General features: G+C 43.8%; 12 protein-coding genes across 15 annotated transcripts; 6 read left to right on the plus strand and 6 right to left on the minus strand.

Moving 5' to 3' along the window:
- Positions 1-2230: 2230 nt before the first annotated feature.
- On the minus strand, positions 2231-6811 carry LOC306708892 (inward rectifier potassium channel 2-like). Its single transcript, XM_079176852.1, has 2 exons — positions 6671-6811; positions 2231-4466 (listed from the first exon to the last, which is right to left on the minus strand). The coding sequence occupies exon 2, from the start codon at positions 4209-4211 to the stop codon at positions 2895-2897; it is 1317 nt and encodes a 438-aa protein (XP_079032978.1). The 5' UTR covers positions 4212-4466; positions 6671-6811; the 3' UTR covers positions 2231-2894.
- A 1488-nt stretch (positions 6812-8299) lies between these two features.
- On the minus strand, positions 8300-11998 carry LOC306709538 (inward rectifier potassium channel 16-like). 2 transcript variants are annotated; one of them, XM_079177719.1, is made up of 2 exons: positions 11893-11998; positions 8300-9609 (listed from the first exon to the last, which is right to left on the minus strand). In XM_079177719.1, exon 2 carries the CDS (start codon positions 9585-9587, stop codon positions 8445-8447), a length of 1143 nt encoding a protein of 380 aa, XP_079033845.1. In that variant the 5' UTR covers positions 9588-9609; positions 11893-11998; the 3' UTR covers positions 8300-8444. The 2 variants fall into 2 exon arrangements, with proteins under 2 accessions (XP_079033845.1, XP_079033846.1); XM_079177720.1 differs by lacking the exon at positions 11893-11998 and adding an exon at positions 10985-10996.
- Positions 11999-13724: 1726 nt separating this feature from the next.
- Positions 13725-17257, plus strand: LOC306709230 (5-hydroxytryptamine receptor 3A-like; the record flags this gene model as incomplete). The annotated part of the gene is made up of 9 exons (XM_079177297.1): positions 13725-13788; positions 13869-14008; positions 14312-14356; positions 14439-14545; positions 14641-14810; positions 15236-15351; positions 16323-16533; positions 16630-16788; positions 16896-17257. The coding sequence occupies 9 exons, from the start codon at positions 13725-13727 to the stop codon at positions 17150-17152; spliced, it is 1269 nt and encodes a 422-aa protein (XP_079033423.1). The 3' UTR covers positions 17153-17257.
- A 1055-nt stretch (positions 17258-18312) lies between these two features.
- Positions 18313-21271, minus strand: LOC306709958 (Golgi apparatus membrane protein TVP23 homolog B). The gene is made up of 7 exons (XM_079178293.1): positions 21237-21271; positions 20996-21063; positions 20771-20915; positions 19779-19868; positions 19205-19330; positions 18988-19116; positions 18313-18902 (listed from the first exon to the last, which is right to left on the minus strand). Exons 1-7 carry the CDS (start codon positions 21246-21248, stop codon positions 18876-18878), a joined length of 597 nt encoding a protein of 198 aa, XP_079034419.1. The 5' UTR covers positions 21249-21271; the 3' UTR covers positions 18313-18875.
- A 361-nt stretch (positions 21272-21632) lies between these two features.
- On the minus strand, positions 21633-25114 carry LOC306708922 (proton channel OTOP2-like). Its single transcript, XM_079176894.1, has 6 exons — positions 24666-25114; positions 24446-24582; positions 24296-24354; positions 23473-23615; positions 22512-23374; positions 21633-22424 (listed from the first exon to the last, which is right to left on the minus strand). Exons 1-6 carry the CDS (start codon positions 25099-25101, stop codon positions 22254-22256), a joined length of 1809 nt encoding a protein of 602 aa, XP_079033020.1. The 5' UTR covers positions 25102-25114; the 3' UTR covers positions 21633-22253.
- A 2118-nt stretch (positions 25115-27232) lies between these two features.
- On the plus strand, positions 27233-33709 carry ush1ga (Usher syndrome 1Ga (autosomal recessive)). Its single transcript, XM_079177405.1, has 4 exons — positions 27233-27556; positions 30719-31172; positions 31983-32779; positions 32919-33709. The coding sequence occupies exons 1-4, from the start codon at positions 27393-27395 to the stop codon at positions 32920-32922; spliced, it is 1419 nt and encodes a 472-aa protein (XP_079033531.1). The 5' UTR covers positions 27233-27392; the 3' UTR covers positions 32923-33709.
- Positions 33710-35073: 1364 nt separating this feature from the next.
- Positions 35074-37584, plus strand: LOC306708979 (tripartite motif-containing protein 16-like). 2 transcript variants are annotated; one of them, XM_079176964.1, is made up of 6 exons: positions 35074-35567; positions 35737-35832; positions 35920-36153; positions 36409-36580; positions 36830-36922; positions 37021-37584. In XM_079176964.1, the coding sequence occupies exons 1-6, from the start codon at positions 35157-35159 to the stop codon at positions 37566-37568; spliced, it is 1554 nt and encodes a 517-aa protein (XP_079033090.1). In that variant the 5' UTR covers positions 35074-35156; the 3' UTR covers positions 37569-37584. The 2 variants fall into 2 exon arrangements, with proteins under 2 accessions (XP_079033090.1, XP_079033091.1); XM_079176965.1 differs by having other exon boundaries at positions 36848-36922.
- Positions 37585-37929: 345 nt separating this feature from the next.
- On the minus strand, positions 37930-39876 carry amn (amnion associated transmembrane protein). Its single transcript, XM_079176966.1, has one exon. The coding sequence runs from the start codon at positions 39368-39370 to the stop codon at positions 37946-37948; it is 1425 nt and encodes a 474-aa protein (XP_079033092.1). The 5' UTR covers positions 39371-39876; the 3' UTR covers positions 37930-37945.
- Positions 39877-40597: 721 nt separating this feature from the next.
- Positions 40598-43278, plus strand: LOC306709231 (proton channel OTOP2-like; the record flags this gene model as incomplete). Its single annotated transcript, XM_079177298.1, has 7 exons — positions 40598-40650; positions 41123-41520; positions 41598-41734; positions 41839-41897; positions 41974-42098; positions 42179-42981; positions 43108-43278. 7 exons carry the CDS (start codon positions 40598-40600, stop codon positions 43276-43278), a joined length of 1746 nt encoding a protein of 581 aa, XP_079033424.1.
- A 1175-nt stretch (positions 43279-44453) lies between these two features.
- Positions 44454-51734, minus strand: hid1a (HID1 domain containing a; the record flags this gene model as incomplete). 2 transcript variants are annotated; one of them, XM_079177076.1, is made up of 19 exons in its annotated part: positions 44454-44902; positions 44989-45147; positions 45237-45328; positions 45422-45508; positions 45588-45739; positions 46317-46544; positions 46685-46849; positions 47027-47105; positions 47204-47355; positions 47452-47542; positions 47632-47772; positions 47862-47918; positions 47995-48202; positions 48348-48464; positions 48595-48701; positions 49433-49549; positions 49877-50047; positions 50876-51025; positions 51669-51734. In XM_079177076.1, 19 exons carry the CDS (start codon positions 51732-51734, stop codon positions 44839-44841), a joined length of 2403 nt encoding a protein of 800 aa, XP_079033202.1. In that variant the 3' UTR covers positions 44454-44838. The 2 variants fall into 2 exon arrangements, with proteins under 2 accessions (XP_079033202.1, XP_079033201.1); XM_079177075.1 differs by having other exon boundaries at positions 49409-49549.
- Positions 51735-52539: 805 nt separating this feature from the next.
- Positions 52540-56164, plus strand: LOC306709096 (protein VCF1). Its single transcript, XM_079177126.1, has 4 exons — positions 52540-52587; positions 52952-53075; positions 53288-53405; positions 53944-56164. Exons 2-4 carry the CDS (start codon positions 53059-53061, stop codon positions 54154-54156), a joined length of 348 nt encoding a protein of 115 aa, XP_079033252.1. The 5' UTR covers positions 52540-52587; positions 52952-53058; the 3' UTR covers positions 54157-56164.
- A 24056-nt stretch (positions 56165-80220) lies between these two features.
- bahcc1a (BAH domain and coiled-coil containing 1a) lies at positions 80221-137995 on the plus strand (the record flags this gene model as incomplete). The annotated part of the gene is made up of 28 exons (XM_079178247.1): positions 80221-80396; positions 106734-106912; positions 113023-113148; positions 113361-115856; positions 116259-116373; positions 116484-116683; positions 117027-117188; positions 118547-118815; positions 119179-119524; positions 120341-121273; positions 122656-122825; positions 122978-123114; positions 123331-123444; positions 126174-126288; positions 126589-126823; positions 127243-127437; positions 128187-128360; positions 128495-128778; positions 128972-129052; positions 129506-129635; positions 129740-129854; positions 130478-130553; positions 132779-132887; positions 133027-133143; positions 133247-133408; positions 134129-135369; positions 135524-135760; positions 135896-137995. The coding sequence occupies 28 exons, from the start codon at positions 80221-80223 to the stop codon at positions 136103-136105; spliced, it is 8904 nt and encodes a 2967-aa protein (XP_079034373.1). The 3' UTR covers positions 136106-137995.
- Between the last annotated feature and the right edge of the window lie 4398 nt (positions 137996-142393).

Raw genomic sequence — 142393 nt, forward strand, 5'->3', positions numbered from 1 at the left:
CAAGCGGACCGGCCTGTTGTTAATAAGCTGGTTCAGGGGAATTCGCCAGAGAGACGTCATCAGCATCATTGACAGGAGCTCTCTGGCCAATGCTGGCTGTCAATTTCTTTCAAACAGTTCACCCGGCACGAACTGGGCAGCCACAATCGCCTTTAGCTGAACGTCATTTCAGAGGTTCCAGGCATTTAGGTGCACAATGCTGAAGTCCAGAGGGTATTTTTGAAAGGAAGCTGGAACTAAAAGATACACATTTGTCATGTAGCAAAAATCACTGCGGAAAAACATTTAAGGCAATGAGATACTAATTAATATACATTTCTTCTCTAAACAGAAAAGGTAGAGTCCTCATTTTCACTCCAAGCTGGAGCTTTGTGGCGGTCTCATTGAATAATGTGGAAAATGCCCCGAGGCAGCACCCACTTCCTATGTAGAACCAAATCAAATCGGCTCACTGCCTCACTGCGGACGTGTCTGATCAATAGATCCCTCGACTACGTCTCATGCTGGCAGAATGCAGCTGTGGACGGAAACGAACTAAATTTGCTGACACATGTGTCATACTGCAGACCCACGTTCACCTCTGATAGAACCATATTGATCACATCTACTGTATTTTGTGCATATTTATGCTGGATTAGAGGCACAGGTGTTCAGTCACACAATGCTGGCTGCATCCTGGTGCAGTAATGTATCTTTCCTTTAAAAAAACCAATGACAAAGTGAGCATTATTACATCATATATATTTGGATTGATGTATCCGAATTTCAACGGTACACTACTGCTAATTCTAGACATTGTCACCTTTCCTCAAGATACTCAGTAGCTCAGAATACACTTCTTTTGCACAGTTTGCTGAAAGAGATTGGGAGAAGAGAACGAGGCGCTCTTTCCATCGCTGTCACTGAAAATTACTTCCAGCGGAACCGACAGATATAGCATGGGGTCCCTGTGGGCTTTCACAGACATGGAGTGAGTCAGTTTGGTGAATTATAGTAAATGATGGTGTGAGCTCTGACAGCTAGCATCCTGGAATTTGGGCCGCAGCTCCAAATTAGAGGAGCACAGCTAAAACAGTAGAGCGGGCTTCCAGATGTCACACATTTCGGGTCATTCGCTGAAACGGATATTGTTTGTTTACAATCAATGCATCAACTTCAAGATTTTTTTTATTTATTTTTTCCATTTTTATTGAAAAAAGGACCTAAACTGTTTTCAACAACTGCAATATCAATACACAGTATTTGCATAATAATTTACAAAAGATGTTTTTTAAAAAACTGTACAGTCACTGGTTTGTGCAGGAAGGCAGGAAGACCCTTGTAGAAAAACAAAGACCCAAGACAGGAGAAGTGTCAGTGTGAGAACAGATGAAATGTTTTAATTCTAATTTCCTTAGCAGTGCAGTGTTCTGCTTCCACTGATCTAAGCGTGAGTGTGTCACAATAACAGTAAAGAAACATTAAAGGTCTTTCTTGTGTAAGACTGAAGTCAAGTGTTCTACATTGTGACTGAACTGTTAATCAGCAGACTTGATCTATAAAAAGAAAGGGTCCGTTCAGAAATAACAAATAACTGCACAAGACCCCCAGTGGTTACGTACGAGGGTTAATCATGGCTACCATGTGTCCAAATTCTGCATGTCCGCCACGCCGAGAGCACTCGGCTTATTCAATGTTTCAACAGCTAACCATCGTTAGATGAGGATAAAGTCTGGTTTCAAATCAACATCAACTAACAGATGAGTGCCGGTTGTTGTCTGTTATATATATATATATATGTACACATTTGGCTTTAAGTTAATAAAACAGTCTCGGCTGTTATGTGGAGAACATTTTCTGAAGAGGAAGAAAAAGTACATAAAAGCTTTGGAAAACACATTGACAGAATCATGCTCGTCTACATCTAGAAATAACAATATAGGCTGCATCTGCAATCCTCAAAATGGATACTTTAAAAGACAAATAATACATTTTGGCTCCTCAGATTTCCCTCTAATCATAGAATATGTAACTTAGCAGCACTTATCAACATTCATAACCTTGGCTCAGGGTTGAGCTCACTGTCACGTTCTACCACTGACCTGTATTGCACATAAGAAAACGAAGACCTGCAAGAAGTGGCAGTATACTGCACAGTGAATCACCTCTTAATACCTCTTCTTCCTGTGACATCTATTGCAGTGTGTGCTCAGAGTGCCTACACCAGGACTGAGACTTTCTTGTTAAGGCACACGTTGCAAGAGATGCTATACTTGGACAAGATGATGGGCCGAGGAGCATAGTGTGCTTTAGCTCGTAATCTGTGTGAGGCATCCCTTTCCTGCGTCACGCCATGAGAGCAACACCAAGACCACCACACTGAAGAGGACCGTCAATATACTTTGCTAAGAGACCAGCTCATTAACTAACAGCAACCTTTGTGCAGGTGATTTGACGCTTTAAATGTTTTAGTAGACTTTAAAACAAGATTCCTGGATTTAAAAATGAATAGAAATTAGTCCATTTGGGTTGACATTTGAAAGTAAATTTCAAAGTTTTATATTAAAATCCTTTTATTTTTAAATCTATATTTTATTATTTTAGCCAGACATAAATGTATGTGACGTTTAGGCCACACACTAAAAAAAGATGCATTATAACCAAGAGGCCTCTTACCCATATTAACCATCTAGCTGCATGCAACCAGTTCATTTATCACCACTTTCACCATAACATATAACGTGTGTGGATTCCCATGGTGTCTTGTGCGTAAGCTTCTGCAAAGAGAACTTCACACTCAAATCACAGGCCTTTTACAAACTGTCATGCATTATAAAGAACAGCCATCGGGACCAAATTCATTAGCTTTAACATACCCTGTGGTAGTTTTTTCTCTCTCTTCTTTATAACTGCAGTCATATTTCTGATTCTGCTGTCAAAGGCCTTGATTCCAAAGGCAAAGAGTCCAGATTGCATTCAGAGTCTGAAACCACATCTGTGTTTGTGTGCTCGAGTGCACAGACCTCAACACCCCTCATCTCCCTGTTTTCTTCCACATCAAACTCCTCCTCCATCTCAACTTTTTCGAGAGCCACCTCGTTCTCGTAGCAAAAGGAGTTCCTCGAGGTGGAGGCGTTGGACTTCCTCTCGGCTAGTTCCCTGGCACTGCAGTCGGGTGTGCTGGGAACCTCATACGTGTTTTCAAAGCGAGAGTAGTCCACTTTGTAGTAGTTCTTTTCTTCAAAGAGCACTGGCTCGAAGCGGTAGCCCCAGAGGATCTCGCTGGCCACGTAGGAGCTCCGACACTGAGTGGTCATGGCTGTCGCCTCCACCATGCCCTCCAGAATCACTACGATCTCAAACTCTGACGTCTCCAACTCCTGTTTGCTCATCTCATAGAAAGGGCTGTCCTCGTCAATCTCATGCACAATGGTGATTGGAGACACCAGAAAGATTCTGTCAATTCCACTATCGAAGCCCACGTCAATGTCCATCTGATCCAGAGGAATAAACTCTCCCTCGGCGGTGGTGCGGGACTTGAGTAGCTGGGCCCGGACGTGGGCCTCCACCAGGTGACTCTTCCTGAGGTTCCCCACGCGCCACATCAGGCAAAGTTTACCGTCCCTCATGGCCACTGTAGCGTAATGGCTGAACACCAGGGTCTCATTTCTCTTTTTGGGCTTGGCCATCTTGGCCATGACAGCACCGATGATGAAAGCGTCAATGATGCAGCCCACAATGCTTTGGAAGACGACCACGAAGACAGCAATGGGGCACTCCTCCGTCACATAGCGGTAACCATAGCCAATAGTGGTTTGGGTCTCCACTGAGAACAAGAAGGCAGCGGTGAAGCTGTCCACGTTGGAAACGCACATCTGAGTCTCATTGTTTAAGTCCCCGTAACAGAGCGCCACTACCCAGAAGACAAAGCCAAAAAACAACCATGACAGCAGGAAAGAAAGGCAGAATATGAGCAGCATCCAGCGCCAGCGGACGTCCACGCAGGTGGTGAAGATATCGGCCAGGTACCGCTGGCCTTTCTCGCTCATGTTGATAAACTGCACATTGCAGTGGCCATCCTTCCTGACAAAGCGGCTCTGATGTTTGCGCACCGTGTGCACCTTGTTGACATTGCCGTTCCCGTAACCGTTTGGGACGGCAATAGTGGCCAGCTTCATGCCATCTTCCTCCGAGGACACAATGCTGTAACGGTGGCTTCGCACACTCCCCATTACTTCCGCCTGGGAGGGCTGGGCCGGTTCTGCTTTTGAAAACAGTCTAAGTTTTTGGTAGAAGCGCAGGAGAAACAGTTTTGAAGAATCTTGGGGACAAACTCAAGCAGAAAATGTTGGCAACAGGACTAGATCCTGCAAAGGACAGGAACAGTGGAGAAGCGGGCCCGTGCTTCTGCAGGCGTGCTGTGCACCTTTGGTGAGGGCAGGTCACTCCTATCTGACGGCTGCTTTGGACCTCATCAGTGAAATGGGCTGTGGAAATTACAGATAGAGAGAAAAACAGTTTTAAAGTAATTAGCAGGAACCAGAGCAAAGATCTGTATATTTGTGTGTGTGGTTACCTGCAGTCTAAATAATGCAGCGTACACGCAAAGTTAGCAGCGCTGTTCTTGCATACACAGACAATATACAAACAGGGTACGCAGTGCAGTCAGAAAACACAGGGAATGCATTGTACGTGCATTATTAGTAGATTAAAATGATTAATCAAGCTCTTAGATTGCTGACAAAGTAGGAAAGGATGTTTACCCTGCTTAATATAAGTATTAATTAGGCAGGTCAGTCCATGGGGAGCTGAGTCAAATTACGGATCAAGTTCATGTTAATCCAGGCAGCCACTGGAAGAAAGATACAAGTAGCAGCTGTGTGCAGATGTGTCTCTGTCTCTACACAGAAGTGTGAAAGCAATATTGCATGTTGCATGCATTTAAAAACATACAGCATGTACACTAATTATTACATTAATTATATTTAATGTCAGTTATCAAGTGCGCAGTTTCAATAACACGTGTGCATAAGCATGGCAAAAACAAATTCACAACTACAGTTTTCACCACTACATCATGGAACACGATTTAATGAACCTTGCCGCATTTCAGAGAGGATGGGTATCTTTCTCTGAAACCCACAGTAACCTTGCATCATATGTAATAGAGCAACAAGGGCAGCTAAATTAGAAAAGCTATTGACTTGGTGTGTGTGGCATGAGAGGTCCATTAAAATGCAACACCACAGGCTACGAAAGGCCATGGTCAGCCAGACATGCTCTGCTAGTGCCAACATAACTCCCTACCTCCACTTTTGAAACATCTAAGGGTCAATTGTGTCCAAGTGAAAATATCCATGAAGTCTAAAGGGACATTTTTATTTTTATTTAGTTTTGGTCTTCACAGCACAGATGTCAGAAAAGATAACTTTCTGTTAAAATAAGTCTTTTTTTTTAATCCGTCATCTAATTTTGTGTGCATTAAACTCTTCTGAAAGTGATCGAAAGTCATTTGCGATTAGATATGCAGGACAGGGTCCTAAATCCCCTGCGTCATCTTTGTTTTTCTCAACTAATGATGTCACTGCTGGGGCGAGAAGAAATAACAATCTGTCACGCACACAATTGGGAATATGGGGCTCCATTCATTTATAGCTCAAATGATGCCAAATATGTTCAGTGGACTCAGTGATTTAAATTGCTACTTAACATACTGTTATTTGCTTTTAACAAAATACTTATATTTGTGGTTTACTTAATGAGCAAGCTGGCCATTCAGTCAACTTTTTGTTTAAGTATTTTTTATTCAATTGTGGCACCAAAACAAGACAAACATCAGACTGCACAAAAGCCTAGATTGCACATTAGGACTATATCACTGAAGTAAAGAGCAAAACGTCCAACAGAGGGAGGGCATTTGAGTGATTTTTCTAAAGCAGCCTGCAGTAAACGGTGCATACATGTTTGACACAGGTGACCCCTTGTGCGAATTAAATCTCTAACTTCTGTGTTCATGCGCTATGAGGTCATTAAAGCTTCCTCTCTCTTACTTTCATTGCTACTGGGATCTTTGTCGCTGAGCTTATCTGCTCCCTATATCACATATTACTGCAGGTGGGTACATGGTGCCAGACCAAGGCTTCCAGAGGCTGCACAACCTGCGATTGTTTGTTTTGCATGTGTTCTCAATTAGAGCCAACAGCTGAGGCAGATGGAAACTGGTTACATAAAGCTGCTCTCCTTTTTATAACACCAATCAATATGGCGAATCATTCAGCAGACAGACTGTTTTGTTATAAGCTTCTGCAACACCAATCATTTTGAAATAACTGTATATTTAGAGGTTATGATCATAATATATTCAAGAAAAAAAAAAGATAACTAAAAAATTATAATTTTTACTCTACAGGATCATTATTATAAAATTCAGTTCATGCAGGTATCATGAGCTACATAGTTTAGTTTACATTACAGATCATCAGTCTACATCATATATATATTAGTAGATATATGTCATATATATATAAGTATAATAAAAATAATAATCAGCATTTCACAGGTATTTCACCAATTTGTAATCACAGTACATGTTTTCGCATTTATACAGGGACACTGATCAGTAATTGCAGTGTAGCTCTAGTTCTTATTGCACATCACACTCCTAATACATTTTCCCGCTTATTACACCTACCTGTTGGTTCTTGCGGTGCAAGCCTGTCGTCTTCTTGTTGTAATAACTCCCATATGCGCCAGATATGCCCACTGCTGCACTTTAATTTTTGCTTCTCTTTTGTTATATTCACTTAGCTTCCCGTCTGTCGCTGCAATTTCTGCCATAACCCTCTCCAGCAATACTGAAGAAGATGTTTGTCGTTGCAAAGACAGACTTTAAAAGCACGTGTGCTTATCCCCGCCCCTGTGGCTGCGACGGCCAATAGAAAGCTGCAGCGCCTGTTTGAGGGTCTGCGCCCAGATGGAAGATACGTCATCCGTCAGAGTGGACGACGAGGAGAGTCAAACCCCCCTTATCTCAAAGGGACGATGAAAACATGACGTTGTAACAGGAAATATGAATCAATATGAGTGCAACGTATCTCCAGAGAATCTACAAAACTGCATGTGATATATGAAATTAGTCAAACTATTATAGGCAATATTGTTTTTGTCCTTCTCTGTTAAATAGTAGAAGCACAGATTGGTGCGGAGTAGGCTACGCCTCTACTGTGAGTGGGAAATCTGTGACTTTCCAAAATAGCCACCACTTCTGGTTTGATTTTGCACCCAATGATCACAAGGTGGCAGTGTAGAACTGCAAAGAGGATAAACACACAAGCGCTGGCATCAAATTATGTAATTGAGGAATTCTATAATGAATAGCCTATTATAACCCTGATCATTCTGTTTTCATACGTATTTCTTTGATATACTCTCCATTTACACATATACAGTATATTTTACGTTATCGCTGGTTTGTAATAACTTTTCCATTTCTATGGTGTACCTTTTGGTTAGAATTTGAAATGTTTAATTTGAGTAGCACTTGAACCTCTCAGCTCCTTTTTCTTCTGTGTGCAATAAGCGTCCAGGTGTCAATTTGTTATTGGCCAATCAGAGATGGGTATATTGGCCGACTGTGTTCTGTGAGGGGGTGGGACTAACGAGACAGTCATTACGTGCGAGTTGTAAATTCCGTACAATCTGTTAAGCTACTGTTGCTCATCAAAGTTAAGAGACAGAAGCTTTAAATCATTGTACAAAAGATTACAATGTGAAAATGAGCCGTCTATCTCTTGGTAGCGTGTGTCAGATGATGTCACACCCGATGCTGCAGCAGAGGTGCAGAGGGCGCGCAACTGCATGGCCAGGAACCTGCGCTTTGCACACATAGATAGAGCCTCAGGCCGGTTCCACCGCCGGACAGTTTACTGAGTTCCAAGGAACAGTGAGTACAGACAATGTGAGTTGTTTGTCAGTACCACAAACTGATATATAAAAACATTTGTTATTGCATTCAATCATTGTGATTTGATGTTGGCTGCGTGTTTGGTAGTATTGCGATACATGTTGTAAAATAAGGCTTATAGTGTCGTGCCATAAATGCATGTGAGTTTTATACTTGCAATAACAGTAAAGCTAAACAATAAGCGAACTTGGCCCCTCTTGCACCTAGGCAGAGTTTTATATGGCCAAACACGTCCTAAGTTTATATTTTAGTAAACCTCCCATTCAAAGGGATCATCAGATGTTACATTTAAAGAGGTATTCAAAGTTAATCCTGTGACAAACCTGGAATTAGTTGGGTGAGCTACACAAGGACAGCTTTATTTGTCTAACATTTGTAGCAATGCATTTTATTCATCTAAAGAATGAAAACAGGTTATGAACAATGTATTGTATGTCACATATAAATATATTTACAAGAGTACATCTTATCAAAGTGTCCATCACAAGTGCACCTTACTACTCTACAAATGGGTTTGCTGCAACACTTCCTCAGCGATGTCAGGGTTCACCGGGCGAGTGTGTCTGATTCTCTTGCTTGATGCAAAGCGAGGACCGCGGGACTGACTGCCCTCTACCGGACATCCTCTCCTGTGAAACTCCTCTGCACTGAGCAGGGGCACCGGCACACTCGTGGTCACATTGAACAGAGCATAGTCCACCTTGTAGTGCCTCTTGCCCAGTTTCAACATTTCCTGAAAGCACTGGCCCCAGCGGATGTCTGCTGGTGTGTATGAGGTTCGAGTCTGGTGGAGCATACCTGTAGAGTCGCCGGTGTAGGTGAAAGACACCACCAGCTCAAAGTTGTCCCCCAGCAGGTCGTCGGGGCCCAGGCTGTAGAGGGGACTGCCAGGCTCCACCTTGTGGATAATGGTGGCCGGTGTGGGGAGGACGACGTCTCTGTTCTGGATGTGCAGGTCCTGGTATGACATCACAATAGACCCCTGTGGCTGTTTCACATAGCGGACGAGCATGGCCCTGGCGACACCCTCCAGGATGTGATTTCCCCTGAAGTCCCCAAGTCGCCATGACAGACAGAGATTGCCGTCTCGCAGGTTGACCACTGCACATCTGCTGAAGCCAACCGTCTGAGCTCTTTTACGTGCACATGCCATTTTAGCAACAACAATACCAATGATGATGGTGTCAAGGAGGCAGCTAAACACATCTTGAACTGTCACCACAATAATGGCTACAATACAGTTCTCGGTCATCCCCCTGAAGCCATAGCCAATAGTCGCCTGGGTCTCCATTGAGAACATGAAGGCTCCGGTAAAGCCACGCACGTTGTCCACGCAGGGTGCGTTATTGACATCGCTAACGTCCCCGTGCACATATGCAATGAGCCAAAAACAGACACCGAAAAAGAGCCAAGAGAGAATGTAGGAGAGGAAAAAGACGAGGAACATCACCCTCCAGCGGATCTCCACTAGAGTAGTGAAGATGTCCATCAGGTACGGGCTCCAGTCTCCAGGGGCCTTCTGGAAAACCACAGGGAACCTGCCATCTTTCTGCATGTAGCGCAGCCGCCTGCCCTCATTTTTACAGCCCATTGTGTGGATTGTAGTGTAGTAGGTATCAATGACGACCTGCTCACCCCTCTCCATGCTGGGGCTGCCTTTCACTTTCCTGTACAAAGACAAGCATGCAATAGAAGGTATGTTAGGCATGTAAGGATGACAGTTGTCTTGGCTTGGACAGGAGTGACAGTATTTTACTCATTACACAAGTGACTGAAATGTAAAAGGCTCTCAGGCTTGTTTGTTGAGCTGACTCCTTCATGTTTGAGCAAGCAGCCGAGGTCACTCCGTGCCTCGGGCTATCAGCAGCAAATGACTTGTGCAGTGCCCAGCTCTGGGTGTGAAAAATGTTTCCCACTGGTTGATTATTTACCACAAGTTCTAGTACAGTCTGGACACTGTACAAATCCGTTGTGCTAACACACCATAAACTGAGCATTGTAATATACAATGTCAATACAACATGTTGCGAATATTTTCCATGATAACAATGATGGAAAGGTCTGAAGGCTGTCCGTCATATTGACAGACTGGAACCCTTGGTGCGCATCTGTGACCGCTACCGGTCATGAAGGTGTGACAAAACTGCCCAAGTTTATATAATCGGACGTTTATCCACAAGTCCTAAGAAAGTATGTCGGTTAATTATATAAAACCTCGGCCTCTATTTTGGTCCTCATGAGGGTAAATTATTATCCTCCAACCACCTCTAACAGCTTTCACCTCCAAATGTTTCCTCAAATGTCAAACTTTAACCACCTTCTTTTCAGTATCAAATCAAATACACCAAAGTCAGGACACTGTTAACACTTTGTTATACTGTACTTACAGTAATCTGACTTTGAGTTGTCACTGATGAAAGGCTCACTATCAAGGTTATGTTTGAGCACACAATGCTGAGTTGACTCATTCACTGATCAATATGGGTTTTTTTTAAGCCATGTCCTTCCTAGCAAGAAGTCTATCAGACTTTTATCCAGAGTTTTATTGCTTAATTGAGTCAGCTGAGAACATGTAGCTGATGTTTATCTCGGTTTATAAATGGCTTCTCACATCTAAAACTTGCAACAGTGCTAAGTCATTAAAACACGGTGTTCCTGTCAGTCAGATCCAAATACAATTTAACTGTAGTTTTAAATGGGTTCCTGTTAACAAAAACACTCGGACTGAAAAATTCAAAGATTGTAAAAATAGTCACCTTCATGCAGGAGCAAAACTGCAAATAAAAGTTTTGGATAAAAAAAAAAAGGAGACACAATTCAATTACACATTTATCTGTAACACTTTCTATGACAACCATGTCTACTTAAACTTATAATGCCTTATAATATGCTTATAGCGCTGTATACTTGTTGTTATTAGCACTCAAAAAATGTTGCCATAGAAAGTGTGACCTCTTGCATTGACTGTTAATGCCTCAATAGGAGGAAAATAGAGGAAAATGCACGGAAAAACAGCAAGTTACCAAGTCAACATGCACTCACAAGTCGTTGAAGTCTTCATAAGTCTCACAGCTTTCACACAGTTAATTTCCACACAGCGACCACTGAGTCCACGGAGGAGGACGAGAACAGCTTACAGGACAATCGGGTCAAAGAAAAGGGTCACTGGGGCCCACCTGCACACCCTCCTTTGCATTACACAATTACTAAGAGTAGCTAATGTTGTTATGGTACAGTGGATAGTGGTTCCAATATTATTCTGTTTCTATAGACAGTGTAAGACACTATGTGAGTACGCTGTGAGCTACTGACTCTGACTCTGCAGGCTGTGTTGGACTAATAAATGTATGATTCCTGCAGATTTACTGGATGTTTTCTTGCACATTTATTTTATACCTCTCACTGTATGTCCAGGAATTGTTTTGTGCTATATTTTGTTTGGCTATATGAGGGCGATGCTCATACAAATTCCAATAACTACAGTTGATGTACTCAAACATGTTGATGTTTCCACATAGTTAACAAGAATTCACAAACATATCAAGCTGAGATATTTAAAAAGTAAGATAGTCACTTGTTTCCATGCTATAGTGTATTCAATGATGTATCATTGTGTCATGACAATACTTAATACTTGCTGTTATATTTTTTGTCAATGAGTTAATGTTTAATTATTGCAACTTGTGGTTAATTATTTTCCTTCCTACTGGCTCGACCCTGTTAATAGAGTATTATTCTGTGGAGTTTTGTACCTACTCCAATACATTTGTAATTATTTTCAATTAGTCTAGTAAAATCTTTTTACCACAATGTTTACCTCCATGAGAGTTCATTTGGTTTTCTCCTCTACATAGACACTTGAAAATCTTTATTTATGTCAGAATTGTCATTTATTACTTTAAATAAATCCTAAGAAAAAAAAACATATTATGTTTAAATATTCAACTTACTTTCAAAGTAGAAATTGGAGTTTTGTTTGGTGTCTCATAAGCCCATCAGTTCTGCCGAGCATTAAACGATGTGTTGCCACAGTGGAAGTAACCTCAGAGTGTTGGGGGCCGGCCTGGTCCTCAAGCAAAGTCCCATTTTGTTCTGATATCGCAGCGATCCCTTCCCTCTGAACCCTATTGGACAATCTGGAAGAATTTATGACCTATGGAATATTTTAAAAGGTCCCTAACAAACCACCAAATGCCCTCTGTTTGCTTCTGGATGAGGAAATAGAAATTGCGTAATTTAAACGGTCTGCCACAAAACGATAAAGGCAGAGAAATATTGATAGTATATAGATCATGTTGCAGTTATGTATATTTGAGTAATTTCTCTTTGGATTTCCATGATTCATTAGACAGAAAGTTAACCTTTGCTCCATACGGTGGAGACGGTGTCTTTGTCTCAGTTGTCCTCAATTTGGTTGTGATAAGACAAGAGCTATCACAATTGAGCCGCAAGGACACACTTAACTTTTAAACCACTTTTATTGCAGTCATAAGAGCACCTACAGCTGTCACAAAGAGGTCAACAACATCAAACCTACCTTGTTGTGTTTTTAGAAATAGAACACGACACTGTGAATCCTGCCTCATTCATCACGTGTTGGTTGTTTAAGATGGTGTGTGAAGACAGATAAGAGAAATTCCTCTGAGAGATAACCTGGAAAGAATAGTTCAACTATAAAACGAATGAGTGAAAACAGAAGGAGAACAGTTTGACTTCCTTTACTGCAGTACATAACTGTTTATACCCATAAACTGTGAAAGTACAGGACAGAAAAGTGATTTATTAATGCATGTGTCCTGCACCATGTGGCGCACAACATCCAACATTTAAAGAGATCCAGTGTATGTGTGTGTGTGTGTGTGTGTGTGTGTGTGTGTGTGTGTGTGTGCTCTTACCCCACATGCATGATATTTCTTTCCAACACAAACGTATAAGCTATAAATCTTTTAACAAAGTATGAAGCTGCCATCAACACAAAAGACACAAAACATGACACAGGCACTGATACAATTTAAAAAAAATTGATAATCACTCAAACAGGTCAAGGTTGTAAAAAGGAATGAACTACACACACAAATACAGCTGAAAAATGTAAGACTACAAACTACTACGAATGAATTTAGAACTTATAATAACACTTGAGCAAATGTCACCCATCTGTTTTATAGATATGTTAAATCAATATAATTGCAGATGACAACCCCATCATGTAACACTTATACAAAATAAATATGATGACAGTGCAATCTAACATGAATGGAAGTTCTAATTACTTCTATACAATGTAATGAGCGTGTGGGCCTTATTGTCAAAACAAATAAATTAAAAAAAAAACAGACAAAAACCTGAATATGCCATCCAGCTGTCAAAACAAATGTATGGTTTATAGCTGTCCTGCATCCATGACTGGGAGACATTCATATTAACTCAGGTCTCCATTGTTGGCGGCCTCCGGTGACTCAAGCCACAGTCCCATTATAATACAGAATAGCATGACAAGCTATAATGCCAATTATCAGTGTGTGCTGGCAGGTAAACAGTCAGTGAGATTATTGCACTTGTGTTCTGACTGTTTACACAGCATCACTGAGGGATGCGCTTGACAGGCATGGTATTCTCCCTATTGTCTTGTGCGGTGTCTATTTAGGCTCGTAAACATGTGGTTAAACGTCACAGTCGGGCCTATTCAAGTGCAATATTAGGCTGAAACCTGAAGGGATGGAACACAGCTGTAAGTCAATCTGCAGTTATCAACCACACGCAAAAAGTCTAATAGCCAGAAATGTTGAGATCCCTTACCCACAGCTTGGTGAAGGCAGTCTTCTTACTGACTTTACTAACAGTAGGTAAGTGTAATATATATTTCACAAAACAATGTTAGTGGAATGGAAGAAGTATTTAACAAATATTTGATCTCTAATTTCAGGTGGTGGACATGCCAGCTGCACAAAGCGCCGATGTCTGGCTGAAATATTGATTAAGAAAGAATATCTATCTCAGCCACAAAATGACAACTGCACCCACACGGTTTTCGTGCCGCTCATTGAGTACCAGACTCTGTCCGTTGTAAGTATCGTTTCATACATTTTCTACTGAGAATTCCTATGTGTTTCTCCTTTTAGATCTCTCATAATTTGATAAGAACAAATCTCTAAAATTACAATTATTGTTGTCATTATTCCTACGTCTTGTTAATGTCAACATGTTGAAGAAGTTTTGAGAATTTCTTTTGATCAGGTAATAAATACATGCAGGAAGACAAAATGGTCATCTGAGCAAAATTCTGAGACAATGACCGATTCCTTTCCACCAGCAATCCAACAGAGTTGACACTCTGCATAACCACATTTGTTGTCTTTTTATTAACAGGAGACGAAGACTCTCCACATAATAAGTCGTCTGCAAGCCGTACTTGTAAGCTCCTAGATTCTAACAAATGGACAAAAAGAAACAGAGAGTATGTTTCAGTCACAATAATTTTGATTTGAAACCACAGGTGTGGACAGATCCTGAGTTGGGATGGAACAGGTCAGTTTACCAATTTGATAAATTGACCCTGCCTGTGGATAAAGTCTGGACCCCAGAACTCGTTGTCACAAATGGGTAAGTTACATAACGTAAACCAACTATCATCGCAAATTCAATTCATGGACTTCTTGATATTCATCTCACACATCTGTTGTGTCTCACCTGTGTAGAATAAAAACAACCATGACTCCCAAGTCCCGTGATCTGCTGGTGCACAGTAACGGCACAGTGGAGCACACTGTGATCATAAACGCAGAGGTGAACTGTGAAGTCAACCTGTTCAACTATCCCTTCGCTAGTGATAATTGTCCTGTTGCGATCCAAAGCTGGTCCGAAAAAGGTGAGCTCAGCAATTCACTAATACAGATATACAGTATTTTATCAAGGTTTTAGAGCAGATTGGGTGTTAAGTCACAATGTGTTAACTGGCTTCATTTCATAATTGTACACATCTGTGTTCATTCTTAAGAAGATATTGATTCATTTTCTTTTGGTCATGAATGGTTGTGGTGTTTTGGTTATCTTAAGGTTTGGTTATCTTTTTTGTAATGCTTTTTAGATGATATTCCAATTGTTAGGGCATTGCCATAATAAAGTCTTGTGTAGTGTCAAATGAGGCTACATTAGTTGCTGCTATCTTAACACACCAGAATCATCTCTGAACAAACATGTTTGGATGTAAAAGATGATTTAAACTGCCGTCATGAGTCTGTCAATGCTCTGTCAGTGGAGTGCTCTTTTAATTAAAGAAGCCATTTCTTTCAGGATGTGGTACAGATCTGGTATTCGGTAAAATAATTATGGTTGATGGGTCCCATGGAGATTGGACAACTGAGAATGTGACCCTCAAACAAATAAGACATGACCGCAATTACATCATGGTAAGTTTGTGAGCATGTACAATAGTCATTTATACTTTAAATAGGTAATGATTCACCAAATTCTTGCAATAGTGGTATTATTAACCTAACGGTATTTAACTTTACAAAAACAAAACAGCAATTGACCTGTTTGATTGTGACATATCTAGCTTGGGTTGGAACTAAACTAGTAATCAATAAATCAAAAGTTAATCTGCAAGTATTTCGACATCAATAGTCATCAAACTTTCCCTGATTCCAGCTTCTCAGATGTGAGGACGTGTTGCTTTCCTTTGTCAGCTGTGATAGTAGACACACACTGCCTGGCCAAAAAAAAAGTCGCCACCAAAAAAAAAAAAGGTCACACACTCTAATATTTCGTTGGACCGCCTTTAGCTTTGATTACGGCACGCATTCGCTGTGGCATTGTTTCGATAAGCTTCTGCAATGTCACAAGATTTATTTCCATCCAGTGTTGCATTAATTTCTCACCAAGATCTTGTATTGATGATTGATGAAGAGGTGAGTTTTCATCCTGATGAAAGATGGGCAGCGACTCTGCTGTCCTGGCGTCAGTGGGGAGTTCATTCCACCATTGTGGGGCCAGGACAGAAATTCCTGATTAGTTTACTCCAGATGTTAAGGCAGTGTGGTTCACATTCTTCTTTATTCAACATCTCAAATTATCCAATAGGAGGCTCGTACCTATTTGCTTCGTTAAATCCAGGTGGCGACTTTTTTTTTGGCCAGGCAGTGTAATATACTTGAGTTTTAGACTGTTGGCAGGACAAATGAAGTAATTTGAACATCTGTGAGAATTTATAATGGACATGTTGTGAGAAAAAACTACTAATTTATTAATTGAGAAAAATATGCTTGAGACATTCACCATTTTCCCGAATCACATACTTGTATTTAAGCCAGGAGTTCTAAAAACAGTAAAAAGCAGTTTCTACATTGTACCATGAAACTCTGTCTGCCATACTCCTCAGGTTGATTTGAGCATTAAATATACCAACCCCTTCATAACGCTACTGCTGCCCAGTATACTGATCATCATAGCCGACATGGTCAGCTTCGCTCTGCCGCTGGGAGGCGGTGAACGCAACTGTTTTAAGGTCACGCTGGTGCTCAGCTTCACCATGTTCCTCATCATCCTCAACGATCAGCTCCCTGGAGACGGCCAGTGCAGCCCCATCATCCGTCAGTCAGCTCGCACGCACTCACAAACACATTCACAAACCAAATACGTGAACGGCATCGCAGTTTGAGTCACTAAACGTCTCGTCTGTGCCGCAGGAATCCACTTCTGTGTTTGTCTGATCCTCTTGGTGGTGAGCATGTTGTTGTCCATGCTGCTGACACGGTTGTCCACAGACGGCAGCCTCCTTTCCAGCTTCTGCTGCAAAGGGCCAGTCTCGGAAAACACGGGGAACAAGGACCTGAAGGAGGATGAGGGTGAGGAAGACTCGACCGTTACACAAACGACTGCATGTGTTGAGTCTACCCTGCAAAACGACAACTTGTATGACCTGTTCTGATTCATTCTGCTTCATTCCCTACAGAAGCCAAAGCTGACATTAGTGCCATTCAGCTGAATGGCTCAGAAGACGAGGGTCAATTGCTCAGAAAGGTGGTCAACTTCCTGGAAGCTCTGGATGCCAAGACACTGGAAAGTAACAGATATCAGATTTTTGCCAACAAAGTGGACATGACAATTTTCTGGCTCTACTCGAGTTTTGGCAGTGTATACTTTATTGCCATGAGTTGTGTGATGGTAAAATATGAATGCTCAGTTGACCATTTTGATTTCTGGTACTAATCACTATAAAAACAGCTAAACCGAGCTGTTCAGATTTCAACACGCTAATCTCAGCACACATTTATTACACGTATTTAACCTCGCATCCTTCATATTATGTCAAATACTGTGGTTCTCATTTGTACTCGTAGTTAATCAGTAGATGTCTGATAAAGACGTGTGTGGGCATATTTCTGAAAATCAAACAAATAAATAAATGAATTAATCCTTCACTCCTGATATTATTTTGAGTCACGTGAGTTATGGAAGTGTTAGTGGTGCAACGGTTCAACAAGCTTGCGATTCGGCATGTATCGTGGTTTTTGTGTTACGGTTTCAGTTTGATTTGTTTTGCGCATTAAGGGAAGAAAAACATCCCTTTCCAATGTGTTTGAATTACAAAATACATAAATCAATTGATTGATTAATGGTAATGAATGAGATTTCTATATTATATGAAGCATCAAACAGATTTTATCTATTCTTTCACATATATATATTCAATTTAAAACTGGAACATGTGGACACATGACAAAACCATGTTCCTTCAGCCCTCAACATGCGATTTTATTCATTTCGATTTTACGATATTTAATAACACCCTCTGCTTATATTATAGTAGGTCTATAGAATTGCTAAATATATATTAAATGTAAGGAAAAGACGGATGAAGCTGCGTGGCCTCTGGTAGACACTGATGCGCTGCCGTTGCCACCTAGTGGTTTAATCATTCACTGCAGACAGGTGACCTGCTGCACTTCATTACTTTAGACTTGGACCTGATAAAAACAGTTGAGCTTCATAATTCACAACTCTGTTTATGTCCACCGTTAAACGGAGGCTGTTGAAGGACAGCTAATGAGAGGTGAATATATTCTATTGGTTTTAATAACATAATGTTGACACGTCCAGTGATGGTCATGAGTTTATTCTTGTATTTATGCATTCATGTTTTTGTAAAACAACAATTTCAGAGATGTCCAGGGTGAATCGCCAGTGTTTGTGTAAACTCACAACCAAGTGGCACGTGTAACTAAACATTATACACCTTACCAACTTCTCCCTGCCATAGCACAATATCATGTATCCCAATATTTTATAAAGTTTGATTAAAACAACAAAAAGCAGCAGTAAGACCCCCGCCCCTAGTTTAAATAGTAGGCACAATAAGGTAACACATCTATCTCTATATATTTTATTGTCCCCCAAAGCCCCTTTCACAACAGTACACAGTACATTCAGAGATGCTGAGACGTCAAAAGTTACAAAAGTGTAATGTAAAAAATAATGCTTTCATTTTTCTAAAGACAAAACTGCCTTTAATCGAAATCTAATCAAGACTCCGGAATTTCAACATTACCTCCTTAACTGCTATTTTAAAATAAATTAAAGCCTGTTAGGGACTTTGCCAGTTTTGTGGTAAACTCAGTTTACATTTCACAATAACCTTACATCAGTAACAAGTATCAGTCTACCTGTGCTCTGAACTGATGCCCTGTCAACACTACTGTATGCAATTTATTCTCAACAGCAACTATTGTTTTTATATTTGCATTAATAGAAAGTTTGGAAATGATTCCTGAATGAATCAGTCAATGATTTCAGAGAAAGAAAAAAAACAACCCCCCATACAAAATCAGTTGTATCAAAAACTTCAGTGAAATAACAAACACAGAAAAGACCAACAGGCATAAAGTGGATATAATGTGTCCATCACACTGCAGACGGTTCGTCCTCTTCAACTTCAAGGTTCCTCTGTCTTTTTCATTGCCTTTTGTGAAAGAATATATAAATGCAACAGTTAATGCATCACGGCGTTTAGACAAAAATGTTAAGTACTATTTCTCTTCACATACCTGTTTAAAAATCTGGGCACCAAGATAGTTCTGTGCCATGTTTCTCAGGTTGGTCTGTCCACCGAACTTGCATCTGACGTAGCCGTACAAGTTGGCCCATTGTAAAACCAAGCCCATGACCACTACAGCCTGGGGGACAAGACACGGACCAACAATTAGCAACTAATAAAAAGGCGGAAATTGAATAGACGTTCACTTTCGAAAGCACTGAACTGACCAGCCATTTCATCTTGAAAGAGAAGATGGTGCTGAACACAAACATTATCCAGAAGACGGGGCACACGATGAGTCCGAGCCAGAAGATCCGGGACTCGGCACTGGTCGCCGTGTTCAGACTGTGCGTCTGTGAACAAAAAACTGGTTTATTCTTTGGAAATTCATGTCCAATGTCCGTATGGTGACGTGCGATATTTCTAAGAGAGGACAATGCAGCCGTTCTATGTTACACTATCTTGAATTGTCTAATAAGGTCACGCAGCTCCATTACACTGTAAAACAAACGGCCATGCACGTACAGGAATGCAGTCACCTCTGAGTTACAAGGAACATCCGTGTATTTACTGAAACCTCTAGTACTTTCCAGAGAGCTGCTTGCTGCCAAAGACACTGAATAACATTTATGAAATGTGATGAGGCTGTTTAGCTTACAAAAGTTGTTGTTTTTCCAAATGTGTGTCTTTACTCCTCCAAACCTTTGTTAAGATAGCTGTATTTTTCTCTTGGGCTGGAAAGAGCTCCGTGCAAATGCCCGCTGGGTCTTTAAGGAACGTATCCATGTACCTTCTGCTTACCTTCCTAGACTCAAACACCCAGTGGCTCTTTCCATCGGCATCCACTTGATTCCACCAGCGAAGGCCCACCAACAATCTGCCAGATACATTCTGAGGGGGAAAGCGCATGTACTTTGATTTGTCATGAACAACGTACACCTCCAAATATTCACTAAATAACCCAAGATGTAATCGAACAAGGAACATGGAGGGAGATTCAATGACAAAAAAATAAAAAATAAATAGCCGATAAAAGTAAAACTTGATCTGTATCTATTGGAACGGCTTCTTTAATGAGAGGATTAGATGCTTTTCGCCATCATATGCGATTGTGAACTGAAAGTAGTTTTGGGCTGTGGGAAATTAATGTGGGAACTTTCTCACTTTTTTGGGGGCATTTTTAAACAAACGATTGATTAATTGTGACAATAACTTTCAGATGTATTGGTACTGAAATGAATCGCAGTGTGAAGTTAGCTTCTGAATCGCAGCGTTTGGATTTGACAGTTAAGTGGAAAGTTATATATTAAACTGAACCAAACATTGCTGAGCAACAGATTCTCATTCTGTCTGGAACTTTCAAATGTGTGAATGCATTATTCTATTTGTGAAAAGGTAAAAAGGGGAGATTCCACTGTTTTGACAAGGTCCAGATCCAAAACCACTATAATTAATCAAGTCAAATGTGGACTAGATTATCCCAAATAGTCTTTAAAAAAAACAGTTTCAGATTTCTGAAAGCGTTATTCTTTCTTTGTGTTTTATAAGGAGACCAAGTTGAACCAGGTCCAGATTAAAATATAGCATAAAGTATGGTGGGTTTTGATCTGGACCTGGTCCAATATGGTCTAGAACTGCAGAACCGGAAGCTGCGAACCTGAAGCTGACTTCCGCCTCGTAAAATAAACTAGTTGCAGCTCCTCGTGCGACACAAACATGGTGTCGAGTATAAAACTGACGCATGATTTTGGATTATTTATTTCCACATCTAGTAATGCACCCGACCTGCTCACCTTCACGGTCCAGAAGTCACATGACAGCAGGAGGATGATGGTGACCATACAGGCAATGAAACGACTGCTGAAGATGTCACACAGTAAGTAGACCAAGATGGCACTTGTTCGGAAGAAGAGATGGAAGAAGGAGACCATAGGGTGTCTGAAACACAGATTTCATGATAAAGCGTTTGTTGAGAACAGGACAGTCACTTAGGACCGAAGTAGGCTCGCACCTCTCACCTAATGTTGGACTTTCTAGCTCCTATGTTACCGTCATCGTCCCCAAAAAGAGGAGCGTCTAGCGAGTCCTGTTAACGTAAAATATTTACATTAGTTAACGCTAATGCTTATCTTCCAGATATCCGTTTGTAATTTAAATCACAACAGTCACACATTTATGTCGATTCAGACGAGTTACACTACATTCAGAAGCCAATGCTGTTTCTGAATTATCACAAAAGTCAAATTTAGGACCGATCACCTGTCTCAGCATGTTGAAACTTGCGGATGTATTTCCTGGTGACGTGGTTGTAAACAGAACCTTATGCTAAGGACCCAGAAGAAGGGTGGCTTTAAATCTGCCTGACTCAAAGGTAAGACGAACACATCAGCCCAAATGAATAGCTATTTCTGCTTCTTGTATACATTCATACAGTTATGTCATATTACATTGCTCCAGTGTGGATAAATGCTTTTATTTCAAGCTCGTAAGATCTTCCAAAAGCTATGGGAGAGCTTTTATTTCATGCGTTTAATTAAGTGACCATAGTTTTTATTAGATTTATTTATTTTTGGTATTTTGCACAAAATCACACCCAAGTGGCACCCACTTCAACCACTTCAAACTTACAAAACTTAAATTACATAGATTATTTTTGATTAAAACAACATAACGTAGTAGGATGTCCACAATCTATGTTTAAATAGTGGCCAATCAACAGTAAGGTAAAACATCTATTACCCCCAAAAACCTTTTCAGATACAGTAGATTCAGAGCCTAGTAAAGTCCCAAAAAGATGATGATTAGGGCTGCAACCAACACGTTTTTCATTATCCATTAAGCTACCAATTCTTTTCTCGATTAAATAAATGAATCACTTGCTCTACACAATGTCAGACAATTGTAAAATTAGGTTGACCACTACAGCTGTGTACTGCAAATAATATGTTTTATTAATAATGATAATAATTGATGACACAATTATTTTCTTACTCTACTTATTGCATTGCTTGTCTTTATCTTGTGCGTGCAGATGCTGAAGCATAAAACGTGTCACAAAAGATTAACGTCGCAATTATTGTTTGACTTCAGACAATATTTTGAATACATCTATATTGTTACATATTCGAGCTTTAACATCAGGAGAAACATTGTTTGACAAACGTGCACTTCACAAATGTAGAGAGAAACAACAAAGAATCATCAAAACAAACTACAATTTATACAAAACAGCCTTATATTGTCAAAACAGTGGGCTCCCGTGAGCTCCTGCATGCGTTATGAGGTCAGAAAAACCTCAAACAGACTGGCGACTGAATGCATGCGGTAGAAAATGCCAAAGGGAAGTCCAATATTTACAATCGCAGCCCACATGTTGAATTCGTAGAATTCCGTTTCAGTGTCGTGGTCAAACTGGGGACGAGCACCGAATGCCGGCATGATCCACAGCTGTTAAAGACAGAAAGGAGAACAGGTTTAGCATGTGGTGAATTTTCAAGCAGTAACTTTGAGAGTGTAAGGGAGAGCGTTACTCACTATGACGTTGCCCAGCAGCAGAAACGCACAGACCTCCTTCAAAATCCGTCTCTTCCACAACAGTTTGGGCTTGTGCGCGGCAGCGTGTGCGTGCGGACTGTGTGCGTGCGGACTGTGTGCGTGCGGACTGTGTGCTGCGAGTTCCGGACTGGGCTTTGCGTCCATGTCTGATCCTTCAAAGGTGCTCGGCTGCAGCACATACGGATTTGCAACCACAGTGATCGTGTGCACCTCGTGGAAGGGCTCCCGATGTAGCCCTTCCACGATGAAAAAGTTCTGCAGGCCGAGTTGGATCACCATCAGGATCGCCCAGGCCAGGTTGAGCCTGTTCAGGTAGCCTTTGGCTCCAGTCGCAGCCATCGCTACGATGGTGAAGTAGCTGATGATGAACTGCCCCAGCGAGGCTCCGACCAGCAGCCCCACATCCAGGCTCCGTGTGGGGCTTTTCTCTGATACGTGCTCCCTGTGGTCCACCTTGTAGATGGCACAGCCGATCACAGTGGTGATGGACATCAGGGTGACTATCACTATATTCATGACAAAGTGCATCATCACTGCTTTATCCTTCCGGTCGTCATCAATATCTCCGTTCACCATTTCCATCTCATATACGATGAAGGTTGCCAGGCCCGACGCCACCAAGAGAAGTCCTGCCACAGGACCGATAAATATATCCTTCATACGGAATTTGATGTGGTGATCGTGTTCTTCTGTTACTCTGCCCACATTTTTCCACATGATGTATGCCATGGCTGAGGCAAAGAGACTGTACTCAATGTTGAAGGGGTACAAGTAGTAGTAGGCCTCCTTGAAGATGCTGCATGAAGTGTGGCTGCACTCGCACGTTTCGTCTCCATAACCCGCTGTAAGACAGGACGGGCCACAGGTAGACAGAAGTATTAAGCTGTGGTACTTTACTCGTTACTATATCTGCTTTGATTGATGCATCTGCTTTTATTACCTTTGCTGATGAACAGGCTTCGTCCTGAGAGTTTGGTGTCGTTGCTCGGATATTCGGGATATGTTGTTTGGTGTAGGGACTCCTCGGTGACCGCAGTCATCCACACAACTAGATTTGTGGAGAGGGTGAGCATCAGCCCGCAGCTAAATTAGAAGACAAGAGGGAAGCAAAAGAAAAAATGATCAGACTAAAACAGTATTTTTTATGATCTGCTTTAATGTCCGATTTATGCTGAATTCAAGGGGCAACATTAAAAATCAGTATCCACCAAGTAATAATAGTCTTGCTTTTAATTGAATTTGGTTTATTCAAACCAAAATGTCTTATTACAGTTTAGTGCTAAAACAATAAGTCAGTTGACAGAAAAATAACTGGAAACTATTTTTATAATCGATTAATAGTTTAAGTCTTTAAGCGTTTTGCTATACTGAATATAAGGTGAATAGTTAGTCTTAGTCCTCTATGACAGTAATCTGAATATCTTCGGGGTTTTTTAAACATGTCAATGTGAGCTCTGGGGAATTGTGATAAACATCTTACACTATTCTTGACATTTTTTCAGCCAAATGATTAATCGACCAATCAAGAAAACTATCTGCAGAACGATCAATAATGAAAATAACCGTTGATTGCAGCACTCTTTCAGATACATGTAATACAAATAATGTACTAATTGCATATTTTCAAGGTTTGCAAAAGAGGAGAAATGTCAGATTTTGACAGTAATACATCAGAACTGTGACTACAACTAAAACACAAAATGCTAAAGGGGAAGGTTTCATTTTTTAAGTTGAACACAGTGAGTGGTCCATTAATTACATACCGTGTAAGGTTCCTTTGTAGCTGCACACAGGCCTTGGCGTGCATCCACAAAAAGTATGTCTGCAAATTGATAGCACAATTATATTAATCATTTTGCAATGATAAAGACTTGAGTTAACGAATTAATGTTCTTTGTAATATGCATTTTTACCTGCACAACTACGAAGACAAGTTGCACCACAGGAAATGCAACCTTAACGGCAGAATCGCAGTGGAGGAAGCCCGTATAGCTGGCTATCTTGAAAATATCCATGACGATGCTGAGCAATCCAAATAGCACAAGTCCTCCTGAAGGAGCAAACTTAGTTTGAACATCCTCAGAAAATAAAAAAAAAAACACTTTAGTCTGAAGATGTGCAACAGTTACTTACCCCGGAGCCATACAGGTCCAGCATGGCCGTCCTTGTAATCAACAGCATTTTCTTGCCTGGCCGTGTGGATGAGATAGTAAACCATCCAGATGGCGGTGAGGAGGAGGAGGAGGATGAGGAAGATCTGCAGGTCAGCGCTGCCGATCTTTACGTTGTTGTTGGCACTGCCGCTGACCAAGGCGCAGCCCAGGATCAAAACATTCACACAAATGATCCCGGACAGCATCCAGCCCCAGTTTCGACCCCTGTCCTTCAGGATTCCAGCGGAAGGGATGTTCGGGTCGGGCTCGCACGTGTTCTCCACTTGACTCGGCACATTGATGTTGTTGGACAGGCTGGCCTCCTCCGTCTCCCTGTCTTTGGCCGACATCCTGCATGGTTCACAGGGATTGCCATGGGTCAAACAGTCGCATGGGTAGCCGGTGGCCAAACACATCCTTTCCTTCTCTACGGCCTATACACAAATGAGTCGTTTGCTGCACCTGGTTCCGTCTTTAAACGTTACAGGTTTAACAGCTACACCCACAATAGCTCCCTATGAAGGCAGATCCCAAGCGAAACCACGGACACAAAAGAGGAGTTTCAAATCAGCAAATGGGAATTAATTTGCATGTGTATAGTGCTGTATAGAGTGAAAATCCCCAAAAAACATGTTTGCATGAATAAGCTATGAGGAAAGTAATCTACACTCTCCATCTATGGTAAAATACTTTAACACCAGGACAGGTGAAATATAATAACGTGCATGCTCTTGTTAGGGAAAAAAGATGATTCTCTTCTGACAATCCGACAAAGCAGTGACCTTCTTATAATGAAGGTATAGGTTTCAGGTAAACCTACCTGATGCAGTGTGATCCTGAGAGGCAGTCCCAGCCGGCATGGTTTTTATACCTCGTCAGAAACGCCGTGGTTTACTGTGCAGCCATAAATGTCAACTGTTATGAATAACACCATATTATTACCAAACACAGCGTGTTTTGCACAAAATATTCATCTAAAGTTCAAAAGATGTTTCCACGAAAAACCTTTTCTCACGTATTCCAAAATACAAGAACCCGGTTGCTTTTCGGATAGACTGCATTTCTTTGATATTACACGATACACTTGTAATCCGGGGCTTTTGGTTGTAGAAGTCCTGACAGTATGCGCAAAATAAATGCTAACGTAAGGGAAAACAAAACTGCATCAAAGCATGTTTTTGTCCATACTATTTTTGCATTCATATATCTATTTTAGAAGCGTTTATGAGTTGTGTCGTCATGTTCAACTTGATGCCCTTTTTGCTGCAGCTGACCCCATGCAGCTACATCGCAATCTAAACGTGATCTAAATTCTCTAAACAGGCTCAGCATGTGTAACTCTTATCTGTTTTTTTTATTCGGTGCTTGAAGGGAATACTCCCAGTTCTCATTAATGCAGAATGCATGAAAAGCCTGACCGCTATCGGCGCCCATTGTTATGCAAGTTTCAAAGTATGTCTGAGAACTTCAGCGTCGCTTCTTATTTCAGATAGGTAATCGATGTCCTTTTCATCGGGGCGGGTCCCTCACTCGCTAACTGAAAAAATCCTTTTCATCGGGGCGGGTCTGAGAGTGATTCTGAGTGATTGCTGTCTGAGTTATTGCTGCGGTGAGACAGCAATACTTATGTTGTGTGCTAATAAAATCCTTTTCATCGGGGAGGGTCTGAGAGTGAGGGACTTTAGTCCCTCACTCTCAGACCCTCCCCGAGGGACTTTAGTCCCTCACTCTCAGACCCTCCCCGATGAAAAGGATTTTTTCGCGTCAATGAACTCTTTTGTCTGCAAACATGTTGCTGATTAAATACCACCAGCAATGGAAAGTTTAAAGTGAGAACAATGGGTTTATTCAAAAGAAAGCTGACAAAAAAATACACCGGAGTCTGACTCTTCCTCATTTATCACAGTGAGACAGCAATACTCATGTTGTGTGTCTGTGCTAATAATACCCTGGACAAGTGTATACAGCTTCAGTGAAGTGTGTCTTGAAGTTTAATCCCGATGAATGAGTTTGAAAGGTTTCAGTTTTTTTTTCAGATTGAATAGAAACGTAAAATGTATATTGTTTTTGAACCAGCCATTAACGTGTACATTGACTGTAGAGGTGCATTAAACTACATCATGCAAAATGGAGAAATAACAAGTGGCATCAACACCTCTCTAAAACAGTGAACACAAACTGAATATGAAGACCTTTATGAAGGGAGGTTTATTTGCAGGTCTGTTGCATTAGATTAAATTAGTTTTAGCTGGATGAACTGGCAACTGAGTGTATATCAGCATATAAGGATATTGCCTTTTTACAGTCATTGTTGAGAGCCTCAGATACACCAGAGGAGAGATCAATGGGGACATCATTAAATCAAAAATAACTCTTCAGTTAGGGGTACAACATTCATTTCTCTTTGATATTTAAGCACTCATATTGTAGGCTATATGTGTTGTACTTTGTTGGAGGTCTTTCTTTGGTCCACCTCGGCCACCGGGAGCACTGTTACCCACACGCTTGGGTGCACCGTGGCGTCCCTGGATACCACCGACGCGCTCCCTCCACTGATCGGCAGCGACTGGCTCTGGGGAGACTGCGGAACGAATTGGGACTTCAGCCGGTCTGCTCCCACTACATCGCCGCATGACGACGACGATGATGATGATGGCGGTGTTGATGAAACGGAATGGAGTCGAGCAGGGAGGATTAATTCTGCACCATGAATGACAGGTACCACAAGGCGGCCCGGGATGGCTACCTGGACCTGCTGAAGGAGGCGACTCGGAAGGATCTCAACGCGCCGGATGAGGATGGCATGACACCGACGCTGTGGGCTGCTTATCACGGCAACCTGGAGGCTCTGCGGCTGATCGCGGCGAGGGGGTGGGTAGATATTGCTGTCTGTGTGACTTAGTGCGTGTGCGTAGCACGGTGTCCATCTTCAGTAATTCGAAATGGGTATTAAACATTTTAGAGCAAGTAAGCAAGTATTTTACCATTTTCTTGCTTATTACAAACAATTTGCGGTGTCAGATTGGGCAGAAATAGGTAAACAATAACACCAAATTGCCTTATTTATTTGAAATAATAAATAATATTGCAATATTAAAGGCATGTTTTGCAGTATACAAATTTAGCAACTAAAGTAACAATACACCAGTAACTATAGGTCACCTTTTACAGGGTCCAGCAATGTTTTTGAGTTTAACATACCCAGAGGAGAGGAGGAGGGGCTCTGACAAATATCAACAATATAACCTCAGGCTTTGCTCCTGGCTAAGAAGAGCCCTTTTACCTGTTTGGCAACTATGCAGTTGTATTTGGGCATGTCTGAAAAATACCCAGGTTAGGCTAGAGAGTGGGTATTTCAAGATGAAACAGGCCTACGCACCATTTCAGAGACAGGGCTTTATTTGCATCATACATTATACACTGATATTAAACATTGTGTACCAAATTTAGCTTTCACCAGATATTTTCTTAACATTCTAACTTTATGATCATCTGAAAGATCATTACCGTTATGTCATAGCAGGAGTTTGTCATTTTGTAAAGCCTCATAGAACTATGCTGTGTAATGTAACATGACACTGTTCATTAAAAAAGCACCAATACATGGAACGAATCGTTGAGGTATAAATATGATAAGTACAAAACGTTATTCTTACATTCAGTGACATTTTTTACTGTATAACAGCTAAAACATCTATGTTGTCCCATAAAGAGACTTATAAGACATGCTTACTCATTCCTGAATCATTAACGTTTATGGGAAAAGGAAACATTTCATTTCATCAATTTTAACTACCAATTTGAGATCATCGCAGGCGAAAGAAAGAAAACGATTCATCAAATTAACAGCAGATCATTTTAGGAGGCTGCGTCATGGTATAAATGCTGGCCTTACTCCAGCAATGTGTGCAAATGTTTCTGGTAGGCATGAACAGCCCATTCCTCATCTATTCTGGCTGACCTGGTTTGCTGTCAGCCAGAAAAATGGGGCCCATTATGAATCTGCTTAATTGAGTAAAGTTTGTGAGAGATGTACCGTAAACGTGAGACATCATTCATCAGCGTTTGGTTTATTGAATGCAAAATATCTGATTTGGGGACATTTATTTTATTTCAAGTTTTCTTAAAACACAGGCAACAAAGGAAGGCTTCCAGTCTATGTGATAATACTAAATTCACTATTTCCCACGGAATAAGTGTAAACAAGGCTCTGGAGTCATTCTGCTGGCAAGAACATATATTCCTCCATTGATGGCAGATAAAGTCCTGATTGACATGAGGTATTAAAATTAAACATTAATAGCTGCCATAATGTTTCACAGAGGCACCAAACTCGTGAGACCCTGGGATATAATGAAGATAAGTTTAATACTGATTGACGATTTCATGGGAAAGATGCCATGCAGTGCTCTATTTGACAAGTATATTGCACCGAGCATCAAGCTGTCATAGGAAGTGAAGAGGCAAACAGCCCATAATGTGATAAAGAACATGGAAGGGATAAGTGGGCAGAACTATCACCACTGCGGTCAGAATTTTACAAGGACAGACATAAATTATGACACATAAAGCTGTCATGTTAGATGGTCTCTACCACAAGCATATTGCATAATCTGAGGGTGATAAATATTCATTTTCAAAATAAAAATTGAACATAGCTAATGGCTATTTATCTTTCTTTATCATCAGTTTATAGCATTTTATGTCCCTTCATGTATCTCAGCGCAGGACTAACATTGCAATTCCTTTGTTTGATTATTGTTTTATTGGCACGTTCTGGGTTGTCCATCATGCACACAACCATTTCCCTACATTTGAACTCAAGCACCACCTAAAGCTGCTTTTGCTTTCTTAACATTTTGAAGCCAATCCTGTGCAGACAAACATGAGCAAGGGGGCTGAAATCAGAGTGAGACTTCAGTTCGCTAATCGCTGCCCAGGTTGGGTCCTGCAGACACGCATTCCCTGCAAAAACCTTACAACACAATCCATCAATAATACATTTGCACTTCGACAGTAGCTTCACAATCCATTGTATCAAATATTCAGCAGACTGTACGAGGCTACATTGGAAGACAGGGACAAGACACAAGACAGTTCAGTAAACATGTCATTTCAGGTGGTGTGACCCCATACAGATGACTCTAAACTGAAAATATAAATGCAAAAAATGTAAAGTTTAATGTGTTACAATATTTGGTTGTGATGGACACAGACAAGCTGTATACCATTTTCTCTTTTTTTTTTAAAGGATGCTATCAGTTAGACCCTTAATGGAATACTAAAGATCTGAAAATGAGAATAAAGAGCAAACATATGAGCTTGCACACTGTATTTGCGTAGCAGGCTCATGATGCAAAAGGAAAATAAGAAAGCTCCATACACCTCTGCCCTCCACGTCATCCAAACAGCTGTGATACTGTTATGTTTTGACTTGAGGAACTCAGCGTGACATCACCAGCCATGCACAGTTGTCCTTTTTGAGTCAGGCGCAGCCTATTAGGCCTCCCCTGAAACTGGATACAGGTAGTGTAGCAGTGGTGCTGGCAAGCATGTGGTCATGTTACAGAAAAGGCAGCAACAGTGCAGCACACAGAGAGGTAACCCTAAGGTCGTGGACTGTCAGCCAAGGGTAAATGTTGCTTCTAGTTGAAGTTATGGCCCCTGCATAATAGTACATTCCCTTTGACAGATTGTTTTAATCAAATCTTCTATTTGCCAAATGGTCAAAAAAAAGAAAATGTCTAATATCGACTGTATGGTTGGTTTTACAAAAGGGCAATGTGGTGTTTGGACTATAAATTATTAAATAAGGCCCCATTAACAACCCACGGATGACAGGTCAGTGTTGAAAACGTAATCAAAAGATCATATGCTTACTCATGAGTGAGTCATCTAAACGCAGGGCCAAGGTGGGAACCGGTATCCGTAACCTTACTAACAGTCTGAACAAGAACTGGAGACATTTATTTGGTCAATCTGAAATCCCCTGAGTCAAAATATAGTGTCTAACATCTTTCTGTTGGCCCACAGAGGAAACCCTGACAAGTGTGACATATGGGGGAACACACCGCTCCACCTGGCATCTGCCAATGGTCACCTCAACTGCCTTTTCTTCCTGGTGTCTTTCGGTGCCAACATTTGGTGCCTGGACAACGACTACCACACGCCATTGGACATGGCCGCCACAAAGAATCACATGGATTGCGTCCGCTACCTCGATACCATCGCCACCAAGCAGACGGGCCTCAACACGAAGCTGGTCGGCAAGATGAAGGACCGGGCGTTTCGCGAGGCTGAGCGGCGGATCAAGGAGTGTGTGAAGATGCAGAAGAAACACCACAAACGCATGGAGCGGAGATTTCATAAGGAGACTTCTGAGGCTTCTGCGTCAGACGTCATGAGCTTTTCCAGTTACACCAGCAGCTCTATTAGCCACAAGCTGCACAGCTTAAATGCAGCCACAGCCAGTGTGCCATATTCTCAGGTCAGCAGGGGTTTTTTTCTATCTATTCTGTAAGGACAGAGTCTGTCTGTTTGTTTTGCACGTTTGCATTGTTTAGTTTTTTTATTTTTTGCGTAGTTTTACTATAAAAAGTTTTACAATTCCTACTCCTAACTGCAAGACAAGACTAAGCTAAATGCTAACATGGTCACAGTGACAGTGCTAACAATTAGACGGTCCACGTGGAGAACAAAAGAGGCGGAATGCATTGGCTGAAATCCAATCTGTGAAACCAGCTACCGTCTGATGAGGGTTTAGCTTTTTATTGGTTTAAAATTAGCTTGTAAACTGGCTACTTGTGAAACAATCCGATTGTCTCTCTACTCCAACTCCAGTCTTGCATCTCAGGTTTTGAAAGTATTTGGTCATTAACCAAAATATCAGACAAGTGGGAATTTTGGCCTGACAATTGTGTTAGAGGAAAAGTACAGGCTTTACCAAAGTTGTTGCAATTTATTATCTGGGCACCATGAATATCTGTTCAAAATGTCAATGAAATCCATCCAATAGTTGTCAAGATATGTCATTAAAAACCGAGAATGTCAACTTCGTGGTGGCTCTAGACAGAACTAGATGGATCATCGACGACAGTGTTATACATCCTCTGGAGACCATGAATGTCCCCAATCCATCCATAGCTGTTGAGATATTTCAGTGGTGGACCTACTGCAATAGCCCACTAGCATGGCCAACATTTTGACATGAATTGAACCCGGAACTTTATGTTTGTAAAATCTAATCCTCTCATGTGAGATTGTGCCTAATTACTATATTTTATTCATGTCCTGTTAGGCTACTCTTCATGCCACAAACCGAGGGAAGACAAAGATTCAGAGGAAGCTGGAGAAGAGGAAGCAAGGAGATGGCACATTTAAAATCTACGAGGACGGGAGGAAGAGTGTGCGCTCCCTCTCCGGACTTCAGCTGGGCAACGATGTCATGTTTGTCAAACAGGGGACTTACCTCAACCCAAAGGACCGTGGCCGTCGCAATATCCGTGACATGTTCCCCAGAGAGAATTACGATGCCATTTCACGTGCCATTAGTGAGCCGGACCTCCACGGGCCCGATGTAGACTACTCTGAGATCAGCACTGACTCGGGACATGATTCCCTGTTCAATAGGCCCGGTCTGGGCACCATGGTCTTTAGGAGGAACTATGTGAGTGGGGGGATGTTTGACATCGGTGGCCGGGATGAGGACAGTGCAGACCGGTCAGGTAATAATGTGCGTTTACGCAGTCGGCTGCTGCAACACCCGAATGCAGATGAAGACAGCATCGGCAGTGCACGCAGCCTTCAAGAGAGGAATGTGGAGGAGCTGCCCTGGGAAGAAGTGGAATTAGGGCTGGACGATGATGATGAGGCTAACACGAGCGCTCTGGAGGTCTTCCTCGCCACACAGAACATGATTGACTTCTTCTCCATTTTCAAGAGGGAGAAGATTGACCTTGAAGCACTGTTGCTGTGCTCTGATCATGACCTTAAGAGTATCCACATCCCCTTAGGACCAAGGAAAAAGATCTTAGATGCCTGCAAGAGACGGCTGGAGACCATAGAGGACCCAGACTGCATTGAGGACACAGAACTGTGAGTGACAGGATTTTCAGTTATACAGTGTTGTGAGGAAGTATTTGGGCATATAGTTTGTTGTGCTGTGTTTGCACTCCAACACAAATCATCTTCAGTTACAAACCGTTTTTCCTCCTGTCTTCATTCTGTCTTGCAGATAATAAACGTTGCTGTAGATGGCCCCTCCTACCATGTGCTCATCCAGGCTTTAAAGGTCAGTGGAGCATCGTGGATCGAATGTCACGTATGGACAGGGAGGGCGCAATGATTTACCTCTCCTGGTACCTCAGCGGTAACAAAGCAGAAAGGACACTGTCAAGAGGAATATGTCGAGCAGGAAGAGATGAGTGTGAGACAAATTCCTTACAGGATACTTTTACAGCATCGTGTTAGCCTCAGGAGGATCACTGTAAATATCTCTGTATGTGGGTTGGTTGGAGTCCCCTGTCCTGCATGTTTAAACAAACTGAAAGGCAATCATCAGAGTGCAGTGTCCACTGTATGGCATAGTTAACAGAGAACTGATTGTGTGGGTCCATATCCCATGAATGTGTTGGCCCCCGTGGGGTCAATCCCACCACCTCATGTGCCTGCATTGCTCGTGCCTGTGCCTTTGCTTAAAAGTGTCTTTTGTCTTCAATACTTTTTGACCTTAACTTTATTATTAACTGTTTCAATTGCAATAGTCTGAGCAACATTTTCACCCGGAGCCACTCGACTGTTTCCTTATTCCATCTCTGTAAATGTTTACATACAGCGAGCCAAGTCAGTCCGAGTGTGGCTCGCTGTCAATGCAGGCCAATTGTTCATTGAGATTACTGTAGAATGTGTAAGCACAATATCTTATAATACACAATATAGCATGTTGCAGTTCTATATTTTGCATGTTCAGTCCATACGGATTTATTAACCTTTGTTTATCACTCGTGTTAGTCTTGACAATATGATACAGTCTTCCAACTGTTTGTATCTGAAGTATTTTTTTAAATAACATCTGCACTGGAGCATATGTTGGTGTTTATAATCTACATTTTTTTAACATTTCGGTGGATTTAAAATAATAAATACTAATTTTTTAATGCTGTGAATTACTGAACTGATATGGATCCATATGTGTTGCTCTCTTCACTGCACTCTACTTACTATATTTCACCTGCAGAGTAGCTCAAATTGGAGATACAGAGTAAACTGTAAGATGTGCCTTTTATAAAGCGGGGCCATGGTTACCATTGAGGTCATGTCTTCGTTCACATTTTGGGGGATTTAATGATTCTACATGGTTCTGTGATTACACACATATTACAGATTTTCTATTCTGATGCTTTAAAATATAAAATAAAATGCTTACTCTTTAAAGCTTTTAAAACTTTTTTTAGATAAAAGGAGTATAGTAATAATTTGTAACTACTTAGAACATTTCTATATAGTTTGGTAGCTACATTTAGATGGCTGGGATTCTACTGGGAATATAGTATTTCTAAAATCCTACTATAAGGTATCGTATACTCACTCAGAACCAAACATGTCAATTAATTGAGTTAATGTATAGTGTAACTAATATTCACCGTTTTGTGTGATGGTTTTTACAGGTCAGTGTAAATCCTGTCTCAGTTGCTACCTGTTTACAAAGACATCATTTTACACCTCTGCCCAGACTTTGGTACGTGGGATTTAGAGAGAGAGAGACAGACCCAGAGACCGGAATATACTTGTTTTGGCATCTTCAGTCATCATGACAATCCTGTCATGCTTCATGCACACCAACGCCAAGCGTCATTGTTGTCTCTATACACAAAGTCAGGAAGTTCTACTGTAGATAAGTGGCATTGTACATTGTTATCGGAAGGAAACAGTGTGACACTCCCACATGGGTCCTGTAGCATCCCTAACCATACGCTACTTTACAAAGACTTTACTTGTGTTTTTATTAAACTATTTCTCTTATTGGTGACAGAAGACAGACACAACTGTTTTCTTAACACTGTTATTGGTGAAATGAACCTTTTAAAACCAACTTTGCCAGAGAATGTAAAATCGGTAAACAAATCATTATCTCGGACAGAATGAAAGAGAGGATGTCCATTTCCTTTCCTGGTTTGGTCATAATATGTTCGTCATTTCCTCCCCTCATCTGAGTAATTTGCTGCGTCTTAAGCTTCGTGTGGTTGGATACAGAGAGAGGAGTTAAACAGGGGAGGGGTGAAAAATGAGAGTGCTTCAGCTGGCTCAGTACGAAATACCTTAGGCGTGGTTTTAAATTATTTCCTCATGCTCTCTGAGGGTTGTTAGATCTCAGAAAAGGCAGGAGAAAGCAGCCGTTAAGTGTGGAGTAACTTGTGACCGTCTGAAGCTCAAACAAATCGAGTTTAAGGTGACTAGGGGAACATTCTCAAACATGGCTACTCTCAGCAGAAATAATGAGGAGAACTTGAAGGAGAGTCGGCACAACATAGTGAACGAGGAGCCGAGGGATCCTGCCACCGAGACGTCCGACACACTGCTCCCACAAGATGTGTTGTGTGACTCCTGCATAGACAGCCCCAGCGAGGCCCTAAAGTCCTGTCTGACCTGTCGGGTTTCTTACTGCGAGGTCCATCTCAGACCCCATCTGGAGAACGCCAAATTTCAAAACCATCGTCTGGTGGATCCCCTCCATGACATCGACTGTCAGACTTGTGAGGTTCATCAACGTCCTCTCGAACGCTTCTGTCTGGTGGACGGCTGCTGTGTGTGTCTGGACTGTGAGAAGCAGGAGCACGAAGGGCACACGACTGCGTCTGTTGGGGAGGCACGGACACAGATTGAGGTCCTAACAACACAACACATTTGTTTTGTTTTATTTGCTTAAAGTTTAAAACTATTTCTTTTTTATCGTCTCAAAAGGGCAACATATTAATTTAAGATATGTCATGAATGGCCTTGCATTTTTGCAGCATCTGTTGCAGTTATGTTTGTGATGATTGTTTGTGCTGTAGACCGAGCTGCAGAAGAAACGAGAAGAGGTCAGTCAAAGTGCCTCAGCAGCTGAGATAGCGATTGGAAAGCTACAGAGTAACAATGACCTAATTAAGGTATGTTACATGCATTTTGCATTTTGCATTCATTTAATGCACCATGGTCTGGTTTTAAAAATTTTTTTCCTCTTTCCCCTCTGGCAGTCGTCTGTGCAGGAGGTTTGTGTTATTGTTGAACAACAGTTTGCCAGGCTGCAGACAACCGTGGACGAGGCCAGAAAAGGGGTGGTGGATGTGCTGGAGGGAGAGCAGAGAACGGCCCTCAGACAGGCAGAGGGCATCCAGACACATCTGGAGCAGAGGAAAAGCGAGCTGATGAAAACTGTGGCCCAAATGAACAAACTGTCCAGGAGCAAGTCTGACATAGACTTCCTGCAGGTACAAAATATCTGAAACAGTTAAGATAATAACGAGTGCCGTGTCTCGTGTTATCTTGGATCAGCACATGCTGTACTCCGAGACTACGTTTATTTTGGATGTCAGTGTGTTGACAGTGTACACGGAGCAGGAATTTGATCTCTGCCGTTATTTGACAGAGAAAAGTTCCGGATCAGAGAAAAAAGTAGTTGCATTTTATTTAGCAGTTTCATTTTGCATTGTGAAAACATGTTACTTTTGTTTTGCTTGTTAAAGGAGTATTCGGAGTGGAAGAAAGGCGTGGCAGATGTATGTCGGCCTAGTCCGTACATCAACCGCATGGACCATTTAACCTCTTACGTCCAGGTAGTGACTGATTCTACCCAGGAGCTCTGTGACCTGATCCTCTCCTCCTACAGCGAAAAACTGAAATGTATTTGTAAAAGTGGTGAGTGTGTATCACGTCCTATACCTTACATCTCATGGCTCCTCACAGAGAAAATAGCTTCAGACATGCTTTCTTCAGTGTATCTTGTTAGTTGGCTTGTTTTAGCCAAGCCATGGCTGTAGACTTTAAGTCCTGTATAATCTTTCTTTGCTCCTAACCCTAACCCTTTATATTTATCAGCACATTTAGCTTATTACATTTAGGTTGTTAGCTGAAAAATAAATCCTCATCTCTTATCAAAATACCAAGTAATCTCTCTGCAAGTAGGTACTAAATCCCAGATGCCGGGATCTGAACCCTCACCCCTGCCTGATCCTGAGACGCGAGAGGACTTTTTGAAATGTAAATACACCTTTCAGTATATTACGTTCCGTGTTTTCTGTTAGTCTAATCATACGTGTTAATTTGTCTTCCCAAATTATTTTTCCCATGTACTGTAGACACAAGGAGTTTGACCTTTGACCCAGACACCACCCATCAATTCTTACGTGTAACGGAGGGCAACAGAAAGCTGACCAACACCAGCCCCTGGCAGCACAGCTACCCGGACCACCCTAGTCGCTTCGAACATTGGCGTCAGGCAATAACTTCAGACAGCCTGTACCTTGGGAGGCACTATATTGAAGCAGACCTGATTGGGGAGGGTGCACATATAGGAGTCACGTACAAGAGCATCGATCGTAAAGGAGAGCAGAGCACCGGCTGCATCACTGGGAACGACTTTTCCTGCTGCGTGGGAAGGAACAGCCGAGGTTTCTTTGCCTGGCATGCTGGTGTGGAGACGCCCTTGGATGTCACTGATATTACGAGACTTGGCTTGTATGTCGACTTTCATCGAGGCTCTGTGTCTTTTTATGATGCCACCGGTCCTATGAGGCAGCTCCACAAGTACACGGCTGATTTCATAGAGCCCTTATATGTTACAGCCTGGCTGTCAAAAAAAGACAATGTGGTTTCTCTCGTTAATGAGAACTTATGTAACAAATGATCACCTGCCTTCACTGCAAGTTTGTAAAAGAGATATTATTGTGTTATAAATGTTTATTGAGGTTACATAACAAGGTATATAAAGTTCTGGTACATTTGGATAATTTTTTCACATACATGTCAATGAAGGTTAAATTTACTACCATCTAGTGGTAACATAAAATGTAAGGAACCTGTGCAGCAGTAAGCGTGTTAGGAATTTACTGCAGTTTCATTGCAACTATATTGCTCTTGAATGTGCCATGATGGAGGAAAAAAAGTACATAGTCTGCCAGCTGTAAGAGGATTCATTGTTTATGAAGGGTCTGTAAAATCATCAAGTTAATACAACAGTACTTTGGAAATCATTAACCTCCTTAAAGTCCACTGCAGTCAACTTCAGGCATTCAAATCGGTTTCATTCTCGTCATAAAGTGGATTTACAAAGTGCACACCTGTCTGAGTCATGGAGATTGAATGATTTGTTTCAGCCGCATACACGCCAGGAATATCAGGCAGCATGTTGGGCCTGTCAAAAATGGGATTGTCGAAGCCGTGGTCTATAGGCCCGCTACCGTCTCCAACATCGCCGCGCCTCTTCAAGCTCCTCAGAGACGGCAGCGACGGCAGTGATGATGGCATTTGAACAACCCCTTTACGAACCAGGACCACCACAATGATGATTGTAATCATAATCAAAACTCCAAACACAACTCCAACCACCATCCCAGCACTTCCTCCAGTCTGATCACTGCTGCTCCCAGAGGAGGCTTGAAATTCAGCCTCAGTGATTCCCAGGTTTGAGCCGTGAGAACGGGCATCTTTCAGTATGTCCCGGGCCAGATCCTCAGACAGCAATCCCTTCTCTCCATCCGCAACAACCACCTGGATCTCAGGCGAGGCACCAAAAGGGATGACCCCCATCAACCGCTGTGACTTGAAGACTTTAGACATGCCCAGCTGAATGGATTTGTATTTTGGCAAGATAAGAAATAGGTGATGGATTCGTTCCCTGTAAGTTTGCAGGTTGAAACCAGCGGCATAGTGAATGGTGACGATGGCGCCACAAACATCACAGCAGTGTCCTGCAGGGAGGAGAGGCTTCTTACAGCTCAGAGTGCCGCATGTTACAGTGTTACATATCCGCTGATGGTTTACAGAATTCCCACAGTCGCAGCCAGAAGGATCCCCACACTCTTGGTTTCCAACGGTGACGACAGAGGATCCTTGAAACTGCAGCTGGCCTGAGCGTGAGCCGAGATACTGGGAGAACTCAGATCTGCTGTCAAACTTCTTCCCCAGCACAGACACCGATTTGACAGGAATGCTAGACTGACTGGAGCCGGTGTCCACCCTGAAAGAGGAGCGGGCTTTAAAAACCACATCATCATACTGGCAAGGGACACTCTCCTCGTGGACTGAGAACAAGAACTTTCCACGTTGCAGGTCTTCCAGAGTTGCAGCTGCCTGCCACAGAGCTGGGTTGAACCACTGAAGAGACTCTGAATCCCTGAACTGGGTCGTGAAACCAGCTCCGCAGCCTGGATCTTTTCCGCTCACAACATAAAATCCAGCTCCTGAATTTAGGATGAGCTCTCCATCGACTGGCAGCCTCATCTCCTGCACAGCATGCGTGGTCTCCACGAACACAGACACTTTTCTCTGGGCTGGAAACTGAACTATGTCGTTGCCACACGGAACAGCCTCTTTGTCCCAGTTGGTCTTATTCTCATAGTTGGTGTCAGGAATCCACTGTTTTTGCAGGGCATCCACGGCCCCGACAAGACAGAAGAAGAGAAGGAGCATGTCCGGTGTTTTCAGCATCCTGAATATTTGTGATGGACTGAGAGAACATACGGTGACCTTTGTTTCCAACCTTGTGACTAACACATGAGTGCACACAGCTTACCAGTAAAGTTGATGAGCTCCGAACCACATCGACCAGGTGACCTGTAAACGATTTACAAATCTGCAACAACAGATTCTTTTTTTTTTTCCTCCTTTTCTTTTAGTTTGTCTATTATCAGAATATCAGGAACACTTATGAATACATTTCTATGCATTTTCTAGAGTCCAGTGGTCCTCATCAGGCATCAACACCAATTCTTCTTTTGCAGGGACAAGATTTTCTGAAGGGATAACTTCTGGACCGTCCTCTTAGCTCCTTTTGCCTCTCAGTTACTGGAGTCCACCTGGAAACTTTGCTGAACATCAGGAACGCTGTTAAACTAATGACAAAAATAAAAAAAAATATTATGTAAGTTTTGTACGAGACATGCAGAGACCTGTAAAGGAAGCAAATTAAATAATTTACCTCTTGATTAATATGAAATCCCATTCAGTTACAGATATAAAACTCTTAATCCCATATGTTCTGTCTCTATTGTCATTGAGTGAGCTGTTATGCTAGTAAAACCCACTCTGTCATTTCCAAATTGTGTTATGTTTAACTATACATTTCATGAATGCGTTGTTCTATACTGTTGCTTTCGTAACAGCTTCATGTAACTGCTTTTTTTGTGTGTTTGCAAGTTATATATTGGATTTCCAAATGTGTCGAGTCAACAGGGTTTCACTCATCAAACAACACAGTAATCCTGCTTTGTGGTACAGGTACCAGGATTATGCACGGAAAAAAAAAAAACAACACACAACCTCATTGAACCTGAATGTCCCCTGAGGCAGTGTCCAATCACGGGCCACAGTCGGCTGCTGTGGTGAAAAGTAAAGGCACGTTTACATGGACTATCAATAAAACGCGTAGACGAATTGACTTGGAAGTTACGATCGGAGCTGCTCTAAATAATTGTTAGGGGAGCGACACCATTAATCAGACGAAATTAACTACACCTGTTTATCTACCTTCCCTTTTGCGGTGCTCCAGCAACCTCACCTGCAGAGAGGGGAACGCTACACTTTCGGTGTATTTCCTTTAATGTCCCTATATGCATTTCATCTTTGCCATGATATAGACATGTCCAAGTGTCCTGACACCCGCTTTTGACTTATTATGTTGTGACGTACAGTCTCCAATTGGTCGGGAAGCCCATCATGAAAGCTGTAGCTCAAGAGATGTTACGGACCTGCAACCAACTCTTCTCTGGGTAAATGTGTGATGATGTGTTTTCACTCGGCAGCTTTAGAAAAACCACGTCTCAACTGCAGAGTGCAGTGTGTAGTGTTATGATCACTAGCCTATACTTTAAGATGCAGCTAGAGCCACTTGTTTGGTACGCCTACTTTAATATATCCGCCACAAATTCTCCATTTGACAGTCAGAGTTGTAAATTCAAACATTGAGGTTGTAGTTGTGTTGTAGCTTACTGGACTGCAATTTTAAGACAGGGATTTTTTTTAATTAATTTTTTGGTGGAAAAAAAATAATCATACTTATGCTTAAACATGTGTCTGGAGGGGATATCTTCTCTTGCAGTGTGTACGGTACACTAATGAGTTTTTCATGCTCATATCTTGGCCTATCTGCGGTCAAAAAAAAATCTTTTTTGCAGCCGCTAACTTGAACAGTATGTGATTACTGCTGTTTTTCTGAGACACTTCATGTGTTTTTTTTTGTAGAAAGTCGTCAAAGGATGTTGTGGAGGCACGGCCATCCAACATTGAGATGGCCGCACAGATGGACAACATCCAACATTTGCCCAGTCCCTCACAGACTTTCAATGTGGAGGCTGGAGAGCGCGTTCACCAGGTGGAGGCAGTGGTGGAGAGGGCCCACCATGGTGGTGGATGGCTCCTGTCTGGCATCATCTGCGTCAACATCCTGATCCTGGGCTGCGCTCTGGTCAGCGGCAGTGCCTTCAACAGCGTGGCCATCACTGCTGTGCACAGGCAAATCTTCCTCATCATTCTCCTCCTCCTCACGATGTTGTGGATGCTGTTTTACACAGCCGTCACCTCTCGGAAGGATCAAGCTGTCTTGTTCAAAGATAGCCACGCGGGGCCTGTGTGGCTCCGAGGTCAGCACCTTCTGATTGTCTGTTTTTAGAGGAGTATCGTTTCAAGGCTTAATTCCATTTTTTTGTTTATATTTCAGGCGGGCTTCTGCTGTTTGGGCTTCTCAGTCTCCTCATGGACATCTTCAAGATCGCCACCTATGTGGGCTACCTTCACTGTGACTCTGCTGTTAAGGTTGCCTTCCCTGTTGTGCAAGCTGTATTTCTGTTTGTCCAGGTTGGTGCATTTTAAAAACATTACATATGCATTGCAAGAATATACAGTCTTACTTGCACTGTGGATTGGTGGGTGGAAACTTAACAAAACCTGTCTGTTTGTAGACCTACTTCCTTTGGATTCATGCAAAGGATTGTGTGCAACTACACACAAATTTCACACGGTAAATTGTTTATTTTACTCACTAGAAAATGTAACTTTGCTAATCTTGCAGGACACTCATGTTTTGACTCTTCCAGGTGTGGGCTTACTCTTACGCTTTCAACTAACCTGGTGGTGTGGATGGCAGCTGTGACCGAGGAATCGGTTCACCAAACCGAGATTCCAGACCTAAATGTCAATGTCTCACACAAGATGTACAGAGGTATTTAGGCACAGTTTGTTTTCAATTTATTCATGTCTTCATTAAGAGGAAAAAGTAACTCCAAAACCTTTCCAATTCAGCCAGCTATGGTGACAGAAAGTGTAAATGCAGTCACTTGGCGTGCGACACCTTCAAAGACGCCTTCTACTACCTGTACCCCTTCAACATAGAATACAGCCTCTTTGCTTCGGCCGTGGCCTACGTCATGTGGAAAAATGTTGGTCGCCTTGTGGAGGATCACAGCCACCACAGCATAAAGTTCCGTCCAAAGGATGTGTGTTCGGGACCTGTAATGGGAATACTGCTGGTGGTGGCAGGACTTGTCACATTCATAGTGTACAAGGTGGAACTACTGACAGAGGACGAGAAGAACAGAAACAAGGCCCTGCTGATTCATTTCATCATGAATATAGTGATAGTGAGCCTGATGTGCCTCTCCACTGTGATCGGCTGCGTCGTCTACAGGCTGGACCACAGGGAGCACGTATCGGAGAAAAACCCCACTCGCAGCCTGGATGTGAGGCTTCTGTTGGGAGCCTCGATGGGGCAGTTCATCATCAGCTACTTCGCCATCGTGGCTGCGGTGGCGACAGGAGCCGGAGGGTACTTGAACGCCCTCAACCTGTCCTGGGCGGTGCTGACGGTGCTCCAGCTCGGTCTGCAGAACTACTTCATCATCGAAGGCCTCCACAGGGAGCCTTACCACGTGATGCAGGAAGCCGCTCTGCACACAAATTCTCACGCCTTCCGGGAACATCCAGAGATTAACGTTCTGGAGAGTCATGTGTCCAAATACTTCATGACCTCAAGTCGTGATAAGCCAAGTTGGAAGAGAAGGGTATTGAAGGAAGTCTGTGCCTTTCTGCTGTTTGCTAACATCATTGTAAGTTCTATTTATGCTTAATTTCTTTAATCACTGTAATTGCAACGAACTATTTAAGACTAACTCAGATCTATTTGTTTTCCTCTTGAAATGTGTCCTGCTTATTCACTCACTCTGTATTGACAGCTGTGGATCATGCCCGCCTTCGGTGCTCGTCCCCAGTTTGATCATCCCATCGAGATAAAATTCTACAAATTCACAATGTGGGCGGCCATCGTGAATATTGGACTTCCTTTTGGAATCTTCTACCGCATGCACTCTGTCGCCAGTCTCTTTGAGGTGTACTTGATCTCTTAGATGAATCTTTGAACACGGTTAAGAGTAATTGTATCATATATCTTATTTATTAAATGTTTGAATTTAACTTGTTATATTAATAAATGTTAACTTAAAAGAATGTGTTACTTGTCATTAGTTGGCTAACATTTAAATTCCCATTTTTGAATCAAATTTACTAAGAGGGCCGTCTTTTATTGTGCTCTGCACATAACAAGCTATTACATTTACATGTGTGGTTATTTATAACCATGAAATTTAATTTGTTATCAAACTACTTGGGTCAGTTAAGTAACTATTTTTAAACCAGGAATTAGATTTTATTTATATATCTACAGTATATCTATCTCAAGTGAATATTCCTTAAATTGATTGATTGAAGCCCTGATAGGTATTTAAAAAGAAAATCATATATCTTGTCTCGTAGAACATTTTGATAGTATACTTTGCTCTCATGACATTTTTATTAGATTGGTCTTGAAAATCCCTTTGGATATCCCATATTGGTGGTAAACCAATATGTTAAAAATTAGTATTTGTTTAATGGAAAAATTATTTTGCATTGAATGCAAAAAAAAGAATCAAAAGCAGTATCTCTAAAATGTAACTTATTGCTCGCTGGAGAGGGACATGGTGACATCTAGTGATCATGGTGTGAAGGGGCAGCTTTGACTTTATGCGGCATGTTGTGGCCAAACTACATACAACCGATGGACAAAGTAAAATACCTTCTAATAAGCTCTGTACTTGATATGGATAATTAAGTGTTGATGTATCTTTGGTGCACAAAGAGTAAATGGTGACTCCTTTGTGAATTTATACATATAAACAATATGTATTACTGAAATAAAATCCCCCATTAAAGCATATTGTTCAGTAATGTGACCAACACAGAATTCACTGATGCATATCAATATATATATATATATATATATTCAGGATAATTTACGTAAAATACAATTTCCAACATCAAGCATTGTAAGCATAGCCAGCCAGGTCCAAACTTAAACCTGGCCATATACATAAAAACATACAATCTGTATAGTTGTCTCCAAAATCCTGTCGAGTTACATTGTCACATAAACCACAACCATATTCACAACTCAAAGAGTGCACTTTAAAGCATGGCAAGTACAACAAATAACGTGAAACACCAATATTGTGCCATCCAGGATATGTTACAAGCCTCTGTGGGAAAGCACCATATCTTCTATAACCAGTCTGACTGCAAAGTTGAACAATGTTTCCTCTTTCACTTCACTTTCACTCTATTCCGCCAAGAAAAGAGCTCCGGCCTTCAGGAAACGCTCCAGACATTCTATGGTCTTGAGGTCTTAAGAAATGTACAAACACCGTTATTTATGGACAATAATGATAATTCAATCACCCCCCCCCCACATCTTAATCTGGATGTGTCTCTACCAGAGTCGTCTGAATGACTCTCCTACCCAGGTTGGTGGTGTACGCACTGATGATGATAATTAGGGAGGCAAGTTAAACACAGTGAGGTTTACTGGGAAACCAGCAGATACTGAAGGGAGCAGAAACCCTGTTGAATAGTCCCATTTTTACGTCTTCTGTCTACATCTTCTGAATCTCAAAAAGGCGAACATCGGTGTCATACCAGATAGGAGGGTCCACATTGCTAGAACAACAAGAAAAGACGTTAGCGTTTAGTCAACATGGATAGACGACTATTTGCACAACGCTCTGCTCTTATGGCTGACTCACCGCAGATAGACGACGCCCCACATGTAGGTACGAAACCACATGGCAGTTCCTGCGTTGGCCTGATACTTTCTGATGAGGATGGGGTGAGGAACTGGCAGCAGGCCCACTAATGTGCCATGCTGGAGAAACTTAAGGATCTCTGATTCATCTGTTAGACCCCTGCAGTGAAACATTTGAGCACACTTTAAAAAAAAAAAAGGGTGATATTTCAGAAAGGAATACAAGCGTTTAATAGTTAAGTAACGTACTTGTCAATGCAGATCTTTTCCACCTGGGGAACTAGAACTTGTAAAAGTCGCATGATAGTCTGTAGGGGTAGTTTACACTTCCAGGAGAGGACCTAGGACGAAAATAAAAAGGTGAATCCAGATCATTTACACGTTCTGACAAATACCCGTAATTGGAGAGGGTGAGGGCGAAAGAAGTCACCGACCCATTCTGGTGTGGGAGCCCAAAACGATGTTGAAGATGCGCTTGACAAAGGTCTTGTCTCCATTTCTGCTTCAGTGTAGAAAACATCCTGATGATTTGAAGAAATACAATTACTGACATGCATAATATGCTTTGAAACAAACGCACGCACACAGACGCACACTTACTTCATTGTCTCGGCCTGAGTTTGACTCTGTGTCACTGGTCCCAACGGCTGCGTTTTGGTCTGAGTGGGCTTTTTGTGAGGGGTCTGTCTTTGGAACTGACACCATGGTGCCATCCTCTGACACCTGGGACTTCTCCGTCAGTTTATCAATGCCTGCAGGAAACCATGAATGACAGAAAACCTATAACTACTTGAAGGATAAGTCTGGTGATTGTCTATACTTTTCTTCTTCTAACAAATCCTATGAAAAGCCCAAAACAAAGAATGAAATGTAGCGTTGTGTCCAAAACCTGATATACTGTAACTTATTTCTCTGTGTCATAGGGAAAAAAAACAGTGAGCCACATCGCTGCATTGGGTTTAATGTCTCTTCTTTACCATGAACATGGGAAATGTGATTTATTTTAAGTCAATTCTAATCTTTATTGCTGCAGTAAATAGCTGCTAGTGCAACCAATCCACAGCGGAAAATAGTCCCAAACAACTACTCAGTTTATTTCTGTTTAGTTTAGTTTTTATTACAAATGTACCTATATTTGTCAGTCCTCTTAGTTTGACAATCATATATCGCTTCAGATGCTTAATGTACTAAGCTGTACAGGACAGAAATCCACCCCACATTCAAGGGATGGTTGTCAATTTCATAAAATATGAAAAGTGTAGTAAGTTGACCAATGAGCCAGTGTTAACATACAATCACAAACATCCAAATAGCATACAGAGTCAGCACCTGGTATAGCGACCAGGCTGGTCTTCAGTGTGCCAGGCTCTGCCGGCACAGCAGGGTGAGAGCCCTCCATGGATACAGTCTCCTGCGAGCTAGTGCGGGAAATGACATCCGGAGACTTCCTCCTCCTCTGCAAAGCCTTCTGGATGGCAGCAGGATCAGAGGGCAGGTTGGCCAACTGGTGGAACACGTTACGTTTGCGTATGATTGCGTAGACCAGGTTGCAGTTTCCTGGAGGTGAGAGAGACAGAGGGACAGATTTACTAAATGAGCAAATGTGTAACAAAGTCCCTTCTAATATCTTGATCCTGACAGCAACTCTAAACAAAAAAAAAAGCCCAGAATTCTGTTTTGTGTCAGCTTACTCTTACCGTCAAATTGATATTGGATAATATTGTTGAAAGCCTCGAGAAGGAAGAACACAAGGTGATGGTTCTGGGCTACGGAGAACAGGAACCAGCCAGTGGAGAAGGCCTCCAGCAGGTGGAGCAGTTTATTGGCTGCCACCATGGACAGGCTCTTCAAATAGGGAGACACTGCAGAAGGAGAAAATGTTAAGAAGACTGTGTCACTAAATAAAAAATAAAAAAACACAACAGACATTATAATTTGATTAAGTGGTATCTGTTTTTTACAAGATGTTAAAATGGTTAAATAGTTTCTGTTGCAGTTATCTGTGCATTGCCGGACAGATGGCGCCAAAGCAATTTTACCATTTACAATGATTGTGAGTAGGCAGTCAAACAGAGGCTGGAGACGCTGGTGGCCTGTGGTGATAATCTTGTGAAACACCTACAAAACAAACACAGTGACAGCTGTGAGTATTAACTGTATCTTAATTTGGCAGCAAGAAAGAACATTTCAGATGACGTAATGCAGTAGACACTCACCACTATAAGCAGGTCAGCATGAGTCCCCGTGAACACTGGGATGTCCATCGGCACATGGACAGAGTAGGGCTTATTCAAGCGCACGCCAAAGTTTCTCTCTCCGCTCAGCAGCAGCAAAATGAACACACCGATGTGCATGAGTCCAACACGGGCTGCAGCCATAAAACACATCAGAAGTTAATACACGTATGCGTAGTAGAGGCTTGTTGGGTGCAAGGAAGCAGATATGACAGTGGGATGAGACTCACACTGGTCAGCCCTGGCATCATTCAGATAGAAGAGTATGGGAACCAGAATATCCAGCACATCGCTGCTCTTCAGGACAAAGAACAGGAACTTCTGTCGTGGGGTCACAGAAGGGATTTTGTTGAATAAAAATCACAGAGTTTTAATCAAAGAAACTCTTTATTGTAGTTCTTTGTTCCAACCTTGTTGAAGTCACAGAGCTTCCAGAAAAGCACCAACAGCTCTTGGTGGAACTGGATCTTCTTGGTCGAGTTAGGCAGGTACGTCTGAGTCAAAGGGTTGGTCAGCAGACGAGCTAGGCCCTTCAGCACAAAGTCAAAGTCCTGCAAATGGAGAGACAGAAAGTGTGCTCTGGACATATGTACTAGGGAAATCTTTAAGTATTTTATAAAAACAATGATAGTCAGCATACCTCTTCTCTGTGGATCCTTGACAAATAATTCACAAACAGGTTTTCCGGGCCTGTAGACTGCACAAAGATAAGGAGATTAATTACACACATGCCATACAATCATCGGATTGGTTTCTTTGAGGAGGTGTTATACCTCTTGTTCCTCCATGCTGGATGGGGAGGGGGGCCGGTGGGGAACCCCTCCGTCATGCTCCAGCGTCACAATGAGGATCTGTACTGCCTGCTCCACCAGCTGCTCCCGGTAGTCGGAGAACAGAAGGTGGTTGTATGGGATGCCGTAGCCCACTGGATCATAGGCACACACCACATTCAGCAGAGAGGTGAACAGAGGCAGAGCATGTCTAGGGAAAAAAGACGTGAAGATGAGAATCGGGTGCAAGAACACCCCACGCAAAGTGTTTTGAATGAAAGTATACTGCAACATGTAATTGAAGTCTCTTATTTTAGTCAATACACATCGAACGAATCGCTACATCAGCCCCTTACCTATTTTCTGTGGAGCAGAAGAAAGTCACCCAAGGGTTGAGGACATTGTTGTCCGATGAAGAAGGCAGGTACATGGCCTCAGAGAAGCAGGTTAGTAACAGCCTCAGCAACTCTGTCCTGAAGAGGATCAGTGGGGAAAAAAAAAGCAGAGAGGTGGACAGAAGAAAGTTACCCACGTTAAGAATGAGAGAATAAAGGTTTGTGCTATATGCTGCCAAGTACAGCTGCACACAGCCGGCTGACTCACCTATTTAGATCATGGATGTAGTTGAGAGGGGGGGACTGTGCAAAGCCCACCCCTGCCTCCCAGATGTATTCACAGCTGTCGATAGACTGCATGTTCTCTACCGAGTCCTGGATGTGGTCGCAAAAAAAACATTAATAAATAATTTTAACCAAAGCGCAGAATTAACATGTCTCAGAATATTTGTTTGATTACATCGCAAATCGTTGTCTCAAGTCCTCGAAACCTAAAAGACACGTTCGGCTGTTTAATGCCGCATTCTAAAATGACACAACAGCGTTTTCTGATCTGTCCAGTTGAGGAATAGTTTATTTTTGGCAACTAAGCTACTTGGTGAAGTAAAACATCATGGCCGCAGCACATAACATATCGTTAAGGGAGCTAAAACACCCAGGTTATGGATGAACAGTCTTACTTTTCTCCTTACCTACGCACCTCTTCCTGCTGACATTTTGCTTTCCTTCGTCTTTCTCCTCACCCCTATAGGAACTTTATCTGAGCATATTTTCCATAATGAGTATAGTATACAACGATTCACCAAGGAAGTTTAAACCCCTAAAGAGCATTCATTGTACACAAAGTTGCAGCGTGACGTGCGGCATTTCTTTCTTTCTCGTGAGGGACGAGGAATTCTTCCTGGTGAGACTGACGATGTTTCATCAATCATGAACTCAACGTTGTCTCTTCAGAGAAACTGGAATGACCAGTTAGACCAGGAAGAAGGAAACAGGGTTCAAAAAATATCTCTAACAATCAAAATAGATCATGTTAACCATTTTCCTCGTAAATGCTTCAGCAATTATGAATTTTGCCTGACGGTGATGAGACACCGGGTACTCACGGGGCCTCTCCTGTGGCTGTGGACAGTGAAGTCGGGGCAGAAGAGGAGGTCAGCGATAGCCAGGAGCAGCGACTCGGCCAGGGGTCGAGCTCCTTCATCGTCATCCAGCTCATCTGTCTGGAAACGATGGACATATATGTATATGAGACTAGATCCAGATGATACAAAATACTCTCTAGTATTCACTGAAATAAGTAATGTAATAGGTAACATGGGAAAAGTGTTCCTGGCTAGAAAGAAATGGTGCAGTACAGCTGATATTTCCTGCTCTACGGGGAAAAAGTCAAATACACCTTTCTTAAAGCTGCAATGAGGAAACCAATTCAGCTGATCAACAGATTACCCCTCAATGCTTTCACTGTCGGATACAAAGTGTTAAGAGTGATTCAAAGACCTGTCTTGATGCGTTTTGCAAGCAGGTTTTCCTTTCCAGTGCCCACTCACCCCAGCCCGCCCAGCACCGGGCACCGTCGACCAGAAGAATCCTCTCCAGTCCTGGTCCTCAAATATGTAAGGAAGGATGCGGCTCAGGATGCAGGTGCAGTTCAGGATCACCTGCTTCTCCCTCTCTGTGGGGCAACCAGACTCCGCCCCCTGCACCAGCTTCTCCACGGCCTGAGGACACAAGAAATACGATCGTCAGGTGAGTGAGAACGAGTATGTGTGGTATGGAAACATCTGCTGACCAAAACACACAGAAGAAGATTTATGTAGTTTTCAATTTTAATAGTGCAATTTGCTACAGCAGTGGTGCGTATTTTAGAACTGTCGGTTCTCAGATAATGATTGCCCAATGAACATGGCACTGTACCATGACAAACAACTTAGTTTCTTAGACTTGTTAAATTACAAATTATGTAAATAATGAGTAAATACAAATGACTTCATGAGGCTGAGGCTCATAAATTATTCATTAAAGTTTTGATGTACTAAACTACTACACTAAACTTTATATACTTTCCACTGGGAAGTACAATTGATACATGAAATGGGGACATATGTTGTTGTTGTTTTGGGCCAAAGGCCCAAAAGCCCAATTAACTTCAAAAAATGATTAATTATCTAAATTTAATCAACACCATGTTACAGCCTTTTAAAAATAGGTAACAAACCACTTTAAATTAGCTCAGCTTCAAGAGCTCTCGTCTCCTCCTCTTTATTTAATTAGGCTGTAACAGCTCACTGTTTTGTTTCTGATAGGAAGCTTCAAACGGAAGCTGGTATGAGACGAGAAGCGAAGGGAAAGGAAAGGAAAGGAAGGGGAGTTGACTCACTTATTCCCACATCTGAGAGCATGAGCCTTGCTGACAGACTCCCGTGTTGGGCTCTAACAAACAACATTATTCCATGATGTAGCCTCACAGAAGGGAGTGTCCCCTGCAATCCCTTCTCGTAAACAAGTTTGTATAACACAGATGCATTAGCAGTTCATACTGTGTGTACCTTATAGCAGAGAGTTGCTAAATTGGAGGGGGACTCCTCTCGAACAGCTCTTATCTCTGCAGCTGGCACCAGTGCAAAAACATCCTGGACCGTGGTGGTGGTGTCTGCCCAGAACTGGTCCCAGAAGGCATCGTCTGTGGCTTCCACTGGCTGTAGAAAATGTGTTTACATACGTTTCCCATATATATATGAGCCAAATGGAGCATGTCCATGGGATTTGAAATACAATGGCTGGATTGATTTAGCAGTGCATTAAAATACAACTTTCCCTTTTGATCATAATGCATGTGATTGTTTGGTCTTCATTGTAGAGCGCATCCTAGGCCTGCCTAATGGCAATGTAAACACAACCTGTATTCTAGCAGCAGTTAGGAAACATTATCTGGCACACTGGTGCACACAGTCCACCTGCCGCATCTGCAGACGTCATCAGTTTTGATTTTGCTACGCCATCGTTTGTTTTATAATCTGAACTAGCCTGAATAAAGCTTTATGGCGATCTGCTTCGCAGAATCGGCCATCATTTAACCTAATCTATGAAAAATACGACATATTTGGAGTAGGCTACAGTGCATGCAGTCCTTCTATACCGACCTTATAAACATGTCGACTATGCAAAATAAATGTATGTCAGTTATAAAGCGCGCATGCAACATCAAACATCAGCCTGTTTGTTTTTGCCATCACATCATACGCGTTATCTCATCTCCTCGGTGATGCTCTCTGGCGCCGCTCATCGACACATTTCTGTTTTTATATAATCCTTTATTCCGCTGTATGGATGCGAATATACCTGTGTTTTGGTTGTCAGCTGAATCACTGCTTTCCTGAAGTTCAGTTTTGAGTCGGTGCTGCCCATTGCGATTATTTCCCTTTATACTAACAGGACCGCTGCTGCTGAGGATCCCTGTTAATTTCACCTCCGTCCTTCGCTTGAGTCATTGGCGGAGGCGTTTTTTTACTCTATTGGCTGGCTGGACCTGCACTCCTAGGATACAGGGTGTAACTTCCGGATTGTGAAGATGGAAACCATTCAGCCAGACAGGATGTTTTGTTTCCAGCATTTACCGATACAAACCAGTAATTTGTCTAATGTCTTTAGGCTGTAAATCGATGCATTCTTTGGTATAGAAAAGCAACTGATTTGATAGGGAGATGGCGTGCTGCTTCTATATTTCATTGTATTGAAAGTACAGTTGGTATTTTCAAATCGTAAAGCAACGTGTTTAAAAACGACATATTTAGGGAAAACGAACACCGTGGCCAATATTTGTTAATTGTGGTGCCTGATTATGACCAATTATATCTTTATTGCATAAAGAAATGAATGAAGTCATGGTGCTTTGTACTGCACATAGGCTGCAAGTGCGGCTTTGTCATTATATGCGGCCTTTAAGTGCTGTTTGTAAGTCCCTACTTTCCTTCAGACATTATCGTTATTGAATTGCATCCTTCACATCATACGAGTAACCTAGAATATAGTACTAGTGCCCATCACTTCAATTTGACTATCCTGCTGGCTACTCTTCTGTGACATCTCCGATGCCACAGTAAACTCTGTTCTAATTATCTAACGAGCATTAAATAACAATATTTTCCGACAGCACGTAAACGCATCATTGCGCAGGCGCAGTGTCATGTAAACACAACTGCCGCTGTCGGTTGTGGTTTTAGCTGTGGCTGTTCTAGCTAGCCGGGTTGAACTAAAAGAGGTGCATTTTTACTCGGGCACTGAGATTGTTAGGCTGATATCAAAGGAACTAGGCCTTTTATCTGTATATTGTTCTGTGGTCAGCTAATTAGGAGCATCAGCTAAGAAGGTTAGCTAGCGGGGACGTTAGCTTGGAGCGGTGACTGGCTTTTTAAATAACCTAGCGTTAGCTATCTTAACGCTAGCTCGGTAATATCGGATCAAACTGATGTGAATTAACAACCAGTTACCTTAGGTGTCTGTGTAATTAATTATATTATACTATAATTTTAGTGTTGCCAAAATGGCTTATAGTATCACATCGATATTTAACACAATTAGCTAGCTAAGCAAGCCTAGTTTGCTAACGCTAACTCTGTTGATAGGCCATCAACTGACAGGAAACAAGCTAACGAGTCGATAACGTCAACCGGTCTGGTCCTGCAGTCTGGTCAGAACAACCACGAAGAAAAGATTGATTTAGTGTCGTCATATGTTGACTGAAAACAGGTGAGCGAGGCCTACAACACATTATGTAACGAAACAGATGTTGGTGTAACGTTACAGTGGCCTGTATTAACCACTTGGAGTCATTAAAACATGTTGATTGCCGGGGTGTGTAACAAATTATCGAGGTTCACACATCGGATACAATGATCTATGTGAGATGACAAATACTGTGTGTGTTTTAATTGCCTGTGTGTGCTTTACACCCCAAACAGGAAACGGCTGCGCAGCGGTGGTGATGAGGAGAATGGCCACCTCGTGCCTCAAGCCAAAAGGCAAAGCAGAGCTCATCCTCTCTCTCCTGAAACAGGCCGGGATGCCTGGGACTCTGAGGTACAAACGTTTGTTTGGGAAATAATATGGCAATACTGAGCAGTAAGAAGCAGGGCAAACAGGCAAAAACAGCCGCTTTTGGTAGATGTCGATACCTCTAGTTTTGTCAAAACCTTCCCCAAAAAAGAACACGAAATGTCGCCTTGTGCTCACAAAAAAAAATGGGTGTTCTAGAGAATTATTGCTTAAGACTGCAACTAGATGTCTAGTGTCAAATGGGGAGAAATATGATTTAAAATAGTGTCCAAATTTGATTTGAAGCAGACTGAGACCTCTTTTCCAAGCCGTCTTTCTCAGTGTTACAGCTTCCATACCAGAAACAAACTGAACAAGATTGGCAAAATGCACCAGATGTTGTCTGAACTGCACCAAACTGGTGCCAAAAAGCACCCTTACTCACGTATCTTATTTAAAGGCGTCACGAGGCCCTTTTGATGTCTACCTCATGCATTTCCATTGTAAGGCTTCTCATTTATCATGACAAAACAACCCTGGGTGTTGAGGAGCACACTGCTGATGTTTGCATATGCATTTTCAGTCATCCAACAGCGAGACCAGCAGCAGTCCGGAGCATGCGGCTGGCAGCTGCGGCAGTCAGTGTGTCGTCGGCCCCTGCAGTCCCCTCGGCTACGGTGACTCCTCAGAACTGGCCGGCCCCACAACCCTGGTGTCCTACCTGCAGATCAACCGCATCCTGAAGCACGCCCACTTCCAGAGCCTGCAGAGCCGATGTCAGCTCAGAGACACATGATGACCTAATGTCTCTCCTTGTCAGCCACCAGAGGACTGAGTCCCTGAGGCAGGCCAGAGCACCACATGCTGATTCACTTCACTCGGCTCTTCCCACCCATCTCCAGTTACTGTGATGTCTCGCAGCTTTACATATCTGTGGATGGAGACCAGCTCCTGGTCAGGTATCTGGAGGGGGTTCATCATTCAAATAAATCAAAAGTGATCATCATTCTTAGCAATAATAACTGTGTGATCAACTCAAACATTCTTTGTGATCCACTTGATTTCTGACCAGTCTGGTTAACATGCTGCTCCCGGAGCCTTATTGTGACTGATTGATGATGACGAATCCCTGTGTTTTGTCTTAAATGTTGTATGAAAACAGTGCTACTGGAGCTGCAGTAATTGCACCAAACACAATTTTAGGCCGGTCAGTGTGACTCGTTTAGTCTCCTAGTAGGGTACTTGGGTTGTATAATGCTGAATCTGACGTCTGTGTAAGTACATGGACCAGTCTCAGGGAGGATTTGCACTTGTCTTGGACTGCTCATTTGCTTTCATATTCAGGCAGGGACCCCTTAACAAGGACCTGTAGAAGCCATGGGTGTTATCGTGGCCAATGAGGTTATATTTGATGTCCTTATTTTGTTAGTTTATAGAGGTTTTTAGACAGAAGTTCAATTTAGTGGAGAGTCAGACCATGGAATAAATGATTTGGTTTTAGTGCAGTTTGCAATTTTTTTTAAAGGAAGTCTGCAAGATAGGACGTTTTGAACACTTGTGCCAATTTTCTGCATTTCCATGGTTAAAAAAAAAGAATGTGGGTCATTTATCCCATACTTTTAGCACAGTAATGTTTATTGTTCCTGATGCGGATTCAAATAGTATAGTAATTGATTATTAAAATATTGTGCATTCTTGGCAGTGGTATGCACAGGTGTTGCTTTCTGACAGTTTTATTTTCTCCTGATCTTAGAATATATTTATAATTCATGATCTCGACATAAGTCCTTTTTGTTTTCTTGTGATCACTTAAGTTTGTGATCTCAACATGAAATATCTCGTCTTCTCATGATCATGGAATAATATCACGATGAATATCCCATATGGGGAGAGCGGGTGCACCTGTGGTTGTCAGCAGTTATGTAACAACATAATGACCTTTGACACAAAGCAATTTCTTATGTGTGTGGACTGTAGATAATAACATCTGGTATATCTTTCTAATAATCAGAGTAAAAATGGATTAATGTCAAAATTGATCATGATAACACAGCTGACTATGTCGAGATCTTGAGAGAATAATTTGGAATATTTTGATATATTAGCTCAGATAATTTTTTTGTTTTCTTGTGAGCATGAAAAAAAATGTAGTGATCACAACATTACCAGCTTTGTTTTCTCATGACCACAAAGTAAAAACAAAACGATTGTTACACCCAGGAACAACCTTCCATACTCCTCGGACGTTCTTCATCTTTTTGGGTCGTATGGAGGGCTGTTTGATGTGGCATTTGAGCGTGTCGGAAAATGTAGTTCTTTCTGTCCGGGGTTGGGGTGGGGTGGGGGGCGGGATACAGTACAGCCTTTAGGAACAAAAAGACATTCCCAAGGCTTTGTTTGCAATATTACTGGAGCCACTAAAAAGCTGTTTTAACTGCAGACAAGCCTTTCTGCCTGTGCGTTACCACCTGATGGTGGCTGTATGCGTGTCCCTGTGCACTGAACATCCAGGTACACGAGCACTGACCATGAGGCTGTGCGTCTCTCCTTTTTTCTTGAACCAGGATTGGTTTCATTGCTGAAGCCTCATCCCAGGAGTAAACTCAGCGGTTTTTATTTTATTTTCCGCAGACTTGTGTGTCAGAAATTTAAGCATTTTGAAGATGTGGTTTATTTTATTTTTTTCAATGATATATTTTTTTGTATTTAGTATTGTAAATTACATTAGCCTTGCCATTGACTTTTTTTTTTTTTTTCTTGTAAATACCCCTTCATTTGAAAAAATAAAAATTAATGTTTTTGAACAGAGACATTATTTACTCTTTCTTCTCCGTTAATCTGCTTTTGGCCCTTTTTAAAACCATCCTATAAGAAATCTAACATGGTGATGCTGCTACGATCTGGGTCTATTGATGCTGTTCCTCTGTGAGAATATTCCTATTAGCTTAGCATGCTATGTGCTGTATGTGTACACATCCTCCCCTCTTCCTCCAAAAGGCCAGTAATGAATGCCTCCCCATGCATTGAGACCATCATTAATGAGATATGACCTGTGTCATAGCGAGAAGCAGTGAGAGGTTCTTTAATTAGCACTCTACATGTCCTTGTCTTGTCACAGACACAGTAACCGATTACATGCATTAATGCACCACACGGAACCACGGTTACCTTGCCGGGCTACCGTGGGTCCTTATTACTCGCCTCCTTTTGATTCCCTCGCTCTACCTCTGCTAAGTTAGAGATGACAAACGAGCCAATGATAATTCAGGATTAGCAATCTTCCTGCATCTCTTACGATGCAGCTCTCGTCCTTTCTCAGGTGCCTTCTCATTATGCTGAAACATGCAGCACAGCAACCTATAGAGACAATTAATGAACCTTTCATCTGATCTGAGGTAAGCCTCTTTTTCAGCTGCCTTTTGTATCTTGAAGCAAACATCACATTAGCATCAACAGAATGCTGTGCAATTAAGGTGGTGCGGAGGCAATTAGCAGCCTCCTTGGATAAATATTTTCCTGGTGATAATCAAAAATTCGGTTTGAGAAAAACATTATGGAATATTGAAGAAATAATTTACCCCAAAATGCAAATTCAATGAAGATGCCAAAGTAGCCCATTACGCTTTTTTTAAACAACTTGTGCAATACCCCTTAATAACATGTCTGTTCAGACGAATGCCTGGTCTGTGGTCTTGCTGCTTGCAGCTTTTAGGAGTCCCGCTCATACAATCATCACACTAGACACTGAGCTTCCTCGGGTCCTTTGCAATACACCTGGCATGACATGGTTGCGTCACACACCCAAATTGCAGCCAATCATGGCCAGAAACCCCAGTGAAATACACATAGTTCACATCAAAAGAAAACACCAGTGGCAGACCTCACTGTTCACATGTTATAGATGTATTATGATGTTTAGATAAGAAAAATATTTAATTATGTTACTATTCTAACTCATGTACCCTGAACTAACTTATTATAGAGGCCCCCAAAGCACATAAAAGATATGCAACCCAACTATATGCTCCTTAGCCTATGTACTTAACTTTGTAGTACTACATTTACCTGACAGAGAAATGTTACTGGTTAAGTTGCATGTTGCGTGTGTGAGCTTGTTTGTCCAAACTTTAAATGGGTTGCGTGTCCAAATTGCACCAGATTCGACACGGCACTCCCTTCCCCGCGTTACACCCTCCATGTGTGAAGTAGATCGGATGAAGGGTTGTCGAAGATATGCGAAGGACACGCCCACAGAGAGACAGACAGATCTGTAGATGTACAAAAAATGAACTAAAAGGTTTTCTTCATACAGGACAAAAGTCATTTAATACAAGCCCAGTATTCTTAAGGATAAATACTCTCATTGTCTTTTTTTCTGAACAGCAGATGTTCTGAGTCCAGATGTTCATGAAAGGAGCAGTAGAGGGCAGCACACTCTGAGTGTTAGCCGGACACAAACTGTATTCCTCGCGGTCGGCAGCTCCTAAGAGCCGGGGCATTCTACAACAGGGTCAAAACGTGTGGGCTACGTAGAAGAAATTTATCTTTAATCTGTTTTCACACACAAACACTCAAACGCACACACACACACACACATATACTGTCCTTTCCAGGCAGCACACAGATATGAAGGTGGGCGGTGATGAATGGCTCATATCAGTTGAGTGAAGAGGCAGGAGAGAGTTAAATGAACTGTCCTTGTTCTGGGGTCTATGTATGCGCATACATTGTTATATTTTTACCATGGCCAGCGGGAAAAAATCTGGGTTAGCCTCTGCTTCCTTTTCTTTGTGTCCTCTCTGCTAAGATTCCCATCTCTCTCCTCAAAGGCAAAAAGGCACGGTGAACATCAGCTACACGCAACAAACACAGACAAGCAGACAAACTACTGTATGTTTTATATTTATCAGTGTCTGGTTCACCTTCAGCCTCAACACTTGAGTAATCTCACTTTTATGGTTATTTAGAAAAAAAAGGAAAAGACAAAACTGGTCACAGGACAGTCCTTCAACTGAGTGGTGTATTCAAATTATGAATTATGGCTAAAAGAACGTGAGAAAAGAAAGCAAAAGTAAGCTAAAGCTGACCTGGTCACCCTTGTCTCTCTCTTTGCCAGACTTTTGGCTGAAATGTATTTGGGCAGCTGTTGCCTAGCATGAGATGGTGATTGGATTGGCATCAAGTATACAGCTCTCCCTCGCCAGCCAACACAAACATCTGCTTTGCCTCCCCACCACTATTTCGCCCCAAAATCAAACAACAACGCTCGCCTGCTCCGCTGCCCCCGTGGCCGTCCGAAAGAATTAATGACCCACCAAGCACATTAGCGGTGCCCTATTGCCCCGGCCTGGCTGGAGCGGGGAATAGTGAAAGCCGCGGCAGGCGAACAAGGAGAGGGAAGGGTTAGCGAGTCGGGATGATGAAGTACTTCACAGGTCAGGAATTAAGACGGATAGATATTCGGTTGATATTGGAGTGTTTACTGCATTAATGCAAGTCCTTTTCATCCCGCGATCGGCCTTTAACATTCCTTTTAAAGGCCACGTGGGCAGATTAAACAAGTACTGGATGTCATACAGCATTATAGAAATTCTTGATTTGTGATAGACGTCTTTCTATGTGCGGCACTTAGCCTAGTGGCAGAGCGAGCCGGTTCACTCAAGTTGAGGACAGAGGTTGTTAGAATATAAAATGCGTGGCTGTGAAGGCACAGCGCTCGGCCTGAAATCCCCATGCTCTTGAGTAAAAACAAAAACAGAAGGGGATCATCTTCCTAATCATCTTTGAGCCATGCCTACGCCGCTCCTGTGAGTGCTCGCGCCTTTCCCCAACTGTTGCCGTCAGGGTGTGGAGAGGACGACTGGGTTATCTCACTGACTGTAGCCTAAACATGCAGCCCCGATGCAGCTGAGAGTCATTTCCTAAGAGAGGGAGAAAGCACAACAGTCCAGCCACTCTCTTTCGAGCTGTCTGCTGTTTGTAAGGCCTTGAACGGACTGAACCGAAAAGTACGATAACTGACAGGCTCGGCGTGCTTTGGTCAGTGTCTCCGGTTCCACTTTATGGCCTCCCTATACAATTTCACACAATGCGCTCCGGAGACAATGTACAGTGGACTGTTTTCATCGCACAGCAAAGTTACAGTCAAGGCCCCGATCAATCATAATAAATGTTCACCCCGGTACACAGAAAGAAAGGCTGTGAGCAGGTCCTTGTCCCGCATGCGGGCTCTCAACCGTTCCTCCTTTTTACGGTTGCTTGTGGGAATATTCCCACGCCCTCGTCTTGTGTTTGTGAAACGTGATGTTTACGTGGTTCCGTTTTGCGCCGTTCAGTCCGTTCAACACTAACAGGCTTTCAACCCGGAGAGTGCCGGAGAGAAGAAGTGCAATAGTTTAGAGAGAGTTGTGCTAAGTGGGACTGTTTAGGGTTGGCTGGGTAGAGCATGCACTCAGTGCACCGCCATATAGACCGCTGTTTTCTAAATGGCCCCTATTAACTGAATGGGAATGGGCTGCACTCAGGCCAGTGTTGTTAGCTCACAGAGGACAGGCTACATGGCTCACACAGCCTGGTGTCGACGTCACACGGCGGACCTGCCACACATGCATGTTTCTTCACCAGAGGACTGATATGGCGCCGCTCGCAGCCACCAAGGTGCAATTTGTTGCATTTGGACTATAACTGTCAGGAAGAGATATACCCTCACTTAAATAGCCGCCCATAATCTGCCCCTCTCCCTGTATTATCCTAATTGAACCCACGGGCGGCCAGCGCCATCAATAGCTGAGCTCATCTGCAAATTAATAAAACATGGCCCCTCACCAAATCTATGCTCGGGATAGAGCTCGGAGCTACTTAGACACACTAAACGGACGGAGTGTTTGTGATTGTTATTTTCAAAAGAAATGGAAGCACAATAAAATGTTCTCATTTAGTTTTTCAGCAGTGATGAGGTCTTATGGCTCCCGTGGTCCTACGTGTATTCCCAACAAGCTTCTCTTTCTCCTTCCTCCTTCCTTTTTCGTAATGGAAACACTTATTAAAACCATCAAATGCCATTTACCTAAACATGCTTTTGCAATCTACCGTGTACCGTGGTGACGTTAGATCAGTGGCCACAGGGCTTTAATGTGCAGATTCCAACAGGTGATCACCGAGCGGGTTGTTTTGTTTTCCTCTCACTGCTGACTATTGTAAAGCCACATATTCCTTGGTTGGGACTTAGACATGCTGGCACCATCAACAAGTGCCACATCAGCACAAGTACAGGGGGGGGGGGGGGGGGGCTTTTGAATTTGTGTTTATTTTGACTGTCAGGACTGACGCCCAGCGTGATGTGGGAGTCGATGAAAGAGGCGGTCATCATAATAAGCCGAGATCTTAATAACAACAAATCCTGGAGGACTCTAAAAAGCAGCCAGAGGTTATTAAAGTCATCCATCATGTCTGTTGGGCGAGTAGTCACTCAGTCACCATCCGCTCCTCCTCTCCCCCATTGATGATCACTCCTCTGTTAAACATGAAACCAAGGCCGTGGCGACCAAACTTTCCTCTGCTTTCTCCTTCTCTGTTTCTCTCCCACACAGCTTTCCCCTCGTGTAGCACAAGTCCCTTTGTTTTCACACAAACAAAACCCAAGCACACTTTCAAAGGGGGCAGCCTCCTACTGTTCTACCAAAAGGGAAGGCCAAGCCCAAAGTGGCATCACGCTCGTCGGGGGAAGGCGGGGCTCGTCCAATATCAACACAACGTACCTGGCCTTGAGTGCACCTCAAAGCTTTTGGTGTGCTCATGGCCCTTATTTTACAGCTACAGTCAGTGTGCATTGATGAAAAAGAAAAGTGCCGCTCGGGACATGAAGAAAGGAATGCTGGAAGAGCTGGAAGGCCATGACAAGTTGATGAGCCATCAAGATCGACTGTGAACAACCTAAAAACATAGAGCGAAAAGGCTGAGATCACAGAGCTCGGGTATATGGAGTCATGGATATACGGACGAAATAGAAAAACAAACTCTCCAAAGAAAACAGTGAGTAATCCTTGGACAGAGTATTGTTTGGGCATGCACATGATTGTTGAAACACCTCAATGCCACAGTGAATGATGGTACTTGTCTATGCTGGACCAGTTACAAAGTGTCTGTGTGTGTGTGTGTGTGTGTGTATGGGGGGGGGGGGGGGGACGACGACACATGAGTAATCATGAAACCAGAAGGTTCTCATGAACACTATCCACAAAGATCAGCCTTTTCACGCACAGAGCCTTGATGGTTGGAGCTTTAATAGTGCACACAAAAGGAGGATCAAAATTCAAAATGTTTTTTAGAACGATTCTCTCGCACAAAATATGTCACAACAAGACTGATACTATGTTGGATTTGTAAGTGATGAGCTGGAACAAGTGAATTTACTCAAATACTGTGCTTGTTTAACTTACTGGCACTGTGAATATATATTTGAATAAATATTTTTGTATTTTGTGATATAAAATATTGCACATTTAAAGGAACACTCCGCTGATTTTATACATGAAGTTCAGTTTAGTCGGTTTAAGAACTCAGTTCAACGTATTTTTTTTTTTTTAGCTTGGACCATATTAGGGACTAAGAGACTGAAATTTGTATCCTTTTTATTAAAATCTGCCTCTTCTGATTCCCCCAGCGTTGTAGAGGTGCAATGACAAATAGCTGGAATACCACTATCAAGCAATAGTTTGACACTTGGAAAATACACAGAAGACCTTATTTACCTGTTAAATATATGGCTATAGTCAGCAGCCGGTTTGCTTAGCTTAGCTTAGCATAAAAACAGGGGAAAACGGCTAGCCTGTCTCTGTCCAACGAGGACAAAATCTGCCTACTAGAACGTCTAAATCTCTCACATCGACACTTTATATCATGTTTGTTTATTACGTATAAAAAAAACATTTAATAACTGTAACAACAGCATTTGTGCATTCATATTTTACCACTCAACCAGGACCATTCGTCACATAGAGCGCTGGGGGTGGAAGATTTCTCTGCTGATACTTAAGTACATCTTCTTTTATCACGTTGTATCTGCATTGTCACTGCAAATGTCATTTTTATGGCCGATTGGAGTCTGGAAACAATGCCGAGAACAAACCTAACACATTTATTTCACCAAGTGTGGTGTTCTTAACAGTACAGTATCACGTATTTGACTGTCTGCGTTCTATTCAATGATTTACTCCTCCCAAACTTCAGTGGAAACATAATATTTTACGTCCCTTTGAATGTCTTGTGTAGTGCAGCAGAGCGTAATGTCGACTTTCATTACCAGACAGGGAGTTTTTGAAAGAGTAAACCTTGGAGTTTACCCAGACAGGCTTTGTTGAAATTTGCTGTGTTCATTAACATAAAAAAAAAAAAAAAAAAAGAAGTCACTCACCGTCATTGTCACCACCCATAAAAAAGTGGAGCCCAAAGGACATTAAGTGGAGGATTTATGGCTGCCATTTATTTGAGTGGAGGGCTGCTAAACCTTATGAAGTCTCCCTTGGCGCTGTAAGGTTTTGCTTTCTCTGTCTCGCTCTGTTGGTTTTTTCCCTGTTGCTTCAGAGTGCCTACAATTTCCCTCTCTTTATTTTCATTGGCATTTAAAGAGCTCGGTGCTCTGTTGAATGTACTCATTCAATAGTGAGCTTTTTCAACACACACACACACAAACACATTAGAACACACATGTATGCACACACACAAAGAAAGCAGCCGTGAACATGCAGGGAGTAGACCCTGACTCTCCTGCTCAATGCCACAGGATGATGGAACCCAGCAAGTTTCAAACGTACACCAGGTCTGAAAGCATTTCTCCCTGTCTGTGCATGTCATTGTTGGGGGGACATTAATTGATTGGCTTGGTTTCTATTCCCTTTTGTGAAGTGGCTTTAGTCCTGGCTTTATGAAGGTTGCTGAAATCCATTCAGACCATTCTCTTTGCCTGTTGGAGCAGAGCACAGCATTGGAGCTGCCGCTGTCTCCACCTTTATTGGTGGAAATCGCCCCTGCACATTTTAATCTGCCATCTCATGGGGTCTCATAACACTTTATGGCTTTATATGTCTCATCAGGTTTTATATTCTGGTATCATACAAAAAAATTACTTTCCTTTTCTTTTCTTGTGTGTGTGTGTGTGTGTGTGTGTGTGTGTGTGTGTGTGTGTGTGTGTGTGTGTGTGTGTGTGTGTGTGTGTGTGTGTGTGTGTGTGTGTGTGTGTGTGTGTGTGTCGGTCGGTATGGAATAGAGCCATTCTTCAGGATCAAATTGACCACACATGAGATCAAAGCGTGTTTGTGCAGCAGCATTTTATGACCGGCTTTTTTTTTAATGCAAAAGTGTGACAAGATGCTGAGAGTCTATGTACACACTCCAAACTATGTTCCAGTAATTAAACGTTTAGCTGTTTTTCCTCCCATAAAACAGGCAACACAGACCTTAAGGCTATCAGGATTGGGGGGGGGGGGGGGTAATTGAGAGGTAGGTGTAAAAATCAAATCATCAAAAATAGTGGCATTACTCAATTTGTAAGCTGCAGCGTTCAGCTCCTGCTTTTTTCTTTTCAGCCACACAAACGCACACGCAATAACAGCTCATGCAGATGGTCCTATATCCACATCTGGCGACAGTTGTGAGCACATCTGTTCAGTCCTAGGTGGAAACAAAGAGGGCTGCCGCTGCTTTAATGCTGACCTTCTCTTAAATGTTTTCACTTGCTCGATATATTGTAGTACCATAGCGGCCTCCATCCAACAGCAGCGTTGTTCTCTTATGTTCCCCCTTCTCAGAATGGTAACACGCTCGCCCAAGGGGAACAAATGTCTGCCCAAATCACATCGTTTACACTCTCATACACACCGTCTCCCCTCCCTCTTTGTGTTCTTGCTCCTGAGCCTTCACGGACTTTCCTCCTTTGTTCTTTTACTTCTTTATTCGCTCTCTACTTTTCTGTCTCCCTCCTTCTTATGTCACATATTATCAAGGCAGCTGGTGAAGCGCCTTGAACTGCCTCGTTCTGCAGGACCACAGACCAGCTATAAGATTCGACATGTGTGTGTGTGTGTGTGTGTGTGTGTGTGTGTGTGTGGGAGACACACGCCGAGTCATCGTTTCAGTACAGCTGCAAGGGTTTGTGGTCGTTTTGTTGACCCCTTTTTGACGACATGTTGCCTTCCGAAACCCCCTCTGCATCTCTGTAAAACAGATATATCTCTGTGATCTTTATAGGGCCTAGGCAGGTGGCAAAATAAATTGAAAAAGATGCACAAAATTTGAAATACAGTCCAAGACGCATGGCCTGTCACTTACTTATTTAATTTCACTCTCCTGTTCTTCCTTCTGGAGATCCATGAGACCTATTTCCTTTCTCTTCCATCACCTTCTACTTCACTACATCTTACTTTTTACTTGCTCCATTTTGCAATCAATCTGCTGTTCATCTTGTCTAATGAGCTCATTAGAGTGTCTTAAGCAATGGTGATTGATAATAATGGCTTAGAAATGTCCCATTGATTCACTTCTATATCAGGCCTGTAAAGTAAAGGCTCTCTGCATTAAACTCATAGGTGAACTGAACTCTCTCTTGTCTATCGCCTAGTCCTTTGTTATCAACTCAACTGCCCTCCTTCTGCTCTAATTCATGATGACTGAAACTGTTTCTTTTTTGTGAACTCGTCTGCCTGGCGATAAACATTTCTGTAAGGTTTCCTCAGCAAAAGTGTGAACATGTATCAGGATATATCAACGACCCCTTTGCAGCATGCCTCCTTCAACAGTTATAAATAAATCCTGCGATATTTTACATGTTTACAGAGACTGGTGAGTGAAACCCAATGTTAACAGTAGACATCATATTATTCCAGCCAATCAAAACAAAGGAGACGTGTTCCAGTTGGTCAGTTTACTGGAAGTCTTTAATTTTTACGGCTGGGCTTCTTAACGGCCTTGACTGATGGAGCCATTTGACTTTAAAGCTGTAAGAGCTACTGTTTGTGAAGCAGGCAAGTTTTTGAGGCCACTGGTAATATGTCTGAGGATGCTTGTGTGTTAGCATTTGTGTGCGTTTGTGCATGTGAAAGAAGGAGAGAGATGGAAATAGAGAGAGAGAGAGAGAGAGAGAGATATGAGGGAAGGGGGTGCTAATGATAATTTGCGAGGGGGGGTGTGTGTGACAGAATTTGCACCCACATGAATAGCGCACAGTCAGCATGCAAGCTCAAATCACTTCAATAGTTTCACATCAACCAATTTAATGGCACAATCCAGGGCCAGTGAAGTTTTTATTCCAAATCCTGTCCATAACCTAATAGCCTTTGAAAGTCTGCCACTTCCCCCTGGCTGACAGGTTGTGCATTTGGATCTAATTGAATCCATTTACATCCTGCACAAATGGAAAGCACATGGAGGCCTACCACCTGGTTCTGATCAGCTACTGAGTTGGGAGAACCACGCTCTTCGGAGTACGCCTGATGCCAGCAGGGGATACACTACAGAGCTAAGTGAGAGGGAGAGGAGGAGGACTGAACACCTTTTGATATTACTCTTGGCTCTAATTTAATTCAGTTTGAGTTCAGTTACCTCCTCACATTTCCGTTTACTCGGATCTGTCTGGCAGACCGTGGTCTTTTTCCAGTTGTGTAACATTTTACCACAAGGGGGAGTCCAGCAATACCCACTCATGTGTAACTGTGTCTGCTAATGTGGCGCTGCCATCATTTATCTACTGTACAACAGAACAATTAGAGTTATAGCCTACAATACTTCAAGGTACAGTGGGACATCTGGGCCAGATTCTTTTCTGATTTAATATTAGATAGAATATGAATGCATACCACATGGTAGACGCACAAAAACCTCACAGGGGGTTAGCAAAATACCGTAACAACTAGCCTAATAAAATACTTTAGTGAATTAATTCCTTAATTAATGTTCCACATGCAGCCACAAAGGTGTGGGATATTCGTTTGAAGGCTGATTAGCAGCATTTGCTGGTGAATAAGATTTGACAATGAACACTTTTGATTTTTCAAAGCAACTGACAACTAATTCAAACTGCAGGTGTGTTGGTAAAAAAGAAGAAGAAGAAAAAAAAAAGCCTTTAATATATTTGATATTGTATTCAAACTGTTGCAGTGTATGACAAACACTGACAAACTGCACCGACTAAAATGAACAGTGGACAGTGACAACAATGTTCCTAATAATTAGAATGCAATCTAATATTATACAACACCAATGATTTAAACGAAGATCTAGTCGAACACTGCAGTCTCTTGTCCCAAGGAATAGTTTATTTTGGGAGGTGCTTATTTGCTTTTTTGAAAACAGTTAGATGAGAAGATCAATTGTCCATTGACCATTGTCATGTGATGTAAAGTAAATATTAGTCAGCAGCCGGGTAGTAATCTTAGGACAAAGACTAACTGTAAAACCACAACCTGTATTTTATTGCAAGAAAATGAATAAGCACTATTTTTTGTTTTTCATTTTTTTTAACACAGTATATGTTGTCTTTCTGATACAGTTGCCACATCATTACTGAAGTGTTCCTGTATGCTGATGGGTAATGGCATGAGCAAAGTTGTGTTTTTGAGGATTTATTAGAATATTCACCAGAACTCAGGCTTTGTATGTGGCCTACATTCAAGTGCGTCTGCAAATATAGTTAATGGGGGCAATGAGTAACATCATGACCTTCATCAGGTCCCCCCTCCTGGTCCATCCCAGCCCCACCTCTACAAACATCTGGTTTGACCATCTCCAACCCAAACCCCTGCCAGCCACCCCCGCCTGCACCTCATCAATCCTCAGTGTCATCATTGCCACACTGCTGGCTATCGCCAAAGTAAGCCATGACGCAAAGACGTGAAAATGATGGATGGACTTTTCCGGACAGGAAGCGCTATGGCTTAAGAGACACCCTACCCTCACTCCGATCCATTTTTCACTTTCTTTGCTCCGCCACGTCTCTCTGTTGTCTGTCCTTCTTGAGTCAATAGGAGACAAGCGATCATGTTCCACAAATATAGCCCTCCAAAATATTTGGTTACATTACAATTTTTTTGTAATAAGTCCTTAAGCAACACTGAGGAACTGAAGACACTTTGACCGGATAAAGGGGAAATTTAAATCATTGTTATATTTCACCCATCTGCGTCCCACTTTTTTCACCATCAAAAGCGGTATTCCTCTATGTTTACACAGTTCCATCTGCGACTACTTTAGTCCTCACATCCACAACGCAGAATTACGGGAACCTTGGGATGTCTGTACTGTCCATTGTTGTGTCTGCCTACCCATAACATGCCCATTCACTTCTGGACAACACAGTCCATTAACTATTATATGAGTTGCTGTAGTTTTTTGGTTGTTGATGTGAACAGAAGTCCCACTGTGTTCCACGAGAGACATAATCAATCTCAATTGCCACAGCCATCGGTTACAACTTATGCTCTGAGGCTTCGGTCCATGCACGCTGTAGAGTTTCTCATAATGGCTCATGAATGAGATATTCATCTTAAACTTTGGTCAGACAAAGGTTATCACCTTTATAGATTGTGGTAATTTTCTCTGTCATATCCTTTATGATTTTAATGTTACAGGGTGTGTTGGGGTGTGTGTGTTGAGGCTTTAGGCGCATGTTTTTGAACAGAGCCAGCACAGTCCTTCCATAGTCATCACTTGCATTTCGCCTTCATGAACTCTAGCTTCTAATATCAGACCAAAGAAACACTCCCTTGTTTCAATGTTCCTTAAGGGCAAAGTGGTAGATATTTAGGGGTTTAAGCCTCCTTTGTTTAGGGGGCTGAAGCTACTCCTTCCCTATGGCCCCCAAAACCATAGTATAGCAACAAAATCATTGAGCGCTAATACAATACCTTCATTGTCTTTATAACTGATTTAAGACAGGGAAAGAGTTTTGTTTCCATCAAAGAAGTGATGAATAACATATCTACTGAAGTTAAATACAAGTTTTCTTGAGAACATTTGTTTTCCAAGCCTTTCAGAAATAATTCTCCATGGAGTTGCACAGTTTGTCTGACATCAACTATTTCAAATAACACAAACTGCTCTCGTTAAACCTGCCAGACACAGCAGGACAGATGTGAATATTCAATAAAAGACCTAAAACTGCAGGTTAAACACTCCCTCAATGCAGAAGTTTTTGGTTCTCTTAATTCATTTCAGTTATCTTTAAGAGACATATAGAAACATATTCAAAGATTCTCTTTCATCTAATTTGATTAGTGGACCAGGATTACAGCCATCCCTCCCTCATTTACTATTACTGAGAAGAAAAACAATTAAGCTGTACATGTTAGCTATCAAGGAGACAAGGCATCCATGCATAAGCACACCAATGGATAAAACACACACTCACATAGACACATACACACACACAAGTCTCATTTAATCCTTTATGATGCGCCTGGAATTTGTAATGATTTTAATTAGGAAAGGTGCAATAGGAGTCTACTCCGTGGCAATGCTGACACTCCAGGGTGCCCGGAGCCAATTAAAAATATGTGCTGATCAAACAGCCGGCCCTCGCCATGCACGACTATCCCCGGAGCCTCTGCTTCATGCTGCAGAGGGACGGCCAAGCTCAGGGCCTCCTGCTCCCACCGAACAGGCTCCACTCGTGCACTCTCCTCCCTGAGATGTGGTTCAAGGCTCAGCTTCTCCCATTAGCTGCACGCTACGGTGGGCAACCAGCGGCCAAGCAGCCCCATAAGAGGAATCCATCAGTTGGAAATCAAATGTCTGTGAGAAAATGTCACACACCCATTTGATCCCCACAGAGATCCTTTTTTTTCTTTTGCACAAGGGAACTGGCTCTGCTCAATTCTCCCTCACACTCTGAGCGAGAACGCCACATTAAATTAGAGTTATATGACAATTTAGAGTGACAATTAAGCCTAGTATTAATTATACCGTTCCTTTTGTTTCGAGCAATCCCTGCGATGTTGCCAGACCCAGGGGTTCCCAAAATAGATACATTTAAATGAATCTGAGAGCGACTTATATTTTCCAAATGTTAATATTCTTGAGGAATCCTTCATCTCTGTCATATCCTCTCCCCTCCTCCCTCTGTGAAGTCCCTCCTCTCTCTATCATTAGGCATCTCTGTCCCAGGTGATTAATGATACTAATGAGCATGTGCAGCCATTCACTGTGCCACACATTATTCTATCCTCTGGCCTAGGCCATGTCTCATGTCTCACGTCCTCGTGAGGACGGAAGAACGTGGCTCCCTGGTCATATTCAGCCAAACAATGATATTAACTTATATCTTTGTGCAATATCTGTGTCAGAGGGGCAAGTGGCGTGCTGTCACACAGGCATATATGCAGAAACACGCTAACACTCATTTTGAAACAACAACAAAGATATTGCATTTCTGGGAAAAAAAAAATCACAATGAAAAAGAAAGGATGTAGAAAGAAACGATGTCCTTTACTGTATTTAGACTACACTTTCAGTTGGCTCTATATTTGTTACCAAAAAAATGTCAGTACCTATCTAGTGCTTTTATCAAATGTGACAACCTACTGTTTAGACTGACCTGTGGAGCCTATAGTGACACGGTGTATCTTTTTTTTTAACTTTTTGTCTCTTGCTTGTTCGGGTCCATCTGTTTGGCAAATCTGATATTAACATTCAAACTAGCCTAAAAGGTTTTAAAAAGTTGTGTTTTTTAAATGATTGAACAATCAGGGCATAATAAAACATGTTCAACCTGAAGGGTTACACTGAGGGGTTTCTGGAGCACATGTTGCTCATTGAACCGACTGTGTTCGCTCCGTTGCTTCTTTTCTTTACTTCAGCATTGTTGCAATTATCTGTAATTGTTCAACTTTTATCTTTGGCACATGTTGAAGGTTTGTCAGGTGGGCAGCAACAGCGATAACTGCATATTTAAAGATCCATAAAAAGGCCCTCATATCTTCAGGAGTCCTGTGAGCCGGGACAATGAAATACAGCGCATCACTTTTATGTCGGAACCACAATTGGGATGTGAAATTAATATGACAGAGGGGCCATCTGCTGTAGGGGGGCGCCATGGCAAGCTTGGAAACTGGTTTAGGCCTTGCAGAGGACATTTTTAATTGGGCGCTTCATATAAAAAGCATATACATGTCATATAAACTGATTCGTTGGTATGATCGCTGAGCTGGATTTATGACAGCAAGCAAAGAGACATAGGGAGATAGAGCTTTGAAGAAAATAAGCAGTGCATGGCAGACAGCTGTGCACTTCAGTTATTACTTTACAATCAATGCACCACATCACATAACTGTGAAGCTATATGCTCAAAAGCTGCTTGTTGTCAGATGACCTTTTAACATGCTCTGACTTCATGCGTGTTATTGTTGTTATTGTGTATAAGCCTCAACAAAGGCTTTTAACCAAGCCACACATTCTTAGTGTGGGCCGTAGCCTGCTGTGCTGCGAGGCCTGAATCAGTGAAACCCTATTGATCATTCATCGGTAACTGGTGGCCCCTGCTCTCGGCACCTTCTTGACTCAGTTTACAGAGAGGTGGATGATTGGAGGATGCTGCCATGGTTATACTCTGGGTTTCTCTTTTTTTAGTCTCAAACGTGTGGCTGTCAAGTGTTTCTACTCTGAGGTTATAGTCTAACATATCTAACAATCACTATAGTGACTGTTACATTTCTCTGGGTGGTCTCGACACAAAGGTTTGGTGGCAAACGTTGAAGTTTTAACATTGTTTGTTCAGAGTAAAACCAGTTTTGCAGCCCTTGCCTCTATGTTATCCCAACAGCTATAACACGGACATTTATTATTCTTTCGCAATAATCATCCAGTGTGATTTTCTTCATATCCAATAACATGACACTGTATAGCTATCATTTACAGTTAAGTGAATGTAAACGGTGATTCACACAGGTTTCAGTCCCCATACTTTCTTATTGTGAAATGTCATCATAGTCTGGTCTCCAACGTCTATTTGCTTGCAGAGGATTTTAGCAGTCTGTTAACAGTCAACTGCTGCATAACACAATCTCTCTCATGTCACTATAAGCAGGAAAAATACATAGCCTTACACCATTCCACTGCCAACAGAATTCCTGTGGTGTTTAGTATCTTAATTAATCTGCCCTAACAAGCATTTCGGGTGACGTCAGTTGCGTAACAGGAATGCAAAGGTATCAGTTGATGAAAAGAGGAAGAAAACCTGGGTCTTGGAGATACCAGACTTGTGTGTGTGGGACCCTGAACTGATCTACATGATCGCTGCCCAGTTCAGTCATGTGATGCTTATGCAATGCTCCACCAACCTGCAGCTGGGGGAGAAATCAATCCCACCACAAACCCTCTTTTATTCTCTCAAACAAGAGCTTTTTAGTGACTACAGCCATCTCTGTCACATGACCATGAGAGCATCATGCAAACCCCCCTCACCAGTGTCGCCCAGCACCCCTCACTGCAGATGTTGGATAACAACATGGCTGATGAGTTTAATAATGGAGGCGCAATTTTGCTCTTGTGTTGTTAAGCCTTCGACAGCTGTGTTAGACATCCACGATTCACAAGACTTGGTCAAGGAACATAATATCTTAATGTATGAGACAGTCTGAGGCAATGATCAATAGGGCTATTTGAACAGAGAGCCAACCAAAGCTGTTCATCTTATATTTATATTGTATATCATATTATCAGTCCATTGGTATTTGAATGCAACATCACAAAAATGCTCATTTACCCATCGCTTTATAAGACAAATAGTCCTATACAAATGGATTAGATTGGCATACATTCAGGTCTGTGACTGCCGGTGAATCAGTATAATTTGTAGATTGTTTGTATTAGTGTAGAATTGCACAAGCAGCCTCCAACTGGTGATGAACTTTGGAAATGTTGTCACTTCCATTGTGGGCCTGCGGGGTGGCAGGGGAAACAATCCTGGACTCCTGAGGCAATGAGGGGGTTAAAAAAGGATTTCAGGTTCCCTGGGTCGATGAATTTAAAGGTAAAGAAGGGCAAAGGTGCCAGAGGATTTCAGGTTGCAGGTTAGTGCACATGATTAAATCTTCCACTTATTTAGACAAAAACAATGCAAGCTTTGGAACCGAATCATCATCACTGCAGCAGAGGGTCTTTTACATTTTATTTTTTCATTATTTTTTCATGCGGACAAAGTATACCCTTTTATCATATATATATATATATATATATATATATATATATATATATATATATATATATATATTATAAATATAAATAATATATATATATATTATTTTATTTTATTTTTTTCTGGTGCTCCATTGTCCACCGTCTTCTAGGCACTTGTGCTTCTCATGGTGTCAAATATGTCTGTCAGACAAAGTCTTGATGTGAATTAACAAGACCTGGTTTATAAAGGACTGTATTTGACCTGTTTCTGAAATTGAAACTAGTTTGAGCTGCCACCATTAGCACGGTTTACATTTTGACGAGAATTATCTAAAAATAAATACAAATACTTGTATTGGTGTGGTGAATGAAGAGCGGAGTTTTCTCCTTGAAGTGAATAGAAATCCACATTGCAGTGCCAGCCTGCAGTAGCCTTCTGGTTATGCCATATGCCACAACAATTCAAGCAGTTCTTACGTAGCCCCACCACACACGCGCACACACACACACACACACACACACACACACACACACACACACACACACACACACACACACACACACACACACACACACACACACACACACACACGTCCATCTCCACCTCGATTATGCCAATTCATCCATAAACATACACATATTTCATATATTTATTTATTTATATTTTCAAGAATACTCTCGAAGTGCAAGCTGTTGCCAATTGTTAAGTAAATAAACCATAGTCCGTATGTGATTAATTTCAGCTTTATTGATATAACGACTGATAGCCAATCAGATCATGGGTGCACGTACTACTGCTCTCTCTCCCTCACACACACACACACACACACACACGCACACGCACACGCACACACACACTCTCACACACACAAACACATGGGTCAAAGGCTATTTGTTGTCAACCCCCTCCAAATTATTTCGGTTTCATGACTTGACTTGATCAAACTAAACGCATAAAATCCAGTCATGCATTCACTCATTTTAGATGATTCAATTAATTTTTAAATAGCAAGTTCTTGCAGGGAGATTTTTTGGCATTTATGTAGCTAAATAATGAATAAAGTCTACTTAACATGTAAGAGGCCCATACAACCTACTATCGAGATATTGGGTTTGTGGTAATTTTGGTTCAAACTTGCCTCATGAAAAATATGAATTTTCACTTAGTGAAAATATCGCTATCACTATTACTGCAAGATGTTCCAGGTGATCCACCATGCTTAGAGGGTGTTTTATGTGTGGAATAAAGCATATACAATCAGTTTGTCTATTCCTAATATCCAAGGGCCCTGTCTGCGGCTGTAGACGTGGGTGGGAGGCACACACTGTCAATCATCAACGCTTCATTGATCAAGGACAATCCTCGTCGTAAAATTGGTCTTTTTCTCAAGAAATCACTCACTCCGTATTAATTATCACTGTGTGTGTGTGTGTGTGTGTGTGTGTGTGTGAGAGAGAGAGTGCGCGAGAGTGCGCGCGCGCGCGTGTGTGTGTGTGTGTGTGTGTGTGTGTGTGTGTGTGTGTGTGTGTGTGTGTGTGTGTGTGTGTGTGTGTGTGTGTGTGTGTGTGGGGGGGGGGGGGGGGGGGAGACTGCAACGTATTACCAGAGTCAGGCATTACCGCGCGTGCTTGTGCGCGTGTAGCTAACCTTTGACTAGTTCACATTGCATGCACTCACTCGAGAGGAGCCCACGATGAGATGAAATTCCAACACCTTTTGCTAAAATCCAAGCTCGTACTCGTGCAAAGCAGCCAACCCTTTGTGCAATATCATACAGCAGTGCAGTGCAAAGTGAGACAATTGTCAGCTGTGGCAAATGGCAATATGGTCACACTGAGTGGACGCAAAGAAATCCATTAAATTCAGCTCTACGTTAATGTGTGCAAGTGAAGATAATTCCACAAATATGTCCTATTTCTACTTTTTTGATGGGGGTCTTAGGTGAAAATATACATTATTAACATAGAGCGAGTTTGAGGTTTCATCTGCCCAAAAAACATAAATAAAATTATAAAAATACAAAATACATTGTATTTCTGTCAGGCCATCTAAAGAGTTTGAAAATAAAATATTTTACAAAAAAATCTACAAAATCTTATGTGGGTCAGGGGTCACTAACACACACGAAAATGTGGTAATAAATTAACATACATATTTTTTTTGTGCTCGTGAGTATTAATAGCCTCTTTGTATCATTTATGTCCCTGTGATCTGACAGTTAAATTAAACATTTGCCCAATATTTTTTTTGCAGTGTAAACAACGATACACTTGTGTTAGTTTAAATGCACAGTTGAAAAATCTGATTATAAAAGAAAAACAAGATGAAAAGCAAATGAGGACAATTATCTTCTTTATTATTATTAAAAAGCAAACGTAACATTTTAGGTTAGTGTATAAACGATCAGACATAGGCAGCTAAAATCACCCCAAAAATCAGGGAGCCTCCCAGAAGTAGCCTATTTTCAGAAAAAAAACATGAAAGAATAAAATGCAGATAAATGGCTACCTGGTAGGCTACAAATCAATGTAAAAATATTTTGGTTGCAACACATTTGTGATCGTCTCTACATCGTCTTCATATCCGCTATCTCCTGGATCCATGCAATAATGAATGATCTGAATTCACCGACTAAAGACAGACCACAACTATTGCAAACAGCATGCGATGTGTCCACCCGATTAACTCAAAGTCAAATTTGATTTCAAACAAATTACTTTTTGTAACCGCACTAACCCCACGACGACAAACCTCATGCAGCCACACTTTAAAATGGTGAAAGACTCCATGCAGATTTGCTCCATTAAAGCGGACTTCGGCAGGGCGATCCACAACCGAGCTCTTTTTCTTTCTCTCTCTCTCTTTCTCTCTCTCTCTCTCTCTCTCTCTCTCTCTCTCTCTCTCTCTCTCTCCACTCGCTCTCACGTGCCTGCATTTGTTTCGAGGCTCGTTTCACTTGTGTTCATAACTTTTCAAAAATGATTAGGCATCGCTGGTCCACGTTTATCCGAAAACTAACCTCGATTATTCTAAATATCCAACACATAATTTCCCTCTCTCTGCAGTAGCCTATTCCCTTTGATTCACGCTTGACTCATATGGCTTCAGGGCCAATGGGGGTCCGCCTTTGGGGTGCCTTGAAACCACCTCTTCTTATCCCCTTTCATCATCTAACCCGGGACGCCTTGAAACCGCAGGGCCAGTTATTGCCTTTTTTTTAGCAGACAGCCCAATGCGGACTGGCCAACAGCCAATCAGAGTCTTGTTTACACTCTGTGACTGACAATGCTCTGGCGCCGAGCCAGCCAATCAGAAGCTTGCATACAAGGAGGGATTCATTTGTAAACATTTAGCATCTTGTAATAACCGAAGTCCATAGTAATAACAGGAAAGAAATATTGGAATTACTGTCTTGTGTGCATGATTCAGTGTTGAGTTTGGCTACGAAACGTATCAAAAATCCTCCAGTGGCTCTAAAGAAGGAAAAATATAGACAGTGAATGTTTGATGTTCATAAATGCCCTGAATTGTTAGCAAAATGTTTTTTTTGTTTTTGTTTAGTTTTATCCAAAGAGGGGGTTTTCAGTGACAACTGAAAAACACACAGCAACAGACTAATGTTGCAAAATATCACGTATTCAGCTTTTTAATATCACTAAATGAATTCATATTTTGTATTGTGCGCACTTTGTCTATTTAGGATGTGCTGAAATCTCCAAGTAATATAGGCGTATTTAAGAGATGTAAAACATGTTTTAGTTAAATTAGGGTCTTCTTGAAAACACACCTCTAAAGGCCTATTCGGTTTTACATTATTATGATAATTTTTATAGACTGTACTTTTTTTTTTTAGATCAGGCTTAATGCTCTTTGTATATGTTATACAGGCAGCGTAATGCAAATCTCTTTAATTCAAATACATTCGGAGCGTTATCCAATTGAATTGGAATTCTGACAATTTCATATGTATTTATATTTTTTTATATTATCACTAGCTGTAGCTCCCCTGTTCATTTGAGGCTGTGCTCATGCTGCACTGAGCTCTTTTGTACGTGATTTAAGCCATCCCGTGCTTTAAATCTGGCGCTTCTCTCTCTGTTTAGCATTGCCAGTCACCACACCATTGGCCTGCGCTGCCGGCCAATCAGAACCTTCCGTATCTCCGGGCGGGCGGCACGAGCTAATTAACATGCAGGTATCCGACCAATGGGAGGCGTGTTTACCCTGCCCCGAGACGCGAGGTACGCAGTTGCACCGGGAGAGAAACCGCTGCTCGGAGATCCGAGAAACGATCCAGCCAGGCCGGAAGCCCTAGTCCCACTGCTTCCATAGACTGAACCAGCAGGCTACTGCACAGCCTCAGATGGGAATATTGTAGGATTTCACTCTAGCCACATGGTTCATTTCAGATTTTGATTTTAAATGGGCGTCGCACTTGGCCTTGCTCCTTCCCACCCTGTATTTTGTGATCATATAATTTATTGTTATGCAAGGATTTAACACACCCGTAAGTAGTCATTTTATATTTTTTTTAAATGAATAAAATATTTTACGGCCTGTGTCTTCGTTGTGAGATGACAGAGGCTGTATTCTAGTCCAAAATGCTTTATGTGACATGCTGCTCATTATTCACAGTGCAGTGCTATAATTTATTTAAAAAAAATAACATAACAGGATGTGTGTGGTGTATCCTACGTGGAATTAATCGATGATTTAATGCATTGGGCTGACAAAAATAAATAAATTGCCTTAAAATGTTATTATGTATTATTGCTACTGATATGGCTTCTAATATTATTATTATTATTAATACTGTTAATAGTTTAATTATAATTTGGAGCTGGGAGAATTTTTGTAATTAGATTAACTATGTAATTATTGATCGACGACTTATTCGCATGTTGTTTTATTTTTAATTATCCTAGAAACGTAAAGGCTCTTTTTGCAATTGGCCAATATTTAACAGTAGATTAAATATATTGTTTAAAAAAAAAAAGTAGGCTATAGCCCTTATTTTTGTTAACCAGTCGGTGGTGTGCCGAGTGCGGGTCTTAAGTCCGGTTGTAGTAACCTCTAAACGGATATGTAGCATAGAGAGACCGGGAGGTGTGTTTCTACCCGGCCGACTGAGGTGCACTCCATGCCTGCCTGCTCTGCCGCGGAGCGCCGCCTGTCTCCCACAGCGATCCGACCTATACAGCGTAATTTGATTTATTATCTGCGTTTCTTCTTTCGATTGGACTCCGTAAATGCAATTGACAGCTGCTTAATTAATTGCATTAGGGGCGTCGATCATTTGAACGGTTTGAAAAAAAAAAACAATTCTAGCGTAATATTGGTGGTGAGGGGGGAATCCGCACATCGGACGCTGGAATGAAAGGAAACAGCCGCGTGTGTTTACTGTAATTAAATTCATACGAATGTACATTCCGAACATTTTTACAAAGTAGCAGTGTCTTCACGGTGTCGGTGATGTAGAATAATTTTACTCCGAGGCTGTGAGTGGACATACAGAGTGAGCTGAACGCAACAGCATGGCGAGGGGGAAGGTAATGGCTGACTGCAAGGCACTTTCTCAGTATGGAGACAAAGGCAGTCCTGCTGACGGGCGGCCATTCACCTTGGATCCCTACACAGCCCTCAAAACTGAAGCCTCTGCTATGATGTGTGCAACGGAAACGCTTCTTACACGTTTACAAGTTAAAGAACCCCACATGCAAGCACACACATTAACGCAGGAAGCCTGAATGGATGAGATTTTAGTCCCAGGGACCTTCGTATGGAAGGATTGTATTGTTGTTGATGTGGCACTGAATTGAGGGCTCGGCTGTAACTGGCTACATGGGGAGATAATAGTGCTGAGAGTGAAATAGCACATAATATGCCACTCTTACACATTGTAGAATTTTGATATTTTGTTGTAATTTAATTTAGGGTACTATTATGCTTTTATTTTGCTGGGTAGGCTACTCCCTTCAACGCCTTGAGAAACCTTGAATGAACCCCACATTTAGATTATTTAATGTAAAACTACACATATAGCCTACTGTATTGGGAAAATTCAGTCCTGTAAGATTTATTTATTTATTTTCTAATTTGGACCTATAAAATTAAGCTGCCTTCTGTTTGCCTGCTTTGTTTTTAATTACTCACAGCCATCACTGAGGCACATGAAATGAACTGTCACGTTTAGATGATTGTTGTAAAGACAAACACGTATCTTTTAAAAGTAAAATTAAATTTCCATTTATTCGAATGTCCCCCCCCCCCCCCTCCCCATTTCTACTACATAATGTTATTTTTGTGGCATGGCAGAGGATGTAGGCTATAATGTATTTACAACTCCATTTGATTACCTGACCTGAAATAGGTCAAGGCAGATGAAGACAGTGAGAGTGCAGTTATTCACACGCACACACACATACACACACTCACACAAACGAGTGCGCGTAAACGCACACACACACACGCACACAAACACCGAGAGAGAGAGTCGATGTCTTTCAGGAGCTGATGCATCTCTGTTATAGAGCGGTATTTAATTATATTCTTATTTTAAATATCATGCCTCTTTCTTCATGATTTGTTTCTAAACTTTATAAACTGACAGTACAGGTTCCTTATTGTGCTAATTGGTCGATGCATGATATATGTTGCCAGTTTTATGATAAACTTGGTTATTTTGTAGTTTGCAGATGGTGCAAAATATAATCTAATTGGTGGATTTATGACACTTTTTAAAAATCTAAGATCACTGTAGTGTAAAACTGGAAAATGGTGTGAGGTGTAATGAGAGCTGCAGGTTATGGAGGCAGAAAAACGCCTGTATCAATCCGAGACAATAGGACGAGCAGGAGAAGGCAGCCTGCGTTGTTCACCTTGAGATGAAGGCTTCCATCATTTTAACACCCCCAAAACAGGACAACACATTTCCTCCTCTAACATAGCTATGAGGCGTTTGTAGAGTGTTGCATTAATCACGATTTCATAAAAAAAAAATATATATATTGCATGTTAATAAGCTTTCCACGGTTTTGGGAGAGAGTGACAGCTGGCAACTGCTGACGTGGTAGTCGAATGAATTGTTTGAATACAAAATTGTAGGGTATGAGCATTGTTGAAAATAATACATATACAGCTGAAATGTGTCAGTCTGCTAGTTGTGCCTGTGTCTGTGGAATATGAAGTGCTCCTCTCCATATGATGCATATTAGGCCTATAGGCTGTCCCAGCCAGGCTGATCAATAGAGCTGAATGTGAGCCAGGCTCAGTGGGCTTTTGGACGCCTCGCTGGTCGTTTCCATCTGCGGTGACTTGTTTTGCACCATCAATTTGAGGTAGAAATGGGTGATTTCAGCTATATGCAAGAGAAGCCTTGATATGACAGAAAGGTATTACAGCTAAATTCATTGGAGCGGTACTAATGATTTGTTTTCTCTCACATTTTTCACTGCACTGTCAGTCTTTTTTTGCATCGCGTCTTTCTTTACCGGGCTTCCCATTTTTCCTCGATAATGAAAATTGCTTTGGATTTCTCCTTTGACAGAAACGATGATCGGGGGCTACGTTTTTGGCTGGGGAAGCCTGCGATCGACTGAATGCAACACATAGATCTGAAGGAAAGGATTATTATATGGGTTGCATTTGATTTTCCTGACCTGCCCTATCCGGATTTCGGATTACTCGACATTCTTCGGAATGGAAGGACGGGATTTCGCTGCCCCGGCGCACCTCCTATCAGAGCGGGGCACTCTGGTGCACCGAGCCGCCTCTCGGATCGCTCCCTCGGGCCACGGCTCTGTACAGCACGGCGGTCACTTCGCGCCGGGGAAATACTACCCCTCGCACATACCGATGGCTCCCCACTCAGGTTAGTCAAAGAGGTTTTTGTCTAATAAGAATGTAGCGACTAAAATATTTGTCTTCATCAATATTTATCTACCTTAAAGCTGGCTGTTGTTTCAAATGCTCTTTTCCTAATGTTGCGCTCTAACGCATGTGCATTTATTAATGTGAGTGATGGCTATGGCCTGTGTGTGTGTGGTGTAGCAAAGCAGATTATTTTTTGCACAAAAGAGAAGAATAGATCGTGGCTTTCTGGTTAAAACGGCTGATCAGGTGTGGCTGTTGACAGAGTTTCCCTATTCAAATATCAGCTAATAAATCAGGTGGAATTTGATTAAGGCTGTATCAGGAATTTTGATTAAGCTGAATCAACATTTATAGCTTAAATATATAAAAGGTAAGAAAGACGTCTTAGTTAAACAAATAGCCATTTGATAGGTAAATGCCACGGTATTTAAAAATGGCATTTAAGATCTGTTTTAGTTTGCACGTAGGAAGTTGGACGGAGCACACTGGCACTGGTTTCCCACTGGCTCTGGGGCTGAATCTGAAATGAGATTTTGTCACTTCACGTTAAATTGATAAGTGTCACACCAGTGCAATCGCTCAAACCAAAAAAAAAAAACAGGGCCATACCTAGAGCCATATAGCATGAAAAAGCTGGCTGAACAGGTCTGAATGGGTTTACAGTGTATGGTGGTTGTAGGAAGAAGAGCCATAGTAGAAACCTTCTATATTGGGCTTCAAAGTGTCGAAGTGCAAATGTGTTCACAGTGCATGCATCAGGTTTAACAAGTGACTTAGATGTCCAATGTCCAAATGTGTACCTTTAAGAACATGAATAGGCTACACACATGTGGGTCCAGATAGAACAGCCGGAATTTATAATTCAGATCAAAGACAGCTGAACAGAATAATCTATAACAGCTGATATCTTTTTAAAGTGTGGGTGTGGACATATGTACAACAACCCTTCAAAACAAAAAAAACCTTGAAGCTTGCAAGGTTGCAGTTTTTTTTTAATTTATATTTTCTGAGGCGATATATGCGCCAGCTCATATTGGATTGAATGAAATATATAACAGTCTTCCTAATTTTGAAAAGACAAACAAATATTTATTTCACATGGTAATGGACTGATCACAACCTATTGTTGCTTTTTTATTTTCTCCACCAATGTAAAACAAAAGAGATTTAAATATGTCACAACAGTGGCGTGTTGATTGCATCAAACACTTCACTTCTGAAACCATTTGCCTTGACACAAATGCTAACGTGGCTTCTCAGAAACAGGTTTATGATGCGGTGGCTGAGGAATCTTGGGTCACTGGAAAGCAAGGAATATTTAGCCCTTTAAAATTATTATATGGAACGTGTATCAGCTGAAATGATATGGGCTCAGTGTAGGTGGTTGCTGTAGGCGGTTGAATACAGCATCAAAGTCACCACTGACAATTTCTTTTTTTGTATTCTGCGTTCCATTTTATTTGTTTATTTGTTTTTTAATATCTAATTGGACTCTTCTACTGTATAGAGGCAGACTTGTGGTAGGCCAACCAAATATATATTTTTTTCAAATTCATTGTGTTTTATAAAGATTCTGAATTCAATTGCAAAAAAAAATCATGCTAAACATGAGCTTTAATTAGTCATTCAGGAGAATTCATGGGCACTGTTCACCATTCATCTCTCACCATTCATGCTTGCTTTTGGCAGTACACACACACACACACACACACAGACACACACACACACACACACACTCTGCCTGCATCTGTATGTTTATTTTTTTCTTTTGAATGTTTTGAGAGCATGAAGAGCAATGCCGGCTACAGGGTACAGGTGCTCCCAGATTGGGTGTTTCTGTTGTATTATTGTGGCGCACCAACACGAACACCGACCCTCCAAATGTCATCACTGTTCAATGAGCAGCAAAGGTGGTTTATTGTTCGCCCCAGCCTCGTCAGTAACAGATGGGCGTGACTGGAGAGAAGTCTATCTAATTTCCTCAAGATCTGGAAAATGACTTCATTCTTTATATTTCAGGTACTTTATTGAATTAACATGGAGAATCATTTAAATTCACATTATATCTTAGTCCCCTCTAGGCGCTGTTAGAATTATTTTGTGATTGTGCTCCGCTGATGTACCATCTTTGATTTATTATCTTAATAATATTTGAAAATGTCAAGCATATCATAACGCAAATAGATGGATGAGACATGAAGTATAATTCACAAGTATTCATGACATATATTTTAAGATGGTAATTCATCAAAACAGCAAATTTGACATGAGGGGGAATTTTTTTTTTTTGTACATTTTTTTCATTCCTTAAATCTAGATTTGATATAGTAAAAAAAAAAAAAAAGTAAATCAATCAAAGAATCTAAAAAAATATTTGTTTGCAATTAATTTATTCTCAGCAGTTAATGTGAGTTAAATCTGTATTTATTTTCAGTCAGTTTACCCAAATGATTACAGGCCGGTCTCGCTGTGTAAGAGCAGTCAACTGCTCGTAGGTTGTCTGACCAAACTGCCCCCAGACTGTTGTTCGTCTTGACAGGGCAGGTCATTAGTGTCCCTTCAAGTGTCCCGTATGCTAGCAACATTAGCACAACTGAGCCTGTTGTTTGCTGAGTGTGTTGGATCCCTTCAGTTTTCTCTGCACTTTCCCCCCGGGGACTAACGTGCACACTGGTTCACATGAATACTTTACAAAGAGCATGAATATTTCAGGGTTGATGTAAAAATGCATTCAGAGGCAGGTTTCTGATGTGGCTCCTTGAAAGGGCTCCTCTGACTCTGCAGAGGTATTTATTGTGGGGGCTCCCTTCGCCCTCGCTGCTGAAAAGAGTGATGGCGGTTGCAACACCCTGCCATGGCATTGTTCCTTACTGGGTTACAGAACTACAACATATTTTGGGAGGAAATCTCCTTTCTTTCTTCCGCGCATACCGGTGAGTTTAGTTGCAATCAGGCAACAACAGACACGCGCTCCTACCTTCTTCTTCACTGAAGCGTGTTAACTTGGAACCGGTAGAGATTCTGTCGGTGTGCATTTGCCACTGTCCATCTTCGCCTACTACAAGCCAGTCATTTGTAATGCATGTCAGGTGCTCGATTTATAGTTTGTGCTTGCACTGTGTTCTGGGAACGTGACATAGGAGCAACTTCTCTTTGTGTGTGTGCTGATACACTGAGACAAAGACCTATACAAACTCATCTAATGTGGCTTAACTCAGCCAGTCCATTTACAAGGACTTTGAAATAGTAATTTTATCTCCTGCTGGCTCGGGCGCAGAGTTGGAGACAGTCTTCACTTGGCTGTGAGGTTTGGATTCAGATGTTGGATAGTGTCAAAGCAGGAGACACAGTGGAGCTGTCTTTACTGCTGGCATTTATGGCTGGGGGCTCATCTTTCAGCCATATTGTTCTGATCAGTGTGCTCTGGCTGAGGTGTGGCTGTGTGAAAGCAGCAGGGGTTCAGAGGCTGTCCATGGCTGAGCTCTGCTCTAAACACCCCATGTAATCAAAGGTCATATTTGTGTCATCTCGCTCGCTCGGCCTCCCCTTCCTTTACATCTCTGCTGTCTCCCTGTCCATACGCTGTCCTCTCTCTCCTCCCCTCTATTTCTCCGGCTCCTTTCTTTCCAGCAGGAAGACCCTTGTGTCTGGGAAGCGGTGGTCTTCCTGCCACCTCTGTTTTAGCCACCCTCCCCTGCCCCGGGCCATTGTTGCAGACCCCAGCTTTGTGTGTGTTTTTTACGGCTGCTGTTAAAGATAAAAAACAGTCCCTTCCACCCATTTTATTGTTTTCTGGTAGGATGTCCCTGTCATTCCCTTGGTTTTTATGTCCTAGCTGGATATCCGAGAAGCTTCCCCCTTCAAAGGTTAGCTATGCCGTCTGCCTTCTCCCATTTTTTCTTTCTCCAAAGGGGAATAAATAACTTTACTGAGACTTTTATTGAACGTCTCATTGCTGGACTATCCCATGGGTCTGTGGTTGTTGAGAAGACGCTTCAAAGACAAACACAGGTGTTTGGTGGAGTTAAAAGAATAAACCTCAGTGAGTGGGCTGTTTGTGAGTAGGGTGGCTTCTTCTTCTCAACCTTGTAGCTCTTGTCTTGAGAACACTCACAGTTCATACTCTTCTTCCCTATAGATAGATAGATAGATAGATAGACAGATAATGATGGAAATATACTTAGCAATATACAAAACTTATCGACAATAGCTTAAATAATGAGAGGATTTTACTGCACATATATAGGCCTAGATGTGTGCAGTGGACATGTTGGGGATTTGGTAAAAGAATTCAAGTGGTGAGCTTTACCTGAGTGAAAATAAAACGTATCATTTGAGTTACCCATGTTAAATAATACATTAAAAGCTGTTTGTATCCAGGGGCCACAGTGGAAGTACAGTGACAGGATGTGGGTGTCAGGCCAAGTGCCATTTGACTAGGGCCTCGCACGCTCCCTCTCTCTTTCGCCCCGGCTCTGAAAAACAGAGTGAGAAACCTTGGACTGTTGTCAGGCTCGTTTGTGGATTGTTGTGAGATGACACGGCTCGGACGTGATGTCACAGCGGTCCCCCTGAATGGTGGAGGTGTTACTTGGCATCCTCCACCTGGCCGAAATAGCACCTTGCCCGGTGCCGCCGCCATCTGTCCCCCTTCCCCTGACGCTCCCACTGGAAGCCCAAATGACTTGCAAAGGGCAGTCAATTGCTTTGAAAGGGTAAGTCCCTTGCATATTTCCAAATACCTTTTGGTTACAAGAGTAGAATGGTCTCGCCGCGCTTCAGATGGATTCGGGCATCGGTGTCATGCTGCCTTTTGTTGTCGCTATTAGATCATCATACCAGGTGTCCAATAACCAGTCGTCAACAATAAGTAACACCATCTGGAATTCATTTCACTCAGGTTACTTAAGTGACGCATTTGATGGGTGATTTAATCGTTTTTTTTTTTTTTTGCTCATCAGAAAAACTGTCCACAGAAAATAAAGGCTTAGGTTGAGTGGTCTGGCATTTGGAAGAGGAATTTGGCTAGTGAGTGGCCATGCTGCCCCTGAGACGGGGCTTTTTCAAACAGACCGCCACCCACACCACACCGTGTGGCATGGTGCCACGGAGCCCTCGCCTCGAGCATGGGGCGGGTACGCAGGACAAACACAAAGGAGACCCACGGGTGAGAGTGACGGGCAGGGTAATACCTTCCTGTATTAGATTTCAACGCGTTGGATTTCAAAAACCTTCCCATCTATTTTTACACTCAACACGAGGAAGTGAGAAGTTGCATTAAGAATCCAACGAGGCTTTGGAAGTCTTTTGTTCACTTCCCATGACGAACACACACACACACACACACACACACACACACACAAAAATACAAAAAATAGCTGGACTGAAAATGTATTGTTGCAAGATTGAATAGACTGATACATTCGCCCAAAGTCAACCACTGCTGTTTTGTTTGTGATTTGGATCTCAGTTTGGCTCTTTTTCTCTTTCTTTCTGTCTCCCCCCCTTGTTCTCCCTCCCTCCGCCAGTATCAGGCTGCCTCTCATCAGGCAGCCCCAGGCCCACCTCGTCGCATGGCCGTATTGCATGTGACAGCTGTTAGACATTATTAACGGCTCAAGCAGAAAATCCAGATTACTTGTTTTTTAATTTAAATTTTATTATTGTAATCGGCCAGTGAAAAGAACAAAAAAGGGCCGTTGCCCTATTGTTGTTCGCAGATTTGTGGTCAGTGACAATAGTGTAGGAGCGTGTGTGTGGTTATGTTTGGGTGGGTGGGTGGGTGGGTTTTCTTCTCCGTGTGTGCACTAGCCTGTGTTCTGCAGACACCCCCCCCCCCCACTAGAGCCGAGGCAGCCTGCGGTTGGCTGTGAGGCCCAGACAGGTGCATGGTTAACCCTCTAACGACTGAGTCTGTCCCTTCTGGATCTGCCGCTGGTGCTCCTGATCATGCTCGTGATGCAGCTTGTGTAGCGGTCCCATTTTTCTAACTGTACACTTTTTCTCTGCACATAAGAAGAGTTTTGAAAAATCACAATTCTTCATCGGTCAGATGGCAGTTTAGCTACAGGGCGCGAGTTTCTTTTGCAGCACTAACATGTTGGTAATGTACGGGAATCGTATTAGAAGGGAAATAGTTTAACAACTTAGCAGTTGATCCTGTACAGCACTTCCTTTTTGTTTACCTTTATGTCTTTAGGCTTCCCCATTTCAAATAGCTGACTATGATCCTTACATTTCGACGGTATGGGGTGGAGGTGCAGGACTGAGAGCAGAGGAACTCAAATACGGCCCATGATTTTGGCGACTTGTCGGCGAGGAACAGCGGGCAGTGTTGACACAGTACCAAACAATGAAGTGTGCTACTAAAAATATGCAGAGATTTTCCATTAAATATACATGCAGCATGCCTCTCAAGGATGTGTCAGCCCTTTTGTGAAAAAAAAAACAACAAAGATTAGCATCAGGAATTCCATTTTAATAAGTCTCTTGGGACCGTCCAACCAGCTGCCTGGTCCTCAATCCAACGGGAACTTGTTGCTCTCACTCTTTCTCATTTTTTAAAAAATACTCCATCTCTCTTGAATGGATTTCCTGTGCTCCTTCTGACATTGATTAGTACAAAAAAAAAAACGTTCTCTCCCTCCCCCTTTTGTTTTATTTGTCAAATCACTTGTTTTTACACCACAAATTCTTTCATGTTCTCTTTTTGATTATCCATCCGTATATACCATGTCTGCCCCCCCCCCCCCCCCCCCCCTTCTCTTGTTTATTCATTGTCCATGTGTGCTAGAGTCTCTGCCCTCCACCTGTTTCTTTACAGTTTGTTTTGTCCCCTCTGCCTGGTGTGACCACTAGGCTACACTGCCTCCTCTCTCTGACACAGTATGTGTCCTGAGGATATGGGGCAAATGACTGGCTCCTCAGCAACAGATGTGTGTTTGTCTGCCGGTGCTGCATGCATTAGCTCTATCTGCTTGCCACGCACGCCCGGCCACTGACCTACCCTCTGGTGAATGTGGGGGGAAGGGGACTGAGAGAGTTTGTGTCTGTGCACGAGAAAGAGACAGACAGGCCGAGAGAAAGGGAGGAAGAGCAACAGCAAGAGTAGATGCACACTGTCACATGCTGTCATACACTTACTGGTGCATTGCGAGCAGACGCACACAAAGACACAGACGCACGCACAAACACTGGCACGTCATACACACTCACACATCTTGCTTCCCAGGAGGCCGTGGGGCCAGTGGGACAGAGCGAGCTTGAGAGTCTGGTTCGTCTGTTTACATCTAATTATAGAAACGGGACTATTTCTGCAACCGCTGCTCCGGCTTTTTTTATATTCTTACGAGAGAGGGCGAGAGAGGAGAGAGAGAGAGAGAGAAAGAGAGAGCGAGAGAGAGAGCGAGAGAGAGAGCGAGGGGAAAAAAAACAAAGCTTTGACAGCCTTTTCTCACAATGGTGAACGGTTATCTCATCCCCTCAGCGCTGCTACAGTCTGCAGGCTCTCAGTACAGTACAACAGCAGGCGGAGGGGGAGGGGGAGAGCGTCTTGTATCGTATTCTCTCATCCTCATGTAACATGAATGTGCAAATTTACGGGAAGCGAGCAAAGGCAAACAAGGCGATATATTTTCCCGATTAGCCTCACTGATACGTTCAGTTCACAATGAGAAAAGCAAAAAAGAGAGTCATTTCTTTCAGCCCCGTCCTGGGGGCTCCCGCTTCGACCCGGCGGAGAGTGCTGTCCATCACGCCAGTCAAAACAAAAGGAAGAAAGAGTGTATGTTAAGGATTAGCGTTGTATAAAATGTATCTAGTATTTAAGAGAGTAGTTAATCCTTAAGTTTGGAGGCGGATATCCAGCTGAGCGGCTGTTGTTAGCCGGGTGGGCCTGGAGGAGGGAAGCTGTCAGCCTTGTCGGCCCGCCTGGGGTTGCCAGGTGAGAGCCAGATCGGGCCAGGGTTGGACCTTTGGGTCTGGGCCAGACAGGTTGCAGCCTCTTGCAGGTGCTTTCATAAAGAGCCCCCGAGGCCTAATGCTCAGCCCACTGGATGCAACCTGAGCCAGGTGCTCCCCCAACCCCCACCCAAATACATAAACCACTACATAATGAAAATGTGTACTTGCGTACACCCCACCGCCACCACCCTGTCCACCCCCTTTATTCTGAGACGTGGCAGGTCAATTAATTGTCCGTGAGTATGTAACGTATATGCAGAGATAAAGGTGCGCTGTCTGGCCGAGGCGTAGCGTAACGGCCGCAATGATGGCTCTATTGTGTTGATGTTGAGGGGGGTAGTTAGCGACACAGCCAGCCGGGCCCTTGCTAGAGGGCTGGATAGTCTCTGATTAATAGCGGGGAATGCTTTGAAGTGACACCCAAGTGCACCGGCTCACAGGCTAATAGCAATACCATCAGTATAGGGTGTGCTCCCTCTTCCTCAGTCTTCATTAGCTAACGTTTCCCCGGCGCTATCTAGCCACCCTCCCCTCACACGCCCGCCTCATCTACAGAGAGAGAGCCTTTAGGATGCTCTCAGCTTTTTTTTTTTTTTTTCTTTTTTTTTTTTCCTTGCAATGGTTTCATGATTTCTCTGTCATGTCTCTCTGTCATGTTTGGTAAAATAGGAGATTTTTTTTTTTTTTTTCTTTCATTGAAGGTGGCGGGGGAGGGAAGGCAGAGAGAAGGTCTTTAGTCACAGAGCTCAGCTGCATAGGTGAACTGCGGCACAGCCTAAACAACTCATGAGATTGATGTGGGGGACTATTCCCAGGATCCATTTTGATCTCCCGTACTGACAGATGAGCTACAGCTGTGTGTGTGTGTGTGTGTGTGTTTAGGAAGCAAAAGCGGGATGCAGGGTTGGGTCTGTCAGCTGTTGGAGTAAAGTAAACTATTAGCCGTGGGAGAAGGCAGTGTTTCCAGTGAAGAATTAGAACCACTTCTAATTGCAGTGAGGTTGGGCTATGATTACATGCTGGCTAATGCACTGACAGACCTCTCACTTGGCTGAAACTCAGATTGCTGCTGAAATGGCTGAATGCCTTTTGGTTATACAGTGTAATGGGAGGGTGTGTGGAGGCACATGTGTGTGTTTGCTAAGTGTGGGTGGCTGCCTCTGTGTATCTGTGATTAAACTTGCCTTTAAGAGTGGTTTCCTGTGCTTTTTGCTTGTTTTTGTGAGTTATGCATTTTGCTTACACCCGTGTGTGTGGGTTTGTGTGTGTGTGTGTGTGTGTGTGTGTGTGTGTGTTTGCCGTGTGATAACTGAGCTCTGCTTGTTTTTTGAGTGCCTGTCGTTATTTGTAGCGGAGGCAACTTTTCTTTCCAAATCAAAACTCAGCTGGCGCAAGTGTCTCTGAACAGTACAGAAGAAGCATGTGTTGTATTTGTGTGTGTGTGTGCGTATGCCCACGGGAAAGAGCAATCAAAGGAGCTGTGTGGTGGAGAGATTGAATAAAAGGAGTGAGAGAGGAAACGGAGTGGCAGGCAGCTGAGAGGGCAGCATGTGGGGGTGGATGGGGGGCTGATGCAGGTGCCTAATTCTACCTCAGCCCTGGGCTTTTTATATTCCATCCATCTCTGTCTTCTCCACTTCTGCAAGGGGCTGTTGGTGGATGCAGTAAATCCACCTGCTTCAATTACAACGTAGATTAGCCGATTTATCTGCGACAGTAATCGGAATAATAACACACACAGATGGATTTATACAGAATTATTCTGTAAATCTGTTGCATAAGTAATCAGGTAGGAATTTTAATGAGCTGTGTTAATTTTTTACCTCATAATTTTAATTGCTCATATTTTTGCTCGTGGAACAGCTTGTTCTCAGGTGTGCAGACGCCCACGTTTGCGAGAAGGTGCGGTTTACTCTTTTTTGCCGGCAAGTACTGTGAATCACATTGCATTCCCAGCATCTGGGATGACAGTTATCTTCTTCATCAGGCCCTTAGGCCTGCGTTATATCTCTTTTAACTAGACAGAAGGAATACAGACAACGTTGCGGTTTCTGTGGCGGGGTCATGTGGCAAGAGAGAGAACTTTGAACACAGAAACGGGAATTTTGTTGTGCATCTCTGCTGATTACTTCCTGGTTTAGTCATGGGTCACATAAAGGCTGAACGACTGCTCGGGGGGGATTTCACGAGAAAACCTACACGAGGCATTTTCATGCAGGGGTCTTTTGGAGGTCAGCAGTAGACTGCGGTAGCCGGGGATCGTAAGAGGACGCGGTTGTGCACATGTGGATTTCTGTGCGGTTGTTAGGAAACAAGTTCAGTTTATTTTTGGTGATGTGGAAGGTCTGTACCTTCCCGGCTAATGTGTGACAGACCAGCGAAGTATGAGGAGAGAAGTGGTCATCCTTGGTAACCAGACCAGAGTCGTCTGCACACATGGAAACTGGATGGATCAATACCACTGGAATGGTGGAGGTGGAGTAAGCTATGCAGCCGAGTGGGAGGGAGAGAATTGCCGGACATACTGGAACATGTGATGCTGCAGATGTCTGTTATTTTAGAGAACACTATGAGGAATGAATTAACGCGTTTTATTTATTTATTTTTTGGTGGGCTGGTGGTGTACGTGTGTGTAAATGTGTGTATCCCCATCTGACAGATCTCCTTTCAGAAAGTGGAGCTGCTTTGAGGATCAATACTGACACACTGTCTGCACAAGTACACACGTACACACGCACACACACACACACACACCTACACACACACACACACACACACACACACACATACATACACTTTAAAGCTCACTGTCTCATCTGTCAGTTGACAGAGTTTTCTCCCGCTCCGTGGCTTCTCTTTCCAGCCAAGCAGATGGTGAACATTCAGAATGAAAGCAGATCCTAAGTCCTTTTGGATCTCCATCAATTCGCCAGTCTCTGGGACCGTCCTGCACGGGGTTCAAGTTTCTCAGCCCGGACTGAGCCTCCTCCGATCCCCAACAAGGGGCGCAGTCGCTGCCTTCCCTCCCTCCACAGCCCCGCATATGTCCAGTCTAAAACGGCAGCGCTTTTGAATCAATAACAAAGTCCCACATTTTCGTTAAAACAAACACCGGAGCTCAACAGGGGCAGCTGACAGTTGCCCCCATTGCTCGCTCCTTTTGCTCCCTAGCAACTCAGCAGATACCTCCAAAACCCAGCGGGGTGCCGCTGCGCTCTGCTCTATCACATCCTCACCCAGCGCCTGGCACCCTGCTGTGTGCGTAAAGCAAACGCTCCGAAGAGCTCATTTCCCCTCGTCTTCTGTCGTCTGTCTGTCCCGCTTACCTGTAGCACCAGCTGTACCACCCAGCCCTCCCTCCCCCCTGTGTGTTTTTATGTGACAGAATGAGCAGGATTTATTTCAGCATGCATGCTTGGGCCCTTTAACAGGGCTGGTTTGAAGGCGCGCCGCTTTGAAGCCCGCACCTCGCCTAACTGTAAGTGATTTTTACGAGACGTGTTTCTGTGCCAGTCAGGCAGGCCGCCGCGCCGCAACCAGATCGGGGGAGAGCAGTGGGGATGCCATTCCAGCGCACACCATCTGGGAGACGGCGTGCGTTCTCGTGTGTTTGTGTGTGTGATTATGCACATATGTTTGTGTAGGTGTGTGTCTGCGTGCATGTGAAGGGAGAGAGGTGGTTAGCGCTGGCTGTGAAAAAAAAATTAGACTTTTTGAGGGAGGCCTCATACTGCCCCCTGCCCGCGTCAACTGATTTATGAGCTTGTGAAGGAAATCTCCCATTTGTCACTTTTCATCTCTCTTCTCCACGTCATCCTTTTTTTCCTCTTTTTCACTCTCTCTCTCTGTCTCTCGGTGGAATTCTGCTTTTACGCCAAACTTCCACTGCTTCCAGAGACTGTAGAGGAAGGAGAAGAGAAAAGGAAACGCAACAGGGGGGAGCTGCTTTCTTTCCGTATCTGGTTAAAAACCATGTTGAACAAAATGGTTGTCTTAGTGGACATGTTTTAGCAAATAGTCGCAGGTGTTGACACGCCAGCGTAATGTATTTTGTCTGTGCTAAGGATGCTGGTCATTAGGCAGTGTATACATTCTGCCTGTAAATAATTAAGAGCACTTGTTATGATGCTGTTCCCACTGTACTGTGGTTTGGGCATTATTGTAGGAAACAGGAAAAACAACTATAGACTGTCTTGCGGGGGGGGGGGGGGGGGGGGGGGGGACTGACTCCCACACTTGGCCTTCAGTTAGGTCGCAGGGTTTTGTGACAGCATCTTGCACGGATGCGACGCTATAGCGGTGACAAAATCTCTCCACAGACATATAAACACCTGGCAAAGTACTCAAACCCGCTTCTGTGATAGTACAACTAAGTAGGCGTCTCCAGGACCATATTTTGCTGTGATGACTCACACACAGACTCACAAGGTAAAAACAATACCAGCGTCGTCGTCGCGACTGGTAAAAACATTGTGTCTGAATGTTTGTGTGTGTGGAGAACATTTGCTAGCCTGTACATTACCACACTGGGGTCCCAGTCAGGTCAACTTCAGTCTGGAGCCCTTACTGTGTGTGCGTGAATGTGCACTCAACATGTGTTTATGTGCCAGTGTGCACCTTACGCACTCAGATGCTATAGCTATAAATCTGCCTCACCCTTTCCTGGCCCGCTGTGGACTCAGCAGGAGCAGTTGGGGAGGGGGGTTTACCCTTTTTCAAAGCAGGGGAGGAGAGAGGAGAGGGAGGGAGGGAGAGGGTACAGGGTTAGAGGGGAAGAGAGATAAATGAGGGAGGGGGCTTAATGAGAGCCCAGGCTCACATGATTACGGTACAGGCTGATAGAAATCAGGATCTTTCTCAAAGAAGTCAATTAACCCCCTCCCCCTCCCATAATTATGCATGGCCTGCTCCACTGGCTCTTTACTGATAGGGCTGCTCAGCTCAGCTCAATATGCAGACTCATGCTGCCCGTGTCTGCGAGGACTTTTGTGTATTGTGAATCTGCTGGCAGTCTGCTTTAAACTCGGGGGTTTTTCAAAGCCATTAGTTATTCCCAACCCCATCGTTCTTCTCACCTGACAAGCTGAAAGGGCCAGTACTGGGCCAAGCCAGGAGGGGGCTCCACCCCAAGAGGCCCTCGGTCATTAGTGCATTAGGGGCTAGATGATGGCTGAAGTCTGTGGTCAGAGTAAATAAGCAGTGTTGCATTATGTCAACACGACCAGGCGGCTCCTTCACAGCACCCAGTGTTGACATAACTGCTCTCTTATCTGAGGAGCGCAAAGCCAAGCCCCACAATAGAACACTGTGCCAGAACAAATACAGTAAGAAGATAGAAACCACACTCTCCAACACACACACACACACACACACACACACACACACACACACTCTGGCTGTGAGGGAATGTGTCGCATGGCCCTACAAGTGAAGGCTGATGCTGATGCCGACAATACGGCACAAAACAATGTATATCGGATAAAGCAGGCCTGTGCAGCAGAAGTGTAATCAAGTTGCGGTCCCATGTGTCAGGCTGTTCATGCTACCAGACTGGCCTGGTGTTCATGTGAGCTCATGAAAATAATGGGGTCTTTAGGATCTCAGTAATCTGGGTGAAGGACCTGGACTCTGCTCATGCTGCTCAACCTGGCAAAGAATGAAGGCCGGCCCGACAGTCATGAGGCCAGCTCTGTCGTCGAGCACTTTGCGGAGGTTTGCGGCTGCAGCTATCACTTGTGCGTATGTGTGTCAAGCTGAGCAGAGAGAAAGAAAGGGGAGAGGAAAGAAAATTGTGCTGGTTTGCTTTTCAAACCGTTGTTTAAGTACCTGTGTCCCATTTGCTATTTTTCTGTGTCAAAACATTTCAGTAGGCCCTCTTCCCCTCATTGCCTCACATCACCCTAATAACTCTTCTTTATTCTCCTTCCCTGTCTTCCCCCTCCTCCCCCTTCCTCTCCATTATGGCCTTTGCGAGGTCTAGCCTGAGCTTGGCTCACACTGGCGTCGTGATAACCTGCTGAAAGCTGTTGCTCCCCCGTGGATATGAGGACACCCAGCTGAGGTTTCTCTGCGCTACCTCTCGCTCGTTCTTCTTCCCTTTTAACTCTGCAACCATGACTCGCCGTCTTCCTTCCACAGTTTCCCCCGAATCATTTCCCTGGTCAGGCTCGCCACATAGCTTGCGGCTTTCTGGCCCAATGCTTATGTGCTGACATGTTTTATGGCCAGCAGAGCAGAAGTGTATATTTAAGAAAAATAAGAAAAGCCAACATGTGGACTCTTAGGCACACTGATCAAAGTCGGTTTAATGGTTACTCTGGGATGGAGGGTTTTTATTTGAGACCAAAACACTGCCAGTAGTTCTATTGAGCAGTCAGAAAATATGTTTTTCATTTCTATCCTGCTATCATGAATATATAGGGGCATTTTTGTATGCCTTTTCAGTGGGTGTGTATCAGTGTGTGCTTGGGGATGTGCTATGTCAAACAAAACGAGCAGCTGCAGCACATCTGTTAACTTCGATCAGATGCTGCAAGCCTTCTGTAGCCCCACAAGGCCTCCCTCCTCCTCCTCTGTGCCGTTTCTGAATACGACCTGCAGACAAATACAGAGTGAGGGGGAGATGACACGTGACCGTCCGGCCCGCCCACCTGTCCAGCAGACTAGATGTGATCACCGCAAAGGAGATAGATGACAACAATGGTAGCTGTGCAGCCAACCAACCAGACAGACAAGCCATGAGCAGTTGATCAAGATGATATCCCTCCCTTTCCGTCTCCCTGGTTTGACCTTGGATTGTGCCTTTCCTACTCCGAGCTGTTAAAGACTACATCAAGCTGACCAGCTGGAGAAGGGAGAGGAGAGGCATTTTATGGCCGCCCTGCTCTATGTTACACTTCATCTGCTCATGTTCGAGTGAGGATGACCTTCTCTCCTCTGCACAGATTGCAGGAAATGCTCCTAATTTTACTCATCTCTACTCAAGTGTGTTGCTGCAGATGTTGAGCAGGCCTGGCATTCCATGGATGACCGGTGTCAGCAGTTGGGAGACATATCTCGTCTTTCGGCTCAGTTTGTCAGATGTGTTTCACAAAGAATTTCTACTGTGTGATCTGGCTGACCTTGCACACGCGAGACAATGTAGGCTGCTACAGTGAAAAAAGGTGGTTATCTGTATGGGCCAACTGGAGTATTGTACTTCTGGCTAAGAAGCTTCGCAACCACCAAGTCAAGGAGATGCACGCGTATTATACAGTGTCTACTTAACAAGGTAATACTGTATATTGTTTGGCCTTGGCTGCCCAGGTGCCGTCCCTCCCCTTGTCTTTAGGTTATCAGAACAAAACCGCTCGCATTTGTCTCGGCTAACGCTACAAGAATTACACATTTCTCCTTTGTTCCCCTTGTGAACCAGCAGCAAATTATATTCAGGGCTGCAGAAAGACCTTGGGCTGGCTGGCTGGTGCGGCGGCTCTCTGCTCCGTTATCTGCACTGTTCTGTCTCCGCGCCCCTGACAGGCTACATCAGACGGAGAGAAGCCAGAGCAGGGAGCTGCCTTCTGTTTCTCTCACACACATCACTCCAGGACTTTATCATATTACAGGCCAATCTAAGAGAACTCGGAGGAGAGCAGCAAAGCAGTCTCTGTAACAAGGGCCCTCGTGTCCAGCACTGCTCTCCATGACCTAAAGGAGGCGCCGGGCCACAGACGGAAGAGGGAGGACAAGAGAGAACGGGACATTCCGACGAGCCCTGGTTGCCAGTTGAATGCTGGGATGCTGATTTATGGGCGGTTCTGACGGAGGGAGGGGTGAACCTCTGACTCCCCATAAAACAAGACGTTCATTGCCCTCCCAGGCCTGAGAAAAAGTGATGGACAAACAAGAGCAGAGAAACGGAGCAGAAGTGCGATGAAGGAGTGGGAGGGAAAGCGTTTTTTTTTTTTAAAACCCCCAAAAATGAAGAGAAAGTGTTTCCGTTTTGAAGCATGCGGATGACGGCAACTGAGGAAAGAGAGCGAGGTGATGAGGGAGGACAGAAATATGGAGCTGAGCAGCAGGGGGAAGGAGAGGGAGTGATGGAGGGATGATGGAGAGGGTGTTAGGACGGAAAGGGAAAACTGAAAAGAGGAATGAGTGATGGGGCTCAAAGGAGCAAAGGGAGAAGAGGGGATGAAAGTGAAAAAGGAAGGCGGCAGGCAAAATCTGCCCCAATGAGTCGAGCTGCCTGCAGATTTATGTGGTGTTGTGGGTATCCTTATACATCAACCAGAGGAGATGGGGAGACTCGAGCAATGTGCCGCCTATGGGGTTTTGTGTGTGTTTATCTGTGTATGTAACGCACCGCACTTTTATTCTCCATCCTCGCGCTGTTCATGTCTCCTCCAAAGCAAACTGACTTCTGAGTTCGACAGAACACACTCGCCTGTGGTGAGGTAACATCCACCCACATCCACACTCCACTTTTCCGAAGCCTATCTATCTAGCGCTGCTGGTAGAGAAAATAGAGGTTTAGACCACCCAGGCCTGGGTAGTCAAAAGAGCTGCTTTGATGTGGCACAAGCATATGTGCAGTGCATAGGCACAATCTCTGCGAAAAACGCACTCGCAAAACACTGTTTTACTGCCTCCTGTGCGGCAACATTACTCCTCGTCACTGGAGCGGTGGGATGCTAGAAATGAAAAAGAAAAAGAGGGTGAGAGAGAGAGAGAGAGAGAGAGAGAGAGGCAGCCACCTCCTGTGCCAGGCAGTGCCAGGCTGAAACACTGGAGCCGCATGGTCACCCTGAGGGAGGGGAAACCTGCCCAGTCTAACCACATCTCAATTAACCAATTAAGTTCAAAAGTTAACAGGGGACTAATTAGAGAGAATAGTGCTGAGCACTTGTTTTAATCTGCCTTTTTCCCACTACCAAGCATGTCTGTGTCCGTGACCTGGCTGGCTGAGCTTTGGCTGCGTCGGCTGAAACATGGCACGCAAGCCGCCGTTAGTCACCCATCCATCCCCTTGGCCAGAACATAAAACCGATGGATTTAGACAGATCAGTCATCAGCAGTAAAACAAACCAGATCCTGAGCATTCCACGTGATGTTTCCAGTGGAACAGGAGAACCATGAAAACCCCATTTTTGGATGTGAAGATTGAGAGACCTGCGAGAGATTATTCAAAAGTTGACGACAGTTTCTAATCAGACCTAACATGGCCGTTTCCTGTTTGTTTGGTTCCGCATATGGTTATTAATGGATGCCAAATGGGAGGTTTAGTGTCCCGCTATTGGCCCGTTGGAGTCTCCTTTTAACGCCATTATATTAAATGACTTGTGTTTAGGACTCGAGGCTACAGCGCGCTCCTCTCGTTGACAATGTGCCTCGGGCAGAGGGTGTCTGTAACTTACCACTAAAAGTACAAATTGTATCCCTGTGTTCAAGACGAGAGGGGGGGGGGGGGGGGGGGGTTTGGTTGCTATATTGGCTGCTACCACCAATAAAAGATATGTGGGCTGTATGACACAATTGTAGTGGGGCTGCTTTGAGCCCTGGAGCCAAATGCAGTGTGTTTGGAATCAGTCTGACAGCTATAGAGAGAGAGAGAGGTGAGAAATCCCTCTTTGACTCTGCTTGTTTTCCAGCAGGGATATCTTTGTACTGTGATTTTTTTTTTGGGGGCTTTTATGAAGGCGGTGACTATTTAAGTTCCTGCATGGTTTATTAGGTGTGCGTGTGTGTGTGTGTGTGCGTGTGCGTGTGTGTTTCAACATATGTGTGTAAGAGGAAGAGGGTGAGAAAAGACTGTAGATGTCAGGATGCGGTTTGAGGGGGGGAAGGACTCCCCTGTTGTATGTGAGGCCCTGGAGGATTCCTCCCCCCTTCCTCTCTTCCTCCTCTTCCCTTCTTCCTAAACCCCCCTTTACACCCATGTCTTCCTCTGTGAGATCCACAATGCTGGGAAGAAATGTGTCATTAACAGGGGAGACCAAAATAATGTTTATGGGCTCAAGCAGCACTGAAATCATTTTCCATATCAGTGCAACTGCATGGGCCCTGTGGGGGAGTAAATCTGATTTTCTCCTCCCTGTGCCAATGGGAAACATCATGGGAAAGAAAACAGATTGGATTGTTAGAGAGATGGCCTGACGCAGCTGTGGGCGGCTCTTTTTATGTGTGTGTAACGTGTGGGTGTGTGTGTGCATGTGTGTGTAAAGTGGGTGTGTATGTGTGTGTGTGTAACGTGTGTGTATCATAGTGACAGAGACAACTAGAAGTGAAAGAGAGACGGCAAAATACAAACGTGGATATTTAGCGTGCGTGTGTGGAAGAGAGCTTGAGATGGATGAGCCCCGCTATGGTAATCACAATTTCATGCCTCAAGAATAAAGAGCCGGAACGCAGCCAACGGCCCTGAAACACCCTCATGTAACAATGGGTCAGTTAACAAGCACCCTCACCAAAGTTTGGACAGATAACAAATGGTTCTCCTTGAGGAGTGTGTAGCTGCCCTGTATACAAAGAATACAATGCTGCTGGCCCTGCAAGTGCAAAATACCGGGCCATTAATGACCATTCCATAAGAAACACTTGCATTTAATTTGAACCAAGACACAAATAACACAATTGCTTTATTAGGTTGCGTGGAGGAGGGTTTAATAAAGTATGACGCTGATTGAAATAACGCCTTGTTGCTTGGAGAGAAAACACTCTTGGCCTGTTGTAATATGCACTTCTTGTTATGCCGTGAACATTTAAGAAATTGAAAGCAGAGTTTGGAGATTTTGTGTTGTGACATAGCTTTTCTTGTGAATGCTATTAAATCTGTGTTATGGGAGTAGGGATTGCGATTGTGCATGTGTGGGTGGGTGTAAAAGGAAGGTAATGGGCCTTGAACTCATTTGTCCTGGCCTGGTCCTGCTGCTGTTTCGAATCTGTCCTCCCACCTCCTGTGTCCCGGCCTGGAATGTCTGCTTGTTCTGCACAGATGAGGCATAGTGACTCAGCACACTACTGCACTTTCACACGGATCACAGCGAACCCACCTAAACACAGGTCCGAGTGACAAGCCCAAACCTAACAGACCCTAACTTAACCTTTTAGCTTTAGTCCAAACACGCATGTCCAGCTGCTCTTTGTCCAGTTTCATTGTAGTCCGTCAGAGACATCACCACATATCCTGCCCCGTGCTTTACCCTTAACCTCTTCACCCATACCTCAGCTTCTTCGAACCCTGTAGCCTTCACCCCTCAGCCAGCTCTTACGTTGACAATCGGAGCTCTTAAACAACACACTTCCTGGTCTGCTCCTCTGCAAATAGCTGCACCGGTGCCGTGTGTCCAGCTCTTTATTTACTGTGCTCATAAAACACCTCTTCAGCAGGAACTGTTCCAGACGTTGCTATCTCTTCCTGTCAGCTACCCACTGCCCTTTTCCACACTACTGTTGGCACAGGAGTGATGGGATTAGAGGTGAAACCCCTTTTTTTTTGCATTGATTACCCTCTCTGACAAGGAGCCTTTTATAAATGATTAATTGCAGTCAAATTGAGGTTGAACACCGCTTGAGGAGGCCTTGCCAGATAGTGGCACACATTTTTGCCTGTACAAATAGTGAAGGAGGGCGCGAAGGAGAATCGATGGAGGGAAACATATTGGTGGGATGTGTGCATGTTCTTTGACATCACTCCACCCCTCCCAGAACAAAATATACCTCGGAGACATTTTCTCCGATCTGCTTTCTCTGTCACAGCCTGTGTGGATCCATTGTTGTTTTCAGGCTCCCTGCCAAGCCAGGATGAGCCAGTTGGACTAATTTGTTTAGGATTAGAATCTCTTATCCCCATCATGTCAACTTGTATAGTATAAACAGCTGGGTGAAGTGCGCGGGATGCTTTGGCTGACCTCCCCGCGCCAATTTTATTTGCATAGTACTCACAAAGAAAATCCATCTTACCCCACCATCGCTTCAATCGCAAGCAAGTGGCTGACCACGAAGCCGCTCTACAAACACCGGCTGTCAACTTTCAGCGAGACGACCACCATACGCACACACAATCGCACACTCGGAGGCACGCATATGCTCAGCGACACACACTCCCACACACTCTCTGGTGCTCTTTCACTCTCAAAGTTTCTCACAGTTCTCCTCACACCCTTATCTACACTTCTAGTCTAAACTCTCGCCCCTTACCCCTCCTCTGGATGTTGCCCCGTCGCACGTTCTCACTCTCTTCCTCCATCCATTCTTCGAACTGCTTCTCCCCACTCCCTTTCCACTTCTCCCACCCCCGCACTGACCACATCCACTAAACTCACTCCACAGGCATGCAGTGTGGAGAGTGTCGGAGGCGTGCGCTGCTGGCACTTTCCCCCACCTCTGCACTGGGCCCGGCTCCAGGACTGGACCGCCTGCTCGCTCTGTCTCTCTCGCTTCAGTATGCCTAAAGTCAGGGAGGGAGTTTGTAAAGCAGGGGGGGCAAACAACTACAACAACAAAAAAACAACAACTCCTGCTACAGTTGTTTGTGGGAGGAGGAATTTGGCTACCAGTTGCGCTAATGTTTTCAAGATGACTTTGACTGTTTGAAGGAAATCCCCCCTCTTTAGTAGCCATTTGAAATTCCTTCTGTGTTTTATTGTGAGGAAGTAGGCGCTGGGTTAGTCAGCGGCCCTCCAGGATAGTGTGTGCAGTCTGTCTGGGGCTGCCGGTGTGTACAGTTGCCCAATCCAATCCAGTTTCCCCCGTGTTGCTACAGAGGCTCATGAGTGAATACGTGCCTGGAAAGTCTGGCTGGCTTCTTCTTGGGCGTCTGAATTCTTGGGCAGAACATGGAACTACATCGGTATAGGAAAGTCTGATGAGAAAGAGGCATCCTGCTCAATATGTTTTCGCTTGGTAAGTTAACTTTGAAATGTCTGTCTCTTCATCGCCTCTGTCTCCGGTCTCGACTCACCGCTTTCAGCTTCTTTCCTACTCAAGTGTTAAAGAGCCAAAACAAGGCCACCTAAAGAACTTGTCAGAAATCACAAATCCCATTCTAACCGTAAAACTAGTCAGTTAAAGCAGTGCCAGCAACAGCTACTTCAACTAGCTGCTGGATGTTAAGAAGCTCTTGGAAAAGAAAAGGTTTCTGGTTTTCTTTCTGATCATCTCTCAACTCTTGCTGATAATGATTTGATTCATTTAAGACCAGAAGAAGGGGGGGGGGGGGGGGTGTTTTGTCAGAGGGAGAGTATATGAGCTGTGATTGTTAAGGGTGCATTGTGTAGAGAGCTACACATGGCACTGACCGCTGACGGTGCAACCTAATTTGGCTTGTGCTCACTGAATATCTGTGTGTGTATGTGTGTGTGTGTGTGTGTGTTTTCTATCTCCTGGCATTCTATTATCCTTCTATCCTCCCCTCTCTGGCACTGGCTGATCACTGAGCTGTGGAGAACAGGTTGAAGCAGTCGGACCTGCAATTTTCTCTTCTTCTCTTGTCACCATCACTCTCATCTTTCGCTGCCTGTCTGCTGTCCTTGTCTAGACGACACGTCCATCCGTCCCTTCAGGCTGCCGTCTGCAGACAAGACGAAGAGCTGCAGACTACTCGGGCTCATTTTTCAACAGCAAACGGGGAAATGTGATGCAGAGTGAAATAATTGTACTTTGTCTTCTCTTAGACAATAGGGATAGTTGTAGTTCTGCGCTTTTGTGTGTGTGTCTGTGTGTGTGCGTGCATTTATTTGTGATCTAGCTTGTCCAAGCACACAGTGTATCGGTGTGTATTTCCCCAGGAGGAAATTTTGATCTGATTCCCAGCATTCAAAAGAACAACGCGTTGTCAGTGGGTGCTTGTTGTCTTATCAGCTTCTTTTTTTTGGCCCACAGGAATCCCTTTACATCCTATTATTGTATAACTCCTAGTTAAGACACCAAACAACTCACCCTTGAGTTACAATAATGAGTAGAGGCAAAGATTCTGATACCTCCCTCCCCTGTGGAGAGGTGTGTTTGTGTGTGTGTGTGTGTGAGTGTGTGAGAGAGTGTGTGTTTGTTTGTGTGGTTGTGTTTATGAGCTGCACAGGTTTGGTGGGGTTTCAAGGTAGGTTGGAGAGGCTGTTGTTGCTGAGCAGCAACACTGACCAACTGCATCTGCCCACTGCTGCCGTCGTAATGGCTACCCTCCCTCCCTCCCTGCCTCCCTGCCTCAAGCGCTGTTTCTCTTTCGTTCCCATGACAACTGGGCCTTCATTCTCACTGCGCCGCCCCCCCGCCTGCTGCTCACTCCGTGCCGTGCACGAGGGCCTCAGCCCGGGCCCACATTACTGCGTGTGCATGCGTGTGTTTTGGTTGTTGCGCACCAACTGGACTCCCTCACCCATACTCCACCCACGATGGAGTGTGGGTGGAGTAGCACTTAACACGTCCACCTCCAGAGGTTCTTGGATATTTGTGTGTTAGTTTCTGTGTTTGTACAGTCGAACCCGTTTGAACACAACTGTGCTAGTGAGGGTGTCGGGGTGGGATGTTTCGATGCCAGAGAGGGAGGTGGGGTTCCCCCATCCCAATGCTCCCCTCTCCTTTAATTCTCTAATAGGATTAATCGTCATCGCTGTCAGGGATCGGCGCTGATTAGGATGCACATGAACCGATTTTCTTAAGAGTCCATACAAGTGCAATGCTGGCACCACTTAAGAACCAGAGAAATAAATAAACGGGGTTAAAAACAAAACGCAGGCTGAGGAAACACAACTTTTACAAGGAGCTGGCTTAGCGGTACCAGGCTCCTTGGATCCATGTCATCATTTAAAAAGCTGCTAAATAAACAGTTACGGTGAGTCCAGGACAGATGCTGTCATGCCTCGGACCTTTGCTTCGCTTGTTCTGCACTGCTTTGGTTGGTACCTGAACTGGAACTGCCCCGACACCATAGCAGACCAGCCCACTTTAATAACCTGTGTGCTTTCTCACCGACGCCTCTGATTCATTAGGCTTTGAATGAGTTTAGGCAGGGCATCATATTAAAACAGCTCGAGTGCTGATATTGTCCTTAGATTTAACAGTGATATGAGAATGCTTGAGAAACTGCACGAGAAAGACATTTTTGCGAAGCACCATGCACTGTATGTTTCTCAGCAGGAGGCAAACAGCAGACACAACGCAGAGGTACGGGTCATTCACTGGAGTCAGCCATTCACTGGAGTCAGCCAGTGCCAATGTGACAGTGGAGAAGGCTCCTGGAGTATTATTCTGTACTTCTACAATTCAGATTTTCCCAGTAGAGACCCCACGGCCAAACTTAGAGGTCTGATCTGGTTGTATATGAGTTGATCCAAGACCCTCCCAAGGTTTTCCTTCAATCCCCTTCTCCCCTAACATCAGCTTGAACTTCAAAGATCCCCTTGCCTAACATCTCGACATCCCCTTTTTATGTACTGTCCCTTTTCTCTCCTTGTCTTTCTGACAGAGGCTCTCTCCTCTCTTGGTGTGTGAAGAGGGGCTTCACGGCCTCTCTCTGTCGCTCTCACCCTTTCTCTCTCTCTCTCTCTGGGGCGAGGCTGTTAATAATTCAGGAGGATTAGCTGATTTATGTGAGCCGGAGGCGCTGAGGAAAGCTGGGGATCCTGAAGGCGACAGAGTAGGGCCGAGGTGCGTGCAATGTTGAGGGCGGTGCTATACAGGAGCCCTGGGTGTTTGGATGATGGGGGCTGGATGTGTGCCTAGCGAGCACGCTGGCATACATCCACCCCCCGCTGCCCCCAAACCCCTCCCTGCACTCCACAGACCTCTGCCAGAAGTGCTCCGCAGGGTCAGGGGTGATGGGAGGTGGCAGCGGAGGAGGAAAAGGAGAAAAGCATGGATACTGTAGTATGCCATCAGGCTACCTCCCACTGGCATGTTTAATGTTGCTATGGCACCCATTCCTATGGCTGCCTCCTTAAGATATTTAAAGTCTTACGTCATTTTTGAGTTTTATCCTGCAAATGTTTGTAATGATAATGGAATTCCTTCTATTGTTAGTTGCATATGTTCTGTGTTTTGTCCCCAGCATTGCATCAGAAAATAGATGCTGACTGTTTGCTGACTTTGATTTAAAAGGTTGAGTCATAGTTAAAGGACACGTATCACGGAAAAACTCATTTCTTCGGTTGTTGTGGACATTTGGGTATCTTGAGTGTCTACCAACACACAAAGTGGGTAATAACACAACCCAGTCGTCTTTTTGTGGGCTGCCTTGATCAGAAAACATGTGATTGAACAAGCTATTCAGATTTGGCTCCCCTTCCTATGTCACATGCAGGCTACGGAAACTACCTGTGCAAAGGTGCACCATTTTATTCTCGCAAGCCAATCAGAGCAGACAGGGCTTTTACAGGAGGGGGGGGGCTTAAAGAGAGGCACAAAACGGAGCGTTCCAGACAGAGAGTGAATACAGGAATATTCAGACCGTATGAGAAACATAATGTGTTTTTTGAACATTAAAGCATGTAAACATGTTCTTGTGGAAACCCAAAATACAAGCGTGAACCTAAAAAATGAGCATGATAAGTCCCCTTTAAAGCAGGTTTTAATGTTGTTATATCCATACAACAAATGATGAGCAACAAAAAAACATTAATACTGAAAAAGTAACATAAAACACTTTATATTGAGGCTATTTTTTGTTGCAGTGTCGAATGTGCTAGTCAAACACTGTTTAGGACATGGCTGTTTTGTGAGTTTGTGACACACGTCTCTCACACACACACACACACACACACACACACACACACACACACACACACACACACACACACACACACACACACACACACACACACACACAGGGTGGGTTTTAAGGTAGTTTTCGAGGTAGTGTGAGGTTGGGGATTGTGGGGGATTTCCACCCGTCTAGGGGGAAAAGTGTGACAGAGGTCTGTATGTGTGCAATAATACGTGCCCATGCCAATTTGTGTGTGTGAGTGTATTTGTGTGCGCCTCTGCTTGCCCCTGCGCTCTGGCCCATGAGCCACAGGCTAGTCGGTGCAGGAGCGAGCGGCAGACTGATGGGTTTATCCCTGCTGTCTGGCCAGAGGATGTGTACTTTCACCGCCTGGCTGATTAAGACTTCCACGCAATTGTTCTCACACTCCCAGAAAAGGGATCGATTCCTGTTTGGACTGATTCATGCTTCAAGAAAATCAGATCACTTAGCGCTCCTTGTGAGATCAGCTCGTCACGAGGGGCCGATAATGATTTTTTTTACCATGTCGCTCACCCCAACGTTTTCCCAGCTTAGCCCTGTGCGCACAATGTATGATACACCAATGCGTGAGTTTGTGCACGCATATGCGCGTGTGCTCTCACCCTGGCATCATACATATGCATGAGACTTCACGGCAGTGTGACTTGGGGGAAATGGATGTGCAAAGAGTGGGGCACCCGGGCCCCTCGCTCAAGTGCACTGGCGAGCGCGTAATGGGAATGCAATTTAAGCAATGGTTAATCAGTGTGTTTTCTCCAGCTTGCCCAGCAATGCATAATAGACAATCAGCCCCCAGTCACTCGGGCGTTGCTACGAATGGTCAATTACTCATCATAGTCTTGTTAAACACACAGTTCAGCCAGCCAGGGACAGATTGCTCTGCTGGTGCCATCATTATGGTAAAGAACAAAGCAAAGAAATGCTATGTGTCAGAGAGAAAGGGGGACAGGGAGGGAAAGAAGAGACAATGAGGGTTGGGAAGAGGCATGCACATAGTGTCTTTCTGCTCATCATGATGGGACAGAGGAGGGAAAGAGGAGAGAGGAAAGGGCCACTGTGACAAAGCAGAGGGCACAAGGAAAAGGAGTAAAACACGAAAACAGAAACAAAAGAAAGTACAGGATTGTCGGAGTCATGCAGAGAGAAAAGAAGAAAGAGAGACAGAGGGGGAGGGGGAGGGGGGGGTGAAATGAAGCAGAGCAATAAGAGAGATTGAGGGCATGAAAGTGAGAGATGGAGAGTATAAGATAATGGAGGGAGGGAGAGAAATTGAGAAAGGGACACTGGGGAGCAGGAGCAAAAGTGTGTGAGAGCGAGAGGCAGAGAGCCTGAGAAAGTGTGTACTCAGCTGTGAGATGAGACCTCTGTCTGCCCATGGGGAGAGGCTGTGTGAGAGGAGAGGAGACGAGGGGAGAGGACTCTGCTGTCAGTGAGCGGGAGGAGAGTCTCACACTCTCACTCATTCACCCTGTCCCCGGGGCAGCGATCAAATCTGCTCTGCTTTGTGATTCTACCTAGACAGCCAGTGGGCTCCGTACCTTTTACATCTGCATCTGATATGTTTTTCTTTATTCACACTCATAGTCACGGTGTACATGCACTCCTCTAATTCTAACAATGTTTTCTCTCCTTACCTTTGTCCCTGTGGGCATGCAGGCAGTGGATTGATGGGCAATTCCTCCGCCTCCTTCATGGGGACCTTTCTGGCCAGTAGTCTGGGTTCCCCCCCTTCCCATCCGTCTCACCCTTCCCGGCCGCCCTCCTCGCCCTCCTCACCCTCCTTCCGGGGCGGACCTCACTCCAGCGCCTCGCAAATCTGGTTTCCCCATTCACATGAAGGTACCTCAATCACACATGCACACAAACACACGCCCCTCATCTGGCCACATCGACTGCATGAGGCGATATTCATGTCTTGGCAGAATCAGGGACAGAGCTTTGTCGGCCGTATTGTTTCCCTGATATTGTGTATTCTTAGGCCGGGTTAGGTTTCCACCAAAGCACAGCTTGTAATCATCTAGCAAAAGCCAGGCTCCCACCCTTTTATTTGTGAACCAAAATAGTCCCGGGCCCAGCATGTTTGGGATGGAGTACAGTGCCATGGTTTCTGGATGAGGACACAGGGTCAAAAGTTCAGCCAAGGAATCTTGCGGTATTCGTTTCACGTCAGCAGGAATGTCACTCAACACTCTGTGAAGCAGCATGCGCGATCGCAGGCCAGTAAAAAAGTTGCAGTGATTGCAGAGCTTTCCGCTGGTGTCTCCATCACAGCTTAATAGGGAAGTTCCCACCCGACGCTCAGCATTACAAAACCCTGGCTACACACACACACACACACACACACTCAGGAAAATATAAACACACACTCAGTTCAACACCTCACATTTATGCTTAGGTGCAGCTAGGAAGTCAGGTAAGGATAAAGTAGAGAGATTAGTCTGCTGGGCTATTTCAGGACTTCAAATGCTGGATGACAGATGAATGTAAGACCTATCCAATGCCACACACTCGTATATTAATGCAAGGTCTGCTTTCCTGTGACTTCACTTCTGTCACTTTTAGATTTACGCGTTCATAATCTTTTGCTAATTACATGATGTGATGGCCGCCCAATGCCGTCTAGTGAACTCCAGTCTTTGAAGTTGTATTTGAGCTGTCTTGTATTTATTTATTTGCTAAGAATAGCCCAGCTGTTGGTTCATGGGGGAACGCCAATGGGGAGGGTTTGTTATTTGTGGTCACTGATCAGCGGCGCCCCAGTTGCAGTGTGTTAAGCTATTGCATGCCCCCCCCACACACACACACCCCCCTCTTCAAATAAACACGGAGACAGGACGAATACATTTGAATGAAGTATGAGCTCGAGCATCAGCTCAGTCACAGACATTTCCCCTCAAAACTCATTTTGTAAGCATCAGTGTTCCTTTCACCTTTATAGTTTCAGGGTTTCATTGTCAAAGATTTTCTTCTTGTGGAAAAGTAGAATAATATTAATAAGAGTGATGATGATAATGCCAAGCCTAATAAAAGTAATGGAGGTGATTATGACTGGGATTATTACTCAGTTGGCAATGGAGGCCATTATCTCTATTGCAGTTTAATTGCATATAACACACTAAGAGCATGATTGAATCCAGACTGTTCATCAACCACATTCAGCTGTTCCCTCCTCAAGATAATTGCATATTGTCTTTTTCCTGTTTTGCATAAAAAGCAAGTCATCAAAATGAGCGGCACAATTACCCAGACTCTCGCCTCCTCTCTCCGGGTGTCAGCAGAACCCCACCAGCAGCAGAGCAGGCATTGACTTGTGTTTGTGTGTCGGTGCATTAGTGTGTCACTTGTAACCTTAAAGATATTCTCTGGATTTATTTTTTGTTTTTTTGCGAGCGGTGTTATTAAAGTGGCTGTTTGCATGCAAATCCGAGCATAGCAGCTCGAATTTGTATTCAAAGATTACTGTATGATCCTCGTGTCTCTGGCAAATACCTGTCATGGTGCAGAATGTCTTTGTTTCTGCTATTCTCCTGACACATTTGCCACAGATTAAAGAGCTAAAATTGACCACGTATCGAGCAATAGATGACAATGATCTCATTAGCCAATCGCTAACCAGTCACTTAGTCTGGATGAATACTTTCCAAGTCTACTAAGAGAGCAGGTTGAGTCATATATTTTATTTTTGTATTATGTAACTCTCTTAAGAACCACTTATACCTTTTCAACACTCATCACAGACTTTTGAAATGTTATTATGGCGTAGATAAAAAAGAAGTCAAATAAAGGGGGATGATTAGAAACCACTCGGATGTATTATTTTAATAATAGACAAGGTGTAGAAATGTAAGAAAACTAAGATCTAAATCGGCAACAACATTCAACAAAACGTACACGTGGCTGACAAGGTTTTTATTCTAGTATGTGCATAAGAATATTAGAAATGTGTTGACACATGTTTTGAGGATATTCTGCTGACTAACACGCCTGAAAACATAAGCTCCTTGGTGGAGATAATAGTAATAACAACAACGATAATAATGATGATGATAATAATAACGACGACAATAATAATAATCAAGACATATGGAGAAAGATGATAATTAACCACCTCTGTGAAAAACAAACACAGTCAACAATCATACACAGTCAATGTTTCTATTTGGAAATAGCTTTGAAAGCTCCGTTTCTGGGGTTGGAAGGCAAAACCAGGGAGAAAAAGACGTGTTTTTGACTTAATCCGCATCAGCGCGAACATTAGTGTCGACATGGTCTGAGTATGTTTAGCGAGGGCCAGTTATGTCATGCACACATACCACATTTCTGTTGGGAGCATGAGTGACAAACCATTAGCTGAGTGACACTTTAAGCAAACCTATAAATAACATCACCACATACCAGTGTTGTATGGTCCCTTGGATCAACTTTGGCAGAGGGAGTCAGTGAATGTGGTACACAAAAGTACCGTGTTGATTTTTGTTTAAAGATGTATTGTGTTGGGATAACAAAAGTGTACAGTGTACTGTCGTACAAATGCTGGCATAGTCATCTGTAGGTGACAAGAACCAAACCATTAGTGGCTTTCATGACGTCAGAGAGTAGCATGAATTGAAAGAGTTTTTTGTTTCAGATAGTCTCTTCAGATTTATTACCAATTACAGTAACAGCCATTGTGTGCACCACACATGGGATTTGCTGAACGGAGACGTGGACTCACTGACACAGAGACAGACATAGACGGGTGGCAGTATATGGCTGTGGGTGGAAGAAGACAGAAAAAATGATTAAAAACAGCGTAGGGACGTTTTAATAAATGTAATGTAAAATGTTTTTCATAACACCTGGTAAAATGGATTAGGCCCTCTGAGCTTTTGAAAGATTTATATGTGTGGGACCGTCATATAAACCCTGAATAACCCCCCCCCCCGAATCCACCGAGTGGAAAAAGACAAGAAAAAAAGAAAAATGGACTAAAAAAACCTGCGGGCTCCTCACAGGCCCGAGGCCAACTGGCTGAGGTCCAAATGACTTCTTACGTTATGCCAAAAACAATCGCAGTCTCATATCTCTGTCAACACATATAGACACACACATACATGCACGCACACACATTTGCCTGCACACACCTGTCTAATCCACTTCTGTTTGATACGCCTTTCCAAGCCTATCTTCAGTTGTCCATCTTTCCTTCTGTGAGCAGTTGCTATAGCTTTTCCTTTTATGGGATTTAAGCCGCACCCCCCACCCCCCCCTCTCTTCCATACTCCTGCCTCTCTCTCTCTCTCTCCCTCTCTCTCTCTCTCTCTCTCTCTCTCTCATATGCCAGCCTGCATCCCTTCCTTTCAATTAGTCAAACCTGAAGAGATCCACCACAGTACTGCTCCTCCTCCTCCCTTTCTGTGTCTTGATGGTTCTGTCACTTTTTCTCAATTAGCGGACCTGACAGGCAGCTCAGCCTGCTCCTCCTTTCCTCTCGGTCTTCTTCTGCCATTCTCTCTCTCTGAAATGTTACAGCCATTTCCCAGGAGCCAGTATACAATTCGGCATTCATGATATTTAGCCTTTTAGCAAAAGTGGAGAAGCCCTCGTGAGCAATGGTAATGGTTTGTGTTTTCAGAGCAGGTATAAGCTGAGTGGGTAGGAAAAGAGAGGGGAAAGAAACGCACTGTCGTCTGCCTCTAATTCAGCAGCTTTAATTCCTTACTGCCTTTAGGTGCTGTTCTATATCCAGCCCCCTTCTTTGTCCTCCCTGTCGGCCTGCTTCTCTCAACCCACCATGCTGTGAGAAATATCTTCAGAACTTCTGGAAATCCCTCCCTGGGATGCAGCTCTGTTTGTTCTGCCTCTCGCCCCTGCTCCGCCCTTGGAAAGGAGGGCATGCGCTCTGAACTCCCCTCTGTCATTCACTTGCCGATGCCGACTTGTTTATGTGAGTGTGTGGAGGGAAAGAGAGCGAGGCTGCTGTGCAGTCAGCAGACTGCACTAAGACCCTGCTCACGTCGCCTGCAGCAGCAGCAGCAGCAGCAGCAGAAGCAGCAGCTTCCCTTGTCCTGGCCAGATTAATGGCTGAATGGGCTCTGCCGTGCCCAGCAGGCCCCCTCTTGCCGCCCCACTGGAGGGCATGCTGAAACTGAGCGGGCTGGCATTATCGGGCACAGCCAGACCACGCTGTGAAAAGGGATTACGCCGTCAATCGTCACGCACACAAACAACATGCTGCCGCAGAAAAAAAGCCCCTCTCCCAGCTTGGATAAAGACTGCCAAACAGCTCTCTGCTTTTCTCCCTCCCAAAATCAGAGAAAAAATGTCTTGCTTAAACAAAGGATCCGCCCTCCTCCCACTGTAGATGAATTGGCATAAATGTGTGTGCTTATTAAGCATGACAGCAAAGTGCCAGACAAAGGGAGGGAGATAGAAAAATAGGTAAAAGAGAGAAAAAGTGAGGGCATGTAATTATCACCCCATTGCCCTCCTCAGAAAGCAGCACCTCCTGTGTTATTGCAGGACTGTTTGCCCTCTCTACATTTCATTAATTAAGATGGGAGCATGCGGAGGCCGCTCTGAGACGAGGTCATTAAGCCCACCACAACACTCCTCCCTCCCCAGAGCTGGCTCCCAGCATCGGCCTTATTGTTCCACCGGCAGAAAGTGAGACATTCAACACTCGGAGCTCCTGTTTAAACCACGGCGCTGCACACACACACACACACACGGCCAAATGAACTGCATCTGCGCTTTCCCGGGATCAGGTCGCACGCTTGCCAACACAAATATGTCTGTCTTTCATTTAGTTGGAGCCATGTTTTCCTCTCTTTATCCCCCTCTTTTCCCCACGTCTGCGAGTTGTGTTTGACAGTGAGGCTGGAGGGTGAGGCAGGTGCAAAAGCAGTGAAAAGGAGACGTGGAACACCTGAACTTCTCTAGATGACCCAGAGACCACTGAGATGGTTGACTGTGGTGCAGGTGGACATTAGAAGTGCTGTCTGAAAAGAAGCACGAACACAACATGTCTCTGGTCTCTCTCTTCCTGCCCTGATATTAGTTCACTCATGGTGGTAATGCATATAGGTTACTTTTCTTCTCTCCTTATTAATATCTCTGCAGCCTGTATGGAGCACGGAGTAGGTGGAGAAGACACAGGTTTAATCATGGCTGTATCACATTACATAATATGCTCAGTATAGCACTATTGTCAGCAAAGAATTTGCCTTTTATTTAAAGTTCACAGTACATTGATTTTATTAAATCTCTGTCTTGCAATCGTCTGGCATAACTAATTATACAGTTGTAGAGATAGGGAAATTCAATTCACATTGATTTGTTTAGATGTTTTAGTTACCCAATTGCCATGGAAGTGGGTTGTCATAAGTAGTTCTTTGTCCTAATATTGTGATGGGCTTTCATCTCAATCCATGTTTTCTCTCCTCCACCTTCAAAGTCCTTTGTGTTTTTGAATGTCCCATTGCAAAATGAGTTTTGTGTTTGGTTGTGGTGTAAATGTCCTCCATATGGGCTTAATGCCGTGAGCCCAGGTGTCCTGGCTAACAGTTCCAACATCCAAATGACCTCTTACCCTTGATGTAGGTCAGTAAAGTTCAGCCTCCCAGCTCTCTCTTCATTGTAAACACAAGCTTCAAATCCATCCTTATCACTTCATTCAGATGGACAGTGGTGTCACTGCCAGCTCTGAGAGAGAGATAAAGAAAGAGCCATATGTTTCAGAGACACATTTCATACATTACAGCAATCCCCAAGCTTGTCATGTATTGTTTGCATTGTAAACTCAGGCAGGAAAGGCAAACATGACAGGCCGAGCCAGTACTTATTTGCGTATGAACACCACCAGCTGCATTGGACCAGAAGGATTATGCTGGGTTAGCCTGGATAACTGCATCTTGGAGGTTATTGTCCTGTCTTATCAATTCTCTCCCTCTCTCTGCTATCCATCTCAGCAGCTCCAGGGTATCCTCGATTCTCAGGGAGTTTGGCCCACACTTTCCTTCCCATGAGCCACTTGGATCACCATGCCAACAGTGGAGTTCTCTACGGGCAGCACCGTTTCTATGACACGCAAAAAGGTGAGGCATGAGATAATTCAAATTCAATCAGACCGAAATAAGCCATTTGAATCCAATGCATACAACATAGTATGGTGTATTTTGTTGTGAAATATTAATACAAGGATGCCAAGGGACACTACCATGAGAGCTGAATAATCTAATTCTGTCATCACCTTTTCCTTTCTTGACTAATGCTTTTGTCTTTACTGGCCTGCCTTCCTTCCTCTCAGAGAACTTCTATCTTCGAGGTCTCCCGTCCCAGCCACCTCTCATCTCAGCCAATCACAGTCTGCCACCGATGTCCAGGGCAGGTTCGGGACACTCTCAGGGGTCCTGCAGCAGAGACAGAGATCCAGGGATAGGCACTGGTCTACATAAGGGCCTAAAAGAGGGGTCAGTGGAGAGAGGAGTGGTACCTGTAAAGGACAAGGAGAGGTCCAGTAGCAAACAAGAGGCAAAAGAGAGACAGCAGCAGCAGCAGCAACAGCAGCAGCAACAGCAGCAGCAACAGCAGCTCCACAACCACCAGCCACCCCAGCCCACACACCACCACCATTCCCACACCCATCAGCAGCACCCACACTATCCACAGCACCCACTACCCCTGGAGGAGGTCAACAGTCGGGCCCTGGAGAGGCACAAGGCATCTCTTACCATGGAGTACAGCAAGGAACACCCTCAGAGTATGGGCAAGCCCTTCAGTGCCTGCTTGCACAATGGCAAGATGCAAAACGGAGATGCAGGAACTGGAGCAGGGGCTAAGAACTCCATGTCCAGCTGTGGGGGGGAGGGCACAGCCCTTGGGGCTATGGTGGGTGGAGGGAGCAGCCAGGGCAGGCATATGGTGTCCAGCGTTAATAGTCGCTGTACCAAAGAGGGGATAAGTGGGGAGATGAGGATCAGTGAACAACCTTCAGACTGTCTGGAAAGGAGTCAGGCACCACTCCACCACTCTCTATCCTACTCTGTACCCCCAACCTTACACATGGGTTCTGCTGCTGGAGGGGCACACCCCCATCCACACCCTCATACTCACCCCCATTCACATCCTCACCCAGGGGGCTTCCACTGCCTTCAACTCCACCCTAGCCACCCACACCATCCGCATCATTCCCACCATCCACACCACCATCCAGACTTCTTCTGCCCGCCCCCTCCTGCTCCTCTAGTCAACCCTGCCTCACATGAGAGGGGGCCCGTCAATGTGGGGCGAGAACCTAAAATCACAGGGACTACATTTGTGCCATCTGTGGCAGGCCTGGGGGACAAATCTAGTGGTCCATTCCAGCTTGGTAACCCAGAATGCCATGGTGTGGGCGGTGGAGGGGGAGGCGGCAATAACAAGGATAAGGTAATAGAAAAGAATGGAGGCGGTGGGCACCATAGTAGTTGGCAAAGAAAACAGCAGCAACAACAACAACAACAGCAACAACAGCAGCAGCAGCAGCAACAACAACAGCAGCAGCAACAGCAGCACCCATACAGAAAGACAGATAAGGCTCCAGATTGGATGCAGTCCCACCACCAACACCTTCAGCCCTCACAGCTTCCTCCACTTCCCCAGCTACAACAGCCTCCACCTCCCCAGCTACAACAGCCTCCACCTCCTCAGCTACAACAGCCTCCACCTCCCCAGCTACAACAGCCTCCACATCCCCAACAGCAGCACCAAGTTGTACGATCACGCAGTGCTGAGTGTATCAACAGTGGCGTGGACATGGATGTGTTCAGACCCTCGATGCCCCAGGGGCCAAAGGCTGGACACTCTGTCCCTCATTCTGTCAACACTTCTCCTTACAGAGACTGTTCCCATCCAGGACCCCAACCTAACGCCTCCCCACTTGGAAGTAAAAGCATGGTTCAACATAGCGGGGCGGGAGTAGCCCATGGCCCTGGTCCTGCCGGTAGCTGCTCCTTGCAGAGAGATGGCCAAAAGGTAGCCAGGATACGCCACCAGCAACATGGCCGACCTGGCCCAGATGCGCCTTCTCCTGCTGAGTTGAACCAAGGGACTAGTCAGGAACTGAAAAGAAAAATGGAGATGTCTCCTTATGGTTACGGCAACAGCAGTGGGCAGCACCACCACCAGCAGCCCCCGGTGCCACCCTGGGCCATGAGGCCTTCCCACCACATGTCACAACCCGAGGAGGAGCAGAGGAAGTCTTACATGGATTTAGGGAGTACTGGTGGGCAACACTCTCAGCAGCAGCAGCAGCAGCAACAACAACAACAACAACAACAGCAGCAGCAGCAGTCAGGAATGAGCCTGCCACCTCCCCAGCCTCCATCAGCACCTCCCCTCAGTCAGCAACAGCAGCAGCCACAGCAGCAGCAGCCAGAGCCCCAGGGCCCCACTCAGGGGGAGAGCAGTGCCATGAAAAGCTTACTAAAGTACAGCAACCAGCAACAGCCACTGCTCCTCTCCCAGAAGAGCCCCTTTGGAGGGCTGGGATCCCTCAAATCAGGTCCTGCTGGGGGGAGCTGTGCCCTGCAGGGCAACAAACAAACTCTACCTTCCAGAAAGGGCCCAGCCAATGACAACGAGCGCCCTGATTACAGTGGGCGGGGCAGGGAAATGGGGGATGCAGGTCATGGGGAAAGTGAGGTGCGGCAGCCGCCGCCAGTGGGAATTGCAGTTGCTGTGGCCAGACAAAGGGAGCCACCTTGTCGCTCAGCAGACAGTCATCCAAACAGCCGACAAGGCAGGGTGCATCCCTCAGTGAAAGGTAAGCAGATAGGTCACTGCCTCATAAACAGGGGTGCAGGGAACAGAGACCTTTTTTTTCCCTATCTGTGACCTGTGATGACCTAGCAGTGAAAACAAAACAGAAACAAATATATTCTAGAGCTGAAAAACTTGACAAATAATATTGGTGGCACTGAGCATGGTTTCCAGTGATGAGAAAAACCTTCATTTTTGGAGAATGCATTAAAGCATTAAGAGTCTTGTATGAAATTCCAGTGTGGTTGAAATGGCAATAAAAAGTACGATCCAAAATTTGTTAGTGGGGAAAAATAAGAACTGCCTGTGCTCTTGTGAGTCATAGTATGGTTTTGAGAAATTGTGCGAGACTTGTGAACATGTCCTCACCTGGCGAGATCTAATGGTTAAGATGTTTGTCTCGCAGGACCGCCTCGCTCCATGTATCCTTCAGATCCTACTGCCGAAGAGGAGAGAAAGAGGATGAGTGGGGAACAGATAGGTCTGACTTGCTTGGACAGAGACAGAGATGCATATATCAGGTAAGCGACTGTAAAGCCACAGCTCATTACGTATTTCTAAAATGTTATTGTTATAAACCTTCAGTGGTCTTCATTTGCATTTCCTTATTTTTGTCTCATCCTGATGTCAGGGATAATAAGGAAAGGGTGGAGTTTGCAAGAATCCACCCCTCCAACAGCTGTCACGGAGACCTGACCTCTCATCTCATGGTCCCAGGCGGGACTTCCCTCCAGTCTGGCCAATTAGGAGATCCTGCTGCACATTCTGCTCACCACCATTGGATGCCAAGGACTGGAAGCCCATCCCTTTGGATGACAGGACACTCTTATGGTAAGAAAATTAAGATTGTATTTATACATTCCAACTGTGTGACATCTTACAGTGTTACAGAACAAAGGCAGGAAAATCCTGCTTTTCCCATTTATGGAATAGAAAAAAACAAAGGTGTTTCTATGCTCCATTGACTTAGCGACAGAACATCTCAAATGTGTGCAGTATTCAGCATCCAGAACACATCATTTCAACTGAAGCATCTTTTTATTGGTTCCCAGTCAGGTTTAGACGCAATTTCCTAATTTAGAGAATATGATTGGTAGTTGTAGTTTATTTTCAGCAGTGTTTCACATAGCATGTGATGGGTATAAAGATCTAAACTGACACCCTTTCTATAAAGCAGGTATAGGTCATACAGCCCTGCACCAGAATCTTCCCCCAGGTTTCTCGGCAGCCATGCAAGGCCCTCTGCAGCCAGTCCTGCCTCTGCCTCAGGACCCCTCTGCCCAGCTGGTGGTCCTGCCCACTGAGCCTTCCGCCCATCCTGCGACCCATCACCTGGGTATGCCATACCCTTCCTTTGTCTTTTGTAAAGCCAAGTGTATTTCTAAAGTACATTGGATGTATATGTGTACATTCTCATACATGGACATTATTACATAACAATTATTAGAACTGTTGGTAGTTCATCTGCAGTCTACAGGATCACTACCTGTGAAGACTGCTGATGAATTTCCCTTTTAATGGGCTCATTCACCGACACATCGCAATTCCAACATTTCCTGCACACCACCTGCTTGGCTCAGCCAGAATAGGGCTCTCAACGGGTTAGGGTACTAATCCAATTGCTATACTGTGTGCGCACCCCCCATCACACACACACACACACACACACACACACACACACATGCATACACTAGTACATCAGAAAAAGAGGAAGTGTGAGAGTGAGGGAAAGATCACTCCTCAAAACTCATTGTAGATGCATTTTCAGTGAGCAGGCTGTGACATTTAATTAGCTCACAATCTTCAACGGTACGTTTCCTTCTGTGCTCCACAGGAGTTTCAGCCGAGAAGGGAAGTGCCTCCACAAAAGCTTTCCCACAGGAAACATCCAAGTTTATGTCTCTGAACAAGGATTTTTGGTGTGTCTAGGAGAAAGGGGGGAGGCGGGGCGAGTCAATGGCAAAGGGCGAGAGAATAGAAAAATTCGGTTTTTGAGGTCTCTACAGTGTGGGCTCACTACTTCCCAAGTGGGACCTCTGTCATAGCACATCACCCACACCAAGCTGTACTGGTCCTTAAAGCCACATATTGAGAAAGGTTTTCCGCCCACAGATATGGGAACTAAGCTTCCTGCTGGGCCCTTCCGCAGACCCATTTCTGCGATTTCACTGGGCAGGTGGGATTTTTTGGCGGAGATTTCACTCTGAACGCTCCGGCGAGACAAGCGGGCCAGTATTTCCACCCCAGTATTCTGACCTCTAATCAAACTGCAGCCGTCATCATCTGTTCGCATTTCATCATTGTCTTGACTTTTCCCCCGCCCCCCTACATTCCAGCTAATTCTCAAGGCAGTTCTTAAGAGACAGCTTTCTGTTTCAGTGTGGGATTGCTGCTGCCTGGGAAGATGTTGTTCTGTGAAGTCAAAAATCTTATTTCTGAAGACATTTGCCTATGTCGTTGCTATAAAATGTGAATACAATGATATTTAAATGATCCATAATGGTTTCTCTGTTTTGAAATGCGTGTGTGGGGTGTAGAAAATGACTGCATGAGGATACGAATAACACAATGTTGTATTCTAGCGTGTTGCGCATACTGTTGATGGAAAAGGTTGCTGAAGTGTGTATGTGCGTGCATTTATTTTTGTACTAAGGTAGCACCCTCTGTCACATTCCTCCTCCTTTTTCTCATTAGATGTGATGGAGCAGCCAGGGCTGTGGCCCCCTGTGTATGGTGCCCGGGGCCCACCCTCCCACATGCAGCATCCTGCTGTGTACTCCCGATCCCAGTTTCTACGGCAACAGGAGCTGTACGCTCTCCAGCAGCACCAGCAGCTCCAGCATCAGCATCAACATCAGCACCAGAGCCACCAGTCGCAGCAGCCACAGTCTCAAACCCAGCAGCAGCAGCACAGAGCTGTGCATGGCATGGACATGCAACATCATGCCACTCACAATTCACAGGTGAATACAACTCAAAATACGCAAGAAACATTACGATTTTGGGAACAGTTTGATTGAATTAGATCTATCCATCTATCCCTCTAGCTGGGTAGCTAGCTATCTACACATACAAAAGTGAAAAAGCAGAGTGAGTGAGTCAGCCTTTCTCACATGGCTATTTTTAACTCCCCGAATATTTTTCTGGGATATGCTGACTTTCTCACAGGGATGGAGTAAATCACTGAATATAGGCTGCGGCGCAAGTAGCTTTTTTTGTAATTGGTCATTACATTGCTAATGTGGAAAATCACATGCTTGAGATCTCCCAGATTTTGGCCCTTCTGTAAATGTAGAAATGAAAATAACTTAATTTTATTACCACAGATGCAGAAGAGGCCGGATGAGCCCTCTGTTGAACTAGAGGAACTCATTTCCGAACCGAGAACATCTAAACCTGCCAAGCCCTACTCGTACAACCCATCTCAGAGGAACACCTCTTCGCCTGGGGCCTGCTCCGCTCACTTGTCCCCTTGTTGCCAGTCCCCGTCTCTACGACCACATCCCAAGAGCACTCCTTCCACACCCTGCCCTGCTCCCAGCCCTGCCGCAGCAGCCCCTCACTCACCTGCCATCAGCCCTGCTCCACCTCAGATGCTCAAGGGGGCCGAATCCCAGGACAAGCGAGGAGAGGGACAGCCCCCCCAGGATTACCCACAGTCTCTGGAGCCTGGTAAGCATGAGACATTTTTTTTTTTTATAGCTGCCTTTGTTGCATTGTGTGCAATGGCTTCAGTATGAGCTACATTGATAACATCAAATTAAATCCTGTTAACATGCCGCTATTTCCAGATGTTAAACCAAATATCTCTGACACAGCAAGAGAAAAGGGACAGTGAATTTTTGTGTCACCTTGAACATTATATCCGGTGGTAATTGGAATAGCCACTGTTGTAAATGATCCTTTTTGTCTGCTGGTGTTGTGCTAATATGTGTGGGTGGCTCTGTTGGCAAGCCCCTGATTGACTGAACAGCTCAAGGCTGCAGAAAATGGCTGCCGGCTGAGCTGGGGCTTTCCACTACCGTTACTTGGGTAATGACTGAGAAACACCTCAATAGCAGGCCTCGCCTCTCCTCCCACCCCCACAGGCCCCGCTCTCGCTTCATCATCATTAATGTCTGGCTAACGGCCGCCGCACGCCAGAGGAATCGTGTCAGGTGCTCTGATAAACCAAAGCCTGGCCCACTTCAAATAATACACACGCAAGTTTGCACTCGGTCCTCTATCCTTCCTACTGCTGAAAGATCAAGGCAGAGTGCAGTTCCTTTTGCTGGTTTTAATCACTTGTGAACTCAAAAGGTAGCAAGGGAATTACGTTTAGAATGGGCCGGATATGGAAGGAGTTTAGATTTGCATAAAATTGTGCTTTCTGTTGTATTTCATCCAAAATTATGTCATGAGATAATTTTTTGGAAGGGTTTTATCAGAATTGTTAAGTCAGTATTGACAATTAATTATTGTATTATTTATATTTCTTTCTCTCTATAGACTTGCCTCCTGGATACACCTACCCTGCTATTGCCATGGGCTACAGGAGCGGGCCCTCCCCCCAGGATGTTCGACTGGCTGAGCCAGCTGACCTGGAAGCAGTCCAAGTGGAGCCTGCTGAGCATGCTCCTCAGTCTCTCTCCAGCCTGGGGGAGGAGCTAGACTGCCAAGCGGTGGTCAGGCCCCTCCCAGAGTCACTCCCATCCGAGGAAGTAGAGAAGGAAGAGGAGGAAACAGTGGTGGAACAAAGGGAAGAGGAGGAGGTAGCAGCGGTGACCGCAGCCAACTATGTGCCTGGAGAGAGGGAGGTGGAGGAGCAGGGGCCCGCTGAGGAAGAGGTGATGGTTTGCCCCCCTGCTAAGAGCCCGGTGTGCGAGGCTGCTTCCTGTCCAGTTCCCCTTTCAACAGAGGAGCTTGAAAGGCCAGAAGCTGTCATCACCTTGGAGGAGGAAGCGGATGATGAGGCGGTTGATAGCCAGTTGGAGCTTGCTCAAAAGGTCAACATGCCTGCAGAGCAGGAGCCAGAGCTGCCCACTATCATCGAGCTTGACCCTGCTTCCCCCGAAGCTCCTGAGCCTCAGCCCCCGTCCCTTGAGGAAGCAAAGGACAGCGAGCAGCAGCACAAGAATGAGATGAACCCTGATGACGCCTCAGTGGATTTTGTGTGTCTTTCCCCTGCCTCAACTTCTGCCCCTAGCCCAAACCAGGCAACTGTTGCCGTGCCCCACAAACCTCTCGTGCCCTGCTACTGGAGTCTGGAGCTGCTGATTGCCGCTGCCTTCTGCACAGACGTACCTCCATTTCCCTTGTTCCCTCTTGGCACCCCATCAGTTGCCCCGTCACAGCCCAACCCCTACCAGGGTATGGAGCTTCTGAGTGAGCTGGCAGATCTGGAGCTGCAGCAGCAAAAGCACAACAGTGGGAAAAGCCAGGGTGAGGGACTTACTCATACATGCACACAGGAACACATTCATAAACTCTCTCGTAGTTTACCCTCTATCTCCTCTTTGTCCACTGAGACAAACTCCCACTCCCTCCTCAGGCCTAGCCTCCGTCACTCTGCGTTCCCTCCCAGATACTCCTCTCTTCCTGCTGGTCTCGACAGCCTCTGGTGGATTCTAACACGTCCCCAGAGAGGCTGTCTGCATGCCTGCTTGCCGTTTCTCTTCTTTGGTGTGTTAAAGGCACTTTTACTTTCTAAAAGGTTGTTCTAACGATGCAAAGGCCTCAAGAGAGGGAGAAGAAGCAGGAGGACAGGGCTGAACTACTAGTGAGGGGTGTACACCTCCCTTCCTCACTCCCTCTCTTTCTCTTCCAGCTTTCCTTAGGGAGCTGTCTCTCCATCTCTCCATCCCGCCGCCGTTTGATCCACACGTGTGCACAAACGCGCACACACACACACATAAAAAGACACACGCAATTGCAAATACACACATTTTAACAGAAAGGGAAAAAAGAGACATACCAATTGGCTTCTTTCTCTCTCCCACACACGATACTGAAAGTTAGTGTGTAATCACAAAAGCAGTCAATGTTTTCAGCACCCTGGAGCATTGCCTGGCTAATTAGACCCCATTGTTTTAAAGTGCCTTTAAAAGCTTCCTTGTTTTTCAAAGCACCACGTGTTTCTTTTTTTTTTTTTTTTTTTTCATGCAAAAGGATGTTTTGTGTTTACCACAGCGTCCTAATGCATTTAACTGCTCCCAAAAGAGGGTTCTATAAAAAGGGTATCATCAACTGATTCTAGAGGCAGTGATGTTGTCTTTGTGATGCGATATTGTTGACAGCACAAGGAAGTGGCACATGTCGAGTCAACGCAATAGTCTTCACCAAAACAAGTGAGAATATTTAGTGTTGGTTAGTAAACAAAATTGCATGTTTTTTTTCTCCGTGACTAAACTGCAACCCCTGATATTCAGTCTTTAGCTCAAAGGGCAGAGAGTCCGTTCAGTGCCACAGGCGGGTAGGGCTATATATGAAGAGTTTGGCCCAGATGGCCACTTATAGCAGCATCTGGTGAGTCCACATTGATATGACCTCTGAAACGATATGCTGCTGCGTCCTCATACTGGTTTAATGTGCCCAATTTCTTACATTTCTTTCTTCTTCCTCACTATTCGCTATATCACAAGACGCTGCTGAAATAATAAGCCACACATGCAAGTTCAATAATAAGCTCACATGAACAAAATCGTTGTTGTTTACTTTGACGTGAGTTTCTATTGACACAAGCCTATAGTTCAACTGTAGTGTCTTTTAAATCAAGCATGGATGGACCCAACATGAACCAAACAATTACTCTGTTCCCTTAACAGACGAGGAGTTTCTGATGTTTGACCTCCAGAGCCTTGCTACCCTGGCCACAGCCCGTGCTCTGGAGATGGGCTCCCAGGAGGGCAGCAGTACGGGTTCAGGGCGACACTTCCCAGCTCGCAGGATCCTCAATTTACGTAGGAAATGCAGTTGGACACCTCGCAATGAACCAGTAAGATTGCAGTGTTATTGCCTCAAAACACAAAGTTCATATAGGGTTTTAATTTTTTTATAATTTAAATAAATGGATAGATAATCTACTGAAGAATGTGTTTTTGTTGAGGATGTTAATAATGTAAAAAATAACCACCAATGATACCTCAGGTGTGCCCGGCAAAAGGTAGCATGGAGACAATGGACGGTCCCGAGCTTGCAATGCGTGTGAAGTTGGCTGAGCTACAGCGTCGCTACAAAGAGAAGCAAAAGGAGATGGCCAAACTTCAGAGGAAGCATGATCATCAGTGAGTGGGACTTTATCCTTCTTTCCCTTAAGCTCATATCCACTTTTTTTGCATTCAGAGATTTCAAAAGTCATATAAATTTAAACACAATTGCTTCTAGTTTTCAGAGGATTCCTTTCTGTATTCTTTGCCGCTACAACCTTTTGAGTTCAGATATGTGCAGAATCTCAGACTTCCCCTCTCTCTCTTTTTGTCTGCATCTGCGTGTGCGAGCAGGAAGGAGGAAACACCTCGCAGCCCAGCTCGACGAGGACCGGGGCGGCCAAGGAAGCGGAAACCCACCCTCACCACAGGTCCAGTGTCCTCATCTGAGGGCCAAAGAAAAGTCAAGTGAGTATCACTCAGCCCATCTACGCTGGCTGGCTATAGTCCAGTCTTGCCTGATAAGCCCTTTTGTATCACTGACATACAGGGACGTCCTCTCATTGGCATGAACAGGAAATGGGAGAACACACAGCTAAACCATTCAAGGAAGTCTACTTGAACCCTTTCAAATCTAATCAACACTGGCATTAATTGTATAACAGCATAATAAGTGTCAGTTGTGTGAAGGTCTGCTTGTACAGAATATTTATGTGTGCTTGATATATGGACTACACATACCTAAAAAACTGCTCACAGGTGTTATTAGGCTTCAACACCGCTAATCTTAACTCTCAGTGGCATTACTGTAGTGCATGTTGAGCTTAGCTATGCCGGGTTCGGGGGGAAGCTGGCTGCTGGCCGGGGCTGGGGTGGATGACAGGCAGAGGATGTAATTAGAGTACTGTGAATTCTCCTGTAATCTGTCCCAGCAGGAGGGATGTGACACACCACTGTCATTACGGCCCCACAGGGTCACCGGGGGTCCAAAGGATAACATGATGGTCAGACAGTCCAGGCACTCAGGGAATGAAACTAGAGAGGGAGACAGATAATCGAGGATACAGATTGGAGGATATTCAAGAAACAAGGACTGTACTTTATCTCCAAATGTGTTGATGACATTTTAAAAAGTGTCAGCTTTTGTCAAAAGAGGGGTGCCTGGGCAGTTTGGCGGAGGTGGGGGAACTGATAAACCATGAGGGTCTAGGGGATAAAGGTTTCCTGTCAAGCTTCAATTAGCCTTGTCATCAGGGTTTGGAAGGGCTTAGAGCACTAAACGTCACCTCACAGCATTCCCTCTCGCTCCGTCTTCTCTTCTCCCTCCTTTTCGCACTGTGGTTTCTGGGCAACAGTCCACCGTGTTCCCAGCTGCCCCTCTGCGGTGTCACCTCTACTCTCCTTCCACCCATGTGCCCCTGCCCCCTCGCCAGGCCAGCACTGATCGAAGTGGGGACGCTGATGCTGGGTGACAATGACACCCAAATGAAAGGGTAACGTGCCGGGGCCCTGCAGCGAAGTGCACTGGAGTGAGGGAGGGGTGGGGGCCGACATTGGGGGGGGTTGTGGGGTCTTCTGCAGGCTACGGTACAGTAAACCGCAGTCTGTCTCTCTATTTCAGTGGTTCCCAAACTGGGGGGCTCGGGAGTTATAAAAGGGGTGGCGCGACCAAAGAGGGGACGTGCAGAAAATGTTTGGCAACCACAGCTCTATTCTGTTCAAATTTGAGCCACAGCTCAAGTACTTTTCCTCAAGGCAGCCAGGTGTACACCCTTTTGTTTCTGCGGGTGTGTGTGTGCATGTTGTACAATGCAGCAGAGAATGACACGACACATCTGAACAAGGAACGGGCAGACTGGGGACTGATTAGCCCCATGTTGCGTTACATGACAGGGTTATGTAAAAGCATGTACTGCACCTGCCACTCATACCACTACAAGATGCTGACGCTAGGGTGCTATGATGGAGGGCAGTGGGTCAGTGGGTAACAGCCCAGCCTTTTAGTATCTCCTGCCTTTCCTTATTTCGCTTGAACCACAGGGAGTGTGTGTGGTAGTGTTTTAGTGGGCGATAAATCCGAGCCTCCCTGCCTGCGCATTCTATGCATCTGAGCAATTAGGTATGGATGCAGCTGTGCTCATGAGCATTTATGCAGGGCATTGTTTGTTTTTGCGTGTGCCTCTGTTACTCCTGTGGGTAAAGCGCTGGGGTCCTTTGTGGTGCTGCTTTGATTGGGGTGGGGGGAGGCTGGAGAGAGTTGCTGCTAGCCAGCAAACGCTGCTAATCAATTCTGTTTAATTAGTCACTGTACGCTCAGCCCCACCAGCCCCGCAACGAGGGGAGGGACTCTGTCATATTGTGTTTGTCAGCAGCGGAAGGCAAGCCGTGGCGGGATCTGCCTCAGAGGGACAACTCACACTTCACTGCCACCTCTGTCACTCTCCTGTCAGTCATTGGGCAGACAGTCCCACTGCCCGACAATCGCCTTCATTCTGTTACAAATGAACGAGATTTACACACAATCGAGGCCTACATGCAAACACAAAGAACTAACATGACACTCTGAATGTGCCTTATTTATCTACTTCACATTTACACCACGCTTACTCTGTACATGTGACTGATTTCCTAGGCTGCACGCACACTAGGAGAGGGGAAGTTAATCTTTTGTTTGAGCACGGCCTGGCTCACGTCGGTGTGGTCTATGGGCAGACTTCCAAAGGGAAATTCAAGGGCATTTGGAGTGGTCGGCCTGTGATGCTGCTCAGTGTAGGGGAAAGTGCCTCAGTGATATGAAAATGCAACTGGAGAGCTATGATATTCACTGAGAACAATAGAGCAGCATACAAATGCAATGCCTTCCAACCATTCAGTGTATCTTTCAAAGCTATGCAGTGCTTCATAGGCTGCACAGACACTCCCTAGATGAAGCGTTAAGGCTTCTTATGCCACACTGCCCTCAAACAATCCCAGGTTCCTTGTTAGATCCCAATTTTTCAAGTGTGTGGTTCAGACACTGGGCTCTCCGTGTCCTTTTTTTATCATTATGTTCATCAGACATAGAAAGGAGACTTATTAGATCCCACAGAGAGGTGACTCAACTCTGTTTTCCCCTGTGATGTCCTACCCCCCTTTTTTTCTTTCAAACCACCGCCATTCTTCTCTAATGAATGCTTCTCCCTTGTTTTGACTGGCAGGTCGATGGGGGCGGGGCTTGCACTGTCGCCTGAGGACCTAGGAGGGGGCGGTGACAGCCAGAGAAGGAAAAAGAGGCTGTCCAGTCGAGGCTTTGAGCGGCTCAGCAGCACACAGGTCAGGGTCCCCTTGTCCTCCTCCCTTTTGTCCTCTATGCATCTAGAAATGAAAGAGGCCACTCTTTGTTTCTTTGCGTTTGATATATTCCTTTGTTGCACACTATTTCTAATTAGGTGCTACCCTCAGGAGTCAAATCCACTACTCTCCATATTAATATATTTTTCATTGGGGCTTCTACTGTTCCTTTTTCTTCTCTGTGAGTGAGCAAACGAGAGCCCTCTCCCTCTGACGTTCTGATGCTTTTGCGGCTGCTGTGACCGGGAGTTTAACTGGCTCTCTCATCTCTCTCTGTTGCAGCAGATAAAAGCACAGGGCTGCAGAAAAAGCAGTCTTCACAGCATGCTCGGCTCCAAGCTGGCCAGTGATGTGACTCAGCTCAAACAAAAAGCCCAGTGTAAAAAGATTCTCTCAGGGACGGGCTCCAGGGACAAGGAGGTTTCGCCCTGCAACTCCAACCCCAAACATGGATACAGAAGCCAGGGCCCGGGCAAAGCTGAGTCCAGGCGAGAGTCTGGGGGACAAAGTGACACAGGTAGAGACTGGCAATCACAGCATTGATTGTGCCTTGTGTTGTTTTATTTGATTTAGCACAATGTGCTGTTTTTTCACTAGGGGTGATGTGAGCTTTTCAGCCCCGATAACGATACCTGGACTTTGGGTATCGGGCGATACCAAGTACTGAATCCAATACCAGTGTTTAATCATTAAGCTGTATGCCTCACTGTGTGGAAGTAACAGGGACCATTATTTTATGTGTGAGGCAACATCAGGCTTGACTTAAACATTGCTTTCTTAACTTTTTTGCCAATATCCGATCTAGCTATTTTAGTTTGTATTGGCCTGATATCAGTATTGGTACCGGAGCATCCCTACTTTTCACTTTCACACTGTTTAATCCCTAAAATACTATTCTTAACCTAGATTTGTGATCGGTTTTGCAAACTTTCTCAGCAGCCAGTGTGGACAGTGGCCCGCAAGAGAGCTGGACTGGACTTGTGCGCCGTGGACGTAAAAAGGGATCCTCTACCCCGACACAGGGCTTGTCCCGTCTGAGCCAGCCCAGAGCGAGAGATCACTGTAGCCAGAGACATGACGCAATGGAGGAGGAAGAGAGCTCCCCCGTAGAGAGTGGCTCTTCTGATCAAGGTGAGTCAGTGACTACAGAGAGATGGCTATGAGACTTACATCGTGATGGGTCATGAAACTGGTCACAGCAACCCAATATGGCTCAGTAGTAATCAACAGTGTCCTCTAACTGTAAGAAAGACCCCGGTGTTATTGACCCTAAATAGACATAAAATGCGAAAACAAATGAGTACGGGCTGCGTAGCATCAAGCACATTTGACCTGTTTTAAGTAAAAAATGAAGAAACAACCCTTGACTTTCTGGTAATACCACTAACACATTGAATCTAGTACCCTCTTAAGTCTAGTGTACCTTCTTGTTAATTTATTATTTAAAGACAGTCCAAACTGAGTAAATAGGTGTTGATGAATGTCTTGTATAAGACAGGGGTGTACATGGACAGTCGACACCTCAGTGATCGGCCATGTTGGCCGGTCTGGGCTAGATGTGCAGCCACGGCTGTGGACACTTGCCTGTGAGAGGGTTTGACAGCCCGGGAGACTAGCAGACTGGGTCAAAGAGCTGCTTGAGAAAGTGCAGTGACAAAAACACACAAACTCACTCCTACACTCCCTTGCACATTAGCTCCGTAGCATGTGGGTTCACACCAGGAAATACCACCGAGGCAAAGCACCTGATACATCATTGCTATGAACAGTTAAACAATTTACTTAAATGCTAATGACGTACCTGTGAATTTTGATTGAGGGTAAGTAGTACGTTAAATAACTTCACTGGCTGGTAATGACTTATTTGCTTTTTCTATTAGAAGATGAAGAAGAAGAAGGCAGTTATGATACTGATGAAGGTCGAGACTACCGAGCCCAACCCCCCAGAGAAGTCACTTCTAGCTCCTCCGTGACAGGTCCGAGTCCCTCATCTGTTGTAAAACTGGAGGCTAACCAGAAAGCCAGGAACAAAAAACAGAGACAGGAGCTTTATGGTAAGACGGTCCTTTGAAACTGCTTTATAAGTCAACAAAGCTGCCCCACATCTTCATGGGAAGCATCTGTTTTGTGTTTCTCCTTCTGGCTTGTTAGCTTGGTCTAAATCTGTTTCTTGAATTGAACCGCACAGGCTCCCAGAGTCTGTCTGGAGCCGAAGGGGAGGTCAAAGTCAGGAAGAAGCCCCCCTGCAGGCTGGGCCTGGCCACTGCAGTCAAAAACCGCCGCGACGATCACCGGTCCGAAGGGGTTAGAAGGCCATGTGGACCCAGGTCTAAGGAGCCTCGGTGGGGCAGTCTTGGGACCAGAGGCAACCGCTACCGGAGGAGCATGGGACTGGCCACCTTTCCGACCACCAGTGAGAGGCTAAAGAGGGCGACCCGCAAGAGCACCATGTTGAGAGGAGCAATCAATAAGGTTAGCAGAAATTATTTTGATATATAAATAATTTATATCATTAACACGTTCCCTCAAACTAATAATTCATACCTTTTCAAAGGATTCTTTTTTTGATCATGTTTGTGCGCAAATGGACCATAACCAGAGTGCTCGTGAAGCTTTGTCGCACTCTCACCACTCATCGTTTACATCCGTGTGTCGTCTTCAACAGAGGAGAAGTTGCTGGTCAGTTGGGGGCCCATCTTCTCAGAGTGAGGAGGGCAGCAGGGGACGAAGGAACAAGGACCAGCAGGTACTAGTGAACACAGTGAATATAAAAAGCACTCAATCCTCACTCAGGAAACCGCCCAAAAAATGTCTTCATATATTCTATTAAGAATTCTGGTAATGTCTTACTGTCCTAGATTTCTCACCCTGAGGACGGTTACTGTAGAACTATTAAAAGTACTTAGCACATGGCACATAGCTCAACCTCCTGCTGAGTAATCTTAGGGGAGGAGAGGATGGGAGAGAAGATGTGGGAAGGGGGTGGCTCACACCTTCTGCTGTGACGGAGTGAAGAAATGGCTACTGATAGGAGATAGAACAGGCACTGTGAAGTCCCCTGCGGTTAATTGCTACTTTGAGTAGCATGCTAAACAATTTCTTCTTTCTTCTATCACACTTTCCATCTCCACGTTTTATTTTCTTATCCATTCCTGCATTAATTTATTCTTATTTGCGTTCCTTCTGTTATGTTTTACAGCCAAAGGGACGAGCAGTGAGTCGACTGCTGGAGAGCTTTGCGGCGGATGAGGGCTTTCAGATGGACGGCAGCAGCTTCTCGGAAGAAGAGGAGGACAACAGCCGCTCATACAGCAAGAAAAGCCCTGAAGGTCAGAGATAACTCTGGGTATCTTGTAACAGTGTTTCAAGCAGCAGATAGCTTCAGTGATGTTGAGAAATATTAAATGTGATGTTTGCTTTTTTCCTTATGCAGTTCCTAACTGTGTCCTGACCAAAGAACTCTTAACCGATGGACTTAAGGTGCTGATCTCCAAGGACGATGAGCTTCTATACGCTGCCAGAGTCCACACACTGGAACTACCGGACATGTAAGCTCACATGCAGTGTTCAAGTGATCCGTTTAATACACATAGGTCATTTATTTTAACACCTTCATCAGAGTCTTTTGTTTATTAAGGTTGAAATCAAACTGAGGATGATACAATTAACAGATATAAGGCCTTTTCACGTTTGGATCGGACCAAACAACATCGATGTGAAAGGGCTCTTAGATCACTTCAGTCTTTCAAATTACAGTGACATGTTTACAACTTTTTGTCAGTGTTCATTCTGCACATGAGCTGAACCTTGCACAAAGTGGCATTTCTATGTGAAGGCTGAGACATGGCTAGAGGTGGTGGGAAATTGATGAATTACCCTTGAGGCTAGTACATCCTTCCAGACATCAACAAATCATGCATACATGGTGTATTGGGGTAGACATCTTTGGGATCACAAAAAAAGAGGACTTTAGCACTTCCTTCCCTTACAAATCCTACATCGTCCCATTCCTAGGCTCTGAGTATCAATACGGCACCTCCAGCTCAGGCAGCAAAAAGATGCTTTAACAACAGCTGAGTGGGAGTAACACATGACATGGGAGCCAGGCAAGCATAATACAAGCATCTGAAAATATATTTTTCTCTCTCTCTGCTGTGCTTTTTTTCTCTAGCTTCAGCATTGTTGTCTACGGTGAAAGAGGAAACCGCCCAAGAATCTATTCATTGGAGCAGCTGCTACAGGAAGCTGTAAGTTCACCTCACTGCACTAAAACACTCTGTGTTACAGGAAAACCCATCAGTTGTTTGGTCTTCTGGGTCACTCAACACTTCTATTTCTCTTAAACATCCTTCTAACCCTCTGCAATTCTCCATAGCCTTCCAGCCTCTCTGTAGCTCTGCCAGTCCCTTCCCTTTTTCTCTTCAAACATCCCTTGGCTGTCTCTCAGGGTCATTGAGGCCATTTAAACCTCATAAATGCATCTGAACATATGGGAGTCAGGGTCTTTGGGTTTGTGTATGTGAGTATCTGTGGATATCCGTTAAAACCAGCTCTGTGTGTGGGTGGGTGGCATAATCCCTCTAACACCTGGATCCATTCACGTTTTGGAGTTTAAATGGAAGATGACGTGAACTTTATATCCACTCATAGCAGTTGTTTAAAGGCTCAGATCAATAAGAGTCAATGATGACCTGGAATAATTCAAAAGTGTCCACATTATAAGATGTGTAACCATATTCAACAATCAAATTGTTAACCCCTCTAGTTTTTCAGCCGCACCTGGGGTTGTTAAGATTCTTCTTTTACCCAAACCACAAGATTGTTTGGATTTGTAATTCTCACTCATATGTTGAAATACAATTACAGTGAATGTAAGTCATCCATATAATGAGACATAATTATACATTGTAGAAACCGCAGCACATTCCTGGCTGGTGTTCATTTGCATTTAGGTAATATGTGCTTCCTGGTGTGCTTTGCATCCAGACTGGAGTTTTAGTGTTTACTGCAGCCGGTGACCTTTATCCCATTTTTAGTTTTTTACTGAGAGGATGGCTTTAACAGCACTAACAACAGCTGGGTCACCTAAAGCAAAGCCATCATACCCACATTTCTCCAACTGTGGACATAAGTCTTCACTAGTGCCAAACAGGGCGCAGGATGTTGTGTTTGCTCTCAATTGTCCAGAGACGATGACCCCGGAGGAGTAGAGCAGAGTTTAACTGGCACAATTGTGACTTGAATTAATGGATTTACATCATTCTAATAGGGGAAAGGAGAAGTTGCCAAAAGGACACGATAACTTGGACATCATTTTGAATGTTTTGTGATCTAAAGTTATTAGTGATAAAGTCGTGATTATTTTGAAATGGAAAACACAATGTATAGACTACATGCAATGAAATTTCCTTTTGGTTATGCAGAAGTGTATTACGTATGGAAGTGAGCTGTGTGACACAAACTTAATTGGCATACATTTCCACTTAAAGTTACTTGCCACAACCTTTGTTTTCAACTAAAGCAGGATCAAATGTTAAGTAAATATTTTGAGGAAGTTTAAAACCCTGCCTTTTTTCACCTCACAGGAAACGTGTGTTTAAAGTTATCTGACATTTATACAACACAGGTGCATAGGATTCAATTAAACTTACTTTGTTGTAAGTATTTGTGTGCAGTGTAAGGTTTTTGTTTGTCTAAGAGCATTACTGTTTATATCCTTCTAATGGCCAAGTGTTGCGGTAGCATTGAACTGTCCACAAGATCAGTGTTCATCAAGTGCCTGTTGTTCTGCAGTGGAACATCTCACATATATCTGTCCATTTACTATCGGGATCACTTCTCTCCTCCTTCTCTCATCCATGTAAGCTCACTCATTCTCCCGTCAGTGCTACACAAAGCCCTTCTGGCAACTTTGGTCTTATTTAAACACTGATCAGATAGCAGCTGGTCCTAATTATGCCATACTTCCACTATCTTGTCTTTAAATTAGCCCCAAAGCCATTTATTTGACTTTGACACCAACGCCCAGATTTTCACCGTGCTCCTACTCCCACCCCCATGCACTCACACACACACACACACACACACACACACACACCCACACCTCATCAGTCAAAGGGTCCCTCGCCATGGCAACAGTAAATGAAAGCAACCTGAAAGAGCCCCCAGTGAGTGGCGGATGCTGGGGCTGCCTGCATTGTTGGAGGGAGGATCTGGCAACCTGCAATCACAAGCCCTCTATTCAGGCCCTCTTTAGTATTACTCAGCAAGTCAGGATTTACTGCATCATGGCTTCCGTTCTTTTCAGCCCTGACTGGCACATTGGCATGAGATAAGTGCCGCTTGGAAATGTGGCACAGTGACTGCCCATGCACAATGCTCTATGGCTATCACACTGTTGTTATGTATGTGTGTGAGTGTGTGTGTGTGCAGTCTGTAATGAATCTTAATTATGTTTTGGTCTGGCCTTCAGGTCCTGGATGTACGGCCAGAGTCAGAGACTATGCTTAGTGAAGGAACCAGGGTCTGTGCTTACTGGAGCGAACGCTCGCGCTGCTTATACCCAGGCTACGTTCGCAAAGGTGAGACAGCAGCTTTTTCCTGTTTTACCCTCTGTATGTTCATCTACATGTTTAGTCATCTCTACGTACTATCATTTTTTTTTTTTGCATTTGCTAATATTCCTGCTCACCTAAGGAATTGCATTTTTGTCTCTTGGAGGTGGTTCATCTGATGAAGGGAAGCAAGGAGGAGTGATGATAGAGTTTGATGATGGAGACAGGGGGAAGATTTCTCTCCCAAACATCCGCCTACTGCCTCCAGGATACCAGATTCACTGTGGGTGTCTCCTCTCTTTGTAACTGGGAATTTTCCCTTTCATGTTGCACAGTTTTGTCTACCTGTAAGTTAATGCTAATAATCATCTGCCCCTTGTCCTTAGGTGGGGAGTCATCTCCTGCCCTGCTGATACCCAGCGAGGCCACGGTTAAAAGAAGTTCTAGTCTGGAGCAGGCCCCTCTCAGTGACAGGCCTTATGACAGATACAACATTATCAATACTTTAACCCACAGCCAAACTCCACTTGTTCACAAAAGAAGACCAGGTAACAATTAACCTCTGAATTAACCTCTTAATTTCACCTCTAAATGACCTAGAAGCTGTAAAGTTTAGATTTGTTTCAAGTGTAACAGTATCACACACAACAAACCCCTAAAACTACCGCTTACCTTGAGCAAAGTATTGAAACAAAAATGTTTTTTTTTACTGCATCATTACATCAAATGGAAATGTTCCAAATGTCTCATGTGTCATTTTATTTAAAAAAAAAAGATTTGGCCACATTTTAGCCATCTTTGAAAACCCTGTGTTCTTGGCTAGAATTGAAATGGGCTTTGTAGGAGGGTTTATACACTGCTCAGTTGTGCAAACCAGTACAATGGCCTTGCATATATTATTCTATTATGTTAAGTTTATAATGTTCAGTTTTTGTTCAAACTCAAAGAGATGTTTATTTCAAATGTGTTGATTTCTGTGACTATATTTAGTTATTGATGGTGTTGTTTTGGACGTATGCATGATATTGAGAGACATTTCTAATATTGCGTCTACACCATCCATATAAATGGGGAGTTGGGGACAAAAATAAAATCACCACACAGTTGAATCAACACATCTTTGACACAATGTCAACATTAACTTACAACAACAGGACTTGAAGGTGTATCGAATACACTGGTCAGTGCACAGTATGTGCAAATGAGACACGTTTCATAATTTCCAGTGTATTGCTAAAATAACATGACATATATTTTGTTCATTCTAGGGAGACCAAAGGGCTCTGGGAAAAAACAAAAGCAGCAGCAACAGCAGGCTGAGAATGCCAATAAAAATCCTTCGCCTTTTCTGGGTTGGCCTTCGTTGGGCAACACCAGGAAGAGGTCGTCCGACAACCTGTTTGAGCTCAATGGGGCACCCAGGAAAGCCTTAAGAGGGACGGAAGATGACCTTTTCCCCTTGGCTAGGACCCAGCCACTGGCCTCCACCCCTGCCAAAGGCCTTTTCAGCAGCAGCTCCTTTGAGGTGGACTCCTTCAGCAGCATTGCAAATGGCTACTCCTCCTTCTGTACTCAGTCCAAAGGGCCAAATCAAGGTTTATCTCTGGTCCCCAGAAGTGGGCCATATGGCCAGAGGCGCAGACAAGATGAGCTTGTTGTGCCAAGAAGCAGGAAGTCTGGACAAGAGTTTTTAGTCAAGTTGGATCATGAAGGAGTGACCTCCCCCAAGACAAAGAACAGCAAGGCTCTGCTGTTGCGAGCTGGCTCTTCCAGTGTGAGTGGCATGCCCAGGACAGAGACTTACTCTCACCCAGTCTTGCTGGTTAAAGACAACAAAAAGGGCGGTGCCTCCAGGGTAGAACTTCTCCGGAAAGGAACCACACCCCAAAGAAAGCCCTCCTATTCTCTGCGTCTGGATGAATATGGTGACTTGGGCTTCAGCGCCCACAGAGAGTGTCACAGCTCCTACTCTGATCTGGATGATGAAGCGGAAGAGAGGAGGACGGCTGCACTGGCTGCAGGCTCAGGAGGACTAGGGACGGCTGGCCGATTCCTGTCTCGTCTCTCGGTCTCCTCTTCGTCTTCTGGTTCTTCAAGCTCCTCCTCTTCAGGGTCTGTCTCCAGTTCCAGCTTGTGCTCCTCAGATAATGATTCCTCTTACAGCTCAGAGGATGAGGACAGTTCTACATTGATGCTTCAGAGTTGTATGTCTTCCCACCGGGGCCTCCTGCAACCTTCTGAACCTTCCACGTCTTCAAGGCCACACCAGCACTCCTTTGTGGCCAAAGCTCTGGCTGTTTCCAATGCCAAAGGAGACTCCCCTGACCAGATCTCCAACAGCAAGTCCCTGAAGAGGAAAGAATGCACCAGCTCCCCCTCTAAATCATCGAAGGATTTTGTGAAGAAACCTAGGATGCTTCCAGATGACACCTCATTTATTCCAAGGCCTAAGATGTCTGCATTCATGGCAGGACGACAAATGTGGAGGTGGTCAGGAAACCCCACACAGGTGAGAATAAACTAGTTTCTACTGCATCAATGTAGCAAAGATTTGATCTTTCACAATATCAGTGCAGTTAGCTTAGAATACTAAGCTAGAGGTCAAGAGAGGTAATAATTATCATTTTCAAACAAGATTGATAAAAGTGTTTGGTTTTCCACAGCGGCGAGGTCTGAAAGGCAAGGCCAGGAAGCTTTTTTATAAGGCCATCGTGCGAGGCAGAGACACAGTGAAAGTGGGAGATTGTGCTGTGTTCCTTTCAGCTGGACGTCCTAACCTCCCATACGTAGGTCAAATTGAGAACTTCTGGGAATCCTGGACCTCTAGTATGGTGGTCAAAGTCAAGTGGTTCTACCACCCTGAAGAGACCAAGCTCGGCAAGAGGCATCGAGATGGGAAGGTGAGCAGTGATGGAGGTTACGATTTCATGGGGACTGTTAGTCATTTGTAGCATAATGGATGTTTTAAATGACAATATTCTGTCTTTCTTGGTTTTTAAATACAACGATGCTTACCCTGTCTTTTCCCTATCCAGCATGCCCTTTACCAGTCGTGTCATGAGGATGAGAATGACGTCCAGACAATCTCTCATAAGTGCCAGGTGGTGAGCAGGGAGGAGTATGAGTGTCTGACTCACAATCAGAAGCCGAACAGTACCTCCCCAAACCTCTACTACCTGGCTGGGACGTATGACCCCACCGCTGGTCAATTGGTCACAACGGAAGGGGTTTCCATCTTGTGCTGAACCTCCATGAGGACACTACTGAAGGACTCCTTTGGAGGAAGGATAAAAGTCCATGACTTTACCTACAAGACCCTCCAGCCTGGGAAAATACAAAGTGCACCATGGGTATGCCTCAAGGACCCATGGACTAAACGTCAGCACCGAAGCAGGGCTGTCTGAGGTTACACACTGGAGTCTATTGGCATCTAACCTTTGTGGAAGTGAAGGGGATGTCCATAACTGGTTGATCCTTTCAAGAGGAATAGAAGAAAGTCTGGGTCTTCACAAAGTTCAATAGTTCAACGAATCTCTTTTTAATGGATCCATGTGACAGACAGCTTCATAAATGGTTTTAGGACTCATGCCTCCTGCTCCTATCACATGTCACCAAAGGAGAGCTGACTGTAAAGTATTTTGAGGCTGAATAGGTTTCTGCGGACCAATTCTTCAAAAGGTAGCCTTACCTAAGGGAATGGAAACGAAAGTGAGGCGTGGGGCTCTCCATAGACCTCTTCATTCCAGGGAAGTTGAGAACATGTAAAGGATGTAAAGTTGATGTCTGTAAATATTTTGAATTTTTCCCAATCAAGCCATACACTTCAGTACCTCTCGCCTGTCTTAACTGTTCAGGTGTACATTGTACAGGTCAATTATTGTATTGTTGTCTGTTGTCTATATGTACATAAAAGCTATTTTATATAGGAGTCTATTGTATATATGAGATGTATCTTTCCATGTTTGCGATTGATTTATTTTTATATGGGTGTAGAATACATTACGTCATTTTTCCTTTGCTTTGGGAAGTCAAGATTGGAGATGTTAGTGTTGCACTGCATATGCCCTGCTGAGACAGACGGAGACCGACAGACAGAGCACAAAGAAAGAAAGAAGGATTTAGTCTATAAGTCTATAACAGAAGACTCACTTTCTGAGAGAGAGGAGTCATCCTGTTTAAAAAATAGGTCATGTGGCTTTTTGTAAAAGTGTTCTGTTACTTTGCATTGTTGTTATCCTATTTTAAAAACACCTTTTTATTTATGTACCTCTCAGTTGGTCATCATCACAAGGCAGATCCCACTGGACTGCAATCACGGGTCAAAAATGATTTAAGATCAATTATATGAGTATAACCTTTTGACACAATATTTGTGTGTGATGAGTGTCCTGGCGTCACTATAATCATGTCCAAACAAATCAATTTAGAACAAGACTGGATCTGGAAATGTGTTAAATGAATGCATAGTTCAACACTATGATCCACAAAATACCAAAGTGTCTTTTATTCTCTTTATTTCCTTCATTTAAATTTAACACATGCCAAGCACCTGTACTGAACTCAAATCAGACATCACTGGTAACTTATTGAATACTTGTCCTCCACTATGTGCATACATATTGGCTTAGCATTGTGACAATGGTTTCTTGCACATGTACCTGCAGTTTTGTTTCATGCAAACATATGCAGCAAAGGTTCACCTGGGAGTGTGACTATGAAGGTCAAGGTACTGACAAAGTAAGATATTGAGCTCTGGCAATTTGTTGGAATTAGTCTATTTTAGTTTCATCAGCCATCTGTGTCTATTTTGTACAGTACATGCACATACTCGACGCTAACTGTGAAGGACAATCAGATTCACAAAGCAATGGACATAGAGTAGGTTCACTCAATCTGAAAATTACTTAAATTTATTTAATTTGTGCCAAGTACATTTTGTCTATTTTTTGTCTTGTTTTATATGCAATCCTGAGTATTTTTAGTTCACAAAGTTTTATTTTGTTCGCCAACATTTTATTTATTGTCAATGTTGCTGTTTGTTCATGCCAAGAGCGCTTTATGAGAATGTGACATTGTTTTTCTTGGTGTGATGTCGCATTTGCATTTCTTAAAAAAAAAAAACTGGTCTTGTAGAGGCCATCTAGTGAAAAGAAATAAAGCAACACTGGATTCTTCTCATCTGCAAACCTCTGTGAATTAATTCTATTTTACTGGCTGTGTCCTCTTCATCTCACCGCATCTGCCATTTTTGCATTGACACATTTATGTTAAACTGCTTTGTAATGACTAAGATATTGTCTTTGAAAGACGGAATACATTTAATTTTCTCATCCAAATGGGACACAATTATACCAAAGAGTCAATGTTTTAAGAACGGACTAACCTAGTGCCAGTGCATTGGTACATTTTCCATAATTGTCTTAGGTGTATGTTGGTGTTTTAATAAAAAAAAAGATTAAAAAGTGAGTTTAAAGGTTTATCCAACACAAATCGAGTAACTAGTTAAGACAGACAAATAAAGTTGATTAGTGTCATTTGACTTTAAAAATCACCAGGAAGATGAGTCAACAAGGAGTCTGTACGACAAACTTGCACTCATTCTTTTGATGATTTGTGCTGCTACTTATGTTTATTCTTACCTCCAACCTCGACCTGTTCTAGTTTCTTTATTCTAGATGTGGTGATGGCAGCTCTTCCCTTGTTTTGCGTTATGTACATCACATATCTCATAAATATGCATGTGCTGGGCTCTGTTCTTTTATATTTAAGGGAGTATTAATGTGCTTCCCGTAGAATTTTGAGGCTACTTTGAGCACCCCAAGCACAAGGCCCTTTTTCTGCCAAAATCTTTTATTTGTTGCGATAAATCCTTTGATGTAAGTGTCTCTGGCTAAACTAAGTTTATGTGAGCTTTGAGTTGCTTAGTAAATAGAGACAAATCTGTCACAGCATCAAATAAAGCCTACTGGGTTTAGCTGCCAAGCTCTGTAAATATGATGTTGACTGATCAGAGATAGATGTGAGTTTTCGTGATTCAAGATAAAGTAAATTTGCCTATTTCCTTTTGAAATGAATTGGTTCTCTCTCGGTATATCTGTGGGGTGGTAGAAAACTTCTAGATAGGCACCCAAAAGCTAAAGAAAACTACAATTTTGTCTCAAGCCCCTGAACAAATATGTCTGCATTGAGTGTGTTAACGTCCTCAAGATTTGTAAATGTGTAATTTCTGTATTTGTGCTGCATTTTCTACAGAAAAATGTGTGGTATAGGATCAAGAATTTTTATAGATGATATATAAAGAAAATACCATAACAAAGAATGTAAGATTTTATTCTAAATAAATGTTTGTATCTGATTAAAATAAAGGGAGTTATATATATATATATATATATATATGAATTTTCACATCTCTTAAGTGAATAGATGTAAAGGAGGGCACTCTAGTGGAAGTCAAAGCACACTACATTACACACAATGAGCTTGTAGACTAAAACACCTTATTTTTATTCAAAGACACAGTGTAGTAGTCTGATTTCGCTTACAAATAGCTTACAAAATGCCAGCATCACCATGAAACCTTCTCCATTCAGATCCTGGAGCAGCAGGTATGTTCCACTATCCCACAACATCATCCTTAATTGTCAGCATTTTATACATTTGCATATACATGCTCATCAGCTTTGACGAAGCCAATCTCTGTAACCTGAATCAGTGAAATAACCACTGGCTGGGCCTAAAGGAGACACGATATGGGTCAGTGACCTTTCTCTGCAGGCCCGGGGGTCTTTTTGTCGTGCAATGAGCCCGAGTGCCGCCACCCTTCCCCCTAATGCCCAGACAGGGGCTAATGGGCACATCAGTCATTTCCAACAGTGGCCCAGTGAATATAAACGGCTCTGTTTGCCACCACAACCTTTTGTGTTGTCTATGGCCACTGCCCCGTTTCTAGGCTGTGGCCCTTCCTTCATCATCAGCATGGAGGTAGGAGGGATTCTCCTCACCACTGGAATTGAAGATCGGGTTAAGAGTGGGTGTGTGGGGGTCTCAGGGTGATTCTCATGTTTTGAAAAGGTTTCGCTTCATTACTCCTCTGTGCTAAGATAAAGACAGCCAAGATAATATTCATCAGGGATCTAATGAGCACAATTTAGGTTGTACTCAAGATATTTCTGACAAATGACACGCTTTGAATTAAGCCAAGCAAACATGCTGTATCCGCAGGAAAGATAAGGTCACTAAAACAAGTCAATGCACAAAGGTTGTCGAATGCTTTCCTCATTTGGACGACATTTTAAAGACTTTAAACTGCAAACCGCATTATGTTACCGCCTCACTTTTCGGTGCCGGTCTGGTTCAGCTCGCTCAGCATACAGACTGTGTTGCTCAGTGTCAATAGGGGGAATGCTTTCCTGCACAAATATCTGCACCTCATAAATGTCTCGCCCTCTGCTCGACCCTGTCTGGCCTCTGACTGTGAAGGGGTTGAACAGGGGACAGGCAGCCTGATGTGTGTGTGTGTGTGTGTGTGTTTGGGCCTGTGTGTGTGTGTGTTTGGGCCTGTGTGTGTGTGTGTAGCAGGATGGTTGAGGTGAGGTCTTGGGTCTTAACAAGGTGCTGGCAAAAGAGAGCAGGACAAACAGATCATTCAGCCCAAGGGCGTGATTTAAAGAGACATGAGCTGCTACAATAAGCTAACTGTTGCGTTGGCTAATGCAAGTAGCTACTGCTCAATAAAAAAAGGAAAATGTAAGTAAAGTAAGAAAGTAAAATACGTGTTTAAAAGTAGTTCACAATATACACGTTGTAATATATGCTACGCTACGTTATGCATTTGTCGCTTTACTGCCCACAATACAATGGTAGGGTGTTGAAGATGAAATGTGAAGCTCATCAGTGGACCAATGCAATGTCAATATTGTATCATGGTTGTTGATTGGTAACGACCTAAGGAAGGGTTTTTGGCCAATCACAGATTAGCAATAAAAAAATGTATTACATTAAAGGTTCAAAAGGTGCAACATATGGAGATTGGGAGCAATTCGATTGCCTCTCAACGTCTCACAACATGGCGACGGCGAGTCATAGGGCTCAAGGCTTTTAACAGTTCTAACAGTGCAAACAAAACCAAAAGTGCTGACAGAGCTAACAGTGTTTACTTGAGGGGGAACCGGAGGGTGGTTGCTACGATTCCCAACGACGCAGTTAGTCGGGACGGCATTATCAGTTGTCAACCACAATATGAGACCAGTGCACACCGGCGGTCGTGAGCTAACCCGTAGGGCACGCTCACGTGTACGAATATGCACTAAAGGCACTCGCAGCCAGCCCGACTGTGTCAACAAAGCAAAGAGAAGCTTGGATAACAACACACACGAGTGCAACCTCATTCTCTGCTCAGGTGATTACGCTACTATATCTTTATATGGCAAATAGTTGTTTGCCGCTATACCTATGTATGCTCTGAATATTGAATGTAGCACCTTTAAATTGATATAAGAGGTCCCGCGCTAATGGAGGACAGCAGTAGCCCGTCCTCCTCTGCCCCCCACCACCACTTTCTCGCCTGCCCTGCTTTTTTGAAACATTTTAATCTGAATTTCAACAACAGATTGTTTCCAAAGAAGAGAGAAAAAAGTATTTTTATTTTATGAGATTGGTAATGGTTTATTTCAAACTTTCTATTTTTTATATTTTGATCTGTCTCTTGCCTCTCAAAGATGGAGGAGGAACCACCTTCTCTCCCCCTCCTCTTTTCTAATGTCATCTTGTTCTTGTTCATGTGCGGGCACAAAATTAAACTCAAACTTTCCAGCTACCTCTTTGGGGGCCAGTCCAAACTGGGCGTGATGGCACTTATATTAGGCGCTCATCATTTTAAAACAAGATGGTCTCTCAGTCATGGTTTAGTTACAGCTTTGGTCTAATGCAAGGTGGAAAGCAAGGGATTGACTACATATAATTTAATATTTGATTAGCTAGGCATACTGGGCAATATGGATACACATGTCTCAGTAAATAATAAATATCATGTATCCAGCCAAGCCATATAAATATTATTTTAGATTTGAAAATGTATAAAAGTAAATGGGCTGTTTGAATGGGCCTGATGCTCCAGTAAAAGTAATAAGAACAGAGTTATCTCTTAGGTTACTTGTATAATATTGTGAGAACTGACACAATTACCTGGCAGCAGAGCCAAAACTCTTGCATTTTCTACAATGTTTAATTACATTTCAAAGTCAATATTCACTTATTTCAACATTCTATAGAAAATATAATATCGGTACCTTTTTGTTTCTTCCTCATTCTGTTCTGTATTTAGGGATGATTGTAGTGGGAGTGCTGGGGTGTCCGGTCCAACTGCGTGGCAAGAGCAAATGGTTTACATGGTTCACGGGTCAAGACAAACTCTGTAGATAAGTGTTGCAGAAAAAAAAACAATAACTTATTGCCTAAAAGGAGTTGCTCCTCCCGGGCCCGTCGTTCGAAGCGCCAGTTAGTGGCAAAGCTAGACTATCGTTAGCGTTTTGCAG

The sequence above is a fragment of the Pholis gunnellus genome (assembly GCF_910591455.1).
Source record: "Pholis gunnellus genome assembly, chromosome: 17".
NCBI classification, from domain to species: domain Eukaryota; kingdom Metazoa; phylum Chordata; class Actinopteri; order Perciformes; family Pholidae; genus Pholis; species Pholis gunnellus.

Bases quoted from the DNA above. Each gene is read 5' to 3' on its own strand.
- LOC306708892 (XM_079176852.1), bottom strand. From the start codon at position 4,211: ATGGGGAGTGTGCGAAGCCACCGTTACAGCATTGTGTCCTCGGAGGAA.
- LOC306709538 (XM_079177719.1), bottom strand. From the start codon at position 9,587: ATGGAGAGGGGTGAGCAGGTCGTCATTGATACCTACTACACTACAATC.
- LOC306709958 (XM_079178293.1), bottom strand. The intron at 20,916-20,995 runs GTGAGAGGTGCG...TCTGTGTTTCAG, and splicing joins GCTAGAAAGTCCAACATTAG to ACACCCTATGGTCTCCTTCT. The intron at 18,903-18,987 runs GTATGTGAAGAG...CTTTCACAAAAG, and splicing joins GTGCCCAGATTTTTAAACAG to GCAATGAAAAAGACAGAGGA.
- LOC306708922 (XM_079176894.1), bottom strand. From the start codon at position 25,101: ATGTGTTTGGCCACCGGCTACCCATGCGACTGTTTGACCCATGGCAAT. The intron at 24,355-24,445 runs GTAAAAATGCAT...ATCAATTTGCAG, and splicing joins TTGTCTTCGTAGTTGTGCAG to ACATACTTTTTGTGGATGCA. The intron at 23,375-23,472 runs GTAATAAAAGCA...CCTGTCTTACAG, and splicing joins AAGCCTGTTCATCAGCAAAG to CGGGTTATGGAGACGAAACG.
- ush1ga (XM_079177405.1), top strand. From the start codon at position 27,393: ATGAATGACAGGTACCACAAGGCGGCCCGGGATGGCTACCTGGACCTG. The intron at 27,557-30,718 runs GTGGGTAGATAT...GTTGGCCCACAG, and splicing joins CGGCTGATCGCGGCGAGGGG to AGGAAACCCTGACAAGTGTG. The intron at 31,173-31,982 runs GTCAGCAGGGGT...ATGTCCTGTTAG, and splicing joins CCAGTGTGCCATATTCTCAG to GCTACTCTTCATGCCACAAA.
- LOC306708979 (XM_079176964.1), top strand. From the start codon at position 35,157: ATGGCTACTCTCAGCAGAAATAATGAGGAGAACTTGAAGGAGAGTCGG. The intron at 35,833-35,919 runs GTATGTTACATG...CCCCTCTGGCAG, and splicing joins GTAACAATGACCTAATTAAG to TCGTCTGTGCAGGAGGTTTG. The intron at 36,154-36,408 runs GTACAAAATATC...TGCTTGTTAAAG, and splicing joins CTGACATAGACTTCCTGCAG to GAGTATTCGGAGTGGAAGAA.
- amn (XM_079176966.1), bottom strand. From the start codon at position 39,370: ATGCTGAAAACACCGGACATGCTCCTTCTCTTCTTCTGTCTTGTCGGG.
- LOC306709096 (XM_079177126.1), top strand. The intron at 53,406-53,943 runs GTACAAACGTTT...ATGCATTTTCAG, and splicing joins GGGATGCCTGGGACTCTGAG to TCATCCAACAGCGAGACCAG.